Source organism: Prionailurus bengalensis, chromosome A1, assembly GCF_016509475.1.
Source record: "Prionailurus bengalensis isolate Pbe53 chromosome A1, Fcat_Pben_1.1_paternal_pri, whole genome shotgun sequence".
NCBI lineage: Eukaryota > Metazoa > Chordata > Mammalia > Carnivora > Felidae > Prionailurus > Prionailurus bengalensis.
Window position 1 is genome coordinate 11,503,619 of NC_057343.1, and position 124,440 is coordinate 11,628,058.

Genomic DNA, 124,440 nt, shown 5'->3' on the forward strand with positions numbered 1-124,440 from the left:
CCCTCCCCCGTTCATGCTCTGTCTCTCTCTGTCCCAAAAATAAATAAACGTTGAAAAAAAAAATTTTTTTTTAAAAATTAAAAAAAAAATACAGAGAACATACCAAGGTTTGCTGGAGGGGTTTTGGGTGGGAGGATGGGCTAAATGGGTAAGGAGCATTAAGGAAAACACTTGTTGGGATGAGTACTGGGTGTTATACATAGGGTATAAATCACTGGAATCTACTGCTGAAATCATTATTGCAGTATATGCTTGCTAACTGACTTGGATGTAAAACAAAATTAAATAAAATATTGTGCTTACAAAAAAATGTTTAGTGATGGGAAAAATCAGGGTGACTTGGAGAAGGTAGAACTATAAGGTTGGCAGTTAAAAAAAAAAGAAAAAGCAAATAACATATACGTATATATAGAAGTTATATAGTGCTTTCTTCTTGTTCATCCCAACAAGTACCCTCCTTAATGCCCATCACCCATCTTCCTCACCTCCATTAACCCTGTTTGTTCTCTGTATTTATTAGTCTCTTATAGTTTGCCTTCTTCTCTGTTTTTATCTTATTTTCCTTTCCTTCCCCTATGATCATCTGCTAAGTTTCTCAAATTCCAAGCGTGAAATCATGTGTTATCTTTCTGTGACTGATATTTTTCACTTAGCATAATACCCTCCAGATCCATCCATGTTGTTGCAGATGGCAAGATTTCATTCTTTTTGATTGCCAAGTAGTATTCCATTGTGTATATATACCACATCTTCTTAATCCATTCGTCAATGGATGGACATTTGGGATCTTTCCATAATTTGGCTATTGAATAGTACTGCTATAAACATTGGGGTATATGTGAGCCTTCAACAGCACTCTTGTATCCTTTGGATAAATTCCTAGTAGTAGTAGGAATTACTGCCAGGTAGTAGGGTAGTTCTCTTTTTAATTTTTTGAAGAACCTCCACACTGCTTTCAAGAATGGCTGCAAGAGGGGCACCTGGGTGGCGCAGTCGGTTAAGCGTCCGACTTCAGCCAGGTCACGATCTCGCGGTCCGTGAGTTCGAGCCCCGCGTCGGGCTCTGGGCTGATGGCTCAGAGCCTGGAGCCTGTTTCCGATTCTGTGTCTCCCTCTCTCTCTGCCCCTCCCCCATTCATGCTCTGTCTCTCTCTGTCCCAAAAATAAATAAACGTTGAAAAAAAAAAAAAAAAGAATGGCTGCAAGAGTTTGCATTCCTACCAACAGTGCAAGAGGGTTCCCCTTTGTCCACATCCTCACTAACATCTGTTGTTTCCTGAGTTGTTAATTTCAGCTACTCTGACCCATGAGAGGTGATATCTCAATGTGGTTTTGATTTGTATTTCCCTAATGATGAGTGATGCTGAGCGTCTTGTCATGTGTCTGCTTGCCATCTGGATGTCTTCTCTGGAAAAGAATCTATTCACGTCACCTGCCCGTTTCTTCACTGGACTATTTGTTTTTTGGGTGTTGTGTTTGTTAAGTTCTTTATAGAAATAACCCTTATCCAATGTCATTTGCAAATATCTTCTCCCTTTCCATTGGTTGCCTTTTAGTTTTATTAATTGTTTCCTTTGCTGTGCAGAAGCTTTATATCTTGATGAAGTCTCAATAGTTAATTTTTGTTTTTATTTCCCTTCCCTTTGGAGACATGTCAAGTAAGAAGTTGCTGTGGCCAAGGTCAAAGAGGTTGCTGCTTATTTTCTCCTCTAGGATTATTAATGGCTCCTGTCTCACATTTAGGTATTTCATCCGTTTTGAATTTATTTTTGTGTATGGTTTAAGTGGTCCAGGTTCATCCTTTTGCATGCTGCTGTCCAGTTCTCCCAGCACCATTTGCTAAGAGAAACTATCTTTTTTCCATTGGATATGCTTTCCTGCTTTGTTGAAGACCGGTTGGCCATACATTTGTGGGTCCATTTCTAGATTCTCAAAGACTCTGAATAGCCAAAGTAACGTTGAAAAAGAAAACCAAAGCTGGAGGCATCACAATCCCAGACTTTAGCCTGTCTTGCAAAGCTATAATCATCAAGACAGTATGGTATTGGCACAAAAACAGACACATAGGTCAAAGCAATAAAGCATGGAAATTTAAAAATCAGTCTCTGCTTTGAGGAAGCCCAGAGACCAATAGGAAGCTGAGACCTTGCCCTTAAAGATCCAGCACAACACACAAGCCATAGAGATCTAGCTTGGAAACAGCAGTTTGAAAGGCAACTTGGAGCTTACAGGAAGGAGAGTTAGTTACTAATCTGAGTTTGCTGAGGGACTTCAGGAACAAAAGAGCTGGCAGGTGCCATTTCCCTCCCTTGCCCCTCATCATAAACACACAGCCACCTGCAGGAACCAGCAAGTCTCCACAACTCACTAACTTCCTTGCACCAGGCCTTGCCCTCCCCAGCCAGACCTGCCTCAGTCCCAGTGCTGTGGATCAACTTGCCCAGAACACCTAGGCAAATCTTGCCAACACTACACTCCTGACCACCCATGGAACACATGTACAACTTATTAAAACTTCACCCTCCCCACCTCGGGAGCTGTGCTGAGCTTATGTGTCCAGCATGGGAGCACCCAAATGCATAAAACAGTTAATAAGAAACAAAGGAATTGGTAGTAATACAATAGTAGGGGACTTTAACACCCCACTTACATCAATGGACAGATCATCCAAATAGACAGTCAACAATACTAGCTTTCAATGACAACCTAGAACATTTACCAGATGTATTCAGAACATTCCATCCTAAAATGGCAGAATACACATTCTTTTCAAATGCACATGGAACATTCTCTAGAATAGATCACATATTAGGCCACAAAACAAGTCGTAACAAATGCGCAAAGATCAATATCATACCATGCATCTTTTCTGACTACAACACTATGAAACTAGAAGTCAACCACGAAAAAATCTGAAAAGACCACAAATGCATGGAGATTAAATAACATGCTAACAAACAATGGATCAACCAGGAAATAAAAGAAGGAATTAAAAAATACATGCAAATAAGAGAAAATGAAAACACAACAGTCCAAAACTTTGGGATGCAGCAAAAGTGGTCCTAAGAGGCAAGTTTATAGCAATACAGGCCTATGTCAAGAAGAAAAATCTCCAACACTCTAACCTTACACAAGAAATAATAAAGATTAGAGCAGAAAAAAAAATGATATAGAAACTAAAAACACAGTAAAATAGATCAATGAAACCAGGAACTAATTATTTAAAAAATCAACAAAATTGATAAATCTCTAGCCAGACTCATCAAAAAAAAAAAAAAAAAAGGAAAGAAAGAAAGAAACGGAGAGAAAACAAAAATCACAAATGAAAGAGGAGAAATAACACTGAAATATAAACAACTATATGTGAATATTATGAGAGTATATGCCAACAAATTAGACAACCTAGAAGAAATGGGTAAATTCCTAGAAACACATAACCTACAAGACCTGAAGGAGGATCAAATAGAAAATTTGAACAGACTGGGTACCAGCAAGGAGATTGAATCAGTAATCCAAAAACCCCCCAAAAACAAACATCCATGACCAGAGAGCTTCAAAGGCAAATTCTACCAAAAATCTCAAGAAGAGCTAATACCTATTCCCAAACTGTTTGAAAAAAATAGAAGAGGATGCAAAACTTCCAAATTCAATCTATGATTGATCGTATCAACCTGACACCAAAACCAGATAAAGCCACCACAAAAAGAAAACAAACAGAAACACTACAGGCCAAAATCTGATGAACATAGATGTAAAAATCCTCAACAAAATACAAGCAAAATGAATCCAACAATGCGTTAAAAAAAAAAAATCATTCACCTGAATCCAGTGGGATTTATTCTCAGAATACAAGAGTGGTTCAATATTCACAGATCAATGTGACATCACATCAATAAAAGAATAAAAACCATGTGATCGTTTCAATGGACACACACACACACACACTTTTGACAAGATCCATTCATGATAAAAGCTCAACAAAGTAGGTTTAGAGGAAACATACTTTATAATAAAGGCCATATATGGAAAAATGCACAGTGAATATCATACTCAATGGGGAAAAACTGAGAGCTTTTCCCCTCAGGACAGGAACAGGACAAGGATGCCCACTCTCACCACTTTTATTCAACATAGTACTGTAAGTCTCAGCCACAGCAATCAGACAACATAAACAAAAGGTACCAAATTGCCTTTTGAAAGTAAAACTTTCACTATTTGCATATGACAGGATACTATACAGAGAAAGCCTACAAGACTCAAAAAAACTACTAGAACTGGTGAATGAATTCAGTAAAACCACAAGATACAAAGTCCATGTGCATAAATCTGTTGTATTTTTATGTACTAATAATGAAGCAGCAGAAAGAGAAATTAAAACAATCCCACTGCACCAAAAATAATGACACCTAGAAATAAACCCAACCAAAGAGGTGAAACACCTATATTCTGAAAACTATAAAACGATGAAAGAAATTGAAGATGACACAAAGAAATGGGGGGGGGGGGGGAATGCATGCTCATGGGTTTGAGGAACAAATATTGTTAAAATGTCTATACCATCCCAAGCAATCTATAGCTTTAATAGAAACCCTACCAAAATACCTATAGCAACTTTTCACAGAACTAGAACAATCCCAAAATTTGTATGGAACCACAAAAGACCTTGAAGAGCCAAAGCAATCTTGAAAAAGAAAAGCAAAGCCGGTGGTATCACACAAAAAGAGGCTCAACATAATTTATCATCAGGGAAATGCAAATCAAAACTACGATGAGCTATCACCTCACACCTGACAGAATGGCTAAAATCAGTAAACCAAGAAACAGCACATGTTTGTGAGGATGTGGAGAAAGGGGAACCCTCCCGCACTGTTGGTGGGAATACAAACTGGTGCAGCCACTGTGGAAAGCAGTATGGAAAATCCTCAGAAAGTTAAGAATAGAACTACGCTATGGTCCAGCAATTGCACTACTAGGTATCTACCCAAAAAAATACGAAAACACTAATTCAAAGGGATACGTGCACCCCTAGATTTATTGCAGCATTATCACAATAGCTAAATTATGGAAGCAGCCCAAGTATCCACTGATACATGAATGGAGAAAGAGGTGGTATGTATGTATATGTATGTACATGTGTATGTATACATCATATTCATACATACACATGTGCAATGGAATATTCAGTCCTAAAAAAGGAAATCTTGCTCTTTGCAACAAAGGAATGGACCAAGAGAGTACAATGCTAAGCAAAATAAACCAATCAGAGCAAGAGAAATACCATATGATTTCACTTGTGTATGGAATTTAAGAAACAAATGAACAAAGGGGGCGGGGGGAAAGAGAGAAACCAAAAAGCAGACTCTTAACTACAGAGAACAGAGGGTTACCAGAGGGGAGGTGGGTGGGGGAATGAATGAAATATGTGTAGGGAATTAAGAGCACACTTATCTTGATGAGCACTGAGTAATATATGGAATTCTTGAATCACTGTATTGTATACCTTCAATGAACATAACACCCTATGCTAACTACACTGGAATTAAAAGAAAGAAAAGAGAAGGAGAAAGCAAAGAAAGAAATTTCAACAGTACATTGCAACCTATAGTAATAAAATGTGGAGGTTTAATTCTTAATTTTATAAAACAACAGATTTGCTAATGTGGAAATGTTCTACTTTTCCTCTATTTCTTAGCCTCCTCTCCTTCTAACGTAGGTGAGGAAAACTGTGTAAAAGGCCCTTTAAAGCTTCAGCCCCACACTAGCTGAGCCCAGTAAGAACTGCAGACCTGCATTCAAATCTCCTGGGTATAGTGTTATACCTGTTACTGAAGCATTAATTTTTCACCTCCCCAGGGACCCAAAGAAATGGAGAGGAGATGAGGTGTAGAGATACCCACCCAAAGGAGAGAGTAGATATCTAATAGGCGCTTTCATAAGAGAAATGCCTCCTCATATCTCAGTGCTTTCTGGCACCAAAACATTATACACTTTTTATCCACTGGCATAAAAGCAAGTTAAATAGGTGCACCGTAACTTGGACTTAAGTCGATTAAAATTATATTCTCCAAATAGAGTGTCTTAGAGCACCATACATTTTAGAGATACGTATTATTCCCACTCGTTGGCGAGAACACTTAAGAATGTTAGTACAGCTGTGATTAAGATGCTTGTAGTCATTACACAACACACGAACGGACATGCATACACAAACACGCACAGAGGCACATCTTAAGGTGCTTCTGGTTCCAAATCCTAACACTGTTCTTTTCAGCGAATTAATTGTAGAATCATAGAAATAAGGGTACCTCCTGCTGCTTGTATCAATAGCTTATCCCTGCTTCCAAATACCTGCCTGAATATAAAAGTGACTACAGGTGAATTTTATGGCCTATTATACCTCCATAAACCTGGGTGTTTTAAGTTTTTGATACACTTATTTAGGATTATTAACATGTGAATACCTATCATGAGCTGAGTTTTTTCCTTCATTCACAAATATTTATGTGCCCAATGTGAGCTCGGCACGGTTTCAGGGGTTCTCCAGTTGCAAAAAACAAATGACAGCTCTCTATTCAAGGAGCTTACATTTTACTGGAGGAAGATGTACTGGTTTCTTTATGCCAGGTCGTGTTGAGTGCCATGAACAAAACAAGGACAGAGAGGAACTGTAGTGTGGTGCTACTTCAGAAGGGGGTCAAAGCCTTAATAAGATCAGAGAAGAGGTCTGAAAGAAACTAAGGACACGATACGAGCATCTGGGGGAAAGAGCATATCAGCAAAGGGGAAAACAAATGCAAAGATCCTGAAGCAGGAGCATGATCCCATTGTTGAAAGGACAGGAAGGAAGCCAGCGACTAGAGTAAAATGAGTGAAGAGGAGAGTGGTCAGAGAGGACAGCAGAAAAGGTTATGCGAGTCAGGAAGGACTTGATTCTTTACTGAGTGAAATGGAAAGTCACTGGATTTGGGCAGCAGAGCAGTGACATGCTTTTGTTGTAAAAGAATTATTCTGTTTGGGGTACCTGGGTGGCTCAGTCAGTTAAGCATCCAACTCTTGATTTTGGCTCAGGTTGTGAGCTCATGGTTCGTGAGTTCGAGCCCATGTTGGGTTCTGCACGGACACTGCTTGGGATTGTCTGTCTCCCTCTCTCTACCTCTCTCTCTCTCTCTCTCTGCTGCTCCTTCTCTTTCTCTCCCCAACCCCCCCCCCCAAACAAACATTAAAAAACATTATCCTTACAAAGGATATATTTAAGTTATGAAAAAGCACTGGAAATAGTGACAATGGTTGTATAATGTTGTGAATGTACTTAATGCTGCTCAACTGTGCATTTAAAATGGCAAATTTCATGTTATATACATTTCACCACAATAAAAGCAAATTTTTAGAAAAGGGTCACTCTGGCTGCTATGTGCAAAATAGACTATAGAAGGGCAGGAGCAGAAAGACCAGCTAGAAGGCTGTTATAATAGTACAGTCAATAGGTAATGAAGGCTGGGACTGGGGGTAGTGGCAACAGAGGTGATTACAAGTTAGTATGTTCTGGAAATATTTCAGAGGTAGAGCTAACAGGACTTGATGACATGTGAAATGTAAGAGACTCCAAAATTTGGTCTGAACCAATGGAAGAATAGAATTTCCATTTACGGAGATGAGGGAGTATATGTTTGAGAGGTGGAAGTCACGATTTAATTTTCAGGTATGTTAACAATGAGATACCTAATTATACAACTAAGACCAGATGGTGAGCAAATGGGTGGATATGCAAGTCTGGTGTTGAGAAGTCTGTACTAAAGACATATAGATGGTCTTTAAAACTACTGAAGAAAAAAAAAAACCAGAATACTCACCTATCTCCCTTGTAAGAATCAGAAGGTAAAGGCAATGAATTTGAAACTCTAGTTGTGTGTTACATCATGTGGGAAAGTTAACATACCAATACCCACAAGTATGCTCGAATTTCAGGAGTGTTTAGAAGTTGGAATCTGGTGGTGGCTGGGTGGTTCAGTTGGTTAAGTGTCTGACTTCAGCTCAGGTCATGATCTCACAGTTTAGGAGTTTGAGCCCAACATTGGGCTCTGTGCTGACAGCTTAGAGCCTGGAGCCAGCTTTGGATTCTGTGTCGCCCTCTCCCTCTTTGCCCCTCCCCTGCTCATGCTCTGCCCACCCACTCCCGCTCTCAAAAAAAAAAAAAAAAAAAGTTGAAATCTGTTGCCAAGATTGAAACTCTGCCTTAGTGATTCTCAAATCACCCAGGGGCACCTGGGTGGCTCAGGTGGTTAAGGGTCAACTCTATTTTGGCTCAGGTCATGATCTCCTGGTTCTTGAGGTTGAGCCCCACATCAGGTTCTGCTCTGATGATGCAGAGCGTGCTTGGGATTCTCCCTCTGCCCCTCCCCCAGTCACGCATGCTTGAGCACTCTAAATAAATACATTAACTTTAATCTAAAAAAAAAAAAAAAAGGAATCACCAGGGGATGCTTGTCAAAAATAAAGACTCCCTCAGTCAAATCCAGAGCAGGGACTACCAAATAAGCAATTATTAAGAACTATCCCATATTTGAAAGACATTTAATTAGAATAAATTATACAGCAAAGTGTTCTTTAATGTTTTTATTTATTTTTGAGAGAAAGAGCATAAGCAGGGAGGGGCAGAGAGAGAGAGGGAGACACAGAATCCTAAGCAGGCTCCAGGCTCTGAGCTGTCAGCACAGAGCCTGACATGGGGCTCAAACTCACAAACCATGAGATCATGACCTGAGCCGAAGTCAGACACTCAACTGACTGAGGCACCCAGGTGCCTCAAGTGTTCTTTCTTTCTTCTAAAGCACACTACCCATTGTTTTTCAATATACACAATTTGTGTAGTGATTCGACCCCAAATCTATCATCGATTTGTGACTTTGTATTTGAGGTCACAGGAAGGGACTGGCTAGAATTCACTGAAGTCCACTTACAGATCAGTTTCTTAGCAGATGCTTCCTTCTGTGACCATCTCTTCCAGCCCAGACACTGATTTTAACAGCAATCTCTTGCTCTAACATTGTGCACTAATTCAGGTTCCAAGAACTTTCACCTCCTGCCACCAACTTCTGGAAGTTCCTGAGCAATGATGTTGAGAAAACTCCCCCTTGCTCCTCTCTACTATTTCCAACCCTTTTCTCCTCACTTCTATTTCAAAAAGTCCAGAGACTTGGAAATTCATGCCACCCAGCTGTATTAGCAGTCCTTCCCCAACCCAATCACCATCACCACAGGAGTGGTTGTGAACCTTGGCTGTACAATAGAATCATTAAGGAAACTTGTTAAAGATTCAAAGGCACAGGCCCCACCCCAGACTCCTTAAATCAAACCCTGAAGGGAGGGCTCTGCCTTAGTAAATTTATAAAGTTCTTCCTATGATTTTAAGTGACAGCTGTGGTTGATATCTGCTGATCAAAAACCCTCCTGTTCACACCCCCTAAAACTATAGGTAATTGCTCACTACCTTCTTCACCCCAACTTCTGATACTGTTCTTAGGGACTCCCAACATCCTCATGCATGACCCACAGAAAATTTTGTCCCATCAGTTTTAACATTTTTACCTTCAGGGGTCTTCACCCCTCTACTCCACCTTGACCACCCAATTTCACAGCTATACTAAAACCCTATCAGCAGCACTAAGTCTACCAGCTGCAGGATCTCACCTTTCAGCACCCCACTCAGGAATCCTTCCAGTTCCCTTTTACTCTAGCCCCTACCTGATCTCATTGTTCTTTTCCCATCGTGAATAATAATCTGTAGAACTCACTACTTTTCCCAGTACCCATCCCCTAGCTGCTCTCTGCTGAACAAGTTTCAATTTCAGGGACTATAATCACTCCCTTGCTGACATTCTCAAATATCTTACACCTATCACACTCAACTAGTTACAACTATGGTCTACACTTTCCACACCTGCACCAGATTTGTTTACATGTGACATTTCTAGAACACAACTGCAAGCAAACCTAGTTCAAATAGTACCAAGTCTCCAAATGAGCTCCCAAAGCTATCAGAAAATCCTACAATTACCCTTGCCTGATAATGTCAAATTCCTAGTACTTTCTTCTACCTTGCTTTTTCCTCATCAGCTTCCCATGCCTTTCCCTTCCTATCCTACCTCAGCTGAAGACTTTGCTTCATAACGCATTGAGTAAATGACACAAATCACAGGGTCTCATCTTCACCCCCAAATCCATAAGCCTGTCTTTAGCCCCATGTTCTAGGTGCTCCATCCTTTCCAATAGAATATTGAAACAGAATAGAGAACCCAGAAATGGACCCACAAACATATGGCCAACTAATCTTTGACAAAGCAGGAAAGAACATCCAATGGAATAACGACAATCTCTTCAGCAAATGATGCTGGGAAAACTGGACAGCGACATGCAGAAAAATGAACCTGGACCACTTTCTTACACCATATCCAAAAATAAACTCAAAATGGATGAAAGACCTAAATGTAAGACAGGAAGCTGTCAAAATCCTAGAGGAGAAAGCAGGCAAAAACTTCTTTGACCTCGGCTGCAGCAACTTCTTACTCAACACAACTTTGGAGGCAAGGGAAACAAAAGCAAAAATGAACACTTGGGACCTCACCAAAATAAAAAGCTTCTGCACAGAGAAGGAAACAATCAGCAAAACTAAAAGGCAACAGATGGAATGGGAGAAGATATTTGCAAATGACATATCAGATAAAGGGATAGTATCCAAAAATCTATGAAGAACTTATCAAACTCAACACCCAAAAAACAAATAATCCAGTGAAGAAATGGGCAAAAGACATGAATAGGCACTTGTCCAAAGAAGACATTCAGATGGCTGACAGACACATGAAAAAATGCTCAACATCACTCATCATCAGGGAAATACAAATCAAAACCACAATGTGATACCACCTTACACCTGTCAGAATGGCTAACACTAACGACTCAGGCAACAACAGATGTTGACGAGGATGTGGAGAAAGAGGATCTCTTTTGCATTGTTGGTGGGAATGCAAGCTGGTGCAGCCACTCTGGCAAACAATATGGAGGTTCCTCAAAAAATTAAGACTAGAACTACCCTACGACCCAGCATTTGCACTATTAGGTATTTATCCAAAGGATGCAGCAGTGCCCCTGATTCAAAGGGGCACATGCACCCAAATGTTTATAGCAGCACTATCAACAATAGCCAAAGTATAGAAAGAATCCAAATGCCCATTGATGGATGAATGCATAAAGAAGATGTGGTATACATATACAATGGAGTATTACTCGACAATCAAAAATAATGAAATCTTGCCATTTGCAACTACATGGATGGAACTGGAGGGTATTACACTAAGTGAAATTGAGAAAGATATATCATGACATCACTGGAATGTGATGATTTTAAGATACAAAAGAGATGAACATAAGGGAAGGGAAGCAAAAATAATATAAAAACAGGAAGGAGGACAAAACCTAAGAGACTCTCAAACATGGAGAACAAACAGAGGGTTGATGGAGGGGTTGTGGGAGGGGGGATGGGCTAAATGGGTAAGGGGCATTAAGGAATCTACTCCTGATATCATTGTTGCATTATATGCTAACTTGGGTGTACATTAAAAAATTAATTAAAAAAAATTTACTCTTTCCACTCAGACCTAATCACTCCACTTGTGCTCTGGATTTCATCTCTTCTCCCTTTCAAAGGCTTTGGTTCTATGGGCAGATCCTTTATCAGCTGTATCATCAACTTCTCTCTACTGAATTATTTCCATTAACGTACAAACTTAATGCCTCACATTCCCCTCAAAAGCCCTTCTGGCTATCTCCAATTTCTCAGTTTTTTAACAGCAAAACTTCTCCAAAGTATTATCTCTATTCACGGTCTTGACTTTCTTTACTCTGGCTTCCATCCTACCATTCTATCAAAACTTCTCCTTTCAAGATCACCAGCAACCTTCACATCACCGTTCCAACAGAGATGTCTATCTGCATCTTTATCACTCACCACAGGTATGGACTCAACCAGCCTCAAAATCCTGTTTTAGCTTTGCTTTCGTGACACCATCCTCTTCCTATCCCTCTTGACCTCCTATTTTACCTCTAACCTCTTGTTACTCTAAGTGTGATCCAGAAGACCAGGGGCATTGATAGCATCTGGGAGTTTGTTAGGTTTGCAGACTCAGACCCCAAACCTACAAACACTCCTCAATTAACATGATCACCAGATAACTCCTGGAACATGAACGTTTTGGGATCGTTGCTGTAAATGTTCATGTGCCCCAGAGCCTTGGGCTGTACTTTCTTCCCACGTGGTCCTGTCCAGATCCAAGGCTTTAAGAACTCTAGTTTTTTTTTATCTCCAAATCTCTGCCATAGCTCTGACAGCTCTCCTAAATTCCAAATTCATATACTCAACAGCCTACAGGACATGTGCATTTGGAGGTCTCAAATATTTCAAACCTAGTGTGTTGAAAAAGAAACTCTCCCCATCTCACTACTTAGTTCCGCCAAAGTAAAAATTCAATTTACCAAGCCCTCACAATGATATTGGTATGATCCTCAATGCAGAACATGTATCAGCTCCTTTAGTCCTCATAGTACCGCTAAGGGACAGGTACGATTATTGTTCCCATTTTACAGAAGAGTAACTGAGACATGGAGAGTTAAGTACAGGCATACTTTGTCTGATTGGGCTTCATCTTACTGCCCTTTGCAGATATGGTTTGTTTTCGTTTTAACAAATTGATGGTTTGTGGCAACTCTGTCAAGCAAGACTTGGTGCCATTTTTTCCCAACAGCATTACTCACTTTGTGAGTATGTCACATTTTGGTGATTCTCACAATATTTCTACCTTTTCACCACATTTTTTGATGGTCTTTTATCAGTAATCTTTGATGTTACTACGGTAATGTCTCAGGGTGCCACAAGCTTAGCCCACAAAATAAAAAAACTACCAGTAAATGTCGGATGTATTCTGACTGTACCACCAACAAGCCATCCCCCCCATCTCTCTCACTCTCCTCAGGCCTCCCTTCTGCCTGAGACACAATATTGAAATTATGTCAGTGAGTAACCCTACAGTAGCCTCTAGGTGTTCAAGTGAAAGGACGAGTCACTCACCTCTCACTTTAAGTCAAAAGCTAGAAATGATAGAGCTCAGTGAGGAAGGCATGTCAAAAGCCGAGACAGGCCCAAAGCTAGGCCTCTCGTGCCAAAGAGGTAGCCAAGTTGTGAGTGCAAAGGAAAGGTTCTCAAAGGAAATTAAAAGTGCTACGCCAGTGAAGACACAAATAAGAAAGTGAAATAGCCTTATTGCAGATATGGAGAAAGTTTAAGTGTCTGGATAGATCAAACTGGCCACAATATTCCCTTAAGCCAAAGCCTGATCCAAAGCAAGGCCCTAACTCTAATTCTATGAAAGCAGAGACAGGTAAGGAGGCTACACAAGTTTAAAACCAGCAGAGGTGGGTTCAGGAGGTTTAAGGAAAGAAGCCGTCTCCGTAAAAGTGCAAGGTGAAGCTGTAAGCACTGGTGTAGAAGCAACAGCAAGTGATCCAGGAGATCTGCCTAAAATAATTCATGAAGGTGGCTACACTACACAACAGATTGTCAATATAGACAAAACAGCCTTCTGTTGGAAGAAGAGGCCATTGAGGACTTTCAGAACTAGAGAGAAGTCAATGTGTGGCTGACTCTCTGGCTACGGGTCAATGCAACTGGTTCGAGACTGAAGGCAATGCTCATTTATCATTCTGAAAATCCTAGGGCCCTTAAGAATTATGCTAAATGTCCTCCGCCTGTGCTCTGTAAATGGAACAATAAAGCCTGGATGGCAGCACATCTGTTTACAACATGTTATACTGAACATTTCAGGCCCACTATTGAGACCTACTGCTCAGAAAAAGATTCCTTGCAAAATATTACTGCTCACGGACAATGTACGTGGTCACCCAAGAAACCTGATGGAAACACAGTGACATTAAGGTTCTTTTCACACCTAACATACAATCCATTCTACAACCCATAGATAAAGGAATAATTCTGACCTTCAAATCTTAAATACACTTCTAGAATCTAACTTCGGCTCAGGTCATGATCTCACAGTTTGTGGGTTCCAGCCCTGCATCGGGCTCTGTGCTGACAGCTCAGAGCCTGGAATCTGCTTCAGATTCTCTATCTCCCACTCTCCCCGCCCCTCCCCTGCTTGTGCTGCATCTCAGCCTCTCAAAAATGAATCAATGTCATTAAAAAAATTAAGAAATACACTTCATACGGCTATAGCTGTCATAGTTGTGACTCCTCTGATGGATGTGGGCAAAGTAAATGGAAAGACTTCTGAAAAGGATTCACCATTCTAGATGCCAGTAAGAACATTCATGATTTATGAGAAGATACCAACATTACTAGGAGTTTGGAGGAAGTTTGTTCCAACCCTCATGGATGACTTTGAGGGATCCAAGACTTCAGTGAAGGAAGTAACTGCAGATATGGTGGAAATAACGAGAGAACTGGAGTTAAAAGTGGAGCCTCAAAATGTGACTGGATTGCTGCAATCTCATGAGAAAACTTTAATGGAGGAGCAATTGCTTCTGATGAATGAGCAATAAAAATGGTTTCTTGTGATGGAATCTACTCCTGGTGAAAATGCTGTGAATATTGTTGAAATGACAATGAGGAATTTAGAGTATTATGTCAACTTAGTTGATAAAGCAGCTGTATAGTTTGAGAGGATTGACCCCAATTTTGAAAGAAGTTCTACTGTGGGTAAAATGCTATCACATGCTACAGAGAAACTATTTATGAAAGGAAGAGTCAATGGATGAGGCACAAACTTCACTGTTATCTTATTTTAAGAAATTACCACAGCCACGCCAACCACCCTAATCAGTCAGCAGGCAAGCACAACCCTAATCAGCGAGCAGCCATCAACATCAAGCCAAGACCTTCCCAGCAAAAATTACAACTCACTAAAAGCTCAGATGATGTCTAGCACTTTGCAACAATAAAGGGATTTTGAATTAGGTATATACATTTTTGTTAGTAATAATGCTATCGCACACTTAAGAGACTACAGTATAAATCACAGTATATGTAAACACAGCTTTTATATGCACTAAAAAAATTCATTTGACTCACTTTATTGAGATACTTTACTGCGGTGGTCTGAAACTGAACCTGCCATAGCTTTAAGGTATTCACATGATTTGTCCATAATCATACATCTGCCACACCCAGGATTTTAAATTAGGTAGTAAGACTCCATAGCCTGCTCCTAAATGTTATACCTCTCAATTCCATCTGCCCCATAGCTAAATGTAGAAATCTAAAAGTCATTTATTTCAGGGTGCCTGGGTGGCTCAGGCAGGTGAACGTCCAATTCTTGGTATCAGTTTAGGCCATGATCTCATGGTTTTGAAGTTTGAACCCTGTGTGGGGTTCTGCGTGAACAATGAGGAGACTCTTGGGATTCTCTCTTTCCCTCTTTCTCTGCCCCTCCCCTGCTCCTGATCTCTCTCTCTCTCTCTCTCTCAAAATAAACTTTAAAAAAAAAAAGTAGGAAAATCAAAGTCATTTATTTCTGCATCATCCACTTCCAATCCTGTATAACTCCAACATTATCTTGAATTGATGTACTTCTCTCCATCTCCATGGCCACCACCCTTGTCTGAGCCACCATTTTGCCTGTGCATTCGTGAACCTCCTAAGTGGTCTCCCACCTTCCACTCTACCTGGTCTTTCCCTGACAGAGAGAGTTTTTTAAAGTAAGAATCTGATGTCATGTCTTGTTGAAACTGCTTCATGGGCTGCCATAGGCTTGCTAAGGCCAAAAGAACTGTTTGTAACTTGAGCCCTGTCTTCTCCAGCTTCTGTCCTACATTAGTCTTAGGGGTTCCTATTCCTGGGCCATGCCAAGAATGTGGCCCACCTGCTCAGATCAGAGACTTGGCGCCTTCTGTTCCCTTGGGTCAAGACCATCTTCTTTTCTCTAAGCTCCCTTATCCTTCAGGTCTCCATTCTCATGCTGCCTCATCCCAACCACCCTACCTAAAAGCTCACTCTATCATAGCACTGTTCCCTTCACAGCACTTACCACATTTGAATCTGAAAAAAATACATATATCTTATATGTACACGTATATAGGTGTATTTATATGTGTATATATATGTATACATATGTATATATACATACACATGTATGTATGTATATATACATACATAAATATATGTATGTGCATATATATGCAGTAGTTAAAGCTATGGAGCAAGTCAGAGTCCATGTGGGTTCAAATCCTGGCTCTACACTTTGATCTCTCTGTGGCTCCCTCTCCTTATCTCTTAAGAGGGGGTATAATAGTTTGCACTTAATATGGCTGCTATAATGAGTTACAATCCATAGCACACAATAAATGCTGTTTAAGCATTTGCTACAATTATTATGTATAGCTGAAGGCCAGGACCTTGCCCCTCATCATCTCTGTGTTTCCAGTGCTTAGAACAACCAGCTGATAAAAGTTTGTCAAATGACTATTGTTCTCTTCATGTAAGTGACAGTATCTACCATTTCCCAATACTGTATGGATGTTTTTACCCCAAGATCACCAATTAATGTGCCTTCATGGTCCATTTTACATGCATTTATTTTATTCTACTCACACTGTACATTGTTAAGCAACCTACAAAAAGTACAAAAGCCTAGTCCATTTTCCAATACCAGGTCAGAGCTAAGTTGCAAAAAAGGAACAGTACCGTAAGTTACAAGGAAAGTTTGGGTGTCCTGTACAAGTCATACTGCCTGTCACATGATGTATTTAAAGCTGTAAGTATTGCCACAGGAGAATCTCTTGTCTTTGCAGCGACCACACAGTTCCTGTCGATGCGGCCTCCTTAGATCAATGTGTCTTTTCTTTTGAGGACAGGAACAACGAGACTTTGAACAGGTCTTTAGAAAACAAGGAACAGTTTGGACACTAAATAATTAAATCAGTGTTTCAAATATAATCCTCAAATTAAAATACTTCTCCCCACCATCCCTATCCTTGATATCGTCATCTTCCTTTGAGTCCTATGAGAAGTCCTAGACCAAGTTGTACAGAGATACTCACATCCCATTAAATGCTATGCATTTTTCAAGATCAAAGAGCAAAGATGGTATTTGAGACAATACTGCTAAGCCAACCAAGAGGATCTCATGACAGAAAAAGGTTTGAGAAGTTAGAGTTTATAGAATTTCTTCACTAATAGGTTTTTACATCTGTAGCCAGGTAGGGGTGAGAGGCAGTGAGTAAGTATTAAGCGATTTGATTATCTAGGCTGGAATATTTGAAAACATTAGAGCAGTGTCTCAACCAGCTGTACTGTACCCACCAGCAGACATCTGGCAATGTCTGGAGATGCTTTTTGGTTGTCACAACTAGGGGGAAGGGTACTGTAGAGGAAGCTAATTCTCTTCTTGCTCCAGAAATGCCTTACCTTCACTATAAAGTGTTCTTAACCATTATCACATTTGGTCTTCTGATAAATAAAAAAAAAAAAAAAAATCACACCCCATGGAGACCAGTATACTGCCCTTGTACACCCTCTCAACCCTGCTTATCTTTAAAATTGACCACTGCTCTATTTTCTGCACGTGACCATAGCTAAAAAAAGTCAAGCTTTACAATTTATATTGTGGAACTAGGAATCTTCATTTTGCCAATCAAAGTCTAAATTATTTATGAAACATTGTACTACATTTATAACTTCCACTCTTCCAGTGACAAGTATGCATCCTTATAAGAAAATTCTAGTAGCTACTATTCACATGGTGTTTGCTGCATGCACTATTCTAAGTACTTTATATAAATTCATTTAATCCTCACAATACTCTTACTGTGGAAAAAATAAATAAAAATATAAATAAATAAGGATTTACTCTAAAGGTAGGTTTCTGTTTCTGGCAATGGTGTACTAGGTCGTTTTGACCAAGCCACGTGCTTAGGATAACTAGAAAAGCTGAGCTAAAGAAATAACTTTTAAAAATAACTATTTGAAGCACTACAGAATTATCAAAGCATTAGAGAAAGAAACCCAGAAGTGGAGGGGAGCCTGACATTTAGGACTATTTCCTCCCTAAAGGTCTGCCAATTCTGGAAGAAATGAAGGACAGTGAAAAGCTGAAAGGAAGTTTGACAAGTCAATGTAGCTGATGGATAATCTTAAATATGCCAAAATGGGAAAGACCTGGTAAACAGTTCAGGTTTTGTGTTGGGACCCTGAAAGGTTACAACCTAAGAATAAAGATGAACCAAAAATTGACCAGCTTTTACAGATGCTAAAGCCCAGTTTCAAAATAGCTCAACCCTGTTTAGAAAATAGCAATCTAATTGTTAATGTCCTTATCTTCCCACCAGAAGCAAGCAAATCTTCTGTGAAGGAAGATACTATCCTAGGCCTCAAATTATCACTGTAATTCTTCATATTCACTAGTCAACACTCAATCAAAAATAATCATATGAGGTACATGAGGAGATATAACAACAAATTTGAAAAACATGGAAAATGACAATGATAGCAACAGAACCATAGGGCATTAAGTTAATGGAGTTAAGTAGTACAGATTTTAAGATAATTATGCTTAACATGTTCAAATAAATAAGACTGGTAAGTTCAGCAGAAAACTGGAAGTTATTTTTTAAAGACAAAAATTATAGCACTGAAAATAGAGTAACTTAAATCAACTCAACAGATGGATTTAATAGCAGATTGGAAATAGCTGAAGAAAGAATTAGAGAAACGGAAGACAGAGTGAGAGATGGGGCACTACGGGGTAAAATGTCCATTGGCTGATGTTTTTCCCCCCATCTTATGGAAACTTGAAGCATCAACATTTTGGCAAAACCTTAAGCTAATTCTGTTTAAATGTGATCATTACATACCACTGACTGAGTACTTGAAATTTGCAAACAGGGAGGAGTTACTGAGACTGTAATGTTATGTCTCTTTATTTAAAAGTATGTGCTAAGATACAAACGATTATGAGGGACATAGGTGAAATAAGTTTCCTTTAGTGTAAGTTTCTTAGCATTTTAACAGATCTCATTCAAGGGCCTATCTTACAGCCTTATTCCACTGGTTGCTTCAAATGTGAAATAGACCTACCTGATAAAATCCTTTCACTCTTTATCTTGTAACTTTGAGAAGCTATTTAACCTCTAAGTTTTCATTTCTAAAAGGGAGATAAAGAGCATTAACCTCAGAGGTTTTGTAAAATACATTTTTAAAAATTTTTTTAGGTTTATTTTAGATGATATACAAACTGGAGCAAAGGGGGACAAAAGCATAGGAAATACAGAAAAGAACATAAAAGGCATAAGGGATATGGTTAAAGGTCTAATATGAGTAACTGGAATAGAGAGATAATGGGGGTGTAAGTAATATTTTAAGAGATTATAGCTGATAATTTTCCAAAAGAGGTAACAATCTTCAAGCTATAGATTCAAGAAATGCTATGAATCTCAACCAGATAAATACAAAGAAACCACAACTAGGCATCTAACTGTAAAACTACTGAAAAACAAAGCAGAGAGAAAGATCTTAAAAGCAAGTAGATTTAAGAAGGGGAATTAGTAATGCTAATAACCAACTTCAAAAACAATAAAGGTCATACCCTTAAAGAGCAGAAAGAAAACTACTGCCAACCTAAAAATTCTATACCCAGCAAAATTATCCTTTAAACCATCATCCAGGCAAAAGAGGATGTGTTACCTTCAGACCTGTGCTACAGTAAATATTAAAACATATTCTTCATGTAAAAGAAAAGTGGTCCCAGATACAAAAAGGAATGAAGAGCAGAAAGGAAATATGTGTACCTAAAGCTAAATGAATGACTATATAAAATAACGCCTTATGATGTTTAAAATTAAAATATACAACAGTAGTATATAAATTAGGATGAGGTGATAAGGAGTTAGAGTGTTCTAAGTTCATTGTATTGTCAAGGAGAGGTATTATTAATGATTTATGCAGACTTTGATAGGTCAAAGAATCATGTTGGAACGTCTAAGGTAACTGCCAGAAGAATAGCAAACAATGAATAACTACCAAGATAATAGAGATGGGAAATTATTTTTTATTTAAAAAAAAGTCACTTCAATGGAACACAAGAGGAATATAAGAAAATATATTTAAACCTACATTATATTAAACATAAACAGATTAAATAAGAATGTCCAACTAGAAAATATAAAGGTAAACCATTCATAAACTGTTAGACTAGTTTTTTAAATATTTATTCCTAAGTAGGACAAAAAATATTTTTAAGTGAAGGATTGAGATCTTAAAAATGTTTCAGTTATGAAAACCAACTATGCCATACTTCTCTGAAAAGTTTAAAAAGAGGTCTCCTACAAGGTGTTTTAGAGACCTAATTCTGTGACTTCCTAGACCCTGGAGACACCATAAAATATGATCCAAGTTCTAATATTTACTACTTGCTTACACTTGGGCAAGTTATTTCTTCATCAACTTTAGCCTTCTGGTCTGGAACATGGGGATAACACCTACCTCAAAGTTTACATTACAGGAGATAATGCATGTAAAGCACTTAGCCCAAAGTCTGGTACATAGTAAAAGCTTAATACAGGTTCCCTATTAAGTTACTACATCCATATGGGATTATTGAAACACTATATCATACACCTGAAATTAATGTAACACTATATGTTAACTAACTGGGATTAAAATTTAAAAACTCAAAAAAAAATTACTACATCCAAATTACACAAAGGGTGTTTGATAAACAACATATATGGCCCATACATAAATATACCGTATAAAGCAACTTAAGAGTCAATATGTCTCCTCTCCTACACCCCCCAAAATCCAGAATTTATTTTTCTAAAATGTTATAAAAATTCAAGGTATAGAAAACTTAACATTCCTATTCAAATACCCAATCTATCAAATCCTAACATTTGCCACAGAAGCTTCATATTTAAGAATGGTAACCTTATAGACTCAATAAAAGTGCTCTACATGCTTACCTGACATTGGATTGCTTCTACTCGGTAAGGGTTAAAACTCTTTTGGCATTTGCAACACAGTTGTTTGAAATAAACCTAAAGAGAAATAAGGGGTTTTTATATACACATATATATACACACACAAGATTATATGTACCTTAGGCTCCCAGTTCTTAAGTAATCTCTTCCCCACTTTGTGCCCTGCTTTTGCCCAACCTCTACCCTGAGGTCTTAAGTAGTGCTATCAGTCCCTTTTTCTCACTCTTTGAACCTCATTTCCTTACCTGTAAAATTGAGATACTACCACTTGCTTTTTCTATAATTCTGGCAACCATTAATGTACACAAAGTACCACAGTAAAAATCTTCAATGGGAAGTAACTATTATAATTTTATTCATTGCATGAAGGCCAAACCCTTGACCTTTGCTTTCTGTCTTAGTCTATTAGCTTCTACTTTTTCATTTTCTCATTATTTCCCCACTTGAACTACAAATTATTTATGGTTACCACCCATACATATTGTTTCTCAACTCTGCATTCTCTGGTGCACAGTTTCTCCCTGCTTCAGTTGGTGAACTCCTCCTAGTTAGCCTCAAAAATCCTGCCTGGACATCATGATGCCTTCCCTCTGACAGGGTTAATCAGCCGCCTCCTGTGTTATTTCTGCATCACTTCCAGGACACAAATGCCACTGTGTCTATCACCACATTGCATCTTATCTCCTAGGAGAATAAATTTCTTAAGGAGGAGTCCTAGGTCTTGTTCCTTTTATCCTAGCATCTCAGAGAGTGTTCATTAAACCCACTGTTTTTCTTCTGGCATAGTATAAAAACCTATTTGCTTCCAGGGTCTAGTAAATGGCTAATATGAAAAGTCAAGTTTTCATTCAGGTCTTAGCACACCTCCTTACCCGCTCCTTCTACAGGCCTTTAGCCAGAAAAGCAGTACCTAAAACGTGAAAGCACAGGGGACTCCAGCTCAAATGCTTGTTGAAGTTAATGAGATAGACCAGATGTCAGCTGTTGCAAAATGAAGTGCACAAGCCCTGTGAAAGGAGAGAGAAGCTGCTTTGCCCCAGCCTACTGTTTTCATCGAGTCTATAGCGACCAGAGTCTAACCAGGGAAACTGGAAATGCAGATCATAAAGTCTTTCCCAATCTTAACGCGTTGACAACTAATTCAATTGAGAGAAAAACTGCTTAGCCTACACAAGTCTGTCCAAGGCGAACCTTTACAATACATTATTTCTCTTATAGCTCCACCTTGTGGACAAACTATGGAAATTGCCTAGAGCCAAGGTCTCAACAGGTTCAAAACACACCAACTAAAAAATGATTATAGACAGTTCCACCGGACACAAGAGTTCACCGAAATAACATGCAATTCCGTTCCGCAGAACTAACAAGCTAAATGTACCACCAGTTCTGAGAGCCTCAAGTGTTCATGTGGACAGTCCAATTCAGTTCAGTTCAAACATTAACCACGTACCGATAAAGTGCCTGGCACGAAGGATGCCAAATGAATGAGACAGCATTGTGGTCACGTTCCATTAGGAAACGCTCTCCCTCTAACATCTGTGTCTGCCCCATCCTCCTCCCATGTCCCGCTCACTTTTACTTACCTTATTAGTTCCAGAAATGCACCACACATAAGCACTCTCCCATCTGGTCTTACAATCTTTACAGTGAAAATAGCCATATTTTGGTTCCAAAAACTGCAGATAAGGGGGAAAAGTCTTTTACAATCTTTGGGGGGAAAGCCAGATCCTCTTCCCTTGCGGCTTTGTATAAAAAAACAAAAAGCCTGGCCACCTGAGTGGCTCAGTTGGTTAAGCATGCAACTCTTGATTTCAGCTCAGGTCATGATCTCACAGTTTGTGAGATTGAGCCCCACATCAGGCTTCACACAGTGTAGGTCCTGCTTGGGATATTCTCTCTCTCTCCCCCCCCCCTTCTCCCACTTGCACACTCTCTCTCGCTCAAATTAAATGAATAAACTTGAAAAGAAAAAACAAAAAGCTTCCTTAACTTCACTCATACCTATCCTCAAGGCTACTATGCTAATTTAGCATTTCATTGCTCAGGGATTACTCTGAGATTCTTATTTCTCCTGTCTCTCAAACTTTTCTAACGTTCTTTCAACAATGCCACCAGCACAATCTCCCCCAAAAGAAAATCTGGTCACATATTTGGCAGACCTGAAACCCCATCTTATCTCCTCATTCCCAATAGCAATGGTTACCAGACTTCTGAGTTTCACATGCTTAAAGTTAGCACCCTATTCTACCAAAAAGTGACAAAACATATAGGCCATTTAAAACATGTTATCAGAACTACCTTTCCTTCGTCAAGTATAAAGTGAAAGATTTTTTTCTCTGTTACCCCAGAAATGGAAAGGAGGAAAGAGAGGATAAGGCGAGCAGAGGACTGAGGACAGGGAGGAGAAAGTTCACCTGGAAGTTGGGTTTCCGGAGCAGATCTGCTCCACCGACTCCCTGTGTCTGCTTGCTCTTCCCTTCCTGAGGGTTTGGGGTACCTTCCTCCCCCAACCCATGCTGGCAAAGCTCCTCCTGTTTGTCCTCTTCAGACCTTGGCGTTGGTGGTGACTGCTGCTGCTGCTGGCTGGCCTCCGCAGGACCCAAAAGTGCCTTCCTCTCCTGGTCTTCCCCCTCCTTTCGCGGCTGGATCAAGCCCCTGCGACCTATCACCGGTGAATAGACTCCCCAGGCCGGCAGGGGTACCTTGTGACCTGAGCCGCTCCAAGGGGAGCGGCTGCGCAAGGTGCGAGAACCCAGCGAGCACTGCACGGACTTGTCCACCCGCGGACTCACCTGCACCCCCACCTCCTTGGTGTTAGCCTTGCAAAGCCGCAGGCTCAGGCTGGGGTTCATCTGGGAGAGAATGGCCTTAAGCTGCGCCCTCTTGTAAGGATCCATACAGTAGTCAGAGGCATTTGCGGGCACCAGCAACCCAGGCCTGGCCAGGAAAGTGGGGGGACCAGTGTTTCGCCTCCAGTCAGGCTGTTTGTGTTCATAGAGTCCTGGCTGGCCCAAAGGCATCGTATTCCCATAGCCCTGGTACAAGCCACAGGGAACGCGGACAAAGCGTTCCATCTGCTCACCCAGCACCCAGGCACAGCACAAACCCCAGTGCGCTTTGTCTCCTTGTTTTGCCTTCCACCTTCATCCACCCTTCTTTTTCCTGATCAAGTTAGTTTAGGTCCATTCCAAGCTTCTCCATTTATTTCAGGTTCTGATGGGAGCTGCTGCCTATTTCCCTAATTAAAGGAGGACAGGAGATCTACCCATCCACAGAGGTCTAATGTCCACCTGATACCTTTTTGCTCGTCCTAGCTCTTCAACTCACTCCTCCCGAATCTTTCTTCAAAGCTGTTTTTCATTTAGACTTCTTACTCACACACGTGCTTTCATTAGCATGATTTGAGCATACTAGAAGAGTATATGGAAGTAAGTATATCACGGCAGACTTAATGAATGTAAAGACCCTGATACCACAGGAGCAAGGAGAATAAAGTTATGGGGGGGAGGTGTATGTGGTGAGAAAATGTACTTCAGAAGGTTGTACTGTATGCCAACAGCTCTCATTAAGTCATTCCTACTGAGGGCCACTGTCCCAAAAGGTGAAAAAAGCAAATTGTTCTGATTTAGAGGGTAAATGGAAACTTAATCACAGGATAGTTAAGTATCCGAAATCAAAAGGACTTGAACTGAAACCTGGGCCTTGTTACCAGGCAAGTTACTTAACCAGGTGACTTGGTTTCCCCATCTGACAATACTAATTTATAGGATTATTACAAGATTAAATGTGGTATTACCTATAAAGCACAAAGCAGAGTAACTCATGAGTGTTAAATGGTAACTCTAACTGGGTAAGGATCAGAGCTGTGTGTTCCTTTGCTATTTAGACCTAGATGATCCTAAACTTTGCTATCTGTACTGGTAAGGCTTCCTGCTAGAACAAAAGAAAAGGATCAAACTAAAACGACACTTATGTAACCAAGAAGAGCCCACCCTTTGTCTAATCTAAGGTTGTTTCATTGTTTACTGCTCAAGAGCTTTGTGACAGCAGCAAGGTCTATAAGCAGCTCTCACACCAGAATCCAGAAATTTTAGGTTATACCAGCCAGCCGTAATTAAGCTTCCTGCTACCCAGGTCACAGACCCTGTGAACGATGGGGACAGATTCCAGTCTTTCAAGGCGACTTAGAGAAAAGAAAGGCACAAAACAGGGTGATTGGCCGCTGTAAGAATATAAATACTACGGACGCCTGCAGAGGGGAACACCTGCAGGAGAGCTACGGTCATTTCACAATTTTTCAAGGCTTAGAGGTCTTGGAAACCTGCCACGTAAGAGCAACATGGGGACTAGAACTAAAGTCCTCTGGCTTCAAATCTCAGCCCTTTCCACTCTATGCAGAGCACACAACCGGGAAAGCAGTTAGCCACAACCACGGCCCACTCTGGGGGTTCCCAAGATGGGCCACTTTAGGGGACGCCGTTCTTAGGGGAGAACAAAGGTCTTTCAAAGACCCCAGGCCATGTACCCTGGCGGTCACCCAAACGTGAGGTGGGGCAGAGGGAATGAGGAGTGGCGAAGTACACTTTGTGCGCGGTCGCCCCCCCCCCCCAGCAGCGCGGCCTGGTATTCCGAAGGCTCAGGGAGAAGACAAGAAGCACCCCAGCTCCGTCTTTACGCGGTTCCGGACCGGACCCTCAGCAGCCGAAAAAGCGCTTGGCTTTCGCCACACGGACGCTGCAGAGCCTGACTTCCGGGTGGCGCGCACGTTGCGTGCGCGTCATGGCGTCACCGCGTGACGTGCGCAGGGAGCGGGCTTTTGGCGCGAGCGTCTGAAACAGGGTCGACGGAGGCGGAGTTGCTGGGACTCCGCGCCTTGGTTGTTGTCAGAACCGTGGGCCGCCGCGCAAACGAGCCTGCGGCTCAGATTTCTGGTCGAGGTGCCGGCGCGGTTTTTGTCAGCCTTCTCCGGCCAAAAAGAGCTCCACCAGCGGAGGCGGTTAGTGTTGGCTGGGTGGAGACGGACGGGCCGGTGTGAGGCGGCGGGGGAACGCCTCTCGTTCCCGGGGTGGGAGCCGCGGCCTCCCGCCCTCTACGGTCGGTGCCAACCTCGCACCGACTGGGAGAAAGGGCCGGGGGTTCGGCTCCTCCGCTGAGCGGACTCGAGCCCTGGCGCTTCCTTGGGACTCCACTTCCCAGCTTCGGGCCCCGCCACCCGCCTTAGGATTTGCCCCTTAGCTGCCCCAGATGTCCCAGTCTGAAGTTTCCTTAATTGGAAAGACGATGAAGTTAACTTTAACGGAATATCGTAATTCCGGAAAATGTTTTACAGCTCCTGGAACGCTGTGTCTGTCTTGCTTAAACCCTCCGGCATTTGCTGTATTACGAAGATTTACTGATTTGAAATTGTCCAAAGATAGTTACCTCTCATAGGACCCCTCACTGCCAGCATCCCCTAGCCGCACGTGACTAGTTAACTTAATTGAAAGTAAACATTTAAAATTCTGTTCTTGAGTCGCGCTTCCCCCGTTTCAAATGCTTCATGTGGCTAGTGGCGACCCCGTTGGACAGCACAAACACGGAACGCTCCCATCCTCGCAGTGAGTTCAGCTACCGTCCCAAAAGATAGGACCGAGGTAGAGAAACAATGTAACTTTAGGCAAGTTTACCTGCTTCTGATTGTACCTTAGAGTCAGTTAACAAGGACTGCATCCCTGTGAAGTGTATTTGGTGTTTTTTTGTTTGTTGGTTTTTGCAGAGTTACCAAGCATCGGAGTAATATTGTGGATAAAAATGTCTATTGGATGCAAAGAGAGACCAACTTTTTTTGAAATTTTTAGGACGCGGTGCAATAAAGCAGGTATTGACAAAGTTGATCATTTACCTTGAGAAAATGTTTTCAGAAAAATATGTAAATATGCATGCTTGCTGAAAAGAATCCAATACTTGACGGTTTTGTTTACACTGTAAACTGTTCCTTCTGGAGTCATCCATCCAGTTAAGAAAATGGTCATTTAGGGTTAGCCAAATGATAAGTGTAGAACCCTGGGGATAAACAAAAGACCAGCCTCTTAAAATTAGTAGTAGGAAGAATTGCTTTTAAAGCACAGACCTTCTAGCAAATTAGAAGCGTTGGTAATGTTACTTGACAGGAGGAGTTGTCAAACTTTTTAGTCTCAATACTCCTTAAACTCTTAAAAATGATTGAGGACCTCAGAGAGCTTTTGTTTATGCAGACTACCATATAGAAATTAAAGCTAAGAATTTTTTTAAAAATGTTTATTAATTCACTTAAAGATAAACCCATTGCATATTAACATAAATAACATTTTTTTGAAAAATAACTGTATTTCCCACCCCCAAAAGAAGGATGGCTCTGTTTTCCAATTTTTTTTAATGTTTGTTTATATTTGAGAGAGAGCCCACACACAAGTAGGCGAGGGGCAGAGAGAGAAGGAGACAGAATCCAAAGCAGGCTCCACACTGTCAGCACAGAGTCCTATGGCGGGGCTCAAACCACAAGCCTTGAGATCATGACCTGAGAAGTCTCATGCTTAATGGACTGAGCCATCCGGGTGCCCCTACAATTTTGCACTTTAATATCTGGCTTAATAGAAGGTAGCTGGATTCTCATACCTGCTTCTACATTTAATCTGTTGCAGTATGTTGTTTTGGTACAAGCATATAAAGAAAAGCCAGCCTCACACACCAATGTAGTTGAGAAAAAGGAGTATTTTCATAGTCTTCAGCTAATTGTGGGTATTTTTCTTTGATAATACACAAAAAATTGATAAGTGGTAGTTAGGGTTTAAGAGTTGCAATATGGAATTGGAAACCATATCGTCAGCTTTTTATACTCTTGTTACATTTAATTCTATTAGTCTTTTTTGCACTTTGAATAAATCTTTTATCCGTGTTGTAACATTGGGTATTGCTAAGTTGTAAAATGTCAGTGTTGTGGATTACAAATGTTTCATATATTGACACATTGTATTAAGCGTTAAAAATCACATGTGTTAATTCACTAATCTCATCAGAAAAATCTCCTAAGATTAAGAAGATAAGTGTACAGAGCCTTAATAAACTTTAAGAAAATTCGAATTCCCATTTAAAAGCTGTCATTTTCTCACTGGCAACAAACTTTTTTCTGCAGTGATAGGCTCACTTCATTTTTGAGAAAATGTTCACCAAATCACTCAACTCAAAATGACTTATTTGTTGTTCTTTCTACTAAAGATGACTTTCCATGAAAAAGTGCTAATTCAGCTCATAACTCACCACTTGTGCTTTTCTAGACAACTGTCGTACTTAATATGCAGAAATGCTTGATGCATACTTTCCATTTTGTCACAGAGAATATTAAAAAGATGTGCTCAAGGGTTGGGCTTTATAAAATAATTTTTACTGCTTCATTAATGATATTTTAAGTTAGACTGGTTTTTTGGTTTTGTTTTTGACAAGTGCGTGAATGATGGAATACAATTACTAGCCCCGTTTATTGCCACTGCCTTGACTCATGCAAAGATGTCATCAGTTTTACACACCAAGGGTGCAAATGTCACCATTGTGAAAAAAAGAAATGATACCTTCGTATTATCATGAAAATAGTTTTGACCTAATGGAGCTCTTGAATTTGTCTTGGGGACCTACCCCCCACCCTCACCCCCACCACCAGTAGTCCAGAGACCACACATTGAGAATCACTACTTTAAGGGTAGATAGATCATAGTAGAAATTTTGTCATTTCTCTTTAACAGGAGGGAGTCTTTTTATTCCATTTGATTTGTGAGTCTACATGTTCCTGTACTTACAGATTTGTCACATCCCTTTATGTAGTCTTTGTAGTTAAATTGTATCTGTGGAATGCATTCTTGCTATGAATGACTTGTTTCTGAATCCTGAATATAAGAGAAAGAAAACTTTAGAAAAGCTAACTAATATAGCTAGGAGCAATCACCTTGTAACTTTTGTAAACTCTTGTTAGACCGTGCTACAGATTGGAGGGAGAACAGATTACTGCTCTTGTTTAATTAATATGCATTAACAAAAGTAATCTACAGTCAAAATCTCAAGCATCCTTTTCTTTGTTATGATCTTTACTGGTTCATGAACGTACCTGTCACTGATTAAAACCAAGATGGAATTTTTATTTTTCTTACAGATTTAGGGCCAATAAGCCTTAACTGGTTTGAAGAACTTTGTTTAGAAGCTCCACCCTATAATTCTGAACCCACAGAAGAATCTGGATATAAAATCAGTTATGAACCAAACCTGTTTAAAACCCCACAAAGGAAACCTTGTCATCAGTTGGCTTCAACTCCAATAATATTCAAAGAGCAAGGTCTGATTCCACCAATATACCAACAGTCTCCTTTAAAAGAATTAGGTAAATACAGAATAGACTCGGGTAAGTAATGTGGTCCAGTAGACTAGGGGAAAAACATGAACCAGGAATTGAGACAAACCTATGTTAAAACTCCCAGCTCTATTGGTAATTGTATCATACTGGTCAGATCAATTTCTCCGGCTTCACTTTCCCCACTTGAAAAATGGAGATGATGAAAATAATGCCTGTAAGTTTGGATTAAATAAAAGAATGCAGGTACTTAATTAGTGTTCCTTTTCTTCCCTCCTTTGATTTAATATATCCTGCCTAGTTTGTTAAATTATATCTTTCTTCTGCCCCCCCCAAAAAAAACACCAAGTGGGATTTGTTTTGATGTTAATTAAATAAACTCTATTTCTGCAGGTTATCACAGAGGACAGAGAAGGGTATTTTTATCAATTTTCTATAAATGTCTTTTGATTTGGTAACAGTTTCCCTGGCATACATGCCAGGTATTCCAATCAATCATGTAATAAGATTATATGTTCAGTCATTCAAATGTTTATCACCTATTTAAATGACATATTCTCCTTTCTCTGGAGTATTACTGTCAAGTAAGGGGAATTAACAGTAGACAGATAAAGAGCAGTCTAAGATTGAATGAGGCACGTGTCAAAAGCAAAGTACAAAAAGTACAGTAAGAGTTGAGAAGAAAGAGCATAAATAAGTTTGGGGGGGAATTGGGGAGTGATTTATTTGAATTACCTTTATTTATTTGAATAACCTTGAAGGATAGGTGAGATCCAGAAATTTGAAGATGGCAGGGTAATAATGAGTGTACAAGGCAGAGGAAAAACATGAGGAAGATGATGTAGTTTGTTAAGAGAATGTCAAGTAATTCAGGTTGTTGTGTTTTTTTTTTTAATGTTCAGTTCTGACACAGAGAGAGACAGAGCACGAGTGGGGGAGGGGCAGAGAGAGAGAGCAAGACACAGAATCCGAAGCAGGCTCCGGGCTCTGAGCTGTCAGCACAGAGCCTGACGCGGGGCTCGAACTCACAAGCTGTGAGATCATGACCTGAGCCAAAGTCGGTCGCTCAACAGACTGAGCCACCCAGGCACCCCAGGTTGTTTGGAGTGTTGCATGTCTAAAATGGACCAATAAATAACCTAAGGCTAGAAAGAGCACCTAGAGCCAGATATTTAATGCCAGACTAAAACAATTGAGTTTATTTGATAGGTTGTCCAGAAAAATCACATGTAAATTTGATCATGCTACTTCCTGCTTCAAATCTTTGACTACCTCCCTTTGCCTTCATGATAAAATCTTAACTCCTTAACATGATTTACAAGGTTCTTTTTTAATCTAGTCTCATTAACTCGTGCCTCATGCTGCCATAATTCCTCTCCCACCCATGTAATTTACCATTTGTTCATACTGAATTTCTTTTTGAAAGCACTTTGCTCCATGGCTCTTTATAGATTGTTACCTCTGTCCAGAAGTTAGTTAGTTCTTCCTACTTTTTTATCTAACAAGCTCATCTTTCAGGTCTTGATTTATGTATGTGCTTCTGGGAAGTTTTCCTTGTCACACTGTTAGCTTCTACTGGAGGAGACTTAAAATAAGCAATTACAGTGGAATAAATACTATGAAAGAGGAAATTCATGGTACCAGAAAATGCACATACAAAGAGGACATAGGTAATGGACAAAGATTTTCTTGTATGTTACTGGATACCTAGCGGCATACAAAGTGAGTATTCAGTAAATATTTACAGAATAAATGAGTATTTATTTTGCTTTGGAAAGCCTAATAACTGGACCCAATCTTTGGAGATTTGTTTTTCAAAATGAGATGCCTATATTGTGAGAATCTCCTGAAGTCCTGAATGAAAGGGAAGATTTCAGGCCCTAATCTGAATCTACTAAATTAGAATCACTAGAAATAGAGCCCATAAGTGTACCTTTTAAACTAATCGGGTGATTCTCATGGAAATGGAAGACTGGAGGCAGGGAGACGAGTTAGGACACATAATGGTCCAGGTTGTAGTGGGCCAACCACCTGAATTAGAGTAGTGGTAGTGAAAGCGGATATGGAAGATAGAAACTGTAAGACCCCACAATATCCTAGACCTAGGGATTTCAAAGCAAGGATCAAATCACAGGTTTAGAGCATAACTAAGAATATAATGGTGACATTCGTAGACGTTTTAAGCACCGGAGGAAAAACAGGTTTAAGACGGAAAAGGCTTCAAAGGATGAAAAAAAGTAGGTTGAGTTGTGGACTGCAATTTGAGACAGTGGTGAGGTGTAAAGGTGATGTCCTGAAGGATTTGGGGAATACAAGATTAAAACTTAAGAGAGCATACAGGTAGGAAAGAAAGTTATAGGAATCAACAAAGTGATAAAGTCATCACATGTGTTGAGGAAATTGATTATGATGAGGCTTAGGATAGAGCCTTAAGGAATATTTAGCAGATGAAATGCAGAACACAGAAAAGGAGATCATTCAGTCAACCAGTGTTCCATACTTTGTGCATGGCAATTTGTTAGACATTAAGGATACAAACATGAATAAGATGCTTTTGACCTGTAGGAACTCAGTCTTGTGTAAGACAAAGTATGTAAATAAATATACAGTGTGGTATATGCTATAATAGGATCGCCTACGAAAGTGCTATGTTGTGGGCATAGTAAAGGGAGCAGCCATCTATTTTAATGGGCTCAGGAAAAGCTCTATAAACCAGTTTATGCTAATTCTACTGAATCTTGAAAGAGTTGGAATTGGTCTATCTATAATTAGGGAGGGACAGGAATGAATTAATAAGGCCACTCTCAGTGCAGATGAATCAAAATTTTTAAGGTTATAGTGCATAAATAATTCTGACTATAGTTTCCTGATTCCTTTTGTTTTTGTTTAGTTTAAATTCAGTATTAAAATGTAAGACTTAAGCTGTTTTTTAACCTACTTGTTTCATTCTGACATCTATTGTTTTCAAAAGAGAATTATCCCTAAAGTTTCATGAGGAAATGTATTATTTCTGCTTCTCAGCAGTCCTTTTGAGTAAAATAGTATGAGTTTATCTCACCATTATTCAGCCTTTTTATGAGATTCTCAGGTTACTTGGCAAATGTTTTTTGGATATGACTTATTTTTACCTGCTTCATTTTTTTACTTTTTATTTTTTACATTTGGGTGTTCATTGCTAAGCCAATATTGATACTTTATTATCAACTGAAGTCGTTTGTTTACATTAGGGTTCATTATTTGTACAGGTCTGTGGTTTTTGACAAATGTATAATGTCACGTATCCATCATTACAGTATCCTACAGGATCGTTTCACTGCCCTAAAAGCCCCTTGTGTTTGCTCTCCACCTGTTCACTCACCTCCACCCCAAACCCCTGACAACCACTGATCTTTTTTACAGTCTACAGTCTTTTTTTCAGAATTTCATATAGTGGAAATCATACAGTATGTAACCTTTCAAACTGGCTTCTTTTACTTAGCAACATAAGGTTCCTCTGCATCTTTTCATGGTTTGGTAGCTCATTTCTTTTTATCACTGAATAATGCTGTATTATATGGATGTACCAGTTTGTTTATCCGTTCACCTATTGAAGAACATCTTGGTTGCTTCCAAGTTTTGGCAGTTATGAACAAAGCTACTCTATCATGTGCAGGTTTTTGTGTGGACCTAAGTTTTCAACTCATTTGGGAAAATACCAAGGGGCATGATTGCTGGATCATATGGTAGGCATATGTTTAGTTACATAAGAAACTTCAAACTGAATCCCAAAGTGGCCGCACCATTTTGCATTTCCATCGGCAGTGAGTAAGAGTTTTTCTTGTTCTACGTCCCCATCAGCATTTGGTGTTGTTTTTCTTTTGGGTTTAGCCATTCTAAGTGTGTAGTAGTTGTTTCCTGATTAAGATCTTTGTTAAAGTGAACTGGGAAAAGTGAAATTTTAAAAATAGGTTTAGCTACTTTTTAGTGTCAACTAAAAGTCTCATTAGAGAAACTTGGATATTTCATTGAAGTGGGGTTTACCTCACACATGTATTTGGCTTAGTAGTGATTATATCCATTTCCTGTTACTTAAGAAATGAGTAATATAACAGTGTTTTGCATGTGCTACTGCAAATAATTTTGTTTGGTCTTTGCCTTATTTTATTAACACTAATGCAACTTATTTTTCCCCAAACTTTTCTAAGTTGGAGATTATAGGATCAGCTAAAGCAACTATTTTTGAAAGCAGTTTTTAAGAGTAATAATAAATGCTTCAAGTACCATATTTGTGATACAGAAAATGGGGATATTTCCACACTGTAAATTGAATTTGATAGAGCCAGATACAGTTTTAGAAACCCTGACTGAGCCTTATTGCGGAGAAAATAGATGTATTCGTCAACAGTGGTAGTTTTTTCTAATCATTGCTAATTCAGCCAGCCAGGAATTGTGGAGTGACTATAACATTAGGCATTGATTATAGTTGCTAAGGAGACAGTGATAAATAAGATCCCTACGTCAAGGAGCTCACATTTCTAGGAGGGGAAGCAAGAATGCTGTATGATAAACTCTACGAGGAACATACAGCACCAGCTGTCACTTAATCTCATGGTAGGGACCACTAAATTTTTCCAGAGGAGGTAGTTTCAAAATAGAAGCCTGAAAGAGGGTGTTCAGTCAAGAGAAATAAAAAGAGAGAAAAACAGTTTGTACAAAGGCCTGAAGTGAAGGAGAGCATTCTTGCAGGATATGCAGGTGGTTGGGTATGGCTGAAAAGTAGAGTGAAAGAATGTCGTAGAAATTAAGGCAGATGATGAAAGTCCTTGTTACTAGGGAGTTTTGTTTTGGAATTTGAGCTTGCTCTTGAGAACAAGATCTTGAAAGTTTTCAGCAGAAGACTAATATGATCAAATTTGGTACGTAGGTAGGTTTTTAGTAAATGTCTTTTTCTTTACTCTTATCCTTCATAATACACTAGTGCGTGTGACTTAATAATAAGGCATAAAACATTCTATTCTGTGTTCCACTTGTGTGGAATTTCAAAAAATTTCTCCTGCTATGTTATGAACTCCTTGAAGTGTCCCACAGTGTCTTACATATATTATATACTTGTTGAATGAGGGCACACATCCTTTGAGACCTCCCCTTTTGGAAGGAATCAACAAACTGAGAAACCAATTCAACTGAACTGCCCATACATTCTCCTTCCCAGGATAAGATTTTTTGTTTTTAAATACTTCCAGAGAATGAAAATTCACAATCCAGAGCATATACGTACTCACTGAATTATTGTACTGTTTCAGGAAAGGATATTACCAATAGTAAACATAAAAGTTGTTGCACAATGAAGTCTAAAATGGATCAGACAAATGATGTTACCAGCCCACCTCTAAATTCTTGTCTTAGTGAAAGGTATGGTAAAGCTTGTTCTATTAAAATATTTAAATGAAACTTTTTCCCACATATGCTGTTTGTTTTCTAGAAATGCACCTAATTTTCATGCTAATATTTTGGTTAAAAGCCTGAAAGAGGAAATTCTACTTTTAAATAATCTCCTTTTAGGTTGAGTTTTTTAATTCAATAATTTTTACATTAGAAACATTTACTTTGTTTTTCTTACTATGTTGAATTCACTGGTTTTTTGTCTATATTCTGTGACATTTTTAAGTTATAAAAATATTGATGAAAAGCAATGCCCTTGATATAGCAGCTTAAAATAATTTGTGTGCTTTGAAAGAATATGATTTTATAGATTCACTTTACATAATTGCATAATTTTTAAGTTCAAGATGTACAGTTCCTAGCAGTTGAAATTTGTGAGTGCTTTATACTACTTTTTGTGGACATTTTAAACATAATTTAGTGGTTACTTAATTTTTCATGAGATGTTTACTTTTTAAAAAGTAACAAAATATTACAAAGTAGTGTAATTCTAATAATTGATATGACTCTTTTTTTCAATAAGATTAATATTTTGTTTCTTCTTGCCATTTCTGTTATCTTTGAATAATTTTTTTTTTTTTCCATTTTAGTCCTCTTCTACGAAGTACACATGTAACACCACAAAGAGAAAAGTCGGGTATGATTAAAAATGAAGGTTTTTTTTTTTTTTTTTTTAGCTCTAAAATACTCTTAAATTTTAATAAAAATAAAATGTAATTTTCCCCTTGTTTTATCCCCAGTGGTATGTGGAAGCTTGTTTCATACACCGAAGCTTATGAAGGTAAATATTCCACCTAGTTTATTTTTCTTGTGGAGAAGTGAGAGTTTGACAACAGTGTCCTGCCTGTGCCCTGAGATTTACAAATACGTACCTATGGTCTCATGTAGGCATTCAGTGAGTGATAAGTGAAAAAAATACTCTTAATCATTAGTGCATTTATGTGAAATAAATAAACTGTTTTCTTATTTCCAGGGTCAGACACCAAAACGTATTTCTGAAAGTCTAGGAGCTGAGGTGGATCCTGATATGTCTTGGTCAAGTTCTTTAGCCACACCACCAACCCTTAGTTCTACTGTACTCATAGGTAATACTAGCAAATGTGTATCATGTAAGATGGTAGATAATGTTGATAGAGTGTCATCTCTAAATGCTTCTGACAAAAAGAAAATAGGAAAAGATAATGGGATAGTAATTAGATTATACTATCTTTGAGAAGTGTGTTAGTAGTTCAGAATAATTTTATTCTATTTATATTGGGATTACAGGTACATTACATGGTGTTCTAGGAGTAGTATTCTGTAGGAGTCCATCTATATGCAAACCAGGATTTTTTTTATTATTCTAGCAAAAGTACATTCCATTTTGATTCTCTCTTTGGCTAGGATTTAACTTTTTTTGTTGCTCAGATGAAATAATAGAGGTAAAAGCATGTTGAAAAGTAAGAAGTATTTGACATATAATATGCTTTTAGAGTGTATTATTATCTAAATAAATGCTAAAGTCTATAAGCTTTATCCTTAAGTCATGACCCCCTAGCTCCATCTGATTTTCTTAGTCTTTATGGATAGTATTACCTTAAAGTCGGGGTCATCAAACCACAGTTTCTTAGCACCTTATGAGTGGTACTAAGGAATTGAATGTAGCTTATTCACTATGTTGATTGACCTTTCTAATTACCATACTTGAGTCAATTCGTTTTGTTTCAAATGCATCATTTATTTCAGTAGTGTATGTGTCTTTTGATGTATGACCAGAAAATACTTCAGTTTTCACATTAACCTTAGTGTCTGGTATATAATACAGTATAGATAAATTGAATTTTTTTTTTTACAGTCAGAGATGAGGAAGCATCTGCAGCTGTATTTCCTAATGACACTACTGCTGTAAGTAAATATGACAAATTGAAGATGCTGTTGCAGTTACTTATAATTTTAGAATGCCACGGGGCACCTGGGTGGCTCAGTCGGTTAAGCGTCCGACTTTGGCTCAGGTCATGATCTCGCGGTTCGTGAGTTCGAGCCCCGCGTCGGGCTCTGTGCTGACAGCTCAGAGCCTGGAGCCTGTTTCAGATTCTATGTCTCCCTCTCTCTCTCTGACCCTCCCCCGTTGATGCTCTGTCTCTCTCTGTCTCAAAAATAAATAAACGTTAAAAAATTTTTAAAAAAATAATAATAATTTTAGAATGCCTTGAAATATTATCTTGCATTTTTTCATTCCTTAATTTATGATTTATCTAAGTCTTTGATAAAGTCTTTAAGCCCGATCCTATGTGATTTTCTTTTTTTTTTTTTTAATTTATTTGTTTTTTAATGTACATCCAAGTTAGCATATGGTGCAACAATGATCTAGGAGTAGATTCCTTAATGCCCCTTACCCATTGAGCCCTTCCCCCTCCTACAACCCCTCCAGCAATCCTCTGTTGGTTCTCTATATTTAAGTCTCTTACGTTTTGTCCCCTTCCCAGTTTTTGTGGGTAGGGGACAAAAAAATAACAAAAAAAGTTATTTTTGCTTCCCTTCCCGTATGTTCATCTGTTTTGTGTATTAAAACCCTCATATGAGTGAAAGTCATATGATATTTGTCTTTCTCCAGCTGACTAATTTCGCTTAGCATAATACCCTCTAGTTCCATCCACGTCATTGCAAATGGCAAGATTTTATTCTTATTGCCAAGTAATACTCCATTGCATATATATACTCTATATGTGATTTTCTTGACTTCCTATGAAGTGATGGTGTCTCTAAGTTGAATATATGCATAGTGAGAATTTTTATACTAGTGACTTTAAAATACAACTTTTGCAGATCTTTAAAAGCTATTTCTGTAACCATGACGAAAGTCTGAAGAAAAATGATAGGTTTATCCCTTCTGGGCCAGACAGTGAAAACAAAAGTCAAAGAGAAGCTAAAAGTCAAGGTAAGTCCTTCTATTTAATTGAACTACTGTTTTTAACTGACAGCATTAAAGTATTATTATTTCTTTCTTAAAAAGAAAATACACGGCTTTTCCTTCTTAATTAATGAAAGTTCTCTGAGTAGAAGCTAATGTGATTTAAATGAAAATGTTAAATCATGGTAAGATAATACCATTCAATATCCTATAGTAACACCAAAACAAAACCTATAACTCAAGACTTACAGAGATAAAAATAAGACTAAAAATTAACAAAATGTGAAGGCCTTATTTCTAATTAGTAATTTGGGTTGCACATATGCTCAAAGTTACCTAATCAGATCATTGGAATATTGCATTTTTCTTGGTATGTGTATATCTCTGTATAAATGTGTGGGATTGGATAACTGTGTGTGTGTGTGTGTGTGTGTGTGTGTGTGTGTGTGTGTGTAAAATCAGATTTTACTCTCAGTTATTATAGGGCCACAAAATTAATTTGGAACATCTGGTTTGATAAATCTTAGAATGTTAAATTGAGAATATATACTAAGATTGCATGAGTTTTAATTGTGTAGAGCTGGTAAAAAAAAAAAGGCGGGGGGGGGAGTATTAGGATTAGAGTATGAATAGAAGGATTTGGAGACATTGGAATCAGTCTTTACCAGAAGAATGGGGGAAGGGTGGCACCCTCCTTCCCTTCCCCTCCCTAAAAGAGCTAGCACTCAGGATAACCCTTTAAATGCCACATTACATGTTATATGGTATATGCTATCTCTTTGAGAACAGTTGCAAGAATAGTATAAATTATATGGCTATATTATAAAATGTTATTAATATGCTTCTGTTTTAAATTTTAACAGGACTGGGGAAAATGGTAGGGAATTCATGTGATAAAGTAAATAGCTGCCAAGACCCTTTTGGAAACTCAACACCAAATGTCTTAGAAGATGAAGTATGTGAAAGAGTTGCAAATATTTCTGAAGAAGATAGTTTTCCATTATGTGTTCCTAAATGTAAAACAAGAAACCTACAAAAAATAAAAACCAGCAAGACTAGGAAAAATATTTTCAATGAAACAACCAATGAATGTGAAGAAGCCAAAAAACAAATGAAAGAAAATAAACATTCTTTTGTATCTGAAATGGAAGCAAATGCCAGTGATCCATTAGATTCGAATGTAACAAATCAGAAGCCCTTTGGGAATGGAAGTGATAAAATCTCCAAGGAAGTTGTACTGTCTTCAGCCTCTGAATCGTGTCACCTAACCCTCTCAGGTCTAAATGGAACCCACATGGAGAAATTACCTCTACTGTGTATTTCTTCTTGTGACCAAAATAATTCAGAAAAAGACCTCATAACCACAGAGAAAGAATGTACCAACTTTATTATTTTAGAAGATTCTTTACCACAGATTTCAGGTGTACCCAAGTGTACAGAGAAGATATTAAATGAGGAAATAGTGGTAAATAAGATAGATGAAGGGCAGTGTCTTGAATCTCATGAAGATTCCATTCTTGCGGTAAAGCAAGCAGTATTTGAAACTTCTCTAATAGCTTCTCCACTTCAGGGTATCAGAAAGTCTATATTCAGGATAAGAGAATCACCTGAAGAGACATTCAGTGCAGTGTTCTCAAACAATATAACTGATCCAAACTTTAAAGAAGAACATGAAGCCTCTGAAAGTGGATTAGAAAAACATTCTATTTGCTCACAGAAAGAGGATTCTTTAAGTACAAGTTCACTTGATAATGGAAGCTGGCCAGCCACTATCAAACATACTTCTGTAGCTTTGAAGAATTCAGGTTTAATATCCACTTTGAAAAAGAAAACAAAAAAGTTTATTTATGTTGTAAATGATGAAACATCTTATCAAGGACTAAAAACACAGAAGGACCAGCAATCGGGACTGATGAACTATTCAGCCCAATTTGAAGCAAACGTTTTGGAAGGACCACTGACATTTGCAAATGCTGATTCAGGTACGAGTGTGTGTGTGTGTGTGTGTGTGTGTGTGTGTGTGTGTGTGTGTGTGTGTGAAAGAGAGGGAGAGAGAGAGAATGTATAGTTTTGTGGCTGTTGACAAGTTCTCTTATTTGAATATGCGAGTCTTTCTCTAATCTTTTTTAAAATATATACTGCCTGCTTTCCTTCTGTAGTTTCTTTTTTGGTTTTCCTTCTGTAGTTTTTTGGTTTTTTTAAATCACTGTACTTGTATTCAGTATCGGGCAATGTCTACATACATTATTGTTTAGGCCTTTGATTGCCAATGTTCAAAATCATTTTATTCAGATTGGTTGGATCAGTTTGCATAGTATATACTGTATACAGTCATGCCTCTTGAGACAGAGCATTTGATTCAGAATCATCAAGAACTTGACTACTTAATTCCTGCTTTAATTTTGTTATATGTAAATTTGACAGTTCTGTAAATATGTTGTCTATTTACTATAGATATTCTCTAAATCATGTAAAAAAAAATAGAAAAAAGCTAACTTCTAGCTAAGTTTAATGTAAGTCACTTCTAAAATAAAAGTGGTTACTGTTGTTACCTAGTTTTCTTAACTATTTAGAGATTACTTAGAGTTATTAATATCCGGTGTCAGAGTATGCACAGTGAGACTCTGTTTTTATTTGAGCAGTGCATTCCTTTATCAGTAGCTGAATTGTATGTTAAAAAGGCAATTTTATCATCCTTTGAGAAGATTTTAGTGGATAGAATAAACTGGAATGTAGAGGAACTGTTTGAGATTTGGGTTAATTTCCAGAGAAGAATGTTTGATACTGTATATGTCAGAATTAAAATCAGCGAAACAGCTAATATATAGTAGTGGCCATTGATTAAATGAGACTAATATTTTTAACTTCCTAATACAGAATTCAGAGAGATGATTTAAAAAAAAAAAAAAACTCCGAGCAGTTTAATTCATTTGCCTTTATAATTGAGATTAGGACATTTTTCAGGCCCTTCATCTGTAGAGCCTATTTTTAAAAGCTGATTTTTTTTTTTTTCAGTATCAAAGACTGAATTAACTAAAGGAAGTAATTACTTTTCTAATTCTTTTCCTTTGCCTTGTTTTTTTAATCTCCTATTACACCCATTTAGCAATGAAACTTTTTTCCAGTTTTATTTTCCAATAAAACTAATTTGAATTTTACTTATGGTGGCTGCTTTCTTGAACTACATACTAATTTTAATTGAATTGATACATGTTAGAAAAGAATACTAAGTTCTATTTGTCTTTAGTTGAAAATATAATAACTTCAAATAGAGACTATTTAGAATTCTTTGTTTTAAGCCTGACATTCGCTTCTTGCTTTTCATGTAATTCTTATCGTAGATACTACCTTTTTTACTTAGTGGAATATATTTAGTAAACGTGATTGATGGTACTTTAATTTTGTTTTGTCACTTTGTGTCTTTAGGTTTATTGCATTCTTCTGTCAAAAAAACCTGTTTGCAGAATGATTCCAAAGAACCAATTTTGTCCTTAACCAACTCTTTTGGGACACTTCTGAGAAAAGTTTCCAATAATGGAAGCAGTTCTCCTAATAATAAAATAATATCTCAGGATCTTGATTATAAAGAAGCAAAAATTAAGAAGGAAAAACTGCAATCATTTATAAGCACAGAAACGAATTGTCTGTCATCCTTACAGGAAAAACACTGTGAAGATGATACAAAAAGCCAAAGAGTTGCAGATAGAAAAGAAGAGATCTTGCCTGCAGTAAGCCAACCTTCTGTGCCATATTCAGAAGTGGAAGATAGTGGTATTCACTTTCAGACTCTGAAAAGCTTTTCATCTGACCCGGATAATACCAGCCAGTTAACTCCTCACCCCAGGGATCCTCCGTCAAACCCAGTTGGGCTTTCCAGAGGAAGAGAATCATATGAAGTGTCAGAGACACTAAAATGTAAGAATCATGAAGCTGGTTTTGAATTAACCAAAACCATGGAAAATCATCAAGAAATACATGTTTTAAATGAACATGCTAAAAAAGCTAAGTTGTTGTCAACTGAAAAATATGTAACAGAAGCATCACCTTCTATGAAGGTACCATTCAACCAAAATGCACATCTCACAATAATCCAAAAAGACCAAAAAGAAACTACTTTAATTTCAAAAATAACTATCAATCCAAACTCTGAAGAACTTTTCCCAGATGGTGATAATTTTGTCTTTAAAATAACTAAGGAAAGGAATGTTCCTGTTTTAGGAAGTATTAAGGAACTTCAAGATTCAGACCTCTGTTGTGTAAAAGAACCTGTTCTCGAGAACTCTACCATGGTAGTGTATACAGATATGGATGACAAACAAGCAGCCAAAGTGTCAATTACGAAAGGTTTTGATTCATCGAACATAGATGATCTTACAGAAAAGGATAGAAATAGCATGAAGCAGCAACTCAGAATGACTTTAGACCAAGATTCAAAATCAGACATCACCTTGGATTCAGATATGAAATCAAATGGAAATAATGATTACATGGATAACTGGGCAAGACTATCAGATCCAATTTTAAATCACAATTTTGGAAATGGCTTCAGAACAGCTTCTAATAAAGAGATAAAACTCTCTGAACACAACATTAAGAAAAGCAAAATGCTCTTCAAAGATATTGAAGAACGTTATCCTACTAACTTAGCTTGTATTGAAATTGTAAATACTTCATTAGAAAGTCAAGAGAAACTGAGCAAACCTCATATACTTGATCCACAGTCAATTAATACTGTATCTGGGTGTGTGCAGAGTAGCGCATATGTTTCTGATAGTGAAAATCGTCACACAACTCCTCCAACTTTATCTTTAAAGCGAGATTTTGATTCAAATCATAATTTAACACCTAGCCAAAAGGCAGAAATTACAGAACTTTCTACCATTTTGGAAGAATCAGGAAGTCAGTTTGAGTTTACACAGTTTAGAAAACCAAGCCACATGAAACAGAGAAATCCATGTGAGATGCCCGAAAAACACCTGACTATCTCGAATACCACTCCTGAGGAACAGGAAGATGGTCATCTCCGTCTCACAATTAATGCCCTATCTATCAGTCAGGGAGATAGCAGCAAGAAATTTGAAGGTATAATTGGAGGTAAGCAGAAGCTTGCTTGCTTGTCAAAAACCATCTGTAACAAAAGTGCTTCTGGCCATTTAACAGGTAAAAATGAAGTGGAGTTTAGAGGCTTTTACTCTGCTCGTGGCACAAAACTGAACGTTTGTAGTGAAGCACTGCAAAAAGCTAAGAAGCTGTTCAGTGACCTTGAGAATATTAGCGAGGAAACTTCTGTAGAAGTAGGTATAAGAAGTTTCTCTTCAAGTAAATGTAATGGTTCTGTTTCAATGTTTAAGAAAGAAAATTGTAACAATGAGAAAAAGTTAAATGAGAAAAATAATAAATACCGCCTAATACTACAAAATAATATTGAAATGACTACTGGCATTTTTGTTGCTGAAGATACTGAAGGTTACAAGAGAAACATAGAAAACAAAGCTAACAAATATACTGATGCCAGCGGAAATATGTATAACTTCAGAGAATCTGATGGCAGTGATTCAAGTAAAAATGATACAGTTTATATTCATAAAGAAGAAAATGGCTTGCCATATATTGATCAGCACGACATAGATCTGAAATTATCCAGCCAGTTTATAAAGGAGGGCAACACTCAAATTAAAGAAGGTTTGTCAGATTTAACCTGTTTGGAAGTTGTAAAAGCTGAAGAAACACTTCACGTTAACACATCAAACAAAGAACATTTAACTGCTAATACAATGGGGCGAATTACAAAAGATTTTGACATATTTGACGTATCCTTTCAGACTGCAAGTGGGAAAAATATAAGAGTCTCTAGAGCGTCATTAAATAAAGTTACAAATCTCCTTGATCAAAAATGTACAGAAGAAGAATTGAATAACTTTGCAGATTCCTTAAATTCTGAATTACTTTCTGGCATAGATATCAACAAAGCAGACATTTCACGTCATGAGAAAATGGAAAATACTGAAAGAAAAGACAAAATGAAAGAGAGTGACCTCACTGGTACTGAAAATAAATCACTGACCCTCCAGCAAAGACCAGAATATGAAATCAAAAAGATCAAAGAACCTACCATTTTGGGTTTTCATACAGCTAGTGGGAAAAAAATAGAAATTGCAAAGGAATCTTTGGACAAAGTGAAAAATCTTTTTGATGAGCAAGAGCAAGATAAAAGCGAGATGACTAATTTTAGCCATAGAGGGACAAAGATGTCAAAGGGCAGAGAGGAGTGTAAAGGTGGGCTGCGATTAGCATGCAAAACAATTGAAATAACACCTGCTTCAAAGGAGGAAGAAATGCAGAAGCCTCTAGAGAAAAACCTTGTTTCTAACGAGATCGTGGTGGTACCCAGGCTCTTAAGTGATAATTTATACAAACAAACTGAAAATCTTAAAATACCAAATCGCGCCTCTCTGAAAGTTAAAGTACATGAAAATACAGGAAAAGAAACAGCAAAAAAGCCTACAACTTGTACAAATCAATCCACTTATTCAGCCACTGAAAATTCAGCTTTATCATTTTACACAGGACATGGTAGAAAAATTTCTGTGAGTCAGTCTTCAATACTTGAAGTAAAAAAATGGCTTAGAGAAGGAGAATTGGATGATCAACCAGAAAAAACAGTGTATAATATATCAGAATATCTTCCAAAAAATAAAGTTGATAATTCTGGTATTGAACCAGTGGTGAGGAATGTGGGAGAGAGAGAGAACACCAGTGTTTCTGAAATCATGTTCACTGTAAGAGAAGCAGACACAGATCCACAAAGCATAAACGAAGATATTTGCGTTCAGAAACTTGTGACTAATTTCTCATGCAAAAAGGAAAATACAGCCATTAAAGTGACGGTTTCTGATTCAAATAATTTTGATTCAACTCAGAAATTGAATTCTGATTCAAATGATGCTGTGCCTGTATACACTACAGCAAGTAGTGAAAGAGTCTTAGTTGCACACGAGACAAAAGTGACAGAGGGATTTACAGAAAACTGCAGTACGGCAATTAAACAAACCACCAAGAGTAAACCAGGGAAGATTGTGGCAGGTTATCGTAAGGCGCTGGATGATTCAGAAGATACTATTTGTCCTAATTCTCTGGATGGTGCAGAATGTAGTTCGCCTTCACATAAAGATTTTGCTGAGACTCAAAGTGAGCAAACTCTACAACTTAACCAAAGTATTTCTGGATTCGAGAAACGTTCTGAAATACCACCTCATCAGATTAATTTGAAAACTTCTGATATATGTAAACTTAGTACAGGGAAGCATCTCCAGTCCGTCTCTTATACAAATGCTTGTGGGATTTTTAGCACAGCAAGTGGAAAATGTGTACAAGTGTCAGATGCTGCATTACAAAAGGCAAGACAGGTGTTTTCTAAGGTAGAAAACAGTGCCAAGCAGCCCTTTTCCAAAGTATCATTTAAACATAATGAGGATCACTCAGACAAGTTCACAAGAGAAGAAAATACTATGATACATACCCCCCAAAATTTACTATCATCTGCTTTCTCTGGATTCAGTACAGCAAGTGGGAAACAAGTTCCAGTTTCTGAAAGTGCATTATGCAAAGTTAAGGGAATACTAGAAGAATTTGATGCGATGAGAACTGAGTGTAGTCCTCAGCGTTCATCTACATCTAGACAAGATGTATCAAAAATGCCTCCTCCCTCTTGTGTAGATAACAGAACCCCAGAACACTCTGTAAACCCCAAATTGGAAAAAGCCTACAATAAAGAATTTAAATTATCAAGTAACTCTAACATTGAAAATGGTTCTTCAGAAAATCACTCTGTGCAAGTTTCTCCATATCCCTCTCAGTTTAAGCAAGACAAACAGTTGATACAAGGAAACAAAGCATCACTTGTTGAGAACATTCATCTTTTGGAAAAAGAACAGGCTTTACCTAAAAATATAAAAATGGAAATTGGGAAAACTGAAGCTTTTCCTAATCTTCCTGTGAAAACAGATACAGAAATTCATTCTACTGACTCCAAGGATCCAGAAAACTATTTTGAAACAGAAACAGTAGAGATTGCCAAAGCTTTTATGGAAGATGGTGAGCTGACAGATGCTGACCTGCTAAGTCACGCCAGACACTTTCTTCCTACGTGCCAACACTCTGAGGAGACGCTTGTGTCAAATTCAAGAAGAGGGAAAAGAAGAGGTGTACTTGTCTCAGTTGGTAAGTGTCCATTTTTTCCTGTTAGGTTGCCAACCACTTAAAAATTAAGTCTTGAATAATCCTGGTATGCTAACTTACAGCAATTCGGGTAATTATAAGCTGTATTATGTTTTATTTTTTTTTTAATGTGGAATTTATTGTCAAATTGGTTTCCATACAACACCCAGTGCTCATCCCACCAGGTGCCCTCTGTATTTGTGTAGACCTTGTGGATGGTTTAGCGGAATGTGATTTCACTTTTGCTATCTCTGAGTCTGTACCAAGAAACATGTTTTGAGGTTGTTTCGATGTATTTTTAGAGATAATTAATATAGTTATAATTGAGAAGCTACTGTTAAGTTTCTTTCCCTAGAAAATCTGAAATTTCTATCCTTATAACAGCCTGCATAATACAACTTATTAACTGTTTCCATATAAATATGAATATGTATAGAGAGGAAGAACACAGAGGTTCCAACTCTGGCTCCTGTGAACTTAAAAAATTCCTTTCAGGGGCGCCTGGGTGGCGCAGTCGGTTAAGCGTCCGACTTCAGCCAGGTCACGATCTCGCGGTCTGCGAGTTCGAGCCCCGCGTCGGGCTCTGGGCTGATGGCTCAGAGCCTGGAACCTGTTTCCGATTCTGTGTCTCCCTCTCTCTCTGCCCCTCCCCCGTTCATGCTCTGTCTCTCTCTGTCCCAAAAATAAATAAACTTTGAAGAAAAAAAAATTGCTTTCAGTTATAGGTGCTGGTTTGCCTCCTTTTTTTAATCTAGGAAGTGTTCTAAAGTCAGTCATTTTTGGCAGATAACATACTGGTCTTAATGCCATTTGGACTATATTCTAACTTCTCTTTGAAATATGTATGGAACAACTTAGTTCAACTAGGTCAAATGACAAAGAATAATCTTAAGTCATTGAATCTGTTGATCAAATACCATCAAAGTAAATGCCAAAACTAACCCCAGCTTTTAAGTGGATGATCTTAAATATTAAATAACTAACTCCTTTGTAAAAACTATGGACTCACAGAATTGAGTGAATTGAGTTGTCACAGGTCTTGCCCAGTCTCTTCTTTATAGAGCAAAACACTGAAGCCAGTGTCTCCAACTTGGCACCTTCAGTTACCCTGTGGATACAGAGTTTCTGAATTGTTATCCAGGCCACATTCCATACCAAGTTTATGTTATGGGAAAAGTAGAAAGTTGATGATACTTACCTTAAACTGTTGCTGTGCTCTGGTAAAAATTTTGAAGAGCAGATGCTTAAAGAGACTCACAGCTCTTTTATGGGAAATAATGGCTTTATTCATAGGAACCCATTTTGTTCATGTGTACTCCCGAGTGGGTTAACCTGCTTAGGGGAAACAATAACAACAACAACAAACTCAGACTTGTAATAAATGTTCTCAGCATCATCACTATTTAATGTTCCCTCACTTCTGTTATATATGAATATACAGCTTAATCAGCTTCTGGTTACTTGCTAAACAAATCACTTCATAATTTAACACTTGATAAAGCTTTGCATGGACATTTTCATCTCCTATTAAATTCTACAAGTTCATTCCCTTTAATAAAGCATCAAAACCAGAGTACCCATTATCACCTATTATCTCAGTATGACACGGACATGCATAATTTGAATCATGGTTTAATGTTACTCTCAGCCTTTGTAGAATTTTTAAATGAGTATTACTAATATTTTAATGTAACTTGCTAATTTTAAAGTCTTTTCTCCTACTCAATCTAATTCAAGGACCTACATAATAAATTCCTTCTCGAGTTTAATGCAGGAAAAAGTTTTACTTGAAGAAATTCTGTTTGTTCTTATTTCCAGTAAACTTATAGTTTCATTTAGTGCTAGTTTCTTCCATTAAAAAGTAGCTTATCACTGGTATCTGGTAACATCTTTTTATCCCTAGACCCTATTAGATAGTGGTATTTTAAATGGGAAAGAAAGAGAAAGAAAGAAAGAAATTGATATTGAAAAATAAATTGTCTCTTTCAAAGTAGAATGGTCACTATTTAAATTATAAGTATTATGTATTTTTTGCTTAATTGTAAGAGTCAGGACTTTAGTTTTAAAAAAATGAACTATATAGGCTTTTGAAAAATAATATTGCTATTATTTGCTTTAAAAACATATGGAATTTTTTTTTTTTAGGAGAACCCCCAATCAAAAGAAATTTGTTAAATGAATTTGACAGGATAATAAAAAATCAAGAAAAATCCTTAAAAGCTTCGAAAAGCACTCCAGATGGTAAAATTTGCTTTGTATTCATATCTTTTCCCTCTCTGTAGGTACTACACACAATATTTTTAAGTGAACTTTTCTCAGCTTTTTTTGGGTATTTAAATAATTAGACAAGACTTTGCAGTGTGGTTTGTTAAAATTATGTCTTGCTTTGTTCTGTGAGCATTTCCTTCATAATACCAAGTATGATGTGGAGGTTCTCTATAATGACTTTTTAAATTAAAAAGCTATAAAAATTTAGTAACATCTTAGTATAATAATTTAAGGCTTAGGTTCTGGGAATCCTGGCAAGCTTTTGACCTTCACCATTCCACGAAAATCACTCTCTCCTAAGCCATTTGGTGATCTCCGTGTTGGCAAATCCAACAGGCATCCTGTGTGTTCATTTGACTCCATCTTTCAGCCACATTTGACAGTTGGTCACTCTTCTGAGACCACCACATGCAGTCGGTTCTCCTCCTGCATAGCCACTTCTCTGGTTCTTCCTTATTCTTTCCTTCCTCTAAACATAGGAGTGCCCCAGGGCTCTGTCCTTAGAGCTCTTCTCTGCTTAAACTTCGGTTTCAGTGAATACCAAAATTGTTATCTGCAAGCTTAGCCCATCCTGGAACTCCAGACTTACTTGTGCATTTGCCCTTGATACTTTTCTACTTACATTGCTAATAGGCATCTCTAAGTCACTATAGGCAGTGCTAAACTCCTGATTCCATCTCTGTCCCAAACCTGCTCTTTCTGTTTATTCCTTTCTTGCTGCCATTCTGCCAATTGACACATCAAAACCTTGGTGACCTCCTTTACTCTTTTGTTTCCTCATACTTCACATCCAGCCCATCAACAAGTCCTATATGTTCTACCTTTCAAATATAACAAGAATCTGATCATTTCTTCTCATTCTCCCCCTACCACCTTCATCTAAGCCACAGTCAAAGCTTGTAACTCCTTTCTGTTTCTGCCTCTGCCCCTCCTCCAGGCTGTCTGAGCATAGCAGCCAGAATCATCCTGGTAACAAGAAGGTCAGATCATGCTCCTTGATTGCTTAAAACTCTGCGTGGCTTCTTATCTCATTTAGACTACAATCTGAAATTCTTACCATGGAATACGTAAAAAAAATAAATAAATAAAACGTCTAACTATTGCTCGCTATATATTTGGTTCCTGGGTTTGGAAAGGAAGAATTCAAGTAGTGAGGCATAAATGTGTTAGACTGTAGAGGCTTAGTTCTGAAACACATGCAATAAATCCCACAGCAGACCCTTAATGACTGCATAGAATCTTCTTCATTCTTTTTATGGTTGCATAGTATTTGATCATGTGGTTGTATCAGTGTATTCTAGTTTAGTCAGCCAATCCCGTACTAATGAACGATTTGAAGGTTTGAGGAGTACAAGTTGCATACTGAGAACAATATCTAAAGTTTGGCTTGTAAACCTTCATAAGACTAAATTTTAAATTTGATGCATGGCAGTTAACTAACACATTTGAGTTATGATTAACATCAGCTAACTAAATTTATACTGATTTTCTTGATTTGCTTATGCTGAGTTATTTGGTATATAGTCATTATCAGTTTGTGAGTCAAATATTTCAAGTCTATATATCAATTTTTTATGTAAATATTTACAATTATGTGTAATAAATAGGTATAGGAAATAAAATTTCATTCAGATTTTCATTAATACATAATGTAAAATATTTTTCTAGGCATCATAAAAGACAGAAGCTTGTTTATGCATCATATTTCTTTAGAGCCAGTTACCTGTGGACCCTTTAGGTAAGACATGTTCAATTTTTTTTATTATAATATAGTATAGGAAAAGTATGTTTTTTTTAAATAAATATTTCTAAAGATATTCTTTTATCTCTCCTCCCTTTCAAAGCCCTACTCAAATTACTAAGAGAATTTTTTTAATGTATAAACCCACAAGGACAATGATCGAAGAAAAAACAAATTCTGGAAGCCAAAAAGCATGAAAGACTTTGAACATCATAGAAAGCTAAAACTTGACATTAGAGCAAGTAGAGAAGCTACCCAATTTCCCCCAAAGAAAAAACCCAAGAAAGACTCAAATTGGCAGCAACTTGTACTTCTGACGGTGAGGTAGAAAATAGGAAGATTAGTTGCAAATCTGTTTAAGAAATACCTATATCCCTTCCCCCACTGCAGGCAGCCAGTTATCCCTTTTGTGCCAGAACACCTGGAAGGTTATCGTCTGGAGAAGATGAATTGGAGGGATTCTGAACTGGGAGAGGGGAGGCACAGTAGGCACAGTTGAAGGGAGGGTACTGAAAACAGAGATTAAGTAAAAAATCTGCTTCTCAAGTAGTGAGACCTGCCAGCTTCCTTCCCACATTTGGCTACCAAATACTGGCAGCCAGGCCTCTAGGCAGAGGACTAGAAGACTTTTTTTCTGGGGAACATGACTAGCCCAATAGAAAAGACTAGAAATACTGACAAATGCAGGTACTCAAATGAAACTGCATAGCCAGAACACCAGACAGTGATGCCAACAATTAACAAGCCCCTCCAGCACACACCTCACTGTTTGTTTGTTTGTTTGTTTGTTTGTTTGTTTGTTTTGAGAGGGAGCAGGGGAGGGGCAGAGAGAAAGAAGGAGAAAGAGCGAGAATCCCATCCCAGGCAGGTTCGGCACTGTCAGCACAGAGCCCAGTGCGGGGCTCAATCCCGTGAACCTTGAGATCATGACCTGAGCCGAAATCTAGAGTCAGGTGGCACTTAATGAGCTGAACCAACCAGGTGCCCCATACCTCACTCTTAGATAAGATCAGAAAATAAAAGATCACTAGCTATTGGCAGAAAGCCTCTGTGATAGTTTCCATAGCGCAAAAACAAACAAAAAAGAAAGAAACTTAGAGGAAATAGACCATACATGGAGGTGAATAAAATTTCAAAAAAACTTCCTAATATTCCCAGGTGGAGAACAATAGAAGTAATAGAAGATAAAAGTTATGAAAGCTCCAAGAATATAGAACAAAAAGAAAAAGATGAGAAAAGATAATTGGAAAAGTCAGTCATATGGGCTAACATCTGAAAATTTGGAGTTTGGGAAAGAAGAAATAAAGGGGAAATGAAGAGAAGTTTTCAAAGAAATAAGATACTTTAGCAGTACTGAAGGATGTGAGTTTCTTTGATTAAAAGAGCCCTCTGATCACACGAATAAAAACCGACTCACATTAAGGAACATCCTTTTGAAATTTTAGAATGCTACAGGGAAAGGGAAACTTTAAATTTTCCGGGGGAGGGGGGAGGGCAGAAAAATCAGGTTTCAAACAAAGTTTCAAGAGTCCTAATGGTATAAATCCTCTCATCATTAACAATGGAAGCTAGAAGATTATGGATTCTATAATGTATACTACAGAGCAGTGCCTTGAAAATTCTGAGAGAAAATGATTTCCAGCCTAGAATCCTATCACTGACCAAAATATCAAATAAGTGTGAGGTAGACATTTTTCAGATGCAGAGTACCAAAAGGTTTATCCCCCATGCACTTTTCTCAGGAAGCTCACAGAAACCACCCATAACCAAGAAGGAGGAAGATGTAAGATTTGAGAAACAAGAACTTAGCATAGGAAAGAGGCAGAGGGAATCGCCCAGGTAGACAGTGCTTTGAGGGGAGATCCCAGAAAGATAGCTGTGTCACTAAGCCCAGACTGGCAGCTAGACCATTTGGGGACAGAAGAATAGAGCCCTCAGAGAGTTTGCCTACAAGATAAAATTGAAGCAGAACCTGAAGTCTTAAATGCAGTGATAAACTTCTTGGTAAAGATGGTGGATTGAGCACACTCAAATAGTTCCATTGCCTTCCAAAATTTTAGCAAAGCCACAGTGAGGGAACTTGCACACACCAAAGATAAGGGAGGACAGGAGAGGAGACCTTGTGGCTGTATTTCCAAGGATATAGAAGAAAACGGATTAAAAAGCTAATAGTGGGGAGAGAAAAAAACCAACCATTTTACACTGAAGAAGCCTCAAAAGCTGAGGAATTAGTGTATCTTCACAGTTGGGGGTGAAGAAGGAAGGAGCCAGAACAAGGGTATAGGTTGAAAATGCATTTCCTCCTCCACTCCATGAAGCTGGACAGCTACCTGTTGTCCACTCTAACAGAAGACTAGGGCTTAAGTCTCCAGAGAGGGTACACAATTAAATGTTGACAGTCAAATACGTAACTTGGGAAGACAGGGAGATGAGATAGAAAGGCTATTTATATTTAGTAAAGCAGAAGTGGTGTTGACAGAGAGCTAAATCTTGATCTTCCAAGTGGCTCTTTAAGAAGAAGCAGTCACAGAAATGTCACTTAGAGATAATGGATGTGAATATCATAGAAGCATCTAAAATTGTAGAAAGCAGTTATAAAACCTTTCCCACCTGGTAAATTATTTAGCCCAAAGTTGTGGTTTAAATTGTTTTTAATATTACCTTTTCATAAATAACTATTTGTGGCATTGTTGAAAAAAATCATTGATCCTCATTTCTGGAGTATGTTTTCCAGTAGGCTTCTAGTATACGTGTTTTGAAAGTAGAAACCCATGTGATTTGTTTCCATTTCCAAAAGGAGGTTGTAATATTAAAAATAAATGCTTATTTATCTTCATATTACCTTAATTTTCACACATGATAAAATAGTTCTGTGCATTTAGTAAGTATGCATAAGGATCTAATTTACCTAAGTATCTGATTTATATTGTGCAGATAGATATAAAGTCTACCTCAGATTGCTAGTCTTGGAGCCAGGTGTGAAAAGAATTACCGTGATAAAAGTACTAAAGTAGGTATAACTAAGTGACGTGACAGCATAGAAAAATTGGCACCTAATTATGGGACAGAAGCTTAGCAAGAACAGTTCTCCAGACAGAATGAAAAGAATGCTTGGGTGAGGAGGGAGCTCCACACTCGGGTAAAAGAAAGAAGTGTGGCTTTCCTCATGGGATTTAGTGGGCTGGGGTGTGGTGGGGGCTGGGAAGAAACAAAAAAGAAATGGGGAGGTTGGGACCTATATATAGGAAGCCTCCTGTGTCATTTCTGACACGTCAAAACTGGGTAGGTGACCACTTGTGGAAGTTTCTAAGAAGAGGAGCAGGATAACCAAATTTCTGTTTTAGAAATAGACCAAAGTGAGACTGCTGCAAGGAGATTAGTAAGGAAAATTTAACACAAGTGCTAGAGCAGAGAGTATAAAGTGAGCGAAAGATTGAGATTCAAGAAGATTTGACCAGGGGCGCCTGGGTGGCTCAGTTGGTTGAGCCCCCAACTCTTGATTTCAGCTTAGGTCGTAGGATTAAGCCCCGCATCGGGCTCATGGTGAGCATGGAACCTGCTTAAAATTTTCTCTCTCTCTGTGCCCCTTTCCCCCTGCTCACAGACACACACTTTCTAAACAAACAAACAAACATAAAAAAAGAAAAAAAGATTTGGCCAGATAGTGGGTAACTGGGAGTGTCAGAGTATCTCCACTTATATTCAAGTAGACATCTTAGACATGACCTACAAAGCAAATGCCTCATTTTCACAGGACTCTTAATATTTAAAAACAAGGGAGTACAAGATAAATGAAAATAAGTTTTGGAGTAGAAGTTGCATTTATTCTTCTGCACGGGATCTCTCAGTCATCTACTGAGGGAAATCAGTCCAGCAATTGCCCCTCTCCTGCATTGATACCTGTCTTCCTCTCCAGTGGCTTAGTCCCATCAGGGAGGTAATTGCTGTAAGTCTCTGTCTTAGCAAGAAACACCTTTCTTGATTCCTCTAATCCCACCAGTCTGTTTCTTTAGCCCCTTAAAGCACAACTCATCAGAATGGTCTCCACTCATGTTCTCTACTTATCTCTCTCCCTCATCTCCTGAACCTACCGTACTCTCTGATCACCGGGCACTACTCCTTATCAAGATTACTGGTTACCCAGCAGTTGTTGAATCTTGTCACCTCTCTGCCCTCCTGTTAACCTAGCATTTGCATAGTTAATCACTCTTCTTCACACTTTCTTCAACTCCTGGGACCACTCTCTTACTTCTCCTTCCCAGTGGCCATTCTTTCTCTTTTGTTCTTCCCTTAAATCACTAAGTGTTAAATTCCCTCATGGTTCACTTCCAGATGGCTTCTCTTCCTGACATTCTTCCTTCATCACTGTCTCATCCACTGTCATGACTTTATATACCCTCTATTTACTGATGGCTCCAAAATTAATATCGTTAGCCCAGATTTCTTCCCTGAACAACATATGCATTCATCTAGTTACCTCCTTGACATTTTTATTTGGGTGACTAATAGATATCTCAAACTTAAGAGCTTCACAGCTTACCCTAATCTGCTTTCCTATAAAAGTCTAACAACTCTGCTTTCAAAATACACTCAGACCAGAGGATAGAGTGTGTCGTTTCTTTACTCAAAAACTAGCCCGTGACTTCCCATCTGAGTATAATTGGGAAGCCCTACGAGGGTGTACGGGTTCTCTGTGATCCAGCCTTCTTGCTTTATTTCCAACCCCACCTACTGACTGTCCCTGCTCACTCTGCTCCAGGTATACTTAGGCATAGCCCGGCATGTGATTTGCACTCTGCCTGCAGCCCTGCAGCACCTCTCCCAAATACCTGCATGGCTTTCTTTCTCTCTTCCTTCAGGGCTCTTTACAAATGTCACCTTATCAATAATGTCTTTCTTACCAGCCTTTTTAGAATATTATTTCTTTTGCTGGACACTCCCTGTCCCCCTTACTGTGCTTTTAATCTTCTCTATAGTATTTAATACCAACTGACATATTTATTTGTATGTTTCCCTCCACTAGAATATAAACTCTATGATTTTGTTTTGTTCCCACTATATCCTCCAGCCAAAACAGTGCCTGGCACACATAGAAGGAACTCATTAAATATTTGATGGTTAGATGACTGAAGAACTAAATGAGTTCCAGGGTAACTTCAATCTCTAGGAGTTCAGGATTGGGTAAAAGGAAGTACGCAGTTTTCAACAAGATAGCAAACATTGGGAAGAACATGTATGCTAGAGAAGGTGATAAATTTAGTCTTGGATGTGTTGAGTTTGAGATGAGTGTGGAACATCAAGGTAGAGATATGTCGTGCTGTATAAAGTTAAAGGTGCAGGAATAACACCTAGGGGGGAAGTCAAGCATGAAGATACAGATTAATATTTTTATTGTTAGATGATAATTTGAGCAAGGAAAATGATTCAATCACCCAGGGAAAATGTCTAGGGAAGAAACCCAACTTTAGAGATGGGAATTTTTTTAAGAGTCAGAAAGAGGAAAACAATAAAGAAACAGACAGTGGTGGTGTAGATATTAGAGGTGAGAATTTTAAGAAGGAAAAAAATCATCTGTCGAAGGTCAAGTAGAGTGAGTTTACTTGTGAAACTGTGTGTGTGTGTGTGTATGTATGTACATATGTATTGTAGGCACTTGGAAGGTCATTAGCAACTTGGTTGAGGACAATTTCTGTAGAGGAGTGGGAGAAATGAGAGTTCAATGAGTAGAAGTTGAATAGATAAAGATAGCTAGTTTAGATTACCTGTTTAGGAAGGTTGGCCATTAAGGTCACAAGGAGTATTAGCTTGAAGGGGAGAGAAGTCTGAGAAAAAAGCATTTCAAGAATGTACAAGTCTTTCTGGCTAAATGAAAGGAGCACTAAAAAAAAAAAAAACAAAAAACCAGTATAAACAAGTGGTAGAAAGAGACAGGAAGGAAGTAGAATAATAATTGAAAGAGTGGAGCTCCTGAGGAGACTGAGTTATTAGATGGGGTCAAGAGTACAGGTGAAGGTGCTAGGCCTGACAGGAGGATGGACAGATATTTCTCCGGTAAAGGAGGTAATAAGGAGTACAGGGCTAGAATTGGAGGAGACAGAAAATCCATGTTTGACAGGCTTTTCTGTTATGTGAAGTAAGTGGTAAACTCAAAGGCTGGAAGTCAGTGTGTGAAAAAATAGTTACAGACTTGAAAAGTGTGGTATGGTTTTGGATGGCAACCATGATGAAATGCAAAACAGTTGCCAGAATAAGATTGCCATATGGCAGTTGAGGTTTACAAAAAAATACGTATATATATGTATATATTCTAAAACCTTTCCATGTGTGTACATTTATTGGCAAATAATCAAATACTTTTTCCTCATTGTAGCACAACTAAGAAACGGCAAGAAATACAGAATCCAAATTTCACTGCGCCTGGTCAAAAATTTTTGTCTAAATCTCATTTTTATGAACACCTGGCTTTAGAAAAATCTTCAAGCAATGTATCCATTTCAGGGCAGCCATTTTGTACAGTTCCTGCCACAAGAAATGAAAAAAGGGGACATTCGATTACTCCAAGCAAACCAGTGAAAGTCTTTGTCCCACCTTTTAAAACTAAATCACATTTTCACCAAGATGAACAGCACATTAGCAAGAATACTCATGTGGAAGAAAACAAACAAAAACCAAACAACATAGATGAACATAGTTCTGGTGATAGTAAAAATAATATTAATAACAGTGAAATTCATCAGCTTAACAAAAATAACTCCAATCAAGCAGCAACTATGGTATTCACGAAGTGCGAAAAAGAACCTTTAGGTATTGTATGAAAATTTGTGTTGACGTATTTTTGCCTTCCAGTTAGATGTTTCTCATATTTTAATAATGCCTGGAGAATCTGACCCCTTTTCTGGTGATTATAATAATTTCAGGACCTTTTTAATGCTTTAGATTCTTCCTAAGTCCAAAGATTAGATTCTAAGTATTCTAATGCTTTCTTTCAAAGTAACTACTTGTGGACTTTCTTATTAAAAAAGCAATTAGACACATGATCTAAGACTGCTAATAGTGGAAAATATATATTTAACAGGCTTTAAGTTTCTTCCAAATTTGAAATAAAAATAATCTATTGTTTACAAGATGAAACTTTGCTTATCCCTAAAGATTTAAAATTAGAGGAAATTGATGCATACGACTTTGTAAAACAAAGGTTGTGCTTTTTAGATTTTATATTTAAGCTTATTTTTTGCTAATTTGTTCTTTAATAGATTTAATTGCAAGTCTTCAGAATGCCAGAGATACACAGGATATGCGAATTAAAGAGAAACAAAAGCAGCATATTTTTCCACAGCCAGGTAGTCTGTTTCTTGCAAAAACATCCACTGTGCCTAGAATCTCTCTGAGAGTAGCCGTAGAAGGCCGAGTTCCCTCTGCGTGTTCTCATAAACAGGTACGCTTCTGTCTGCAATGCTGCTAACTTTTATAGTCAAGTATAATTTCATGTTATTAACTAGTATCTCCAAACCGTTTTGCTCAAAGAAGGAACAAATGAATGTGGGTATGGATAAATGAAATCATTTTGTTTCCTAATCTGCCTACAGTGGCAGCCTCCCTCTCTGCTGCCTTATCCCACTAAAGTGATCTGTGCTCCAAAATTGCTGTTTCTCTTCCCTCTTCAAATTTAAAGTGTGAATAACCCATAGCCTTGAATCCATTAAGAGCTATTGACATTTTAAAAATTTTTTTTTAATGCTTATTTTTGAGGAAGAAAGAGAGACAGAGTGCAAGCAGCAAAGGGGCAGAGACAGACGGAGACACAGACTCCGAAGCAGGCTCCAGGCAATGAGCTGTCAGCACAGAGCCCGACGTGGGGCTTGAACTCACGAGCCGTGAGATCATGACCTGAGCTGAAGTCGGACACTTAACCGAGTGAGCCACCCAGGTGCCCCGAGCTATTGGCATTTTTAAAAGAGGATTCTTATTAAGCCAGTGCTATCTACTTGCAATTTTAGGCAATGGAGAAGTGAATATAACATTGATAATATTAAAAAGTAATATTTATCGAGTAGTTTTTATGCTCTAGCCACTCTCCTAAGCACTGGGCCTGCGTTGGTTACATCTCCCTTAATCTTCCCAAGTGTCTAAAGGAGAGCTACTGTTATTTTTGTCCATCATTTGCAGAGGAGAGGCTGAAGCACAGGGTTCAGCAGGTGCCCCCAGAGTCACTTACCTAGGAAGCTCTCTTCTACCAGCTACAGTTCAAAGCAAGGAGTGGGACTCCAGAGTCAAGTCTGTACAAAGGAAGAGATACTTTGGGCTGAGACATGCTGGGTGAATGGAGGCCAGGCCTGGATACAAATCTGACCTCCTGAGGTCAGATGCCCAAAAATACTTAAACTTTTCACTGTCTTTTTCCTTCTGAATTTTTTGACTTAAGAGGTTTTATAAAATATTAAGTTACTTTTTTATATCCAGAATGACCTCCTGTGGCAGCTGTAGCAGGAGGCATATACACAAGGGGAATGAAAAAGGTACGGGAGACTCTTGAATATAGGAGTCGTTTATATTACATTAAAATGTTTAGCTCTTAGTAACTAAGTTCAGTATTTTGATGGTGAATATTGTAATATTTAAATGAAAAACTTTGGTAAATTCGATTTTAGTTTCCTATAATTGTTTTTATTCTATGAAACTTGTTTTTTTTTGTTTTTCATTCATTATCAAATGTTTCTATCATTTATCTTGTGCAGTTATATATGTATGGCGTTTCCAAACATTGTGTAAAAATCAACAGCAAAAATGCAGAGTCTTTTCAGTTTCACACTCAGGATTATTTTGGGAAGGAAGTCCAGTGGGCTAAAGAGGGAATACAGTTGGCTGACGGTGGATGGCTCATACCCTCCAATGATGGAAAAGCTGGAAAAGAAGAATTTTATAGGTACTCTATGCAAAAAGAGATTGTGTTAACTTTTCTGTATTCCACCATACCTCTTTTTTTCCCTTACCTCTCTGAAACTTAACAAGTTGGCTAGAAGTCAAATTTGTATTCAGTGAATTATTTTTTTTTTAATTTTTTTTTTTTCAACGTTTATTTATTTTTGGGACAGAGAGAGACAGAGCATGAACGGGGGAGGGGCAGAGAGAGAGAGAGACACAGAATCGGAAACAGGCTCCAGGCTCTGAGCCATCAGCCCAGAGCCCGATGCGGGGCTCGAACTCCCGGACCGCGAGATCGTGACCTGGCTGAAGTCGGACGCTTAACCGACTGCGCCACCCAGGCGCCCCTACAGTGAATTATTTTAAGTACATTGTGGTTCAACTGACATTCTGTTGTAATATTTTGAAAAGTGAATTATGGTTTGTCCTTAGGATTTAATGAATTGGTTTTTCTTAAATTGGGACATTTTTCATATGCATTTATAAAATAAAGACTGATAAGAAAAGTTTGAATGAGCCTTACCATAGACAGACAGACACACACACACACACACACACACACGCACGCACACACGCACGCACACACACACACATCATATTCTCTTTCATTGTGTATTTTAACAAATACAAAATATAAATACTAGAAGTTAAGCAGAGATGCTCAAGTATCAGTAATACCAAGTAACTGGTAAATTTTACTGCCCTAAAACATCAATAATTTAAATACTTTTTTTAATGTTTATTTATTTTTGGGAGAGAAAGAGTGTGAGTTGGGGAGGGGGTGGGCAGAGAGAGAGGGAGACACAGAATTCAAAGCAGGCTCCAGGCTCTATGCTGTCAGCACAAAGCCTGACACGGGGCTCGATCCCACAAACTGTGAGATCACGACCTGAGCCGAAGTTGGATGCTTAACCGACTAAGCCACCCAGGCGCCCCAACATCAGCAATTTAAAAACTATGTAACCTCTTATGTTTCTAATGTTTATACAAAGATAATTTACAATTTTTGCTATCAAGGATGCCTTACCATGCCAATGGCAAGAGATGAGAATCCTTTCTCTAATGCTCTTATTTTTTTTTTTTTAATCTCTGTATATCTTTCCGAAATACATAGTTTGCGTAAAGTGGTAAAACATTTTTTCCTTAAACTTGTGTTATGTTTTTGGAGTATATTAAGACAGGAATTTTATTTACATCTTGCTCTTATCTCCCATAGATATCTGTTATCGATTCTAGTTGGAAAAGTATAATAAATAGTTACATTATTTTCTTGTATTAAGGAAGCTACATAGTATAGTGGTTAAGAGTAATTACCCTGTAATCAGAAGAACATGGTTCATAACATTGACTGTTGGAGCTCAAGTTGTCTTTTTTGGTCATCCAACAAATATTTATCAAGGACCTACTGTGTACCAGATAACTCTTCTGGGTATTCAGAATAATAAAAGAAAACAAAATCTCTGCCCTAATAAGTTCTACATTATAGTAGAGGGATCTGGAGTGGGGAGAGAAAATTTTAAAAAGAAATAAGTAAATTGTGTAGTATATTAGGAGGTGATGAATACTATGAAGATAAAGCTGGAAAGGGTATAGAAAGAATCAGGTGAAGAAAGGTGTAATTTTAGAATAGGCTAAGAGGCGCATGGGTGGCTCAGTCAGTTGAGTGTCTGACCTTTGATTTTGGCTCAGGTCATGATCCCAGAGTCATGGGATTGAGCCCCATGTCAGGCTCTGCACTGCGCGTGGAGATTATTTAAGATTCATTTTCTCTCTCTCCCTCTCCCTCCCTATGCCTCCCCATTCATGCACTCTTTCACTCTCTAAGAATAAAATAAAATGAAACAGAAACTTTTTTTTAATAAAAATAAAATAGGCTAAGTAGTTAAGAGGCTTCACTGAGTCTCAGACATTTAATCAGTGTCCTGAAGGAGGTCAAGGGAATGAGCATAAGACCATGTGAGGAAAGCATCGTTGGCTGTAAGCAAGATCTGCTTATTTGAGGAACAGGAGGAAAGTGAGTGTAGCTGGAGTAGAATGGGCAGGAGAGGAGTAGTAACAGATGAAATAGAGAGATGGGGCCTTATAAACCTTGGTAAAAATCTTGGCTTTAACTCTGAGTAACCCTTTTTGCCCTGAGTAAATCATAAGAATGTTTAAAGCAGAGGGATGACATGATCTGCTTTAATTTTGAAAGGATGACTCTGGCTGTTTGTGGGGATTAGATTAATTAGATTAGGGAAGGACAATGCTGGAAACAGACAGACCACTTAGGAAACTATTGAGGTGATCCAGGTGAGATGTGGCTAGTTGGGCGAAGGAGGTAGCGGTGGAGTTGGTGGAAAGCAGCTGGATTCTGGGTATGTTTTGAAGGTTGGCACCATCAGGATTTGCTCACGGATTGGTTGAGGAAAGTGAGAGAAACAAAGGAAAAATAGCTCCAAAGATTTTAGCACCGGAAGCTGGAAGGGTGCAGTTATCATGTCCTGAGAATTGAGAAGAGCAAAGATGGAAAAGAAATGGGGTATCCAGTTGAGACATTTGAAGCTTGGGATATTAGTAGACATCCAAGTGGAGATGTTGAGTAGGTAGTTGGATATGAAAGTCTGGAGTTTATAGGCGAAGTATGAGCAAAAGACATCAATTTCATAGTTGTCAGCATATAGATGGAACTTTAAAGCCATAAAAGAAAGACCGAGAAAGAGCAACCCGAAAGTTAGAAATAAATGCCAAAGACTGTGGTGTGTTGCAAGCCAAGTGAGGACAGAGCTTCAGGGAATCAAGAATGACCAGGTGTCAGTTACTGCTAAGTAAAGGAAGATGAGGACTGAGAATTGACCGTGGATTTATCTATGTAGAGGTCACTATTAGTCTTAATGAAAATAATTGAGTAAATTGAAAGAGGCAGTATCTGGAGAAGGAAGGAGGAGCAAAGGGTGTTAGTTTTGTTGTGTTTAAGGTAGAAAAAAACTGTTTTTTTTTAAACTGATAGAAATTGTTCAGTAGAAAAGAAAGAAATCTCCCTATCAGGGGAAGAGAGGAGGCATTTCCTGGATCAATGTCCTTGACGAGGCAAGAAAAGGTGGGAGCTAGTATACAAATGGCAGGAGATGGTGAAGTGTAAGGATCCAGATGCTGGTGTGGGAGTGGAAGCTTCTGGAAGTTTTCTTCATTACTTGTTTCCCTAGTACTCAAAGTGGGAATAAGAAAGGAAGAAAGGTTAGAGAGTTGAGCAGAGAGAGGAAGATCTTTAAAAAGCACCTGGGCTAGAGAAGGATATTCTTAGATGATTTCTAAAAACAATCTCTTTGAAGAAAAATGATCTAAAATAGAATTATTTTAAATTATGGGTCTCATTTCCAGTTGAAATTATTGTATTGACTAATATGCAAAGTAAATTTTATTAGTATATTTTGATACATGTTAAATCACTGTCTACACTGTATTACTTACTATACACTAACTCAAAAACTTATTGAATGATTTTGTACATTAGCGTTAGTATTTGTGCAAAGAATAGTCATGGTTATTGAATTCAGTATCATCTTATGTGGTTTTTTGTTTTTTGGGGTTTTTTTTATATTGTTCTACCTTTATTTGTTCAGGGCTCTGTGTGACACCCCAGGTGTGGATCCAAACCTCATTTCTAGAATTTGGGTCTATAATCACTACAGATGGATTATATGGAAACTGGCAGCTATGGAATTTGCCTTTCCTAAGGAATTTGCTAATAGATGCCTAAGCCCAGAAAGGGTGTTGCTTCAACTAAAATACAGGCAAGTATAATGCATTATGTTACCCAGTCACATACTGTGATCAGGTTCAGACTTCTGTGCAGTCCGTGACTTCTAGGTCATAGAGGTACATGATCGCTTGTCAGTGACAGTCGCCATCCCACACTGCTGTTCTCACTTGTACACGGTAGTTCTCTTGTCACGCTCCCGTCCCCTTAGGAGAAATCACACATTCATGCATCTCCCTTCCCTCTTCCCCCACCCCTCCCCCTTAAACTCTTGGCATATGAAAAGATTATGAATTACTAATTTGATCCTTTATTTGGGATTGCTAATAAAGCATTTTTGCATTTGGGGCATTTTAATATTTAATTCATATTTTAACAGTATAAAACTTACTGTATTGCTGGCTGTCAAATTTTAAATTCTGTCTCAATAGTTCTTCAGTTAAGATACTTAATTTTTATTCTCCATTCGGTGACTTTTTAAAAATAAAAATCCAGACTCAAAATTCCTAAAATATTCATTTTTACTTTTATTTTTAGATACGATATGGAAATTGATAGAAGCAAAAGATCAGCTATAAAAAAGATCATGGAAAGGGATGATACCGCTGCAAAAACACTTGTTCTCTGCATTTCTGAAACAATTTCATCAAGCACAGATCTATCTGAAACTTCCGGCAGTAAAACTAGTGGTGTGGGTACCAAAAATGTGGGCATTGTTGAGCTTACAGATGGATGGTATGCCATTAAGGCCCAGCTAGATCCTCCCCTCTTAGCTCTCGTGAAGAAGGGCAGACTGACCGTGGGTCATAAGATCATTATTCATGGAGCAGAACTGGCGGGCTCCCCCGATGCCTGCACACCACTCGAAGCCCCAGAATCTCTTATGTTAAAGGTAAATTAAATTAATGCACACTCTTGGTAAAAATCAGTAACTGATTCAGTTACATTCTAGGGAGGTTTTACATTCTAAATTTTAAAATTATGCCTGTTAAAGATGCTCCATTTCTTGAAAACGTACTGATAATCTTAATATAAGTGGCAAATTTCTGAGACTGTTAAACTTTTTTCTGCTGTTTTTGGGAAATCCAGAGATATTTATCAAGCTAAAATAATGCAGGAGCAAATATGTACCTATGTACAAATATGTACCAGATTTGATTTTGTGCTATGGGTACCTATAGCCCTTGGTGCCATCTTGTTCTCATAGTACTGCTCTGCTTCCACCCTGATTACTCCATTAGACCTATATTCCAGTGTGATTAGAGAATTTGGTTTCAGTGATTCTTAAATATATAATAATAAAATGTACGCTTCTGGAGCACCGGGTTGGCTCAGTCAGTTAAGCATCCGACTCTTGGTTTCCACTCAAGTCACGATCTCACAGTTTGTGGCTTTGAGACCCACATTGGGCTCTGTGCTCACAACTTGGAGCCTGTTTGGGATTCTGTCTCTCCCTGTCTCTCTCTCTGCCCCTCCCCTGCACACACTCACTCTCACTCTCTCTCAAAATAAGTAAACTTAAAAATAAAAAAAAAACATAAACCATATCTTTCATCTCCATGTAAACTTTAGCCTACACAATAGGACTTTGTCATATTGAATAGTCTACAATACTGATATGAGAAATTACTAATATTGCACAGATTCACTTATGAGATAATCTTATAAATAGTTTACTTCTGTTGTATTCTGGAAGTCATTTTATAAGTGACTTAAACATTTTTAAGGTAAAGAGATACTTTGTCATTGTGTTGCTTTTAGAAATCAAGCTGAAACAGGCTTCTGTTGTTTAGGATATCAAAGTTGCAGTGGCTTTCAGTGTTTTGTTTATATCAAATCAGTGCATGTGCATAATTTCAAAACTCATAACATAAGGCTTATGACCACCACCACCCCCCCCCACCACGAAGCAGTCATTGATGCCATCCTGCCTAACCTCCATTCAGTGCTCCCCAAAGGCAATGACTTTGAATCCCTTTGGCACTTTCTTTTCTTTATATTGTGATGTCGTCTTTTCTCCTTCTGTTTAGACATTAACTATTAGCTTCCTGCTCTGAGGTTGAGGAGTGAAGTCTCTATTCACTGTTTATAATGACTGAAAAATATTTTTGCAGCTCAGCATGTAATATACTAACTACATTTTCTATACAACCTACTGCTTTCCTGGAGTTAACTGTCTTGCTGTTGTGTGTGCATGTGTGTATTTTTAACTTTGTGTCCTTATCACCAACTCATGCCCATACAAGAGACATAATTAAAAACCATATCAGTCTGTTACAATACCTTTATCAATTCCATTTCTTTTTCTTGGAGACCTCTGGGACCTCTTTACACTCTTTCATTCTGAAGTGGTTATCTTCTATGTATTCTGACCTGTTACCATCCTGGAAATTATTTTTACTTCTTTCTGTGTTGAAAGCCCTGTTTTCTGGATATCACATCTATATGGATTTATTCTCTAGCTCTGAGGGCACATAACCAACCCCCACAGACTTCTTCACAGAGGGAGCATGTAGCTTTTTCTTTGATCTTATTGTAAGATGACTGAATATAGAATTTGAATTGGAAATAGCTTCTTCAGAATTTTGAAGACATTTTCTCTATTATCTTCTTGCTTCTGGTATAGTTTCTGCTCAGTTCTGTGCTATTCTTACTCTCAGTCCTTCACTATATTATCTGTTTCTAAGATCTGTTTGAAGATCATTTGTCTGCAGTATCTGGAAATTTCACAGTAAGGTACTTTGGTATTGGCCTGTCTTTTAAAATCATCATTTGGGTACAATCATTGAGTTCTAGGAAATTTTCTTGAAGTAGTTCTTTGATAATTTCTTCCTCCTCCATTTTTTCCTTACCAATTTTCCTGAACTAATATTTGGGCAGTAGGTCTCTCTGATTGGTCTTCTGATTTTTCTCATCTTTTCTCCTATATTCTATTTTATTGTCTTTGTTCCTCCTACTTTCTAGTTCTAATTTTCTAATCCCTAAAGTGAATTTGTGCCTATTGGCAGGCATAATTTTCCATTTTCAAGAGCCCTTCATTATTCCCTGAATGTTTCTTTTTTTATTACATCCCATTCTTGTTTCATAGATCCAACATCTTCTCATGTTTCTCAAGCTAGTAATATTGTGTTTTATCTTAGTTTTTTCTGCTCACTGCATTTTTTTCCCCTATAATGTCTCTTTTTCGTTTGTTTGGGTCTCATGTTGGAGAATTCCTTCAACTGGTAATTGTTAGCTGTTCTTTCCTCTTCAAGAGTGGGGCACTAATGAGCTGATCAGAAGCTCTGTGTGAGGTGGGCTTTGTCAACTTGTAGTGTGATAAGACAGGGCTTGTGTTTTCATTAGGAGACCCTCAAATATCAGTCACTGGTCTGAGAGCTGAACAGAATAAGAAAACCAATAGACTCATTTTCAGCATAAGGATTTTCATTGTATTTTTTGTTTTCAGTATAGAATCTCACCCTCACCCCAGCTGTCTCTGCCTTGTGTTCCAGAGCCCAGGATATGTATAATTCAGCTTGTCAAGAAAGTAAATTGTCCTGGGTTCTTCTTGGTGTGAGAGAAGGACAGTCACCGGGCTGCTCGGGTTAGGAAATGAAATCTGAGGTCTTAACTATCTTTATACAAAATCTCAACCATTCTTTCTGTTTTCGGCTGCACCTCACGCTCCTTCCTCCAGAGGTACCTCCAGAATTTGGTTGCCTCCAAATTCTAAGTGATTTCCCTAAATTATTTTCTTCCATATTGCCTCCATACAAGTTTGCCAGCTGAGTAATGTTGGGCAGGTTATACTTCAGTTTTGTCATCTGTAAAATGAGAATAAGAATGAAACAGGAGTATGGAATGGGAGTAAGGATTGTTGTAAGGATTAACTGTTAATAGACATAAGGTACTTAACACTATCCAGGCACCATGATAAGTGTTTTATGAATGTTTGCTATTTTTATTAACATTTCTCAGGCTGCTTCATTACTTACCACCAGGTGTCCAGTAGGCTTTTAGCTTCCAAAATTTTGCCAGTGTCTCATCCATTGTCCTCCTGTCTCCAGTTCTCTTTATCCTTGTAGGATTTTTGAGGGAACCTAGGTAAATAAGTACATTTTAATCCATCATGTTTGATTTGGAGTCTCTTTTATTAATTTTCTAATACTAATATTTAGATTAAGACTATAACAGCATAAACAATTTTTTGAGAGACTATATTTTGAAAGCGTTTTCACTTTTGTATAATTTTTGTACTGTCTTTTCTTCATGGGACTTTTAAAAGTGAATATGTTTGAATGAATGAAAGAATTAATGAAAATGTTATAAAATCTGAAATAGAGTTGGATATAAACTTAGAAGTTGATTTGTCCATTAATTTGTCCAGATATCTGCGAATAGTACTCGGCCTGCTTGCTGGTATGCCAAACTTGGATTCTTTCCTGATCCTAGACCTTTCCCTCTCCCCTTGTCATCACTTTTTAGTGATGGAGGAAACGTTGGTTGTGTTGATGTAGTGATTCAAAGAACATACCCCATACAGGTATGGTACATTTTTGACGTTCACTATGTATTTCTTTTTGGGGGGACAATTAATTTGAATGATCCCTTCCTACCATGTACTTTTGTTTCACACATCATTACAGTGGATGGAGAAGACTCCATCTGGATTATGCATATTTCGCAATGAAAGAGAGGAAGAAAGGGAGGCGACAAAATATGCAGAGGCCCAACAAAAGAAACTAGAAATCTTATTCAATAAAATTCAAGCAGAATTTGAAAAGCATGACGGTAAGATGGGTTGTATACTATAAGTTGTTTTAAATAGGACAAGTTTTGTTTTCTTTTAATTAGACGTTTTAGAGACTTCTCTGATTTAACTTTTGTAATTGGGTGAATTGTCTTTGAGTAATAGACTTCTTTTTCCTATTCTAGATCTGACTTTTTAAGTTTTTTTAAAAAATACTACATAGGGGCACCTGGGTGGTTCAGTCAGTTAAGCGTCCAACTCTTGGTTTTGGCTCAGGTCATGATCTCACAGTTTGTGGCTTCAAACCCCGTGAGGGGCTCTATGCTGACACCATGGACCTTGCTTGGGATTCTCTCTCTCCCTCTCTGTCTGCCCCTCCCCTGCATGCTTGTGTGTGTGTACACTCTCTCAAATAATAAATAAATAAACTTAAAAAATAAAAATAAAAGTATTACCTAGATATACAGATAAACATTGAACTGACCCCAAATTATCACCTCATTATTCAACACACTGAGCTTTTAGATACTTGTAATTGTCTTAGGCAATAAAACATTATATAACCACAGCCCTTTTCAGAAGTCTTGTTTTTGTTACAAAAAAAATTTTTAACGTTTATTTATTTTTGAGAAGCAGAGAGAAATAGAGCATGAGCAGGGGAGGGATAGAGAGAGGGAGACACAGAATCTGAAGCAGACTCCAGGCTCTGAGCTGTCAGCACAGAGCCTGACACAGAGCTTGAACCCACAAACCGTGAGATCATGACCTGAGCCAAAGTCAGAAGCTTAACTGACTGGGCCGCCCAGGCGCTCCTCACTTTTCAGTAGTCTTAAGTAAACTTCCTCTTAAGCTTCAGTACCAAAATATTTATAGTGCCCCTTTTTTGGCCCTAGAGAAACAATAGCAACAAGGGAAGAAACCGCCAAATTCTTTTACCTCAGACAAATACTGTATGGTACCGCTTATATGTGGAATATAACAAAGTCAGACTTACAAAACTATAGTAAAATGGTGGTTACCAGGGAATGAGGGGGTAGGGGGGTAAAACTGATGGTGTTTAAGGATAAAACTTAACAATGAGCAGTAAATAAACTGTGGTGATCCAATGCACAGTGTAATGAATATAGACAGTATTGTACTACTGTGCTGTGGTAAATATCAATACAATGGCAATCATATTAACTATATAATTACATCAAAACAACACATAAGCCTTAAATTTACACATTGTTATATGTCATATATATCGAAACACAAGAAAGATAAACACTCAAAAAACAATTATTTTCCCTAAGCTATTCATCATTTTCTTTCTTCATTGTCCTTATCTACTTTATATAACTTTTGCATTTTTGTTGTTGTGGTTGTTGGTTGTCATGTTATTACATCTGGAGCTAGATCTTGTTTCCCTGGCATCAATTTTAATATATCATAGTATTTTTTACATAAAGGACATGATAATTTGTTTTTTTATCTATTTTTATGGCTGAAAATTTTATGTTCTGCATTTTTTCATGATTTTCAACTTCATTTTCTATATAAATCTGTGGAAAAGTTGAACTGTTCATTTTTGATTCACCAGCTCACGCTGTTTTCATGATTAAATGAGTCATGAAACCATTTACTTAATTTACAAATTTGACTCTAAACTCTCTGTGTGACAATTTTTTAAACCAGGCGTGAGTACACTAGTTTCACATTTTCCTAGAAAACTTGTGGCAGATAAATTGTGTTTTGCTTTTTAGCCTCCCTTCTTTGGGTACTTTTTGCTTATTTCTCCAATTTTCAGTGTTCTTAAAAATTTGTGGGTCAGCTAATTAGTGATGCTTTATTCCTAGAAAATGTAACGAAACGATGTGTACCATTACGTGCATTAACAAGACAGCAGGTCTGTGCTCTGCAAGATGGTGCAGAGCTTTATGAAGCAGTGAAGAACGCACCAGACCCGGCTTCCCTTGAGGTGAGAGAGTAAGAGGGCACACAGCGAGTCTTAACCTTAATCCTTTAAGGTGGGAAGCTGCCGTCGGTCTTCTGGCCATTACAGGAGTGGTGTATTGAATTGGTGTTTCTCAAAGATGATGTGTGCATCTCTGGAGTGCTCAGTGATGTGCCAAACCAGTGCATTTCAGTTCTATACCAAATGGAGGACAGAGGGATTAAATAATTTTTTTAACGTCTATTTATTTTTGAGAGTGGCGGAGGAGGGATAGAGAGAGGGAGACACGGGATGTGAAGCAGGCTCCAGGCTCTGAGCTGTCAGCACAGAGCCCGACGTGGGGGCTCCAACTCACGAACTGTGAGGTCATGACCTGAGCTGAAGTCGAACGCTTCACCAACTGAGCCACCCAAGCACCCTTTAAATAATTTTATGTATTAAATAAACATGGCTTCAAATACAGGCAAAACTTGTTTACTTTTCAGATAAAACAAGTATCTTCAAAGCAGTGTCTCAGTTGCCATGTTCTCACCTGCTTCTCAGATCCTACCTAGAGTTTATTTGATAATCCTCTAAGAATATTTTGGTGGAAAAGTGTCAGAAGCACTAAATTGTGTTAGATTCACGGCTATGCCATTTATTAGACAACTGGGCATAAAATAGCTATAAAATGGGCATAAAATAAGTTGGGGATCAAATTAGATAATAAATGCAAAAATGTACTGTTATAAAGTTCCATTATCAATGTTAGTTACTATCATCAGAACATCATTTATTAAGGTAAGCTGCCTCCTAAGTTTTTAGACACCTGGGTATCTAGTTAATGCAAATTCTGGGATTAGTTGGCTAGATAGGAGGGGAAGTTTTAAGAAAACTGTTGTTTATTGATTAATCTCGTTTATTTGATGGCAATACATCTGGTTGATAGCCTTAACTTTCTTAACTAGTAGGACTATGAAATAAACAGCACTCCGTTAGGAGAGAAGTGCTCTTCTGAATAGAATTCCTTCATATTACCAAATGTTACAACTGAGATTCACCCTGTGAGGAGTGTCAAGGGAAAAATCTGTGAGTGGCTTGATCACTAGGTCCTAGGAGTATATGATTCTGGAGCTTTCACTTAGATAAAGTTGTTAATGCAATTCTTGGAGGGAAAGATAGCCATCCATTTCCAAGAGACCTCGTCAAAAGGGTTTGTTTTCAGTGACAGTGTTGAGTGTTGGAAGACTTTGGAATCACAGTTTGGCTTTTTTAATCGTGTTTAAACACTCTTCGTATTTAGAAAGACCTTTTCAGGGCACAGAGATTCCGTAGTTTCCCTTCCCACTGTGGATATTAACACGTGTGAGGCAGCAGCTATCTAGCGTGCTCTGTGTTGGGATTCTATTTCCTGTTTCATTTGATTTTATTTTTTGTTCATTCATTTTTGTTATACTGAGTAAGCATCCGAAGAGATAAAGACAGCAATGTGCTAAAATGACTGGGAGAGAAGTGTGGAGGCAGAGAGAAGTGCTTGTAGCACATGTCTGTTTTCAGTCATATCTGCTATTCCAGAGAGTTAATAAAATTGTACTGCAGTGGGGTAAGAATGGGAGCTCTTGAACTGCCTCTCCCTGTATGCCCTGCAAGTGATTCATTCTCTCTGCATCAGTTTCATCATCCATAACATGCAAACAATACAGTGCCTACCTCCACGGGGTTACTGTAAGGATTAAATGAATTAATACATTTATCACACACAGATCCATTCCTCAAATATAGGGAGCATTCAAATGTCAGCCATTTGTAATGTTGATGACAGTTATGATTATTACGGTACATTTATAAGTAAGGGGTTATTTTGGCCCTGGGGAAATTTGTCACAAAGATAGTTGAACAGTCTAAGGCACCTGAAAATATTTGTTATGTGATAAGCTAAGTACATTAATCTCAATTTTTATATTGTATTATTAAAGTGAACTCAGTTCTGTCATATTTTATCCCCATTTAAAGAGATTCATGGGTCGCCTGGGTGGCTCAGTCGGTTAAGCATCCAACTTCAGCTCAGGTCATGATCTCACATGGTCCGTGAGTTCGAATCCCGCATCGGGCTCTGTGCTGACAGCTCCGAGCCTAGGGCCTGCTTCGAACTCTGTGTGTGTGTGTGTGTGTGTGTGTGTGTGTGTGTCTCTCTCTCTCTCTCTCTCTCTCTCTCTCTCTCTCTTTGTGCCTCTCCCTCACTCACGCTCTGCCTCTCTCCCTCTCAAAAATAAATAAACATTACAAAATAAATAAAGAGGTTCATTTATAGTGGATGAGGTTTTTTTGTTTTGTTTGCCTTTTATTCTAATAAAATTTGCCTTAATAAATTAAATGATCATAGGCTTATTTCAGTGAAGAGCAGATAAGAGCTTTGAATAATCACAGACAGATGTTGAATGATAAGAAGCAAGCACAGATCCAGCTGGAATTCAGGAAGGCTATGGAATCTGCTGAGCAAGGAGAACAAATGTTACCAAGGGATGTTACAACTGTGTGGAAGATGCGTATCATAAGCTATGGGAAAAAAGAAAAAGATTCAGGTCAGTATGTAAATTTTTTTAAGTTCAAGTACTATTTATTAACAAAATGACTTCAAGTGCTAAAGTATAAAGTCAACATGTATCAGAGGAGCAAAAGTGGGCTACCAGTGCCCACAAGATAATGATATAATCCTTGGATCTTTGTTGCTACCATATTTGTTTTATAAGAATTTTAATGAATATCAGTTCTTGTATTATGTCTTTTTCCTCTTTATCTAGTTACATTGAGTATCTGGCGTCCATCATCTGATTTATATTCCCTGTTAACAGAGGGAAAAAGATACAGAATCTATCATCTTGCAACGTCACAATCTAAAAGTAAATCTGAAAGAGCTCACATACAGCTCACAGCAACAAAGAAAACTCAGTATCAACAACTACCGGTACAAACTTTTCATTATAGTTTTTTAATTTTGATTAATGCATATTAGTTTAGAGAATCTACATACGCTGATTTTTTTTTCTTGTAGGCTTCAGATGAACTCCTATTCCAAGTTTATCAGCCGAGGGAGCCCCTTTACTTTAACAAACTATTGGATCCAGACTTCCAGCCACCTTGTTCTGAGGTGGACTTAATAGGATTTGTAGTTTCTGTTGTGAAAAAAATAGGTAATCCACAGTGTATTTTTTTATTTCTTTTTTTTCTTGTTTATTTTTTTTAATGTACATCCAAGTTAGCATATAGTGCAACAATGATTTCAGGAGTAGATTCCTTAATTCCCCTTACCCATTTAGCCCATCCCCCCTCCCACACCCCTTCCAGGAACCCTCTGTTTGTTCTCCATATTTAAGTCTCGTATGTTTTGTCCCCCTCCCTGTTTTTATATTATTTTTGCTTCCCTTCCCTTGTGTTCATCTGTTCTGTGTCTTAAAGTCCTCATATAAGTGCAGTCCTGTGATATTTATCTCTCTCTGACTGACTTCGCTTACTGTAATACCCTCTAGTTCCATCACGTAGTTGTAAATGGCCAGATTTCATTCTTTTTGATTGCCGAGTAATACTCCAGTGTGTGTGTGTGTGTGTGTGTGTGTGTGTGTGTGTGTGTGTTTACCACATCTTTATCCATTCATCCATCAATGGACATTTGGACTCTTTCCACACTTTGGCTATTGTCGATAGTGCTGCTATAAACATGGGGGTGCATGCGCCCCTTCAAAACAGCACCCCTGTATCTTGTGGATAAATGCCTAGTAGTGCAATTGCTGGGTTGTAGGGTAGTTCTATTTTTAATTTTTTGAGGAACCTCCATACTGTTTTCCAGAGTGGTTGCACCAGTTTGCATTCCCAGCAGCAGTGCAAAAGAGATCCTCTTTCTCCCCATCCTCACCAACATCTGTTGTTACCTGAGTTGTTAATGTTTGCCACTTACAGGTGTGAGGTGGTATCTTATTGTGGTTTTGATTTCTATTTTCCTGATGAGGAGTGAAGTTGAGCATTTCTTCATGTGCTGGTTGGCCATCTAGATGTCTTCTTTGGAGAGGTGTCTACTCATGTCTTTTGCCCATTTCTTCACTAGATTATTTGTTTATTGGGTGTTGAGTTTGGTAAGTTCTTTATAGATGTTGGATACTAGCCCTTTATCTGATATGTCGTTTGCAAATATCTTCTCCCATTCTGTCGGCTGCCTTTTAGTTTTGCTGATTGTTTCCTTTGCTCCACGGTATATTTTTAATTGTAGCTTTTTATGAATGCTTTTGGAAAATGTTATCTTTTAAAATTTGTCTTCCTTAAGATTAATTGGAGTTACAAATCAGCAAATTTAGTGACTAGCGATTTGAAAGTAGGCCTGTGTTAACCTCAATTCTTCATGAACAGCAATTCTACAGTATTACAGGGAAAGAACCTACATCCTATTCTGTGATATTTAATTTTAAAGAAGTTGCTAGGAATGTTTTGTAGCATTTGAATGGTTACTGGGTAAATAATTATAACTTCCCTCTATAGTTTATTGAGCACTCAAACCTCCACCTCCCACTTCTCTGCAATATCCCTCATACCCCAAATAATGTCTCTTGTTCTAAAGCCAACTTTGTTTATTTAGTGTGGCCGCTCCAACTTTTGTATGGTTAGTACTTGTTTGTATGGTACATCTTTTCCCACCTGGTATTTTTAACCTGTCAACATCTTTATATTTAAATTGGGTTTCTGGAAGACAGCCCAGTTGGATCTTGCTTTCTTATCCAGTGTGAGGGTCTCTGGTCTTTTAACTGGTATGTTTAATCTGATCAACTTTAATGTGATTATTAGCATGGTTGGATTAAAATGTACCTACCACCTTGCTAGCTAGCTATTTTCCCTGTGTCCCATTAGTTCCCTGTGTTGGAAGGTTATTCTCTGTGATGTTCCTACACATTTTGTAGCAGCCATTGTCTCAGACTCTCACTTCAAGAATGCTTATATAGCAAAAAAATCTTGGAAGGATGGAGATCGTGTCTGCCTCCAACACAGAGGGCACATTTATTTCCCAACCAGGGAATCTGGTCTCTTTTTCTGTGTGTTTGATTTTTTTTTTCTTGTTTATTGTTGTTGTTATTGTCGTTGTTTAAATTCCATGGGTGAGATTCTGATTGTATTTTGAAGGAGAGGGACAGTGTGAAGTAAAGAGAGGAGTCAAGGAGTTCAGTGCCAAGGTGTTTGGTCTGAGCACATGAGAAGAGAGAGCTGTCATTTACTGAGAGGGAAAGAGAACAAGAAAAAGAGATGTGTGTGGGAAGGGTGAAGAGCTCAGTTTGGTCAGTTAAGTTTTAGATGCTTAGTCTAAACAGAAATTTCTACCTGACAGTTGGGTATGCAGGAGTCTGGGGAAGCGGTCTGGGCTGAAGATATAAACTGGGACATCATCAACGTACAGGTGCCGTTTAAAGCTGTGAGACTGGATGAGGCCAGTGGGTGTGGGAGTAGCTAGAGAGGTGGCTCGGACACTCTGACGCTTAGAAGCAGAAAGATGTAAAGGAACCAGTAAAAGAAACAAGAGGAGCAGCCTGAGGAGTGGGAGGAATACTTAGGGAGTGAGCTGCGCTGAGAGCCCAGAGGGAAGAGTTCCAGAAAGAGGGGACTGATTCGGTCTCGGATGGCATTTGATGGCTGAGACAGGGAGGCGAGGGCCAGGAAGGGGCTGCTGGCTTGAGCCCCAGGAGGAGCCAGTCTGATGGTAAGGTGGGCAGGGGAGTGGAAAGAGAGGCACGCGCACAGTGGACACAGGCATTATAAGGTCATGCTTCAAGCACCGAAGGGAAATGGAGCACTCACAAGAAGGAGAATTGGGATCAAGAGAATGTCTGTGTTTTCCAGTGCAAGTGCTACTAGCATCCCGATGAGATCGTGTAGACTGACTAGAAAGGTCCAATAACGGGGTGAATGTTTTTAGAGGTGGGGAGCAGCCACGAGCCAAGAGCAGGGGAGACAACTACCCCAGCCTGACGTCCTGTGGCACAAGAGGTCTGCAGGGGGCAGCAGTGGCCTCGGAGGAGGAGAGCCAGGTCTCAGTTACAGCAGGCCGGTAAAGACAGCACTTAAGGAATGGTTGAGGGTAGTGAGGACTTGTCCAGTGAAGGTGTTCCAGGCGGCAGGGAGAGGTAGGAGACGGTGCGAAAGGAGGTAGTGTATGAAACTTTCCGGAGATGGGAAATACGGCAGGACCCGGGAGCCTGGCTGCTTGTGGAGACTTACCTGAGATCACTTCTCATGGCCCCAAGGCAGATAGCGGTGAGGAGGTGAGGTGCACGGGAGGAAAACGTGTGAGACCTGCCAGGACCCAGTGGTTCTTGACTTTCTACCGTGTCCAAGACCATTTTTCCCCCTCTTAGTTACTGAGTAATGGCTGCAAACTTGAGTTTCTTTCCACTATATATTGTCCATCTCTGGGAGATACTAGCTCTATTCTTCATCATTTTTCCTGGTTCCGTGAGTCCCCTGTGATTAATTTGCATTGCTGCCGTAACTAAGTACCACAAGCTGGGGGAGCATAAACAACCAAAATTTACTGTCTCAGTTCTGCAGACCAGAAGTCCGAAAGCAAGGTGTCGGCAGAGTTGGTTCCTTCTGAGGCTGTGAGGGAGACGTGTTCAGCGCCTTGCTCCCCGCACCCGCTGGTTTGCTGGCAATCTTTACTGCTCCGTGGCTTATAGGTGCACCACCACGATCTCTGCCTTCATCTTCACGTGACTTTCTCTCTGTGTGCGTGTCTGTGTCCAAACTTCCCCTTTGTATAAGGACATTGATCGTCACGACTGCATCTTAACTTGATTACGTCTGCAAAGACCTTGTTTCCAAATAAGGTCACGCTCACAGGTACTGGGGGTCAGGACTTCAACATCTTGAGTGGGGGACACAGTTCAACCCACCAACACCCTGGAATGTTCACTTCTGTCAGTCCTGCTCGTCTGCTTTTCCCCTGCAGCCATGTTCATTATTTGCGATCAGAAGAGGAAAAAGGTCAGACGCCCATTCCATTTGCTTTTCTTCAGGTTTACAGGTAATAGAATTCTCAAATTTTCACCAGTTTGGGGAAGGAGATTAGAAGCTGAGCCCCTTCTGTGCCTGGCCTATCCACACTCTCGTTTCTTTCTTTCATCACCAATTTTTAAATTTTACATCAGAATATTCCTCATTTGGGTTTTTAGTGAACATTTCTTTTTTTTTTTTTTATTTAGTTTGATGTTAAATGTTAGAGGAAAAAATTCTCTTCAAACGTTTCGAAGTGCCACCTTAAACCCGAAGTAGTACTTATCTAACACTCAAATCTACTGATGATGGTTCCTGGCTTAAAATCTTCAGTGGCTCCTGTCCCTTAGAAAATGAAACCCACACTCCTTCATAGGCCTGAAAAACTCTTCAGCTGCCTCAAACCGCCACCCCACACACCTCAGCTAAACTATGCCACTTCATGTGCCTGATGCATTATATATAACATTTAACACTTTCAACCTTTAAAAAATACACCTTACTAACAATGCCCTTTGTCCTCCTGTCTAAAGGAGTTGGAGAACCGTTGTCATTCGCTATTCAGCCCAGCTGAATAATGTTCCTCCCCAGCTGGGTGCTTATGCCAGCTTAGATCTTCCCTCCTCAGTTTCTGTAGCGTTTAGTGCGTTGGGTTGCTTCAGCATCCGTCACGTGGCCCATGATCCTGTGTCCACGTTTCTGAACCTCCTCCCCACCAATGATACTGTGATCTCTTCAAGGACAGGGACTCAGTTTTAGTTTCTTTCTGTCCCCACTTCTAACAAAATGGGGCGGGGGGAGTGGGTAATTGTTGAAAACTTCACATATATACATAAAGTGCTCGTAGTAATGCTGTTCATTTGCTGTTATCATCCCTCTGTACAGATGGGGAGACCGGAGCTCAGAGATGTTAAATAACCTGCCCAAGGTCACAATTATATAAACGATTGGAACCCATACTTTCAGGCTCTAATGCCTATGTGTTCTTCTTCTGCTTCAGCTAACAAAGCCAAACCAAATCCAACCATCTGAGAGTTGGGCTTGAAGTAGGGACTACTGTGTGTTCAATCTGTTGTGTTACTATATTACAAACACTGTGGCAGCCGATGAATTAATTAAACGAGATCACTTCTTAGGTCAGTTTCCCAGGAAACAGACTGAGATTTTCATGCAGATGTATTGGAAAGTGCACTCAGGAGCAGCAGCTGCCTCTGGGCAGAGAGGGGAGCTGCGGGGTGGGGTGGGGGGGTGGGGGGGGGCGCTCAGGGAGCCGTGCAGCGCTTGGCAGAGGGGGAAGCCCTGCAGTGCCGTTGCTGCAGAGGTACAGCAGTCCCGGTCTGGTGGGGATTCTGCAGCTGGCGTGTCTCTTGGCGAGAATTTGTGAAGTGGCCTCACATACTGCTGTGTGCTTTAGCCTTTCAGTGAAACTTTCGAAAAAGAATTTAAAGGGAACAGGGGATTCTGCGTGTGTTCAGAACAATCCCAGACTGCAAACCTGCAGAATAATTTCCCTCTTATCCTTTTATTTTCTTGATTTTTTCAGTGCCAACATTCTAAAAGTGTTACTTGAAAAAAATTCTTCCAGTTGTTACCATTTGTACGAGATGTGTGGTAATTACAGAAAATTTTCTATTTTTTTTCAGTGTATATAATTTGATCTAGGTATGAAACCTATACTGAGGAAAAAATGAAATGAGGGAGCTATCCTGGAAGCTTATTTTCATATTTTGCATTTTCTAAATGTTTTTCAGTAAACAAGTATTGCTTTTAAAATTGGGGGGAAAACATAGTTTAAAGAAGCACATTTGAGAGAAGGGCTGTAATCATTTTGAATATAATTAGAGGCAAATTCCCAAATTAGAAAATTGAACATACTTGGGAAACATAATTTCTCTAAAAGCAGTATTTAATATTTAGGATTACAATCCATTAAATGAATCTACTTACAAAATTGAAAACAGTGAAAGGAATAACCATCATTTGCAACAGGATAAACAAATCATTATCTGAGAATGGCAATTCTTTGGGTTCCTATCATTTATAAGGGAAACATAATTCTTAACAGAGACAAGAAATTCTAAATCGTTAAATGGTGAGTGCCTCAGTCCTGTCTCTTCCCATTTTTGGCATTGAAACTTTTTCACTTTTTATTTTGAATAATTTCAGGCCTTCAGAAAAGTTGCAAAACTAATGCAGACTTTACAATTATCCCTCCCCCAGCTTCCCCTAATGTCAGCATCTTGTGTGACCGTGGTACCATTATTAGAATCAGGAAGTTAACATTGGCATAATATTATTACCTGCAGTGTAGATTTAAGTGTAGATTTATGCTGTTTTACTTCTTCTGTTCCAGGATCCCACTTTCGTGTAATCATCATTTCTCCCGAGTCTCCTCTTGTCTTTAACAGTTCCCCAGTCTTCTCTTGGTTATTTTTTTTTTTTTTATGTTTATTTACTTTTGACAGAGAGAGAGAGAGACAGAGCATGAGTGGGGGAGGGGTAGAGAGAGGGGGAGACACAGAATCTGAAACAGGCTCCAGGCTCTGAGCTGTCAGCACAGAGCCCGACGCGGGGCTCGAGCTCACGGACTGCGAGATCATGACCTGAGCCAAAGTCAGACGGTCAACCGACTGAGCCACCAGGTGCCCCTCCCCAGTCTTCTCCCGTTTTTCCCAATCTTGACTCTTGAATAGACTGATCATGTTGTAGCATTTTCCTCAACTTGGGTTTGTCTGATTTTTTCTCATGATTGGAATAAGGTTATACATGTTTGGCAAAAGTGCCACAGAAACAGTGTTGTGTCTGTCCACCTCCCCATCAAGGGTTTAACGATGCTGATATTGCTTGTCACTGGGAGCGGCAGCCTTGAGGTCTGCAACCTTAACCTTAAAGGAGATTCCTTGAGACTATGCAAGTCCAATTTCACCTCAAACTTTCACCAATTAATTTTAGCATCTATCAGCTGATTTTGTTTGCAGCAGTTTTTACCGTAGTGTTTGCCTAATGATTTCCTTTTTTTTCTTTCTTCTTTCATTCTCCATTTATTGGAGCTCTACTATAAGGAAGAGCTGCCCCTTTTCCCCAAATTTACTTTCTTATTTGATTTATATCAGTATGGACGAATGAATATGTATTTTAGTCTGTGGGTTACAATTCAATACCTGCATTATTTTGTTGTTTAGATTGTTTCCGTTTGGGTCACTAGGAGTTTTTTTCAGATTGACTCCTGTAATTTTGCGAGCACCTCTTTTCGGCATTACAAGATGTTCCAGGTTCATCTTATATGTTCCTTGCCCCAATCAAGTTGAACCAACTACTTCTCAAAGAAACCCTGGATCACTTTTTTTTTTTTTTTTTTTTTTTTTTTTGAGAAAACTGTGTTTATAGCCATGACCTGATGGCTAGGTACACTCATTACTGCACAAGCCTCATTGCTTCTAGGCCCTATCAGACAGAAGGAGCCAGGAAGTATGTGTGTATATTCTATTGTGGATTTCCTCCTCTGTGGTTGGGCTTTTTGTTGGTGGGATAGGTGAAGCGTGTGTGAAACACTGTGGTTCTAAGAATCAGCTGCACAAAGACATACCAAGGGAAGCATCACTTTTCATTCCTTCCACCCCAGTGCTGTTTCTCCCCTGCTTTCTACCCACGTCCTGTCTCTGTAGTTTCTGCTTTATCCTTCCTGTATTTGTTCTCCACAAGTGGACAGATACATGTACAATTTCTTATATCAACTTCTTTCTTATATGAAGAGTAACAGACTTTAATTTTTGTGCGTGTGCGTGCTTTTCTTTTTTCACTTAACAGTATCAGTTCATAGCAAGCTATCTCATTCTTTATTTCTTTTTAATTCCTAGATATTCTATTTTTAGTGCAATTGTAAATGGGATTTTCTTAATTTATCTTTCTGCTAGTTATTAGTAAATAGAAACACTATAGATTTCTGTGCATTAATTTTGTATCCTGAAACTTGAATGAATTCATGGATCAGTTCTAGTAGTTTTTTTTTGATGGAGTCCTTATGGTTTTCTATATAGTGTCATGTCATCTGCAAAGAGTGAAAGTTTAATTTCTTTCTTACCAATTTGGATCATTTTTTTTCTTTTTTGTCTAATTGCTGCAGCTAGGATATCTAGTACTGTGTTGAATAAAAATGGTGAGAGTGGACATCTTTGTCTTGTTCCTGATTTTAGGGGGAAAGCTCTCAGTTTTTTACCACTGAGTATGATGTTGGGTTTTTCATATGTTCCCTCTAACCCTGCTTTGTTGAGGATTCTCATCATGAATGGATGTTGTACTTTGTCAGATCCTTTTTCTGCTTCTATTGAGATGATCATATGATTTTTTATCCTTTCTCTTCTTGATGTAATGTATTGTGGTGATTAATTTGCAAATATTGAACCACTCTTGTATCCTGGGAATGAAACCCCTTTGATTGTGGTGAATGGTTTCTTTGATGTATTGTTGGATTCAGTTTCCTAATGTTTTGTTGAAGATTTGTTCATCGGGCATATTGGCGTGTAGTTTGTTTTCAAGTGTCTATCTGGTTTTGATATCAGGATAATGCTGTACTCATAGAGTGTATTTGGGAGTCTTCCTTCCTCTTCTGTTTTTTGAACTAGTTTGAGAAGAATAGGTATTCACTGTTACTTAAATGTTCACCTGTGAATTCACCTGTGAAGCCATCTGGTCCTGGGCTTTTGTTTATTGGGAATTGTTTGATTACTGATTCATTTTCATTGCTAGTAATCAGTCTGTCCAAATTTTCTGTTTCTTCCTGATTCAGTTTTGGGAGGTTACATGTTTCTAAGAATTTATGCATTTCTCCTAGATTGTCCAACTTGTTGGCATATACTTTTTCATAATGTGATCTTTGTATTTTTATTATTTCTCCTCCTTCATTTGTGATTTTGTTTGAGCCCTCTTTTTCTTGAGGAGTCTGGCTTTGGTCTGGTGTACCAATTTTGTTTATCTTTTCAAAGATCTAGCTTCTGGTTTCATTGATCTTTTTTTTTTTTTTTGTCTCATTTATTTCTGCTCTAATCTTTATAATTTCTTTCCTTCTACTAGCTTTGGATTTTGTTTGTTCTTTTTCTGTTTCCTTTGGGTGTAAGTTTAGGTTGTTTATTAGGGATTTTTCTTATTTCTTGAAGTAGGCCTGTATTGCTATAAACTTCCCTGTTAGAACAGCTTTTGCTTCTCCCCAAAGATCTTGGACCGTTTGTTTACAGAGCACTTCCTCATTCTTTTGTACAGCTGCATAGTACAAAATTGTATGAATGTGCCAGTGTTTGTCCCTACTGCTCTCCTGTGCTTCAGTGAGTAACCTTGTACAGAGTGTTTTCATGAATCTTGTTCATATATATCTCACTATTATTGGAAGTACATCTTCAGAATTGAGTACTAAAAGTGGGTTGCTGGGTGGAAAGGTATGTGTGTGTCATTTTGCTGGGTTCTACCAGTTTTTTCTCCAGAGGGTTGCACAAATTTGTATTCCCGCCAGCAATGTATGAGTATACCTGCTTCCCCATGGCCTCAGTAACAGAATATGTTGTCATATTAACACTGAAATTTTAACACCATAAACAGCAGGTTATTTTGGAAATTCTGAGCTTTCTCTAAACTTATTTTGGTCTGTTTTACTATTAGCATACCAAAACAAATAGGCATATTAGAACTTCCTTGAATTTTTAAAAATTTATCTGACATATGTAATGAAGTGGAATTTTTTGTTTTGTTTTGTTTTGTTTCATCTTAGGTTTTGCTCCTTTGGTCTATTTGTCAGATGAGTGCCATAATTTATTGGCAATCAAGGTCTGGACCGATCTTAATGAAGACATTGTTAAACCTCATACATTAATTGCTGCTAGCAACCTCCAGTGGCGACCAGAATCTAAATCAGGAATTCCTACTTTATTTGCTGGAGATTTTTCCAGGTTTTCTGCCAGTCCAAAGGAGGGCCATTTTCAAGAGACATTCCACAAAATGAAAAATACTATTGAGGTAAAATTACTTTGGGCATTACCACGCAATTTGGTATTTTCTTATTTTGATGGTCAAATATCAAGGAAATGGTGGCTTCTATGAAAATTGAATAGTCGGGAAATAATGTGAGATGAGGGTTCCTCAAAGATGAATTGCTCAGGAGCCTGAGGAGATGGGGAGACAACAGCTGGGAGAAAGTGACTTGAAGGGGATTGAGTGAGGAGAAATCCTGAGGAGGATGTTCAGAGCTACAGGTCATGTGGGCAACAAGAATGAGTTACCCATGGTTCATAGCAGTATCATTAGTTAATAACCAGCAGATTCCAAATTCACGTTTTAAACTCCCTATCTAGTATTTTATAGTTTATGTCTGTCCTTGATTTGAAATAATCTCAAATAGGAGAATACTGAAATTATTTTCCCTGGCTAATGTATACATTTTATGCTTAAATTTATACATATAGCAGGTAATAATTATTAGCTACAGTTTTAGAGTGCTTGCTGTATGTCAGGCCTTGTTCATAGCCTGTCGCATTCAATTCTTCCACCAATCCTATGAGGTGGGGAACTGTTTTTCCATTTTATTGATGAAAAACAGCGAGATTAACTCACACAGCCAAGTTGTTAGAAGCAAGATTCATACTTAAGCTCTCTGAGTACACAGCCCCAACTTTTTTTTTTTTTTTTTTTGAGAGAGAGAGAGATGGAGGGAGGGGCGGAGCGAGAGGGAGACACAGAATCCTTAGCAGGCTCTAGGCTCTGAGCTATCAGCACGGAGCCCGAGATGGGGCTCAGACTCACAAACCACAAGATATGACCTGAAGTGAAGTCAGATGCTTAACTGACTGCGCCACCCAAGTGCCCCTGCATAGCCCCACCTATTAACCACTGTGCAATGCTGCCTCCCAATAAAATTTTGGATTTTTTAAATTGCTAACTAGTAAAGAATCTTCTAAGATAAGGCTGTTAGTTTGATACCTGAAATGTGTGTTGTTCAAAATATATATATAAATAAAATTATATTTTAAAAGCATCAGAGTAGCCAGCTGTATAAAGGAAGTTTGTGTAATATTTTACCTAAAGACTCGATATATATTATAGTGAAGAATAACACCCTAATTGATCTGGTTTCTAAATTGGGGGTGGAGTGAGAATTATATTCACGATTTGGCCTCCATACAGATGAAAAACATCCCAGGATTTCTCCCAGGTTTTATTCAAGGATTGTTCAGAGACAACTGTTATTTACATAGCATTTTTAACTTTTACAAAATACTCTCATGAATTAGGTTAAATTATATAAACCTGCTGGTATTCGACCAGTTGTAACTTCTGAAACAACAGTTTTATGTGGCTTAACCTATATATTGTTTCCGTTCTTAGAACAGACGTGAGGCAGTTGTCTCATTTGACTACTAACCCAGGGCATACTCTATAGATGTTAGGTGATTTACAGCTATTAGGTAGGAAATAGAGCTGGAATTTGAGCCCCCATCTTCCAGCTCCTAATCCAGTACCGTGAATACCTTGCTAATTAAACTGGCTGGTTGGCAAGATCTCTCCCATCTCTTTTCTTCCCTGACGTACACACACTCCCTCCCTCCCTCCAACATGTTGGCTTTGCATTTTTACACTGGTATATTGTTTGACAGTTGCTCTCAAATTTTGGGTGTGTCATTCTTTTTTTCTGGTCTGAATCTTTTATTTCTAATTTTAAAGGTAACATTTTCTGAAAACATGAAAATGTGTATTTTCATTTTACAAAACAGCTTTTCCAATTTATTTTCTTAGAATGTTGATACGTTTTGCAACGATGCAGAAAACAAACTTGTGCATATACTTAATGCAAACAGTCCCAAGGTGTCCACCCCGACGAAAGACTATGCTTCAGAGCCACACACCATTCAAACAGTCCTTGGCCTAGGAAATAAACTTTCAGTAAGTTAATTGAAGGAATTTTATGAGTATTATGTATGCAGTCAATACTATATTCTGGTGTGCATGTGGTAAACTTGGTCAAATGGAATTAAACTTGACTAGAAAGTGTAGTTTATTGTTAAATGGCTCCTGTAAGTATAGGTTATCTGGAAATTATATCTTGTTTATCAAAGCCAGAATGGAACCTTCTTTGGGGTTACATTTGACAAACAGGTGTTTTCATTTTTAGCATTGCAAGTGCATGTGATAGAAAATAGTGTTTTGCCTCTGTCCTTTTGCTAGAAGGACTATTCTATACAGTTAGGGGTGTTTCTAAGCTCAGCTTATTAACTCTTTAAATCACCATACACGCAAATTAAGCTGTAAGGTCTGTAATACTGACTGACGACTAAATCTCAAGTAGCTAACAGTTGCTTAGTGTATCTGTATTAACTCATTTAATCTTTACCACAACCCATGGGATGAAAATTATCTCTGTTTTGCAAATGAGGAAACTATGGTTAAGAGAGGTTGAACAGTTGCCTAAAGTCACAAAACTAGAAAAGTTAAGTATTAGAACCCAGGCAGTCTGTGCTCTTAAAATGGTTTAAAAATGCTTATCTTTGTTTAAGCTGTTAATGAAAAAAGAGAAGATTCAAGAGTCAGTTAAATCTCCCTGCCTCCCTTTTTGTCTTTTATTACAATTAGTCTTCATTCTGCTTTCTTTTTGTGTCATTTTTGTATCCTTTTATGCAAAACTGTTTCCTTCTGGAATGAGAACAATAATGTAAATGTCTCTTGAAATCATCTGACCTATGAGTCACGATGGGCGTGAGAATGTATGTGGTATTTGTGTGCTTAAATATTTCTAACGAAAAGCTGATTTGATGATGTTTTATATATTAGTGCATCATTATCTAGGCTGCATTTTGTCTTTTTATCAGATGTCTTCTCCCAATAGTGAGATGAATTACCAGAGTCCTTTATCACTTTGTAAGCCGAAAGCAAAGTCTGTGCCCACACCTGGATCAGCCCAAATGACTTCAAAGTCTTGTTATAAAGGGGAGAGAGAGCTGGATGACCCGAAAACCTGCAAGAAGAGAAAAGCCTTAGATTTTTTGAGTAGACTGCCTTTACCTCCACCTGTTAGTCCCATTTGTACATTTGTTTCTCCAGCTGCACAGAAGGCATTTCAGCCACCACGGAGTTGTGGCACCAAATATGAAACACCTATAAAGAAAAGAGAGTTGAATTCCCCTCAGATGACTCCACTGAAATTTAATGACACTTCCCTTGTGGAAAGTGATTCAATAGCTGACGAAGAACTTGCATTGATCAACACTCAAGCCCTTTTGTCTGGTTCGGCAGGAGAAGATCAACTTATGTCTCTCAGTGACTCCCCTAGGACTGCTCCCACGAGCTCAAAAGATTATGTCAGGCCGAAAAGGTATCCTACTGCCTCTGGGATCCGAGACTGCGAGAACCCCCAGGCCAGCACCGAAGGAGGGGAGCCTGACGTGCAGGACACAGATATACAGTAAAAAGGTCACCTATGAGACTGCAGAGGCGACAACAGCAAACATGACGATAAGTCAGTTACTGACTCAGCCTCTCCAGTTTGTAAAAAATACAGCTTCAAACTGCACATCAGTGTTCGCATAATGAGAAAAATAGTTTCTAATTTCCCTGGGTGGCTGTCTGTCACAGGAGTGCTCTTTGTCTGCCTCTGTGCTTTGATTTGTTACCGATCTTAAAATTGGGTATTTATTAACTAATCAAGAAAAAAAATCTCCCGTAAATCTTTATGACTGAATTTGATCACTGGACTTGACCAAGTATTATTTTACAAAGTAACTTTTTCTTTAAATTGTGTCCTTAATTAAATGAAACTAGGTTCGTAAGTACAGTTATTTTGACTCCTGTAATTCTTTTTAGTTTAGTTCCTATTTTAGATGGTTTGGTTTAGTTTTGTTTCTCGGAGATAGCCCACTGTGACCCAGTTTTCCCTAACAAACGTGTTGATTCTCTTATAGTTCTATCCTGATTAAACGTCAGGAAGAGAAAGATGCAACAGTGGTGTTTTCTAAGACCCATTCTTCAACCCTAAGTCAGCATAACTACAAGAAAAACAGAATCCCCAATGTAATTCCTTTTTATGATTCCACTGTGATCTCTGAAATTATTTTAATTAAAAATTCAAGTACTTTAAATCAGATTTCATAGTGTTAATGTTTTTGTAACAAAATGATCATCTGCAACTTCAGAGAAAACTGTTCTTTCAAATTGGCACATTCTACCCACTTTATTTTTAGCCCTGTCACAGGACTCAGCAGTACTTCCTTTAAACCTGGTTTTCTCTAACCACCAAGGCAGACAGTAATAGTTCAATATAAGGGGATATTCTCATTTGTGACTTTCTTATGCTTAATGGAGAAAAGAGAATGCACTTCCAACCAGGAGCCGATAGCATGGAAAAGCTCTGAAATCAGGTCTTTTACTATGCCTTAAGTTTATATAAAATATCCTGTTTTCAAATCTAATTAGAAACGCATTTCAAAGCCAAGAATAAATCTTTTAAAAAGCAATTTTTTCTTGCATAACTGTGATCCATGATTTTTCGCTCCTCTAAAAATTAACGTAACAATAATCCATTCTGCAGTTCTTTTTAACTCAAGTGTTCTGCCAGTCTTGTTAATACATGATTTAAATTTTGTTCGTAAAACAATTTGGTCTTCCCATCCTAATCATTTTCCAAGTGATCCACTCTAGAACAGGGAATAAAACTGGAGTCTCAGATGAACAAAAAAGAATTAGAAGAATCTAACCTGAACTGCTACTACGTCCTCTATTCTTACCATTTAGACCACACATTATAGAGAGATCTCATGCACATACTCCTTTTTTACACATTGTAAAAAATATAGGAAGCTATATAAGCAAAATATGAAGCTTAAGTATATGCGGATATTTTCCCCTAAGAAGTGACAATGATTACAAAGTCAAGAATGTACACCATAGGATTAGGGATAATGGTAAAAGCAGTTTGTGTTACTCAACAATTACTTAACGAGACCCTATCTTGTACGTAAAGCACTATGCCGGCTCTGTGAACGATACAAACGTTAATAATACAAAACTACAGGTTAAAGTTGAGTGTTCAAAAAATTACAGAAATCAGGAAACTTGGGAACTGAGAGAAAAAATAAATCACTTCTAGCTGGGACAAAGTTGGCAGCATTTAATCAATTATGTTTATGCTTCCAAACCAAGTATTTCAGGAGTCATCCAGGGGAAAAAAGAGACAAATAGGGAAATTACTCTCCTGAGCTCTTTAAAAGCTCTGGATCTAAACCTGGGGCCATATCAGAGTGGTTACTCAGACAAGGTGAATAAAAAGCCGTAAGATGTCAATAGTGTCGGGTATTAAAATGCTAAAGTAATAGTCTTTCCAATGTATGCAGATCAAATAATTTATATAAGCATGTAAAATGCAAGGTTGCATTTGTCTTTATGTCTCCTATTTACTAAAGAAGACTGGTAAATAAGTTTATGATATAGAAAAACTGGTTCTTAGGGTAGAATTCTATGGAATTTAGGCAATTAATTTTTTTATATCATTAAAGCAGTCTAGATTCAATGACAAATTCATATAAAGCAATACCATAGATAATTTTTAATAACCATAAAAGCACCATTATATAGGACACTTAAAATAATATTTCACAGAACATTATAAAGAAGCTGTTGGCCAACAAGAAATAAAGCATACATCCTACGTGATCTTATCTATCATGGTCTCACACCAAATTAATCTGATTCTAACCTGTGGAGACTTGATTTGGAATCATAAATTCAGTATTGGTTTAAGAGGGACATCCCAGAGTTGTGGTAGAACTTTATTGTCTTAAATAATGCCACATAAATCGCCAAGACTGCTCATCTTGTAATGAGCATGACTTTTACGTATCCCTATATGATTTATATCTTGGGATGCTTAATTCTTGTGCTCCCAAACATTTGGGCAGCCAACTGATTATGCACATGTCTAAAAACTGCTTAAGTTTTTCCTCTTAAAAACTGGTGTTTTATAAAGTCAGGCTTCTTTAATTTCCACTATTGGCACAACAGCCAAAAAGTTCATCAGGTTTAATCCTATTCAATACAGTGGTAGTTAAAACACAAGATGTGACTTTAAATAATGACACTGGTTTTCCTCAGTAGCTTTTAGAGCTATCAAGAAGAATCCAAAAGACTTTTTAACAATGACACATCACGAGAATAAAGGGATAATTTCCCAAAGAGTCTACTTTGAAGGACGATATTCCCTTAGATGTATGCTCTCTAGCATATGCATTTTAGAGGAAAACCACTCTCATCGTGACAGCCACACATCTCACATTTTTTGGATACACGGCTGATCAAAGTAGCAATGGCACTAACATTTTCCTGTCTCCCACTTCTCCCCCACCTTTCCAACCTTCCTGATGGAGATGGGTTTTCTGGAAAAATAGATTACTTCAGAGGAAGTGGTACTGAAGCTTCTGTATATTGAACTTATGTGACTGGGTACGTTTTCAGGGTTCCGTTTCCAATTGGTTCCCTAGAGAAAGTGACTTTGTTTAATCAAATCAGAATTCCAGCATCAGACCATGCATAGAGGATCACTTTTAACAAGTGCTTGTTGAAAATGAATATAATGACTTCTGCTGAAAAACTTTGAGGTCCGACTATTTACACAGGAATTAGAGCTCTGGCTAAAACTGAACAAAGAATAAATACCAAAAGTTGCGGTAAAAACTGATTTAGGAAAATTGTGAATGCCTGTACGATAGGCCTCTAATATCCATGGTGACAGCCGCCTCTTCTGTTAAAGGAGCTCTCGTTTGTGAAGCCCCCATGAGCCCTCCGGGTGGGAAACTCCGCGCAGGGATTCCAGTATCCTGCGCCGTCGGAAGGTGATGGGTTATTCCTGTCCTGGTTTCTGTTCATTCTGCTTGGCTTTTCCGCATGAAGCACACTGTGAAAGGTAACATCGTGTTCATACCGTTCCTTCATCCGGTGTATTTTTTCTCTTGGGACTCCATGAATGTTCCTTCTACATGGGAAAAAATGCAAACATGTGCTTAAGGCAGTAAATTCAAAAGGAGTTACAAGTCCTGCGTCATTACATAGATATGCACTCCCTAGTCTCAGGATTTAACTCTCACTAAAGCATAACATTTCTTTAAGGAGTTATCTTTCAGGCTCCACTCCTGTTTTTTTTGTGCTGCTCTAAGGCTAAACAACCAGAGTTTCGGAAACGCTTTGTTTTTGGAACTCTCAATTTCATGCTTCAAGGTATAAAAGAATACCATGAGATCTACTTATTATATTTTTGCCTGTTAATCATGCATATATCTATAATCCATTTATGTCAGTCCGAGACACTTCTAGATGCTAATTAAAATAATCTTAAATTCAAGCGGGCCTCAGAATCAACTGGGGATATAGTTCAAAATGCAATTACCAGAGATTCCCACTGTGGCATGGGGCCCATGAACTAGGATTTTAACAATCACCTCAGGCAACTGTGATGGGCGTGGGCCACAGACCGATTTTGGAAGCACTATCTCCTTGTAACTATAGGATAAATCAGTCTTATTCCTAAAAAGTAAATTCTGATCTCACTGGTTTCTTTAAATCATTGACATCATCAAATAACACAGATAGTAAATATCAGAACCCATGCACTCAATCAACAAGTTAGTATTACTTGGACATTTATTGCTTTATAAATTAGAAGCAGCATCTAGACCCTAAGTGAACCACAGACTGTTGAACGTTTAAAGATCTTTATTGAGCCTCAATGCAAAAACGCCACTGACATGTGCAATCCCATGCAGAGAAAAGTGCTTTCAAACGTTCATTAATGAAGAAGCATTTTAGCAGAAAGTTAAATGTGTCCTTTAAAAGGACCTAGTCCAAGCCAAAGTGTAGCGTTTAGCAGTATATTAGAAAACTGACCCAAAACTAAAGTCTTCACATTAATAAATCCAAAGTGATCAATTTCCAAGAATTACCATTTCTGGCCTGAAAACTACCATGTCCATTTCCAGCCTGAAAAGATTCTTTTGTTCGGTCTGAAATACCTGAAAACAGCAGGATACATAATGAGGAACTAGAAAAACAAAGAAGTACCTTGCTAACTCTTGAACGTTGAATTTCCAGCGAGTGTCAGGTTCTCGGAATATAACTTCATAGTTATTTTCAAGTGCCTGATTTTTCAAAAGTACATAAAACATTGAAGACATGGTATGTATGTTTGGGAATGTTTATGCTGCCATTTAACATTTACTACAAATCTTTTCTAAGATTCCTTTTGTTTTACCAGTAATCCAAGGCCTTAGTTTATCTTACAAGTACCGTTGGTTCATTTCCATACTTAGCCACTCTCAGATTATATTATGGTTCCCCATGATAAGTTTTGGTCAATTTTATCTACTATGTAGGAAAATGATAAAGGTTCTTTGTTTGGGGACGTTTTTAAAAATAGATAGCTGAACTAAGTTTTAAATATCCTGCCCACATGTATGAGAAATGAATTCAGTGGCTTCTCAAAGTCCCTTATAGGATTATCACCGAGTTTTCTTCTGCCAAATGCCTTGTCCCATTCCTCATGCCTCAGTTAGAAAGTGAGGGTGCCCTAGGAACAGAGCTTATGAAATAAAAATGATTTCCCAACACTCTTTACAAACTCCTCCCGCCAAGAAGGGGCTTTCCCTGCTATGCAATACAGTCCGGCCCAAAGCACCGCGCCCCGTGATCCTTGGGTTTACAGTTTGCATATAAACATCCAAATAATCTTTGCATTCATAAACTGGCTACTGCTTTCTCATCTCAAAATCTGAACTCTGTTGTCACTATCGTTTATTGTGTTACAAAATACAGAATGAAAACAGCTAAGTAAAAAGATTTCCTCTTCATTCTTGAGATTGAGATGGACCCTTCTAATTAGAAAAGGATTCAGATATCCTAGATGGAAAATACCTAATTTCTGGACCTTAGTAATAGCTGTGGGTGGCTTAAAAAGATTGCACATTCCAGATAATAAAAAATAAGATGTCTTTCCTTAAGCCACTCTCCCACTACTCTTGGTTCTGAGTTGTGCCTTAATTAACTTGACTACTCATGTCCCCTTTCATTTCTCTGCCAAGTGGATTCTCGGTCCATGAACTGAAGTAACGACAAAAGTGATGTTCATTCCTTCCTACATTCACCCAAAGTCCCACAGGCTGGGCCTAAATAAACCAGATGGATGTACAGTTAGAGAAAAGCACACCTGCGTGTAAGCTCTTTTACCCCCGGATTAAAAAGAAGCCATGAATAGATGCCACGAGCCCAGTTTCTTAGAGATACTCACTTTACCGTTAGACAAGTGGGGATTATGTATGACAAAATTAGACTGCTCATCTGTCGTCTTCTTGCCCTGTTGTGTTTCAGGATCTTTTCTCCTATCTATATGCCCAATAGGGAATAAAAACTTATGACCAGAAAAGGTGAAATATGTCTGAAAACAGATCATAATTTAAAATACAAACATAGTTTTATTCCTCTTACTTTTCTATTCTGACAGTAGAGAGCTGAGTTATCTTTGTTTGCATATTTATATTTGTATTTTAGTATCTTAATAGGGTTACAGTGTTAACCCTAAATATGTTTTAAAACCAAAAAAAAAAAAGGTCACCCCAGAACTCTCATGTGGCAACACTAAACAGTACTGAAATCCCTGCCTGCCAAAGACAGTGTCCTATCAATATAACCTACAACTCGGCTAGCAGCACTGCCCACCCCCATATTTCTCTGCAAGCTTCAGACGGTGCCCCTGTGTATAGATGTCTCTTCTTTGGAAAGCAAGACAGAAAATCAAGACAGAAAAACCATCAAGAATTCGGACCAAGGAGTGTTTACAAATGTACCCTGAGGGGATATTAGCATCTTAGCAAGTTTCAGCCACTGAACAACAGAGAAACACTAAAATAAAACCTGTTTACCTGCTCTCTGAGAGAACTACTATTAATAAAGATGAGATCATGGCAGATCGGAAAAAGAGGAAAGAACAAATGGTTCAATTTTCTCACAAAATTTCTGGAACTGAAAAATCAGAATGATGCTGTTTCCTACCATGACTGCATAGGGCTTCATTTCCCAGGCGTGGAGGTTGGTATTATCAATAATAATGGGGGATATGCCATTCCTCATTGCTTTTCTGGCTGCAACACAATGTTATATAACAGTGAGCAACATGCAACAATCAGAAGGGTGAGCGTACTCCATATTTTGTTATTTTTATTACAGGATGTCCTCATTACACAACTTTAGTGCCATCTATTTCAGAACCCATTATCAATAATTTTCCTTTTCCTGGAATCTAGGGAGGTTATGCTCTGGCATTCTGTTTGGGGGGAAAAATGGCAGAACTTTCATTACACTCCTTCCATAAAACTTATTCTATGTGCACAATACGATTTCCCGGGAATTTGGAAAGGAATTTGTCACCTCTTTTCTGGTTCCATTCATGTGCTTCCTCCAGGAAGTCAGGATTGAACTCATAGGCACCGTCTTCCCTGAAGAAAAAATCATCCGTGCTGAAAATCAGAGCCCTGGGAAAGTCGTGTTGCAATTGTCTAGAAAGTGGGGAAATAAGAGATTACTTTATGACTAGGCACAGTCATCCTAGAAATTATTACCTTCCATCTCTAACATTCAGTGGTTTATAATTATGAGTCCACCAGGTTGTGTGTTGTTGAAATTCAACGCAAGAAGAGAGATGCTTGCTATTCATAGGAGGCGGGAGAAAACCGAGAGGCGGCTGTGTGTGCAGCACAACTCCTAAAACTCAGAAGTGTGGCCACCACATTGACTTCTGCTGCACCAAATGATTCTAGACACAACTCTGGAGGTTAAGGAGAAGGCATGATGACAGTGAGCACTAGTCCTCACCGCCGTTGCACAGTGGTGTACCAGTGCCCCCCACAGACCTGCCCTCGCGTGCCATGCCCCAGTGCCACAGCCCTCCCTTCCCCGAAAGGCTCTCCCCTGTCCTGGGTCCCATCTCCCTGGGGCTCTGTTCTCTGTGAGGACGCATCTGAGAAACTAGTTCTTGCTGAGGTATGATATAGACAAAAGTGATGTATGTGTGTGTGTGTGTGTGTGCATGTGTGTGCACCACCCCTATTAAGGTAACATTTACATTTCACAGTGACCTAAACCAAATGAAAAACAGCACTCCAGGAGAAGGAAAGAGGTAGACCCAGAATTCCCCATGCTTTCTTAAATCTCTATCACACTTCTCTAAATATGAAAATATCACAGAAAAAAGGGAAAACCATCGTGGAGTGTCCCCTTTAAAACAAAAAAAAAAGCATACTAAATTCTGCACAAAATCGAAGAGATGTTTCCACTTGAAATCCTTATTCAGATAATTTGGTGGTGGAGGCGGGGGGGGTGCATATTATGGTAGGTAGTAACTGGGTAAATCTCTGAGCCTCCTCTCTCCTCATCTGCACAAATCAAGGATGATTTCACCTATCTTGCTAGGTTATGACACTGAGCTAATAATGTGCAGAAACAGCAGATGCGTCACCTGACACAAAGAGTGTTGGTTTCTTCCCTTTTTCCCTGCAGCACCAAAACAAATTTAACAGGCAAACAGAACATATGACAAAATGGAGACACTCAGAACAAAGAAAGAGAAAAAAAAAGAATAAAAAAGGAGAAAGGTTGGAGGAAAAAAGATTGGAGAATGACAAGAACAGGAAATGCAAAGAGAAAAGTCGAGCTGTGTAACTGTGTGTGTTTCTTCTCCACGAGAAGAGTTATCTTTAATCAGGAAAGAACAGAATGAGCATAAGGCACCGGAGCCCAGATCATAAATAAGGTCCCGGGTTGTTCTGAAAAGCTTGGGTTCAATTCTTGACTCTACGATATCCAGTCATGTCACCTATCTCTCTAAACTGTTTTCCCGACTGAAAACCACAGATAATAGTCACTACTTATGAAACAGGAGTTTCTAGTAAGGCTCAAATGAGATATGAGAAAACATTTTGCAAATGGTAAAGCACTTTTACAAATATAAAGTACTGTTATTTTACCAATAATTATAACACAGGAGATCAACTTTACCGACCCAAACTGTTTATATGCCACAGTAATAAAATGCACTGGAGTGCATATGTAATCTCGAAATTACTGCGAGTGAATTAGTATTGCAGTGAATGGAAGAGATGAAAAAACCAAAATAAAGCAAATGCCTCAATTTTCAAGAATGAGTGAACACATTCCAGAAACAGTAGATAAACATTACTGTCAGAATTCTTCAGAAGGCTTGATCACATTTAAAAAGAAAGCAGCACAGGGGCTCCTGGGTGGGGCTAAGTCGGTTGAGCTTCCCGCTCTTGACTTCCACTCGGGTCCTGATCTCACGGTTCATGACGAGCCCTGCATGGGGATCTGCGCTGACAGCATGCAGCCTGCTTGGGATTCTCTCTCTCTGCCCCTCTCCAGCCTCTCTCAAAAATAAATAAATAAACTTAAAAAAAAAAGGCAGCATAGGTAGCTGATGGGCTGAGTTGGTAAACAGGGATATTCATTGGACACCATATTACATTTTGATTTAAATAGGAATCTGATGGTCTCTTGATAGCCTTGTGGAAAAACGTAGACAAGAAGTTATAATGTTTTTTCATACCCAGAGGATATTAGATAACTCTCCAACTCATTAAACATTTATTGAGCATTTAATATATGCCAAGTACTGGGTGAAGTGTTAAGGTATGATAATAAAATAAAATAGCTGCTTTCAAGGAATTCACAGCCTAGCCAAGGGGCCAGCTGACCTACAGATGAAGCACAAGAGAAGTCAGGGGCAGGAACAAGATCTGACAGGGAAGCATGAAGGAGATGATATTTGACTTGGATCTTGAGACATGAGAAAACGCTGTCGCTTGGGGAACGGGTTAAAAGCACAAGGGGTAAGGGGCGCCTGGGTGGCTCAGTCGGTTAAGTGTCCGACTTCCACTCAGGTCATGATCTCGTGGTTTGTGAGTTCGAGCCCCACATCGGGCTCTGTGCTGACAGCTCAGAACCTGGAGCCTGCTTCGGATTCTGTGTCTCCCCCTCTCTCTGCCCCTCTCCCACTTGTACTCTGTCTCTCTCTGTCTCTCCCTCAAAAATAAACACTAAAAAGCACAAGAGGTAAGAGGAGGAAGCTAATGCTTTAGGGCTTATTACGAGAAAGGAGCTCTAGGGATAAACAAGAAAGAAAACACTAAGGATTAAAAGTGGCAAATCATATTTGAAGCATTTCTCCACTCTGAATGCTACATAATTTAAAGAGAAATTTGGCAAGCTGGAATATGTCCGCAGAAAAGTGACCAGGTATCAGATGAGCAAAGATCATCAAAAGAATGTGCAGTGTTTAAACTGGGGGCAGGGTATAGATGGGGGGGGGGGGGGGTTGTAGATTTGTATGATCTTCCTGAATAGTCATTCCTTCAGAAACTTGTTTTATCTTCACCTGAATGTTAAATTAGCACCGGCAGGTACAGTAGCATCTGGAACCTGCAGGACAATGAACACTCTCCTAGCTAAACAAAGAACTGATTAAGTAGACAAATCTTGAGATTCCCAAACTTAGGTGGAAGCAATAAATACCATTCCATCAGCTTCAGCAGTGATCAGGACAATGCATCAGCTCTAGCTTTCTGTATGGTGGTCAGGAGCCTCATGCATTGGGGAAATTGAGAGAATGAAAACAAAAGAAAAGGAAAAAAATAGAAAGACAATTACTTTCACAGAACCTTCAACTCCACAGCTCAAAGTCCCCCCTCAAATTCACTTAAAATGAAAACTATGAGAGAAACTCAGGTACTAATCTTGATTTCACAACTTATCACTCTTCTGTGTAATTCTTTCTTTAATCATAAACACCCATGGAAACATATTCAGGTGTCTATTAGTCACTCACTCACTGACAAAGTCCAATATTACTATGTAATTTGGAGTTGGACCCCAACTTTCATATGTAAATTTTCCAACATGCAAAAGTAGACAGAATACAATCGTTCCCCCAGTACCCATGACCCAGGGTCAACAATTATCATAGCCAATCTCATTTCATTTGCTTCATACTTCATTTCACCAAATGTCCCATCAGTCCTCATATTTCCCTGATTGTCTCCTAAATGCATCCCTAGGACTGATTTGTTTGAAGCAAGAGCCAAACAAGATCCATACATTGTATTTGGATGCCAAATCCCTCACATCTCCCTATTCCATCACTTTTCTCTCTCCTTTTTATTTTCACCTGAATTATTCCCCACAATCCCTCATATTTAGAAGATGTTCAAACCTTTAGAAATGAGTTGAAAGAATAATTCAATGAGCACTGCTTACCCTTCATCTACAGCCACCAGTTGTTAACATTTTGCCTCATTTATTTCTCACATATGAATTTTTGATGAACCATTTGAAAATTAAGTTGCAGGCATGACACTTTCTTCCTAAACTCTTTGTCAAGTATCTCCTATGGATAAGAACATTCTCCTACATAACTACAATAACATTATCACATCTAGAAAATGAACACTAATTTATAATAGCTAATGTCAATTGAATTTTTAAATTTAAAAATTTTAAATTTCCCTGATGGTCCCAATAACATCTTTCATAGGGTCACGTACTGCATTTGGTTATTATGTTTGTGTCATTTAATCTAGAACTGTCCTTGTGACTTCTTTGGTTTCCCTTTTTGAAGAGTCCAGATCAGTTGGCTTAAGTACACCCCACATTCTATGTTATTTTGATGATTTCCTCATGATTAGATCCAGGTTACACACTTTTAGAAGGAAAGTACAGAGGTAATGTTTGTGTACTGCTTTTTGCACGTAATAACAGTTTGTACTGTCGTGTTCAATTTGGTCACGTGGCTTCTAAAAGGTGGTGTCAGCCAGATCTCTCCACCCTAAAGAAACATGGTTTCTCTTGCAATGTATGTAATGGCAGGACAGGGATGGTGGGAGTGGGCGTGAAGCTGTCAGACCCCAGGTAAGGATCCTGTTGCCCACCGGCCTTTTGCCCAGTGATCTTCACATTCGTTGCTGACCACGCCTGAACCAAGTATTACATCAGGAACTGCAGAATGTTGATTTTTCTCATTATGTAATTTCTTCTACATTTACTTTGTGGCATTGTCTTGTAAAGAGGAACTTTCTCTCCCCTTTTAGTAATCTTTAACATCCGTATTCTTTATGATGTTCAAATTGTCCCATATTTGGCCACGAGGTATCCCTTCAAGTTGGCCCCTGTGTCTTATATATGCCCCTTTGTCTAAAATACCGCTTTTCCTTTCTAATTAGCAAAGACATACATATTCACTGCAGAATATTTTTAAACAGAAAACTGCAAAAAAGGGGAGGTTTCTATGTTCCCCATCTAAAAATAATCATTAACATTTTGACCTTCTTTCCAGGAAATAGATAGAAAGATAGGTAGCTGGGTGAGTAGATAAGTCGGTAGGTAGATAGGTGATAGAATTTTGTATCTGATGTTTTGTTACATGCAAATAGAAACATAATATAGAGCATACCAAATTTTCACCAAATTTACTTCCAAAGCTATTATTTCCCAACTCATGAAATACAGTTCTATGACATTATTTTTAATGACTATGACACAAATATTGATATGGATATACCATAATTTACTTCACTAATGCCCTACAGTTAGGCATTTATTTTGCCCCCAACTTCTTCGATTATCAGCAAGATTATTTTATGTTTTCTAATTATTTAGAGGTACTCTTTTATGAACTGCATTTTCATGTCCTTAGTTAATAAATGTTATCTGTTTCTTACTGAATATGTAATCTTTTTAATTTTGTTTATGATAAACTCTGACATAAAAGTATGAATTTTTAGAAATTTTTCTAGGCACATGTATCCATCTTTTATTTTCTACTTTCTGCTCTTGATGATACATTTACATCAATCTTCCCCACTCCAAGTTTACGTAAATATTCATCTTTGTTCTATTACATTTTATTCCCCAGTTCATCTAAAATTTTATTTTGGTATCATGTATTGGTTAAGCATCTAACTAGATTTTTTTTTTCCACGTGGAAAACCAGTCATCCCAAATCCATTAACGGAATAATTTGCCAATTCCCCACTGTTTTGAAATACTTTCTTTATATATAAGTGATAACAAATAATGAGGCCTGTTATCGGACTTTCTATTTTTTCCACTAAGGTTGATGTGTAAATTCTTCATTGTCTTCTTTTCCAGTATCTTTTCTTTTATTATATTCAGTAGTTGTGAATTTTTCCTTTATATGATTTATATTTTTATATTCTCATTTTGTTGCAGAGACATTTCTGAACACTACCACATAAAAGGACTTTCTTATGTAAGCTCTACACCCAACACGGGGCTCAAACCGACCCAAGCAGCAAGAGCCACATGCTCTACTGAGCCAGCCAGGCGCCCCAAAGATCTCCGTTTGTTGATGTATTTGATTCTTCTCATGGTGGGCTAAAATTGGTTGTTCCAATAAATTTTCTTTTCTTTTCAAGAATGCTGAGTACTAAACAAGGAGCTTGACATATATCATCTCTCCTTAACCTTTATAACAGTCTTATGAACTAAATAATATTTTCTCTAGTTTTTAGATAAAGAAACTAAGTGCTCAAGATGTTAAATAACTGGTCCAGGTTTACACAGCTTGGATGCTGTGCTGCCTAAATTTTACCTCAGGTCTACACAGAGTTCAGATACATGGGTGTTAGATACTTTGCCAGCTCTTGTGGATCGAAGAAAGACCTTCTATTGTCTTTACACATCAGCAGTTTGGCTTGATGAGAATTACTGGATTACAGTCCTTTCCCACAGATGTTTATAGTTCACATATGTTTTAGCTAGAAATGAGTTTAACTGGGGCACCTGGGTGGCTCAATTGTTTGAGCGTCCGACTTCGGCTCAGGTCAAGCTCTCACAGCAGGTCTGTGAGTTGGAGCCCTGCGTCAGGCTCTGTGCTACCAGAGTCTGGAGCCTTCTTCAGATTCTTGTCTGCCCCTCCCCTGCTCGCTCGCTTGCTCTCTCTCTCTCAAAAATAAACAAACAAACAAACATTAAAAAAAAGAAAGTGGCACGCTGCCACACCCAACAAAAAGTAATTAAGGAAATTCAGGTAGTTAGTTAACAGCTTTTGCAACAGTCTTACCAGGTTATGTCTAAGTACTGGGTTTATATTTTTATCATTTTTGTTCAGGTCGTCAGCTCAGAAATATGTGCTATTATACCTGTAATCGTTGCTTTGGTTATATTTATTATGGTTTTATTTATATTTATTCTCACATTTGTCTTCTATATTACTCTTTGATTTTCTGTATTGTGATTCTATTCACCTCCATCTCTAACAGACTTTAAAAATCCAACATTTTCTTTGGATACTTTTTAAAAAGTAGATCTCATTTAGCTCGTTTTTAATTTTTTTCTGCTTCCTTGCCAACTCCCTTCATGTTTCATACCTATTATTATTTTTGTATCTCACACCATGGAGAGAAATTTTCAAGAACAAACAAAGGTTAAATATATAGAAAAGGAAAAAATAATAATATAACAAGTATCTGTATACATACCATCTGGAGCTGATAATTGTTACCATTTTCTTATATTTGTTTTGTTGGCTTAAAATCCAGCTAACCTCCCTGCCCTTAACTCTGGCATTCCCAAACACCTTTACTCTATTTCTCTTTTCTCTTTTCCAGAGAACTTATCACCTCCTAACATAATACCCAGTTTCCTTACACTTTACATCTGCTTCCCTGCCTGTGGCATACAAGGTCCATGAGGGCACGATCTTTGTTTTGTTTTCAGTAATTATTCTCAAGTACCTAGGAGACTGCCCGAAATATAGCAGGCACTCAATAAATATTTGTTGAATGAATAAATGAAGGGAAAGTGTATTTTTTATATCTATTCATGTTTATATACAGACTTAGTCCATTCCTTTTAACTGCTATGTAGTTATCAGCAAACGTAGCTAACATTTTACTGTGTTCCAACACTATTCTCATGGCTTTACATTCCGCCTATAATGCTCAAATAGACCTGTGAGATAAGTACTGTATTGTTAGTAACCCCTCTGCTACAGATGAAGCAACTGAGAGCAGTGAGTGGATACAAAATCAAGGTACAGAAATTGGTTGTGTTTCAGGGCACCTGGGTGGCTCAATCGGTTAAGTGTCCCACTCTTTATTTCGGTTCAGGTCATGATCTCAGGGGTCCTGAGATTAAACCCCATGTTGGCTCCACCCTGGGCCTGGAGACTGGAGCCTGGTTAAGATTCTCTCTCCCTTTCCCTCTGCCCCTCCCGACTTGCACATGCACTCTCTCTCAAATAAAAGAAAAGAAGTAAGTAAGTAAGTAAGTAAGTAAATAAATAAATAAATAACATTGGTTGTTTCTATATAGTAATAACAAAACATCTGAAAAAGGAATAAAGAAAACAATCCTGTTCACAACAGTGTTAGAAACAATAAAATATTTGGGAGTAAATTTAACCAAGGAGGTGAAAGATCTGTATACTAAAAATAAAAGACATAAAACATGGGTGGGGGGAGTAAAAAAAAATGTAGTGCTTTTATTTCATTTTTTTTAATTCCAAGATTTTATTTAAATTCAAGTTTGTTAACATATAGTGTGGTATTGGTTTCAGGAGTGGAATTTAGTGATTCATCACTTATATACCACACCCAGTGCTCATCCAAAAAAGTGCCTTCCTTAATGCCCATCACCTATGTAGCCCATCCCCTCACCCAACTTTCCTCTAGCAACCCTCAGTTTGTTCTCTTAAAAGTCTCTTAAGGTTTGCCTCCCTGTTTTTATCTTATTTTATTTTTCCTTCCCTTCCCCTATGTTCATCTGTTTTGTTTCTTAAATTCCACATATGAATGAAATCATATGGTATTTATCTTTCTCTGACTGACTTATTTTGCTTAGCATAATACACTCTAGTTCCATCCACATCATTGCAAATGGCAAGATTTAATCTTTTTTGATGGCTGAGTAATATTCCATTGTGTGTGTACACACACACACATTCCATTGTGTGCGCACACACACACACACTACTTCGTCTTTATCCATTCATCAGTTGATGGACATTTGGATCTTTCCCCCCGCCTTTTTTTTTTTGAGAGAGAGGGGGTGGTGAGTGCCTGCATGCAAGCAGAGTAGGGGCAGAGAGAGAGGGAGAGAAAGAATCTTAAGCAGGCTCCATGCCCAGCACACAATCCCAAAACCATGAGATCATGATCTGAGCCAAAATCAAGAGCTGGACATTTAACTGACTAAGCAACCCAGGCACCCCTGGGCTTTTTACGTAATTTGGCTATTGTTGATAGTGCTGCTATAAACATTGTATTTGCCCTCAGTATTTTTGTATCCTTTCAATAAATACCTTTCAATAAATAGTGTAGTTGATGGGTCGTAGATTAGCTCTATCTTTAACTTTCTAAGGAAACTCCAGGCTGTTTTCCAAGTGGCTGTACCAGTTTGCATTCCCACCAACAGTGTAAGAGGGTTCCCTTTCTGTGCATCCTCGCCAACATCTGTTGTTACCTAAGTTGTTAATTTAGCCATTCTGACAGGTGCAAGGTGATATCTCATTGTAGTTTTGATATTATTTCCCTGATGGTGAGTAATGATGAGCATTTTTTCATGTGTCGGTCAGCCATTTGTATGTCTTCTTTGGAGAAATGTGTGTTTCTGTTTTCTGACCATTTCTTAGCTGGATTATTTATTTTTGGGGTGTTAAGTTTGATAAATTATTTATAGATTTTAGGTATTAGCCCTTTATCGGATATGTCATTTGCAAATATCATCTCCATTCTGTGTAGGTTTCCTTTTAGTTTGGTTGATTGTTTCCTTCACTGTACAGAAGCTTTTTATCTTGATGTAGTCCCAATAGTTCATTTTGCTTTTGTTTCCCCTGCCTCCAGAGACATATCTAGTAAGAAGTTGCTAAAGGTCAAAGAGTTGCTGCCTGTGTTCTCCTCTAGGATTTTGATGGCTTCCTATCTTACGTTGAGGTCTTTCATCCATTTTGAGTTTATTTTTGTGTATGGTATAAGTGGTCCAGTTTCATTTTTCTGCATGTCACTGTCCAGTTTTCCCAACACCATTTGCTGAAGAGACTGTCTTTTTTCCATTGTATATTCTTTCCTCCTTTGTCAAAGATGAGTTGACCATATACTTGTTCTATTTCTGGGTTCTCTATTTTGTTCCATTGGTATGAGTCTGTTTTTATGCCGGTACCATACTGTCTTGATGATTACAGCTTTGTAATACAGCTGAATTGTGAATTGTGTCCAGAATTGTGATGCCTCACACTTTGCTTGGCTTTTTCAACATTACTTTGGCTCATCGGGGTCTTTTCTGGTTTCATACAAATTTTAGAATTGTTTGTGCTAGCTCTGTGAAAAATCCTGGTGTTGACAGGGATTGCAAGATTTCTACACAGATTGCTTTGGATAGTATAGACATTTGAACAATATGTGTTCTTCCAATCCATGAACATGCAATGTTTTTCCATTTCTTTGTGTCTTCAATTTCTTTCATAGGTGTTCTATAGTTTTCAGAGTACAGATCTTTTGCCACTTTTGTTAGGTTTATTCCTAGGTATCTTATGGTTTTTGGTGCAATTGTAAATGGGCTTGATTCCTTGATTTCTCTTTCTGCTGCTTCGTCAATGGTGTATAGAAATGCAACAGATTTCTGTACATTGATTTTATATCCTGTGACTTCACTGAATTCATGTATCAGTTCTAGCAATTTTTTGATGGAGTCTTTCAGGTTTTCCATGTAAAGTATCATGTCATCTGCAAAGAGGGGAAGTTTGACTTCTTCCTTGCCTATTTGGATGCCTTTTCTTTTTGTTGTCTGGTTGCTGAGGCTGGGACTTCCAACACTATGTTGAACAATAGTGGTGAGAGTGGACATTCCTGTTGTGTTCATGACCTTAGGGGAAAGTTCTCAGCTTCTCCCCATGGAGGATGATATTAGCTGTGGGTCTTTTCTATATGGCTATTATGATGTTGAGGTATGTTCCTTCTTATCCCTACCTTTTTGAATGTTTTTATCAAGAAAGTGCTGTATTTTGTCAAATGCTTTTTATGCATCTATTGAGGGAATCATATAGTTCTTATCCTTTCTTTAATTAATGTGGTGTATCACATTGATTGATTTGCAGATTTTGAACCACCCCTGCATCCCAGGAATAAATCCCACTTGATTGTGGTGAATAATTCTTTTAATGTATTGTTGGATTTGATTTGCTAGTATCTTGTTGAGAATTTTTGCATCCATATTCATCAGGGATATGGGTCTGAAATTCTTTTTTTGAAGTCTTTGGTTTTAGAATCAAGGTAATACTGGCTTCATAGAATGAGTTTGGAAGTATTCTTTCCATTTTGTTTTTTTGAACAGTTTCAAAAGAATAGGTATTAACTCTTCTCTAAATGTTTGGTATAATTCCCTTGAGAAGCCATCTGGCCCTGGACTTATTTGTTGGGAGATTTTTGATTACTGATCCAATTTCTTTACTGGCTATGGGTCTGCTCAAATTTTCTATTTTTTCCTGTTGCAGTTTTGGTAGTTTATATGTTTCTCAGAATTTATCCATTTTTCCAGACTGCCCAATTTGTTGGCATATAATTGTTTATAATATTCTCTTATAATTGTTTGTATTTCTGTGGTGTTGGTTGTGATCTCTCCTCTTTCATTCGTGATTTTGTTTATTTGGGTCTTTTTTCTTTCCTGTTTGATAAGTCTGGCTAGGGGTTTATCAGTAAAGTCCAAAGCCAGCAGAAGAAGGGAAATAATAAAGATTAGAGCAGAAATAAATGACATAGAATAAAATAGAAAATGTAGTGTTCTTAGAATGTGTTAGAACTTAAGTGATTATCATCTGAAAAATAAATCCATATATATATATATATATATATATATATATATATTCCATATATATATATATATATATATATATATATATACACACACATACCTATATATATATAGGTCTACATATAAGAACCCCATCATAACCACAAATAAAAAACCTACAATAGGAACATTAAAAAATGAAGAGAAAGGCCCCAAAACACTAAAGAAAACCATCAAACAACAAGAGACCAAGAAACAGAGAACACAAAAACAACCAGAAAAAAAAAATGTAAATGGCAGTAAGTACATACCTACCAATAATTACTTTAAATGGGCTAAATGCTCCAATAAAATTACATAGGGTAATTTTATTGGATTTTTGAAAAATCTATAGGGGGAGCCCAGGTGGCTCAGCTGGTTGAACGTCTGGCTCTTGATTCAGCTCAGGTCATGATCTCCTAGTTTTGGGATTGAACTCCTCATCAAACTCTGTACTGACAGCATGGAGCCCGCTTGGGATTCTCTCTCTCCCTTTCTCTCTGCCCCTCCGCTGCTCACAGAAGCGCCTTCGCTCTCACGCTCTCTCTCTCTGAAAATAAATATTTTATAACATATCTAGGGGCTCCTGGGTGGCTCAGCTGGTTAAGCGTCTGACTTCGCCTCAGGTCATCATCTTGCAGTCCATGCATTCAAGCCCCATGTCAGGCACTGTGCTGACAGCTCAGAGCCTGGAAACTGCTTCAGATTCTGTGTATCCTTCTCTCTCTGCCCTTCCCCCACTCACACTCTTTCTCTCAAAAATAAACATTAAAAAGTATTTATAAAACTATATGCTGGGGGTGCCTGGGGTGGCTCAGTCAGTTAAGCGGCCGACTTCGGCTCAGGTCATGATCTCGCGGTCCGTGAGTTCGAGCCCCACATCGGCTCTCTGCTGACAGCTCAGAGCCTGGAGCCTGTTTCAGATTCTGTGTCTCCCTCTCTCTGACCCTCCCCTGTTCATGCTCTGTCTCTCTCTGTCTCAAAAAAAAAATAAATAAACGTTAAAAAAAAAAAAAGACTTGAAAAAAAAATATATGCTGCCTACAAGAGACTCACTTTAGCTCTAACAACACACAGACTGAAAATGAAGAGATGGAAAAAGACATTCTATGCCAAGGGAAAAGAAAAGAAAGTTGGAATAGCCATACTCATATCAAATAAAACCAACTTTGAAACAAAGACTGTAACAAAAGACAAAGAAAAGACATTATATAACAATAGAGGTGTCAATCCAAGAAGAAAACAGAACTTTCATAAATATTTATGCATCAAAATAAATAGAGGCGCCTAGAGGCGCCTGGGTGGCTCAGTCAATTAAGCACCCAACTTCGGTTCAAGTCATGATCTCACAGATCCTGAGTTTGAACCCCCATGGGACTCTGCTTACAGCTCGGAGCCTGCTTTGGATTCTCTGTCTCCCTCTTTCTCTGCCCCTCCCCCACTTGTGCTCACTCTCACTTTCTCTCTCTCTCAAAAATAAATAAGTAAACATTTAAAAAAAAATAGGAGGACCTAAATAGATAAAGCAAATATTTACAGACAAAAAGGGAAAAACTGACAGTGATACAATAATACTGGGGACTTTAATGCCTCACTTAGATCAATGAATAGATCATCCACACAGAAAATCAATAAAGAAACATTGGCCTTAAACAACACATCAGACCAGATGGGTTTAATATACAGAACATTGCATCCAAAAACTGCAGAATATACATTCTCTTCAAGTGCGCATGGGACACTCTCATAGATATATCATATGTTAGGCCACAAAACAAGTCTCAGTAAATTCAAGACGACTTAAGTCACATCAAGCATCTTTTCTGATAACAACGGCATGAAGTTAGAAATCAATTAAGAGAAGAAAACTGGAAAAAACACAAACATTTGGAGACTAAACAGCATGCCACTAACCAAGCAATGGGTCAATGAATACATCAATAGGAAAATCAAAAAATACCTTGAGACAAATTAAAATGGAAATACAACTTTCCAAATCTATGGGATACAGCAATAGCTGTTCTAAGAGGGACATTCATAGCAATACAGACATATTTCAAGAAATAAGAAAAATCCCAAATAAACAATCTAAATTTACACCTAAAGGAACTAGAAAAAGAAGAAAAAAACAAGACCCAAAGTTAGTAGTAGAAGCAAGGAAATAATTAAGCTCAGAGTAGAGATAAATGAAATAGAGACTAAAAAGGATAATAGAAAAGATCAATGAAAGTAATAGTGGGTTCTTTGAAAAGATACACAAAATCAATAAACTTCATCAAGAAAAAAAGATTTATCAGACTCCTCCAGAAAACAAGAGAAAGGACCCAAATTAATAAAATAAGATACTAAAGAGAAGTTACAACCAACATCACAGAACTGCAAAGAATTATAAGAGACTATCACAAATAATTATATGCCAACAAACTGGACAACCTAGAAGAAATGGAAAAATTCATAGAAACACACAACCTTCCAAAACTGAATCAGGAAGAAACAGAAAATCTGAATAGACCAATTACAAGTTATGAAAATGAATCAGTAATTTAAAAACTCCCAAAAAACAAAATTCCAGGACCAGCTTCACAGGTGAATTTTACCAAACACTTAAAGAAGAGTTAGTGTTTATCCTTCTCGAATTGTTCCAAAAATTAAAGAGGAAGTAACAATTCCAAACTCATTTTATCCTGATAGCAAAATCAGACAAAGACACCACAAAAGAAAGAAAATCTCAGGCCAGTATCCCTGATGAACATAGATGCAAAAATCCTCAACAAAATATTAGCAAACCACATTTGACAATATATTAAAAAGATCAAACACTATGGTCAAGTGGGATTTATCCCAGGGATGCAAGGATGGTACACCATCGGCAAATCAATCAATGTGATATGCCACATTAACAAAGTAAAGAATAAAAATCATATGACCATCTAATTAGAGAATAAGCTAACTTATTAGTTACAGAATAAGCACTTGATGAAATTCAACATCCATTTTTATCCTCCTGGCCACTAGGCACCATGATAGCTAGCCTGTGTGGCCCAAGCAAGGTCTTTCAGGCATTAGGCTGGGCAGCCCTCCTTGGGGTCCCAGACATGAGGCCAAGAACACAGCTGAAAGTGGAGGCCTGGTATGTGGATCCTGGAGGGAGACCATAGGATGAGATGGTCCAGGCCCCAGGGGCGATGGGAAGAACCTGCAGCAGGAGGGCCAAACTGTAGGTGGCCCTTGTCTCACTCCAGTGCTTGCCTTGGGTTGTATCTTCAACATCCATTTATAATTCAAAACTTCCAAAAAGGAACATAATACCTCAACATAATAAAGGCCATATATGATAAATCTACAGCATGATAAATATCATGCTCAATGGTGAAAAGCTAAAAGCTTTCCCTCTAAGATCAGGAACAAGACAAGTTCTTGCCCCTCTTGCCACTTTCATTCAACAGAGTGCTGGAACCCCTAGCTACAGCAATCAGATAAGAAAAATAAAATGCTTGATTCAAAATGTTAAGGAAGTAAAACTGTCACTATTTACAGATGACATGATACTATATAAAGAAAACCCTAAAGACTCCACCAGAAAAAACTATCCGAATAAATGAATTCAGTAAAGTTCCAAAATACAAAATTAACACGCAGAATTTGTTACATCTGTATATACTAATAATGAGCTATCAGAAAGAAAAATGAAGAAAATCTTATTTACAACTTCATCAAAAAGAATAAAATACCTGGGGATAAATTTAACATAGTAGGTTAAAGACCTGTACTCTGAAAACTGTAAAAAGATTTTATTGATGAAAGAAACTGAAGACAACACAAATAATGGAAAGATACAATGTGATCATGGGTTGGAAGAGTTAATATTGTCAAAATGTCTATACTACCCAAAGCGATCACAGATTCAATACAATCCCCATCAAAATACCAATAGTATTTTTCACAGAACTAGAACAAATGATATTAAAATTTGTATGGAACACCAAAAGACCCCAAACAGCCAAAGCAATCTTAAGAAGGAAAAACAAAGCTGGAGGTATTATTCTCCCTGATTTCAAGCTACACTACAAAGCTATATTAATCAAAACAATATATTACCGGCACAAAACAGACACATAGATCAATGAAATATAATAGAGAGCCCAGAAATAAACCCACATTTGTATGACCAATTAATCTATAACAAAGGAGACAAGATATACGATGGGGAAAAGACAGTCTCTTCAATATATGATGCTGGAAAAACTGGACACCATATGCAAAAGAGTGAAACTGGACCCTTTTCTTATACCATACATAAACTCAAGGTGGATTAAAGACTTGAATGTAACACCTGAAATCATAAAACTCCAAAAAGAAAATATAGGCAGTAAGCTCTTTGACATCATTCTTAGTAATATTTTTTTGGACTCGTGTCCTTAAGCAAGGGCAACAAAAGCTGTACCAAACAAATGTAATTACATCAAACTAAAAATATTTTGCACATTGAGGGAAACCATCAACAAAATAAAAAGGTAAATCTACTGAATGGGAGAAGGTATTTGCAAGTCATTCATCAAGAGGTTAATATCCAAAATGTATAAAGAACTTACACAACATATTATTAAAAAAAATAATCTCATTTAAAAATGGGCAGAGGACTTGAATAGATTGTTCTCCAAAGAAGACCTACACTAACATGAAACAGGTGAAACATGAAAGGTGCTCAACATCACTAATAATCAGGGAAATGTAAATAAAACCATAATGAGATATCACCACACACCAGGCATAATGGCCATTATCACACAGAAATAAAAGATTTTTATTTTTTTAGTAAGGTAAGAATGTGGATAAAAGGACCCTCAGACACTGCTGGTGGGATTTTAAGTTGGTGCAGCCACTGTGAAAAATAGTATGGAGGTTCTTCAAAAAATTAAAAATAGAACTACCATATGATCCAGCCATTCCACTTCTGGAAGAAAACAAAAACACCAATTTGAAGAGATATATGCATCCCCATGTTCACTGCAGCATTTTTTACAATAGACAAAATATGAAACCAGCCTAAGCGTCCATAAACAGATGAATGTATAATGAAGATGTGGTGTATATATGAAATATTAGCCGTAAAAAGAATAAAATCTTCCCATTTGTGACAACATGGATGGACCTAGAGGCTATAATGCTAAGTGAAATAAGTCAGACAGAGAAAGACAAATACAAAAATGATTTCACTTATATGTGGAATCTAAACAACAAAACAAATGTCATATGTCAATGATATCTCATTAAAGCTGGAAAAAAACAAAGACCCTTGAGTGCTACAGCTAGATTAAAACCTAGACTTCCGGCCCCAGAGCTGCACACTAAACCACTACGCGTGAGTGCTATAAAAACAAACAAACCACATTCATTTATCCTTTTCTCTAGTGACATTTAGGTTGTTTGCAGTTTTCCTTACTATGAACAAGTTTCAATGAACATCATTGTGCCTATCTCCCTTCGCATGCATACGTTGAACGTTTCCTGAGGCTATATACATCAAGAGGAGTAGCTATGGGATCCTTTTTTGTTTTTTGAAAGAACAGAGCAGGTGTTGTTTAAAAGTTTCTTCCTTTCAGAAAAATGTTTTTCTCTGATAGAATATATGTTCCATGAAGGCAGGAATGTTTTGTTCACTGCTGTATTCTAAGCAAATAGAAGAATGTCAAGCACATGAGACATACTCAATAAACACCTGCTGAAGATATGAATGGTTCTGGAATATTAAGCTCTATTTCCTTAATTATGCAAACTCATTTTATATAGCCCCAAACTGTATGAGGAGAATTTCTAGTTACTCATCTTTGTACATTGAGAATTTTACCTAACCCTTGGGTTTACCCCCAAAAGGGACTGGAAGAGAGGATTCTTCTTGGATCCCAGTACTTCCTCTGATGTTACTGGTATTCTTTTCAAGGATTTTATTTCTTTTTTAATGTTTACTTTTTTATTTTCAGAGAGATAGAGAGCGAGCAGGGGAGGCACAGAGAGAGAGAGAGAGAGAGAGAGAGAGAGAGAGAGAGAGAGAGAGAATCCCATGCAGGCTCTGTGCCGTCAGTTTCCCAGGAACTGTGAAATAATGACCTATGCCGAAACCAAGAGTAAGATGCTCAACCAACTGAGCTAGCCAGGTGCCCCCTCCTCGAGGGCTTTAAACTGGGAAGTAAGGAACAAGTTCTATGACCCAACACCCTGAAGAGAATGGGGAGGGAACCATGGCTGTTAATGACTTGGGACAGTTTCCCCTGAGGCCTGGTGTGGCTTGACCTTGTTGGTGCTTCCAAACACCATGTCAAAGCTGAACCTTGCCCTATTGTAAAGGGTTGGAAAGATGCAACTCAACCACTGCCAGCCCCATGGATACCACCAAGCCACCGTGGCTAAGGAGACTGCAGCGAGGAGTTCCCAGTCTGTCCTACTGCTCCCTCTTGCTCTTACCCCTCGTGCCTCCAAAGGAGGGCATGTGAATGCCTACCAGACTCCCAGATAGCCCTCAAGGTCCAGTGCATCCCACTCCACTCTACCTATGAGAACTCCCTTTTTTTGCATGCGAACAACTCCCTTCTGTCGAATCTAGCAATGGTACAGGTGTCCCCATGTTTCTATTGTTGGTCACTTCAGCCAGGCTCAGAATAGGAGGAATCAGAAGCACACCTACCTCAGTGTTAACTTGTTTTTTGCTGTGTTTTCCCAAGATGTCCTAAGTCAGTTATAGACAACAGAACAGTGGTTGAACAGAAAACCGTTGGCTGCTGCTTCTCTGTGAAAGCAGCTGCGTCTTTGATTCTAATTTTTAAACCCCTCTTTAGTGTGACTCCTGGGTGGTGAAGGTGGCACATCCAACATCTTCACGTGTAAAACACAGGAAGGATTTTCTTGTGTACCGATGGAAGAGGACTTTGGAGCAGATGGCTGTACCTACGCTTTGTTTCTCTCATCTATTCTCCACAGCCCATTCATTCTTTTACACCTCTCTTTGTGTGAATAATCTCCTTTTCACTTTTGTGCTCTACTCGAGTCCCATGCTGACAACTGAGCTGGCAACTGTTAGGAAGCTTCTGGCACTGACAAATCCATCAAATATTTAGTGACGTAGGCCTACTAGGTGCCAGACCTTCTCTCAGAAGCTGAAGAAAAAATATTTCCTGATATCGAGGAGCTCACAACACGTCTCACAAAGCTACCTTCTAGTAAAACAAATAGATAATAAGTAACCATATGTCAGGGGGTGCTACCGTAAGGGAGAAAAGGAAGTCAAAGTACAGGGCAAAGAATGCTGGAGAGGTGCTACTTTCGAGAGCAGAGAAAGCCCCTCTTAAAATATCCTTAAAAAATGTGAAAAAGAACATTGAAATATCCTCGCTATACAATCATGCCTCAACAGGATTCCCTAGTAACTATGAAAAGCAGATGTATGTGTGTTTGTTCATGAACATCCCTGGTAGGTAAGACCACTTTGTGTATTACAAAATCTGGAATCTCAGGACCAAGTGCATGATTCTCTGATTCTAATTTCCTCGCTTATAAAATGAAATCAACCATATCATAGGGTTATTGTAAAGAGCCAATAAGCCAGCGTCTATAAACTGCCAAGCACACAGTTAGCACTCAACAAATGTATACTTTCTTTCCTTTCTCCCTTCTCTTTTCCCGGCTCTTACCTTGATAAAACCAGACAGCCTTCTCCCCAAGTCATACACATGATGCCATAGAGATCCTTATGAAGGAACAATCAGAAATTAGGTCAGTTTTTCCTTATTGTACAATGTCCTCAATCCATAGAGCCTAGGTCTCTTTAGATAATTTGGAGTGAAAACAAACAATTCCTTATTGGGTTCCTCTAGAGTCTGAATGGGCCTAGAATGGTGCCATTAAATAGAGAAGAGTTCACTGAAATGCCAAGAGGGAACTAAGTCACTAGATTGAATTACAAATGTCTTATCCTGTGAGTAGATGAGGCTTCAGACCCTCGGGGGTTGGATATTTACTACATCTCTCTCCAACATACCATAATCAGGATAAATATGAGTACTTATTAAAAAATCTAAATCATCCCCTCCCATTGTCCCAGTGGTACCACATTAATAAAGAAAATTAATTCCCTGGTATTTTTTATAGCCAAAGAAATATATCATCAATAATGACAAATAATAAAAGGTGACTTTCTTACTCTAAGAGTTAATCCAGGTAAACTTAGCCCCTTTAATAGACCACGTAAGCGTTTTTTAATTAAACAACAAATTCAAAACCAACTTCATTAGTCTTTCACGAGGTCACTCCCAGTGGCCTCTTCCTTTGGTGCAGAAGTAAAAGCTCTGCACTACAAATAGGAAGTCATCCCTGTGACCCTGATCAAGATGTCTAACTTCTCAGTGTCTTAGGCTTGGATTAGGTTAAGGGAACATCTTGTGCATGTCTGAGATCTTCCTATGAACACATTCTTCCCCTTTCATTTCTTCCTCTATTTCTACTGCTTCTCTAGTCATAAACCACACCTGCAATATTATCTTGGTCCAATTCAGCAGCGTGTTCTTCTACTTTCCCAATGGCTCCAGGACTACGATGGTGGAGAATCTCCTGTATAGCTGGGCAGCCTTTCCACCAAGTAATTATAAACACATATCGCACTGTATATTCTTCCTCCCTGTGAAACATTTAAAGCACAGTCCTTATTCATATTCATAGTCCTTATAGTCCTTATAGTCTATAAGCCTATAGTCCTTATAGTCCTTATTCATCCCAACCTCCAGAGAGAGGTGTTGTAAGGACTCTCAGAAGGAGCTCAGCAGAGAAGCTTAAAACCCACCTTAGGAAAATCATTAAAAATGTAAAAAAACTAGTAGTTTCTCCAAGTAGACTTCAGTGAATAAAGATCTGATATGTCCACCTACCTGATCCTTTATTTTCATATACACAGACTTGGAATACCGCAAACTTTCTATTTTGACCTTGCTTTTATTTATAAGAGCCCTGGCCTCATAAATAAAAATGCATGGCCCAAGCCTGCTGGCCGGGGAGGCCGTGGAGCACAGTATGCTTTGGGCTTTAACCTCTCACTACTACAGTTAGCTAACTTAACTGATCCCTTCTCACTGCTGCCCACACGTCACCGTGTCCGCTTGCAAAGTATACCTTCGTCCTTGCCTCTGTCTTATCATTGTGTCACATCAGGAAAGCATCCTCTCACTTCCTTGGAAAGTTTAGCGCCAAAAAATAATGAAACGGTATGTCACTTAGTGGAAAATTTCATGTTATCCAGAGACACAAACAAAAGAAAAGATAGCTGTCGGCAAACATCCTTTGCGCCTGACTGAATCTATGTTGCAAACCATTTGTGACACTGCCAGAGGGAACCGGAACATGGCAAAAGATGCAACATGTACTAGAGCATGGTTCCTAGACTTTGACTGAAATGTAAAGATTTAAAGAAATTCCAGGTAACTGACATAAGGTTGGCAACACTTTTCAAATAAGGCCTAAAAACAGAAGGAAAGACCACCCTTTACTCTTGCCATTTCCTTTCAAATGGACAATTTAGTGGTATATCCATGAAATGGAATATTATTCAGCCACAAAAAGTAATGAGATTCTGATATAGGCTACCACCTAGAAGAACCTTGAAAACATTAAGCCAAATGAAATAAACCAGACACAAAGAGACAAATATTGTTATGATTCCACTTACATGAGGTATCTAGAGTAGTAAAATACATAACGACAGAAAACAGATCAGAGGTTACCAGGGGCTAAGGAGAAGCAGGGATGGGGGGTTATTGCTTAATGGGTAGAGTTTCTTGAAATAGATACTGGTGATGGTTGCCCAACATCATATAATTAATGCCACTGAATTGCACACTTAAAAAATGGTCAAAATGGCCCCAAAGGGGGGATATTTTCACACACACACACACACACACACACACACACACACACACACACACACTGCAAAGCATAGAGGGAAACAGATCGTCCACAGATGCTTTCATTGATGTAAGAGGAAAGGATAGATGCAGATCCAGGTGAGTTTTTCAGTGCAGCTGTGGAAACAGATAGTTCTGGATCATCTGCTGAGAGTGAAAGGGTCTTGGGACTGGAATCCTATTTCTTCTATCAACTCGGTACTCCTTTGTGCAGGTTTGGATGTTTCCGGTGATCTGGCTCTGTGTTAACCTAACCAACACATTCACAGATATGAACCGTCCACTCAGTCAAGCCATCCTCCTCACTAGCCTAGAACACCCAGCTCTCCCAATTCATGTCGCTAATCCTTTTTCTTTGTTCAGCCATATCCTTCCCCTCGTCAAGGCCAGCTCAATAGCCATTCCCACGTGGCAGAGACAATCTCTTCCATAGTTTTCCTATCTTCCTAACCATCCTCAGTGACCAACCTGGTCTTGAACACCAAAAGCATATAAAATGCTCTTCCCCATCAGAGCTCACTTACCCACAGTAGTGTATTGATTATTGTTTTCCATCTGTTAGTCTTTTGTGAGCTCCTTCTCTTAATCTTATTTATTGAGCAAGTACTAATAGTCTTTTAAGTACCCAGCAACTGCTATTATTGTTGATTAGTGAATAATTAGCAAGAGTTAATATTTATGTAGTCCAGGAATTCCACAGTGCTTTCACACATATAATTATAGGATTACTGTTTACCATGGTATCTTAAATCCCCAACAAAAAACTTATTAATGAAATATTAGCTCCATTTGAATGAAAAAGAACCTGAGGTGTCAAAGAGTCAAGTGGCACATGCTAGTTCATATGCTAATAATTAACAAAATATTTAATTACTTGATAACAAAATTAATAACAATAAGTAATTACAATCAATCTTGTGTATTAAAAAAGTCTCCTACTATATTTCCAACTAAGAATAAACCTAGGAAAGATATTTCATATAGAAAATGACACATTTATTGTGTTATTTAGTGTTTTATCACACAACCTGAGTCTATCTAGCCAAGTCATTCCTCAAAACTATTTTCAACTTTAAAAAGTTAACAAGTAACACATATTTGTCATAGAAAAATGAGAAAGTAAGTCTGGTAGGAAAAGTCCATAATTCTACTATCTAATGTCAACAACCACCAACAGATACCTTTTTGCACATTTCATGTGAGTATATGTAGACCCTCTTTCTTTGAACAGAAAATGGGATTTCTGATAGACAGCTTTGTTATTAGGCTTTTTAACTTAATTGGGGGAATGAATATATTTGCATGTCAAATACATCTATGTCCCCATTAATGACTGCATGACTTATAAGCTAATCCTCTATTTCTGTATGTTTAAGTTGGCTCACATTTTTTTTTCTATCATATAAAAAACTCTGTGATGAACACTCCCCTATATTCATGCGCTTGTCCAATTACTACCTTAGGATGAATTCCTGGAAGTAGGAATTACAGGTCAATGGTAAGAAACTATTTTTGAAATGTTTGTGGTTTGTGTTTTGTTTTGTTTTGTTTTGTTTTCCATGAAACAGAGGTGATAAAACAGATTTAGGGGGCATGCTAAGTTTTTAGTATTCTGTTGTACTCAAATTTTTTTTAAACCTGGTAAAACTCTGTTTTTTAAATATGTCCAAAGAATTTAAATAGAAGGTTTCAACATTCAAGCCCCTTCAAACTATAAAAACATATTGGTTGAAAAGCATAAAAATCTAACAGTGATTTGGAAGACAAGACATATCCTAATTTCAATAACTTTTATTATTTCTTTAATCAAATGAGAAATAACAGCAGAAAAAGAAGAACCCACATTTGTAAAAACGATCTCCTCCAATTTTTTAAATTTTTATTTTTTGGATTCAAAAAATACATATTCATTATAGAAAATTTGGAAAATACATAGAAGAAAATATGAATTTCCAAGAATCCAACAATACATAAGAGAGCCTTACAGTTTTACTACTTTCTACACATGTGTACTTTTTAACAATTTGCCATTTTCCTTCTCTCGCCCACCCGATGCCCCAGAAGAGAGGCGAAGGCAGGTCCTTGAGGACCACGGCCTGTGACATCCACCATACCACTCTGTCCTTACTGCAGGCCTCCCTTCTTGCTGAGCTGTGGCCTGGTTCCTTGCTTACTTCCCAGACTGCTTTGTAAATGCACCGCCCACCCCCCAAAGTGCCAAGGCTCCTCTGCCTCCAGAAGTCCCAAGCGGGAGAACTCACAAAGTTAACTTCCAGCTAGCTGCCTGCTTCATTTCAGGGCCAGGCTTCTCCCAAGTGACACCTTGAAGATTTATCTCAGCTGATCAACGTCTGAAGCAGCAACTAATACCTCTTAAAATGTATATAGCACGTTAAAGTTTAGCGAGTTCTCTCACACACATTTAACCTCTGCAAGAGTCTTCTGAAGTGAACAGAGCAGATATCCTTATTTAACAGAGAAGGAAACAAGGTGCAGAGGAGCCGAGGAAAGATCATACATAGCTAGTGAGTGGCAGAGCTTGGACTGGAAGCCATAAATTGACTCCAAGGTCAGAGCTCTTTACCTAGCCATTAAACCGTGCTTAAGTCTGACAACTAGAAATTAAGAACCAGAAGGGTCTTCAACAGATCACCTCATCTAATCCCTTCTTAGTATTCACACATAAGGAAAATGAGTCCCCGAGAAGCTAGGTGATTGCCGAAAGTCACCAGCTTTCGCGATGAAGAGAATCTAAAGGCACAATCTTCAGACTCCCAGGCCAGTGCTCACGCCAGTCGTCCCTAGAGAGATGTTCTTTAATAAGCTGGTCTCTCATCCGGTGTCTTCTGCTTAGCCAAATGTCAACCAGGAATTAAAATCCTAAAAGTGTAGAATGTTAGAGCCAGAAGGAACCTTAAAGACCACCCAGGCCAACCCACTCACTTTACAGATGAGGAGTCTAAGATCCAGAACCCATGGCTTCCGACATTCAATTCTATGCACTTTCCTTCCAACTCATCCTGTCACTTCCCTTCTGAGTAGTTAAAAACAAAATCTGGCCAAAGATGTTTACTTCCTTCCTTGACATTCAGTGTGCCACAGGCCACAGATCAGCAAAGTCAAAGTGAAACTAAATGGGATTTGAATTCAGAAGATACTTAGTTTGTAACAGATGTACCCACCATGACCGTAGCATGAAATATCCAAGTTCTGCTGCGTTCTAAGCAGCCTCCCCCACTCTCCACCCTCCACCTCCATAACCAGACAGCAGGTCTATTGAAATGTGTGTGTCGTAGGAAAGGGCACCAATGACCCTTTGGAAGTCACCCATCCTTTTATCTGTGAAAATGTAGCAATATTGTTTGGCTAAAGGCTTTTACTCCACAAATCAGCCAGGAATCCTGATTAAAGCTGGCAGCACATCACCAAGGCTGTCACAGTTCCTTGACCCCAGTGGACCCAGATCCTGCTCTCACCATCTTTGTATCATCTGTGTATCATCCAAATCAGCTCCTGAAAGTATGCTACCTTGATTCTCCTGTAGCAGGTCCATGGCTCTATGGCTAGCCTTCTTTCTCTAATGAGATGGAAAGCTCTTTGAGGGCAAGGCACTACTTCTGCCATTGCCCCTAGCGTCAAGAAACTTGAAGAAGGGTAAACAAAACCATGTGAAAACCAAGCGCAGTCACAGAGGTGTAAACAGGAAGCCAAGGAGCCCAGAAGAGAGCATCTACTGGTGGGGAGGGGTAGCTGCTGGGTAAGGTAACAGATCCGAGCCTTAAAGGGCTAGTGGAATCAGTCGGGCAAAGGTAGGCGGAAGGCAAGCCAGGCAGGCGGGCCAGCGTCAGCAAAAGCAAGGAGAGAAAACAGTTCAACGTTGCCGGAGCATCAAGTGCAAGGCGGGGAGTGGTGGGAACTGAGGCTGTAGCGGTGGGCCCAGCTCCGAGGCGGCAGGCAACAAGCCCGCGTAATTCGCGCTGACCTGTACGGGGAGGGCCGCTTACGCAATTCGCGAGTAAACGAATTTGGGCGCCCATTACGAGGCTCTGTCAATGACCGCCAGCCGCGGCCGCGCCGGCCCCCTCCCCCTTGCACCTGTGCGCCTTCGCAGCTGCCAAAGCAAACGCAGCGCTGCCTTAATCCGCTAGATTTTCAACGCGGGCCGCACGCCCCCCCCCCTGCCCCCCGGCCGCGGCCACTGCTGCCTTGGGTCCCCCGCCCCCTGGCCCTCTCGCGTCTCCGCTCGGGTTTAAAACGCCTGTTGACGCACTGTGGCGAGTGCCTGCGCGCTAGCGGGCGGCCCCGCGGTTTTCTCTGCAGTCGCCACCGGGGTTCCTTAAGAAGAATCCCTGCGGGCCTCCCGACCCCGGGCTGGAGGCGGCCAAGGCTCCCTCGGCCCGGCTGGCCCGGGGCCTGGCTCGGCGGCCGGGCAGGGGCCGGTGCCATCTGGGGCTTGCGCAAGGCGCAGTGCCGAAATCCGTTCTCCCGGGAAAGCGCAGCGTGGAAACAAACAGGACGGGCCGCCCTCCTCTCCCGGCCCGCGGCCAGGCGGGCACCGGGGACGGCGCGGGCTCCCCCGCAGCCGGGCTCGGGCCGGGGCCGGGGCCAGGACCCCGGGCGGGCGCGGCGGCGGCGGCGGCGGCGCGGGGTGGGGGGGGCACGGGGCGGAGCGGCTCGGGGCAGGGGCTCGCTCGGCCGGGGTCCGCGCGCCGGCGCCCAGGCCGATGTCATTACCTGGCCAGTGTAGTTTTCCCCGAGCCCGGGAGGCCTCGCAGGAGGTAGAGATGTTTCCTAAAGCTGTGGCGGCGCGGAGGTGTCCCACGCGGGGGCGGCGGGGCCGGCGGCCGAGGTTGCTGCTGCTGCTGCTGCTGCTGGAGGCTCAGCCTCCCAAAGGATTCAAGAAAACTCTCCTCCATGGGGTGGGGGCCGGCTGCGAGAGCCCCGGGTTTCCTTTCCTGAAGTCACGGTCTTGGCCAAAGCTGTTGTTTTTGTGGCTCTCCGGCCATGTGATAGATGGAGGGGCGGGCGCTCGGAGGCCAGCCCCTCCTTCCCACCCGACCGAACCGCGCTGCGTGGGAGGGGGCGTCCCTACCTGGAAAGCTGGGGACGCTGGGAGACTGGCAGCCAGGAAAACCTGAGTGACGCGCTCTCACCGAGCCCCCCGCCCGCCCCGCTCTCGGACTCCCTCCCTTGCCTCTCGGTGCCCTTCGCCCAGTGGCGGGAGGACCTGCCTGTTGGGACACTGGGACACTTCCCCCGGGCCGCCCGCCGTGGAAGTCAGGCTCTCTGCAACAGCCCTCCTCCACCCCACCCCCGACTGGCCTAGACCTTGAAAGTGAAATCATTTTAGTTGACGATTACAGAACGTGAACAGCATTTTGAATAGTTAACAGTAAAGTCCATTGTCCTCCCCAATTTGTGAGCACCAATATCTGGCTAGTGTCCCAGCTGCTAATACCACTGTCCCGGGCCTCTATCGTTTTTGGGTTTTTTTTTTAATCCTTCTTTATCAGCCTGCCAAAAAAACATTCTTAGAAAGCTTTGCTGCCTCAACATAACTTTAAGTCTCTCCATTGGAAAAAGCACCCCTTAAAACTCAGATTGATCTATCAATAGTAGCATAAACTGGGGCTCACGGGAAGGAAAGACCATATTGCTCTGCTTCCATCTGAAAAGACATGGCCTCCCCAGGAAAAGGAGCAGTCTACGGAAATCCTTTCTAGAGAAGCATCCAGAATTGAGTTCTAAGTTCCAGGAACTGGTGAGCGCCAGTTGGTTGATCACCATAGCACTCTCCAGTATTTCACACTCAAGAGTGTGACAGAGTGATCCTATTTTTTGAACCAAAATTCAAGACGCATGGACTGAAAGAGACAATATTAAAAATACCATGCTGGAAAGATCCAGGAGGTATGGTGGCTTTGGCTGTAATAATTATTGTAAAGTACATACATTTTGCTTTTGGCAGCCAAGGTATGAAAATTTTGAAAAGGAATTGTGAAGAAAAGCAACTTCCTTCTTAAACAAAATCCAGAGATTTCACAGGAAACTTTGGATGGAAGGCCCAAGTAGGGAGGGGCTCTGTGCTGAGAATCCAACCTTGGGATTCCCCTGGAGGGGTGGGGGCAGGGAGGTGAGCTGCTCTTCCTTGAAAATCCCTTCCTAGAATCAGAGGTAGGATCTTGACACTGCTGAGAAACATGAGAATTTCAAAAGCTGCTCTACATATCAGGGGAAAACCATAAGGAACAGAGAACACACATGACTCATAAAAATAGCGATGCTTTCATGTACATATCCCTTACTTCTGTGTGTTCTATCATGCTTCTTACCAGAGTGTTTTTGCCCAGCCTCAAATACTACCCTTTTCGTTCTAGACTTGCACTATCCAAAACGAGTACCACCAGCCACATGGGGCTGTTGAGCACTTGAAATGTAGCTAGTACAAATAGAGATTAAAATACACACTGAATTTTGAAGGGGCAGTATGAAAAAAAGGTAAAATATCTCAGTAATTTTTATATTGATTATGTGTTGAAATGATAATATGTTGGGTGCATTGGGTTAGTATGTTATTAAAGTTAATTTCATTTGTTTCTTTTTGCTTTTTTAATGTGGCTACCAGAAAAGTTTAAATTACACGTGTGGCTGGGGTGCTTCTATTAGTGCTACATGAGACCTCCATCCACTTCTATGTTCCTCTACAGAGGGGGGCCCAGGCAACGTGGGAGGGGGCACAGGAGGACACACAGCTTTGGGGTCTAGAGGTCTTGGCACAAGGAATCTGCAGGGTATGTGGCAGATGGAACTACCAAGTAGAGGCTGGGAAATTCGAGTGTGCTGTTCAGAAGACAGGTCTGAGCTAGAGACAGAGTTTTGGAAATCTTTGCCCTATGAAAAGAAGACAGACAATAGAGCAGACAGCTGAAGAGGGGGGCCAGGAGACACCAGCATTTGAGGACTGTGTCTCTGAAGGGCATCTGCCAAAGGAGAGTGTGAGAGAATGGTCAGCCAAGCAGACAGAACTCTAAGGTAGAGAGAGGTGTATGGAGGCCCAGGGAGAAAGAGCTTCAGGAGCAGAAAATGGTCAGCAGTACCTGGAAGGGACCCTAGACGCTTTTCCTTTCCCTCAAACCCCACGTTTAACTAGTCAACAAGTTCTGGCTGTTCTCTCTGATTTATTCCTCAAAACCACCCTGTTTAAAGCTATCTGTCTGTGTATCTGTTTCCTCCCACTAGACCGTAAATAGAAACGATGTCACCCTTGCCACCCCAAGATCTAACAACATAGCCTGACATTCAGAAGATGTATGGGTCCACAATTGTAATGTGGACCTAAACTACTTTCTCCACGGGCAGGTGTGACGGTGATAATGTCAGCTAAGGAGCAGTCAGTAAACGTACTGACAGATCTGAGGGCCAGCTTGCTGTTAGCCAGCATTCAAATCTTTCCTGGTTCTATCTAGGTGCCAGCCTCCAGAGAGCTGGGCTACCCTCCAAGTCAGAGGACCCCTGTGATAACACTCCTTAGTGCCCTCATCTCAACCAACCAACTCTTGAGCTCTGGGGTTTCGTTCCATTTCTCGCTTACGTGATGACCAGCACAGTACCACTTTGCTGCACCAGAAACCACTACAAAGACAGATGTAAAGAAAACTGTAGGTCATTTTTGGCAAATGAAGATACATTCAAATGTTTCTCTAATTGCCACTGTTTAAAAGACATGGAAAAATGAGGAGGTACACAAGAGGGGCTACTGAAAACCAGGAACTTAACCCTCAAACCTATGGTTCCAAATAACCCAGGATTTGGAATGCTTGATTATGAATCGGCCCCAGGTTTCCACCCCAGAGATGCCAAGATGGCAGAAAGTCTGAAGCCAGGATGGAGCTTCCCAAGACCCTTTAACACTGTAGAGCCATTTCAAACATGTAGGCAGTAGCTTTCGCAACTCTCTCTAGTCCTGTGTCTCTTCTTTCCCTACCAAGAATTATCAATTTTTTTACTCAAAAACATACATTAGTCTTATCTCCACGTGTATTCCTCTTGTTATATAAGTGGTGTGCATGGACAGGACAGGAAAGACGTCTACCTTTGCCTGCTTAACTGTTTCTGCGGCGGACTCCTGATTGTTCTGGCGCCTCCAGCTTGCACCTGCTGTCACCTTTCTGCATAATCTGACCGGTGAGAGGTAGGACCTTGTCCTCCTCTCTTCTCACACTGCTCCCTCCCTGCTCTTCTCCTTCCCCTAGAAGCCACGTGGAGGCTGAAGGAAGCTAGAAGTAAGGGGAAGGGGGACAAGGGAAGAGAAGTCATGTGGCCTCTGTGTTCCACCTGGCTGAACTGACAGAGGAAATGCACAGGACTCTGGTGGCCTGGGAGAGGCCCGCCACGCAGAATGTTCTCTGGACAAGGCTGTGCCCCACCTGCTTCTGCCTCCCTGCCTCCCACATTCCATCCGTTACTCTTTTCAGTGCCACACCCCTCCCCCAAGGGGAGGACCATATCTTTTCCACAGCATCTATGTGCCTCTGTACACAAGGGCACTTGAGGATTATAAGCTTTGAGGAGGAAGCCTGGGAGCAGAAGGGTAGCCCCAGCCCATTTTTCTAAAGCTCCATTCTGGAAATTAGGGCAAGATAATAAAGACAGTGCCTGGGAAAAACTAGGGACATTCTGGAACCCAAATACAAGCCTGGGTAGGTGGTCAGCCGGTTTGTACCAATACAGCAAAAGGTGTTTCAGAACGGGTCACTACTTATGCTACACTCATTAAAATATTTTTGTTAATTTTGTTAATGTTTATTTATTTTTGAGAAAGAGAAAGACAGAATGTGAGCAGGGGAGGGGCGGAGAGAGAGAGGGAGATACAGAATCTGAAGCAGGCTTCAGGCTCCGAGCTGTCAGCACAGAGCCTGACACAAGGCTTGAACTCACAAAACTCAAGATCAGGACTTGAGCTCAAGTCGGACACTTAACCGACTGAGCCACCCAGATGCCCCTCTCATTGTTAAAATAATCATAACAATACCCTTGGATAAGGCATGGCAGTGTGGATTCTAATGTATTCATTAGAAATCCATAAATGCCGCTGGTGAAGGCCTCTAGGAGAGCAAGTGTTTGCCAGATGTCAGAATCCCCTCCGTAGCTACCTGGGCTTGGACCCTGTTGCTGGTCAGCTCCTCCCTGAAATCATCCCATCCTGGGCCAAAGGCAAGTCCAGTTTCACAGTGGCTCCGAGAGCAAGACTCTTACGGAGTTCAAGCAAACACTGAAAACCCTGGTTTCTGTCTGGAACAGACCCACCATCTAGTAGAAAGATAAACTAAAGCTGCATGAAAGAAGTGTAAGAAAAAGCACAGCTATTTTAAATAAAGCACTTAATTCCTAATAACTATGGAAGATGGAGCACAAATATTTAACTTCCACTCCCTCCTTGAAACCCCACTAAAATGTAAGAGGTTTTTTTGGGGGGCGGGCAGTTAGTTTGTTATTATTTTTAAGCATAAATTATAAGAAAAAAGACAGAATATCACAGTAACAAAAATTTGAAAACTAGAAAGCAAAGACCAAGTGTTAATTTGGCAAAAACAAATAAACAAACAAACCCAACCCCCTCCCCCCCCCCCCCCCCAGAAATCCCCTGAGTTATAGAAAGCCATGAGTCAACACAATTTACCCTGCATAACCCCTAAAATTTCAGGCACTAGAAGATTTGGGGCTGGAAGTGGGCTTTAACAGGCAGGTCAGTGGAAAGTCTGCTTGGGAAACAAACATCCAGAGTCAGGCAATTGCTCATCCCCTCGAGAAGCCCAGAGGTTTATTCCCTGGAGAAGATCAGACAGTATAGATAGGGTGGAGTAGGAAGTAAGATAAGACAGATCCTCCCTTTCTGAAAACAGAGGGATTAGGTAAATGCCTACTTGTTGCATAATCACCCCCTCATTTCTGTTTTTCAAATATGAATTTTCCTATTTGAAGACTGGTCAATACAAGTAAACTAAAACAGAATTTTGAAAGATGGTGCAATTTTGTAGATGGTGCAAGACCCACGATCCCTAACCAACACCCCTGAGGTCAGATATGTTTCAGAATTCAGAAAGCACGTGTTTGCCTATTGAAGGTACACAGTATGTGTGTATGTGTATGTATATAACCTCACATTCTGAGTGGGGACTGAGCACCCCATGGCAATTACCCCGTGGTAATTAAACACATTCATATTTCAGCAATGAAATGTATGAACGGTCACACTAGGTAGGATAAATAAGGAGTAAAATTAACCTGTTTGGGCCAAGTTTTGCTGCCAAATTAGT

The 124,440-nt window shown here is 38.9% G+C and overlaps 3 protein-coding genes across 6 annotated transcripts; 1 reads left to right on the plus strand and 2 right to left on the minus strand.

The window, feature by feature from the left end:
* Positions 1 to 16,619: 16,619 nt before the first annotated feature.
* ZAR1L (zygote arrest 1 like) lies at positions 16,620 to 25,782 on the minus strand. The gene is made up of 4 exons (XM_043576482.1): positions 23,450 to 25,782; positions 22,619 to 22,711; positions 21,018 to 21,092; positions 16,620 to 16,936 (listed from the first exon to the last, which is right to left on the minus strand). The coding sequence occupies exons 1-4, from the start codon at positions 24,107 to 24,109 to the stop codon at positions 16,793 to 16,795; spliced, it is 972 nt and encodes a 323-aa protein (XP_043432417.1). The 5' UTR covers positions 24,110 to 25,782; the 3' UTR covers positions 16,620 to 16,792.
* A 32-nt stretch (positions 25,783 to 25,814) lies between these two features.
* On the plus strand, positions 25,815 to 86,746 carry BRCA2 (BRCA2 DNA repair associated). Of its 2 annotated transcripts, none has more exons than XM_043576498.1 (27): positions 25,815 to 26,031; positions 26,791 to 26,892; positions 29,194 to 29,439; positions 34,671 to 34,779; positions 35,400 to 35,446; positions 35,550 to 35,590; positions 35,783 to 35,894; positions 36,644 to 36,693; positions 37,615 to 37,726; positions 38,563 to 39,681; positions 41,126 to 45,919; positions 48,062 to 48,157; positions 49,853 to 49,922; positions 56,296 to 56,729; positions 57,179 to 57,360; positions 58,661 to 58,848; positions 62,450 to 62,620; positions 63,124 to 63,478; positions 66,956 to 67,111; positions 67,215 to 67,359; positions 69,157 to 69,278; positions 71,617 to 71,815; positions 72,035 to 72,198; positions 72,286 to 72,424; positions 82,018 to 82,262; positions 84,036 to 84,182; positions 85,106 to 86,746. In XM_043576498.1, exons 2-27 carry the CDS (start codon positions 26,826 to 26,828, stop codon positions 85,700 to 85,702), a joined length of 10,107 nt encoding a protein of 3,368 aa, XP_043432433.1. In that variant the 5' UTR covers positions 25,815 to 26,031; positions 26,791 to 26,825; the 3' UTR covers positions 85,703 to 86,746. The 2 variants fall into 2 exon arrangements, with proteins under 2 accessions (XP_043432433.1, XP_043432444.1); XM_043576509.1 differs by having other exon boundaries at positions 25,840 to 26,031; positions 29,194 to 29,418.
* A 1,065-nt stretch (positions 86,747 to 87,811) lies between these two features.
* Positions 87,812 to 119,281, minus strand: N4BP2L1 (NEDD4 binding protein 2 like 1). 3 transcript variants are annotated; one of them, XM_043576564.1, is made up of 5 exons: positions 118,859 to 119,272; positions 92,697 to 92,824; positions 92,322 to 92,410; positions 90,339 to 90,415; positions 87,812 to 89,256 (listed from the first exon to the last, which is right to left on the minus strand). In XM_043576564.1, the coding sequence occupies exons 1-5, from the start codon at positions 119,038 to 119,040 to the stop codon at positions 88,998 to 89,000; spliced, it is 735 nt and encodes a 244-aa protein (XP_043432499.1). In that variant the 5' UTR covers positions 119,041 to 119,272; the 3' UTR covers positions 87,812 to 88,997. The 3 variants fall into 3 exon arrangements, with proteins under 3 accessions (XP_043432499.1, XP_043432505.1, XP_043432514.1); XM_043576570.1 differs by lacking the exon at positions 90,339 to 90,415 and adding an exon at positions 90,221 to 90,289 and having other exon boundaries at positions 89,089 to 89,256; positions 118,859 to 119,276; XM_043576579.1 differs by lacking the exons at positions 90,339 to 90,415; positions 92,322 to 92,410 and adding an exon at positions 90,221 to 90,289 and having other exon boundaries at positions 89,091 to 89,256; positions 118,859 to 119,281.
* Between the last annotated feature and the right edge of the window lie 5,159 nt (positions 119,282 to 124,440).

Bases quoted from the DNA above. Each gene is read 5' to 3' on its own strand.
- ZAR1L (XM_043576482.1), bottom strand. From the start codon at position 24,109: ATGGAACGCTTTGTCCGCGTTCCCTGTGGCTTGTACCAGGGCTATGGG. The intron at 22,712-23,449 runs GTGAACTTTCTC...CCTTATCTGCAG, and splicing joins TCCGGAAACCCAACTTCCAG to TTTTTGGAACCAAAATATGG. The intron at 21,093-22,618 runs GTAAGTAAAAGT...ATTTCTCTTTAG, and splicing joins GCATTTCTGGAACTAATAAG to GTTTATTTCAAACAACTGTG.
- BRCA2 (XM_043576498.1), top strand. From the start codon at position 26,826: ATGTCTATTGGATGCAAAGAGAGACCAACTTTTTTTGAAATTTTTAGG. The intron at 48,158-49,852 runs GTAAAATTTGCT...ATATTTTTCTAG, and splicing joins TTCGAAAAGCACTCCAGATG to GCATCATAAAAGACAGAAGC. The intron at 56,730-57,178 runs GTATTGTATGAA...GTTCTTTAATAG, and splicing joins GTGCGAAAAAGAACCTTTAG to ATTTAATTGCAAGTCTTCAG.
- N4BP2L1 (XM_043576564.1), bottom strand. From the start codon at position 119,040: ATGGAGGAGAGTTTTCTTGAATCCTTTGGGAGGCTGAGCCTCCAGCAG. The intron at 92,825-118,858 runs GTAATGACATCG...CCCACTTTCTAG, and splicing joins GGGAAAACTACACTGGCCAG to ACAATTGCAACACGACTTTC. The intron at 89,257-90,338 runs GTACTTCTTTGT...TTTCCCATGTAG, and splicing joins AACGTTCAAGAGTTAGCAAG to AAGGAACATTCATGGAGTCC.